The 107,155-nt window shown below is 49.3% G+C and overlaps 5 protein-coding genes and 1 pseudogene across 22 annotated transcripts; 4 read left to right on the top strand and 2 right to left on the bottom strand.

Moving 5' to 3' along the window:
* The first annotated feature begins 1,689 nt into the window (after nucleotides 1-1,689).
* Nucleotides 1,690-10,304, top strand: NRIP2 (nuclear receptor interacting protein 2). The gene is made up of 6 exons (XM_037514554.2): nucleotides 1,690-2,223; nucleotides 6,742-6,894; nucleotides 7,710-7,792; nucleotides 8,121-8,239; nucleotides 8,472-8,524; nucleotides 8,779-10,304. Exons 1-6 carry the CDS (start codon nucleotides 2,032-2,034, stop codon nucleotides 8,869-8,871), a joined length of 693 nt encoding a protein of 230 aa, XP_037370451.1. The 5' UTR covers nucleotides 1,690-2,031; the 3' UTR covers nucleotides 8,872-10,304.
* LOC119248148 (mitochondrial import inner membrane translocase subunit TIM14-like) lies at nucleotides 5,433-6,683 on the top strand (annotated as a pseudogene).
* On the bottom strand, nucleotides 10,084-23,695 carry ITFG2 (integrin alpha FG-GAP repeat containing 2). The gene is made up of 12 exons (XM_037514553.2): nucleotides 23,509-23,695; nucleotides 18,491-18,586; nucleotides 17,406-17,447; nucleotides 17,075-17,246; nucleotides 16,176-16,315; nucleotides 15,311-15,459; nucleotides 14,843-14,940; nucleotides 14,627-14,680; nucleotides 14,440-14,531; nucleotides 13,584-13,701; nucleotides 11,575-11,748; nucleotides 10,084-11,482 (listed from the first exon to the last, which is right to left on the bottom strand). Exons 1-12 carry the CDS (start codon nucleotides 23,602-23,604, stop codon nucleotides 11,379-11,381), a joined length of 1,335 nt encoding a protein of 444 aa, XP_037370450.1. The 5' UTR covers nucleotides 23,605-23,695; the 3' UTR covers nucleotides 10,084-11,378.
* A 5,262-nt stretch (nucleotides 23,696-28,957) lies between these two features.
* Nucleotides 28,958-37,541, bottom strand: FKBP4 (FKBP prolyl isomerase 4). The gene is made up of 10 exons (XM_037514555.1): nucleotides 37,350-37,541; nucleotides 35,109-35,253; nucleotides 34,582-34,724; nucleotides 33,657-33,777; nucleotides 33,241-33,397; nucleotides 32,459-32,549; nucleotides 32,275-32,358; nucleotides 31,828-32,013; nucleotides 31,071-31,310; nucleotides 28,958-29,762 (listed from the first exon to the last, which is right to left on the bottom strand). The coding sequence occupies exons 1-10, from the start codon at nucleotides 37,452-37,454 to the stop codon at nucleotides 29,661-29,663; spliced, it is 1,374 nt and encodes a 457-aa protein (XP_037370452.1). The 5' UTR covers nucleotides 37,455-37,541; the 3' UTR covers nucleotides 28,958-29,660.
* A 658-nt stretch (nucleotides 37,542-38,199) lies between these two features.
* Nucleotides 38,200-74,956, top strand: LOC129145999 (uncharacterized). Of its 18 annotated transcripts, XM_054696529.1 has the most exons (12): nucleotides 46,020-46,920; nucleotides 47,998-48,081; nucleotides 57,032-57,105; nucleotides 57,332-57,469; nucleotides 60,054-60,098; nucleotides 60,864-61,008; nucleotides 61,578-61,621; nucleotides 63,483-63,599; nucleotides 67,382-67,503; nucleotides 68,263-68,368; nucleotides 69,649-69,714; nucleotides 74,531-74,956. In XM_054696529.1, the coding sequence occupies exons 4-10, from the start codon at nucleotides 57,428-57,430 to the stop codon at nucleotides 68,321-68,323; spliced, it is 576 nt and encodes a 191-aa protein (XP_054552504.1). In that variant the 5' UTR covers nucleotides 46,020-46,920; nucleotides 47,998-48,081; nucleotides 57,032-57,105; nucleotides 57,332-57,427; the 3' UTR covers nucleotides 68,324-68,368; nucleotides 69,649-69,714; nucleotides 74,531-74,956. The 18 variants fall into 18 exon arrangements, with proteins under 18 accessions (XP_054552506.1, XP_054552511.1, XP_054552508.1 ...); XM_054696531.1 differs by lacking the exons at nucleotides 46,020-46,920; nucleotides 57,032-57,105 and adding an exon at nucleotides 38,200-38,726; XM_054696533.1 differs by lacking the exons at nucleotides 46,020-46,920; nucleotides 57,032-57,105 and adding an exon at nucleotides 38,736-38,989.
* Nucleotides 74,957-79,920: 4,964 nt separating this feature from the next.
* Nucleotides 79,921-107,097, top strand: LOC119247053 (maestro heat-like repeat-containing protein family member 1). Its single transcript, XM_037513274.2, has 22 exons — nucleotides 79,921-80,167; nucleotides 82,531-83,399; nucleotides 84,647-84,728; nucleotides 85,374-85,486; nucleotides 85,803-85,925; nucleotides 87,140-87,302; nucleotides 88,785-88,877; nucleotides 89,331-89,479; nucleotides 90,087-90,224; nucleotides 93,981-94,079; nucleotides 94,662-94,740; nucleotides 95,255-95,365; nucleotides 96,842-96,915; nucleotides 97,834-97,950; nucleotides 98,190-98,234; nucleotides 98,995-99,139; nucleotides 99,715-99,758; nucleotides 100,484-100,643; nucleotides 101,112-101,164; nucleotides 102,002-102,106; nucleotides 104,462-104,578; nucleotides 106,696-107,097. The coding sequence occupies exons 2-22, from the start codon at nucleotides 83,394-83,396 to the stop codon at nucleotides 107,095-107,097; spliced, it is 2,418 nt and encodes an 805-aa protein (XP_037369171.2). The 5' UTR covers nucleotides 79,921-80,167; nucleotides 82,531-83,393.
* The last annotated feature ends 58 nt before the right edge of the window (nucleotides 107,098-107,155 follow it).

Here is a 107,155-nt window from a genome sequence, read left to right on the forward strand (position 1 = left end):
TGTGTCCAAATCCTTTCTTCAATAAGCACACATAATTAGGTTCCACCCTACCAACCTCATCATAATTTGGTTGTCTTTATAAAGATCTCTCCAAACAAGGCCACCTTCTGAGGGCATAAAGTGCTAGGCGCTTAACACATGTATCTGGAGGGACACAATTCAACCCATAATTCTTAGTTAACTTCCTCATCTGTAAATGGAGATCATAATATAATTCATTCTCATATAATGATAGTGCCTACAAGGGGCTTGGTCCATAGAAGACCAGTGGCTATCTGGTTTATCTGAATATGCATGTGCCTTAGTGGTGTCTGGATCAGACGGCACCTCTAGGGAGCAGGGCTCAGGTGGGGTACTCAGTCTGAATGTTCAACACACAGAAGCAGGTGCTTTATCAATGCATCTTAATGATGGTGAAGATAAAAAGCTAGAAAGAAAAATCTGATGACAGATGACCAGGGCTATAAAAAGTCTGATACCCTGATTTGGAGAGGAAGTGACACCTGAGGAACCCCATACCTTGCTGATGGAATGCACATTAATATAAATGCTTCAGAGGGGGAAAATAACCTAAATTTCCTAAATGTGGTATAGTCACCTGGTGGAATACTACATAGCAGTTAAGGTGTATGAATTAAAGCTATGCATATCCTGGGGATTGATCTCACTAATAAAATACTAAGCAAAAAGTAAGATGCAGAAGAATATATAAAATGTATCAGACAAAAGTGAGTAACATATTGCCTAGGACTCTAGAAATGTACACTCATAGAGAATATAAACAGAAGTACAGAATGACAAACAAATTCAGAAGGGGGTGTTATCTGGGGAGAAAGAGAGTATATAGGGAGCTTCAGCTATATTTGTAACAGTTTATTTTTTTAACTAGGTGGTTAAGTCAAGGGTATTGGTTATTCTTTATAACTTTCTGTATGCTTGGATTATACATTTTTTAAAGATTTATTTATGCATACAAGAGCTGGGGTGTAGGCCAGAGGTATAGGAGGGTGAGAGGATTCACCAGAGATAAAGTGGGGAACAGAGCAGGCAGATCAACTGAAATACACTGCTAAGGGGAGCAGCGGGCGAGACAGGAGAGGTCTGTTGCGCCATGTGGGTCACCTCCCTGGCCGGGTAACGAACTCGTGCTGCAGTGGCTGCAGACAGCTTCATAGTGCTGAGGCTTAACCCTTTGTGCCACCAGGGATGGCCCCTATACAATTTTTTTTCAGTCAGCCAGGACTCAGGAAGGCTTATATAAAACTGGGCCCTACTTGGAAGATTCAGAGTTGCTCTTTCCACCCCCTGGGACTCAGAACCCAGAGTAAACTCCTGAAGATTCATCTAACATCGGTCACACTGACAGGCAGAGACCCAGAAAGGTGAAGCCCTTCCTGTCTCAGAGAAGAGAAGAGGAAAGGACTTTTGGATGCTGCCCCCCTCTGTTCTCAACTCCAAGTCCTTGGCTACAGAGAATCCCAGGTGGAAGAGTCTGGGTGGGTGCAGAGCAGACCAGTGCACACTCACATGCCTGCAGCCCACACACACACCAAACACGCAGGCAGGCTGCCGCCCACACATTCTGACACATGCTTCTGTCCAAATAACCTGGCACACAGGCAATCTGACAGTTTACAACACCGCTACCTACACCTCCTAATTGTGTGCGTGCCTGCACACACACACACACACACACACACACACACACACACACACCCTGACCAGGACCCCAGAGTTGGAGCCGCCGCAGAGCCTGCCAGCTGCAGGCCAGCCCTCCCTCTCTTCCAGTGCTGGGCTTTTCCAGCGGAGCCTCACTCCCTCTACTGCAATCTCTGGAAATTGGTGTCTGACGCTGCTGCTCTTGCACGTTATTTATTTATTTCCTCTTTTCCTCCCGCCGAGACCCTCCTGTCAAGAGACCGGGCCGCGGGAAGCTGCAGGGACACACACGGCAGCAGAGAGGACAGACAGGAGGCCCACTCAGAAGCCCCCACCCTGAACATCCAGATCATCAAGTCCCCCGAAGGGGCCATGAGCACCGGGCAGGAGGCCAGAAGAGAGGAGGGAGACTCCAGGAGGAGGGGACAGGAGGCAGAGCTTCGGGACCGAGCCCACCTGAGCCAGCAGCGCCGGCTCAAGCAGGCCACCCAGTTCCTGCACAAGGACTCAGCTGACCTGCTCCCCCTGGACAGCCTCAAGAGGCTCGGCACCTCCAAGGACTTGGTGAGGCAGCCCTCTCCCCTCCCCACCCCCCAAATCTCCCCAATCCTTTCTCTGCACCTCCCCATATCCTGAGGAGGGGGTGGTAAAGTGCAGACCCTAATCCTGCAGATCCCCCCCACCCCCATTCAGCTGCTAATGGGGGAGAGGTAGTCGATTCCCATGGCTTGGTGGCTCTGAGGTATGCTGTTCTCATTGCTCAGTTTCCCCTAAAGGGCTTGCAGGTTATCTGGGTGTGGTGGGGAGCTGCGTTGTTTAGGAAGAGAGGCTTCCAGGGACACAGGCGCCCTCTGGGGCAGTTGGAACAGCTGGGATGACTGGCAGGTTTCAGGGTACAACTTCTCTCCCCTCCCTAAACTGTAAATTCCCTCATACCAGGTCTGTCCACTCATTTGCTTCCCTCTCCCCCCGAGCCCCACCCCCCCAAAACCAAAGCATTAAAGGTGCCAGAGCACCGGGGCTCCCATATGGCTGGTGCCTGGGCCACCTGGTCTCTGTAAGCTCCCTCTCCTCCCTCAGAGGCAGGGGGCCCTTCTAGGCGCCTTTCCTTCCATCCCCCTGCAGCAGCTTTGGCCTCCAGCTGGCATGGGGGGTGGGGAGGACTAAGGAGGAGGTGAGAGGGTCAGGGGAAGCTGCATAGACGCTCTGAGAGACAGTGGTGGAGAGCATGGGCTTTGAAGCCACTTCACTTGGGTGTGGATCCTGGCTCTGCCACTTACTAGCTCAGGCGAGTTTCTTTATGTCTCGTGGCTTAGTTTCTTCCTCTGTTAAATGAGGTTAAATTAATAGCACCAAGCTCCCAGGGTGGTTGTGAGAGTTAGCTGAGCTAATACCAATAAAGGAGAGTTATCTGAGCTAATAGCACCTGGGTAGGAAAGAGTCTATGTAAACTCTAACTGTTGTTCCTCTGGCTACAGTTGCATTTAGTCTGGGAGAGAGAGCAAACTCTGAGGCCCCAGAGAATACAGTGATGAATCTGGCCTCTGGTTCAGAGACAAAAGGATGACTTTTGTAGAAAGGCCTGGAACAGCAGCTGGAGGGTCTGAGAGGAAGGCACTTGAACACACTGAGCAGACAAAGCCATTTCCACGCCCCAGGCGGCTCTAGCAGCTTCCTCGCCCAGGGAACTTGGAGGCAAGCACAGTTTTCACCGTCTTTCCTTTCTTCCTACCTTTCCACACTGCTCCCAAATGTCTACGCACCCCCAATCCCATGCCCCCCAAGGAATCCAGCCCATAGGCCCAGCAAATCCCTACTTCCATGTCAACAGCCCCCAAAGAAGAGTGGTCAGAGGAAGAAATCAACTCAGGGAACCACCAGGGACTTTTTTCTGTTTGCTTGGTCAAGAAGCAGGGATGCAACAGGGAAGCAGGCTCTGTGGCTTCCAGTGGCTAAGACCGTTGGCTCCCAGGGACTAGGACCCTGTGGGGACCATCCTCCATCTACCTGTTCCTAGAGAAGAAGGTCTATAAACACTGCCTTCCCAGAGTGGCAGATCCAACTTTCTGATGAAAGTCCTGGGCGCTTTTTACCCCTCACCTGTGCCTCAGGCCCTCCTGAATTGATCTCCAGCAGTTACCTGTGTTGCTTTGGGAGTGAAGACATAACAGGCTGGGAGCACCCATTGTTTTCTGCAAACAGCACGTTGGTGGGGGGACCTAAAACCTGTATCCATGGAAAAGAGGGAGGACGGGCTGGGAACCTCAGGGCCCCTCTTTCCGACCAGTCCCAGAGCTTGCTGCCTTTTTCCCAGAGCCTGATCTCCTGCTGGCAGCCTTGCTGGCAGGCAGCAGCCTCCAGGGTCTCATTAAACCATGGGTGGAAAAACAATCCCAGGCTCTGGAGGACAGAAGGGAGAAACACGTGTAGAGCCTGGAGGGCTACAGTCATTTTTCAGCAAGCACTTATTGAGTACCTACTGTATGCTGAGCCAAGTCCTGGGATAGAGGGCCTCCCTGGTGGCACAGGTGGTTGAGCGCAGCACTGTGAAGCTGTCTGCAGCCTCTGCAGTGCAGCCACAGAGACACCCACACGGTGTGGCAGACCTCTCCTGTATTTCAGTCACCCGCTGCTCCCCTCAGCAGTATATTTCAGTCAGTCTGCCTGCTCTGTTCCCCACTCTGTCTCTGGTGGATCCTCTCACCCTCCTGCACCTCTGGCCTGTACCCTGGTTCTTACATGCATGAATAAATAAATCTTTTTTTAAAAAAAGTCCTGGGATATAAAGATGAATGAGATATAGACCTGACCTCAAGGGGTCTCTAGGCTAACAGGGAGTGAAATCCACAAATATCTATGAGAAGCTTGACAAAGGCAGCTGCCCCAGCTTGGTGTAGGAGTGGAAGAGTACAAAGAGCTCAGTGAGGGCTTCCTGGAAGAGGTAAATCCTGCATTAATTGTAAGATATACATGAGATCCCAGACTTAAGATCAGAACCACTCTCCTGAGCAAAGTGTGTTGAGCTGGTTCTCTAGTCTGGCCTAGAGGAGTGAGAAAGAGGAATTTCAGGAAGGGGGTGAGCAGGAGCAAAGGCAAGAAGATGAGAAACAGCCCAGCAAGAGCAGTAGCAGCAGGGGCACTGGGACAGATGTGCAGAGTGGGGGGAGATAAGGCTGAAGACTGAGGTGGTGGTCACCTTACAAAATCTGGGCCCTACCACATGAGCTTGGAGAGGGGAGAGGGCTTTTTTTAATTTTTTTTTATTTTTGTGGGACCCTCGCTGGTGGCCGGGGAATGAACCGGCGCTGCAGAGGCTGCGGGCAGCTTCGCAGCCCAGTGCTCAACCACTGCGCCACTGGGGAGGCCCAGGGGGGAGGGCTTTGATGGCTTTTAAGCAGCAGAGTTAACATGACCAGTTTTATGTTTTACTTTGGTGCTTCCAGAACTTTAATGTGCACCTAGTCATGTGGGGAGTCTCCGATTCAGTAGGTTGCAAGTCTGCACCTCTAGCAGGCTTCCAAGGAACATGAAAGCTGCTGATGTGACATTCGGAGCAGCAAGAGTTTCAGATCATTGACGGCTCAGGTTCTTAGGGACATAGGGAGGATTCCAGTGACCCGGGAGGGCTGTGGTGAGTCTGGAATCAAGGTGGTAGCAGAAAGGAGGCATGTGGTCTGGACGGTTGGTACCCACTGATGGTGGCTACGTGGCTTTCTGGTGGAAGCAGGGAGTGTCAGCTGCTGCCTCTGGGCTGGGCCGAGCTGGAGCTGCGCTGACAGTGGAGGCAAGGCAGCTGACTGGAGCCATGGCCAGCACTGGGGTGGCAGTGGCTGGAGGGTGGCTGCTGCAGGATTCACAGGCTATTGTGTTTGGGATCCATGAAGCATATGGAGGCTCAGGTCAAACAAGTTTTTCCAGGTCTCCCCAAATCTGCCTCCAGGGGTGGCTAGTACAGAGGTGGGTTTGAGTCCAAAATCATGACATAAGCAGCAGTAATACTAGGCATGAATCCTGCTGCCAATAAAGGAAAATAAGAGCTGTTCATCTACAAGTGAAGCTTTTAACTCATCCCCCACACAAGGGAGGATCTCCTTAAATAGCAGCCAAAGCCAGGGAAGCCAAGGATTTATTAGAAAGTCAAGCTAGGGCCTCCCCGGTGGCGCAGCGGTTGAGCGCTGGGTTGCGAAGCTGCCCGCGGCCTCTGCGGTGCCAGTTCGATCCCCGGCTGCTCCCCGGCCACCGGAGAAGGGTCCCACATGGCGCGCAGACCCTCCTGTCACCCGCTGCTCCCCTCAGCAGTGTCCTTCGGTCCTTCTGCCTGCTCTGCTCCCCGCTCTGGCTCTGGTGAATTCTCTCACCCTCCCGCGCTTCTGACTGTACCCAGTGCTTGTATAAACAAAATAAACAAACAAACAAATAAATAAAACATGCCTCTATTTAAAAAAAAGTCAAGCTAAAGCAAATGTATGATGAATTTTAAGTTCTATTTATGTCTATGAGTAGAAAACATTTATAATAAAATGACTAAAACTGAAAAAAAGGAGGGAAGCAGACAACTATAAATTCAGAGGGCACAACTGGCAGAACTAGGACTGAAAAGGGGCGGGGTGGATACAGGGGAGAGGCGCTTTGAAGATTTTGATTTCTTCTTTTTTTTGTTTTTGCTACTTTGACGTCTCATCACACCATCAACCCTGAGATCTGTAACCCACTGAAGGATGAAGTCAAGGGGGGAGGGTGGGAACAGGGAGAAACGTGAAACAAAGTGTTGTAGACTTGAGAGAAAATGTTTATCAAACATAGTAGTATGTTCGACATAGTCCCATCAGCCAACAGACCCATCTAACCCAGAATGGCCCATACTCTTCCCATTGCGCTGCTGACCAACTTGGGGTTCCAGAGAAAGAGTCTTATTTGCTATTGCTATAATGATCTGACTGTTGTGTAAACACCTACCTTTCCGTTTTCCTTTAAGACTGGGGTGGCCTTTGGGGGAAATCCGGGACATCTTCGGTGGGGACTGAGCAACCTGTACACTTGGATTTACACTCATCTACCTTCATTGTTTTGTGATGGAGCCAGCAGCCGCACAGCGTGATCCAAAGACGCCTGGTGGAAGGAAACCAGAGTCGGCTTCAGGGCGAGACTCCCCTGGTGCAGGCCCCGATTCCTGGCCAGGAGGACAGGAGGAAGATGGGCAAGGCAGAGATTCCAGCTCTTCTGGTCAACTGCAAGGTGAGTGTCCCCCTGGCTTTCCTGAACACTCCTGCTCACCACCGCTCACTTTACACACTCACGTTCTTGCCTGGGCAGGGAGGGCAGCAGGAGAAGCAGCGTCTTCCCCTGCAGCCTGCACCTAAAATGGGTTCCTCCAGCTTCTTTACTCTGCTTCCAACCATCCTCCCTCCCTGCAGTTCACGCTGTCACTGCTACTTCTTCCTCTCCTCTATTGAAGTATAGTCTTCCAAGGTATATGGATCCTCCTCAGTGTGCTCCACGTACATGAAGATGTGTGCTCACGCAGGACGCCATCCTCCTGGATCGTGTTGATGATGGCCTTGTCACCTTGTCATTTAACCACCAACCCACACTGACCTGTCCCTCATCAATGCTGAGGTTCTTCTGCCTTTGCTCTGTCTCCCCTGCCTGCTCTCCCACCATTCTGTTTCTACATTTTCAAAACAAGATTTATATATTTATGCTTACAAGAGCTGGGGTACGGGCCAAAGGTGCAGTAAGTGAGAGGATTCACCAGAGACAGAGTGGGGGGCAGAACAGGTGAATCTACTGAAATACACTGCTGAGGGGAGCAGCGGGCGAGACAGGAGAGGTCTGCTGCGCCATGTGGGTAGCTCCCTGGCCAGGGATGAACTCATGCTGCAGTGGCTGCCGATAGCTTGATAATGCTAAGACTTAACCCCTGCTCTACCAGGGAGGCCCCCCTTCACTTACTTCATGAAAGAGAATCATCAAAGGGCCGGGAGAGGTGAGGGGTCCAACCCCGCTGCATTTTCCCAGGACTCACTGCACCCCCCGCCCCTCTGTCTCAGTGTCGGGACCAGGTGCTCAGGGTGGCCGTGGACACAGGCACCCAGCACAATCAGATCTCTGCTGGATGCCTCAGCCGCCTCGGGTAAGAGTGTGGCCCAACGGTGGAAGGGGGGTGTGGCTTCTTTTGGGGCAATGAAAATATTCTGAAATTAGACAGTGGTGATGGTGGCCCAACTCTGTGAGAGTCCTCAAAGCCACTGAACTATACTGTAAAAGAGAGACTTAGAGCATATGAACTCTATCTCAGTAAAGCTGTTATTAAGAGAGTGGATGAGGGTTCTGGAGGGAAGACTCCTGTCTAAGGATTGGGCTAAAGATTGGAACCCCAAATGTGGTGGGGAGGGCTATTAGCTGTATACTGGGGAGGAGGTGGGTAGTGTGGTGGCCCTAATCCTTGTTCCCTACCACAGGTTAGGGAAGAAGGGTCTAAAAGCCCCAGGGGACCTGGCACCTGAGCCCCCAACCCAGGTGGAGCAGCTGGAGCTCCAGCTGGGGCAGGAGATGGTGGCGTGCTCGGCCCAGGTGGTGGGTAAGTTTTCCCTGCAGTAGCCCACCTTCTCACCTCTTCGGCCTTCTTCTCCCCAGGGGGGTAAAGGCAGAGCCTTTCAGCCCTGCCATCACCAGAAAAGTACACCAAAGATGCTCTGCTTCTCCCCAATCTCTGTCAATATTCTTGACCTGCGGGTAGGGTGGGCAGAGAGTAGGGCAGCAGGCACCACCGGGGAACCCCCAATCTCTTCTTTTCCAAATGTTTCCTGCAGATGTTGAGAGTCCTGAATTCTGTCTTGGGCTGCAGACTCTGCTGTCTCTGAAGGTAAGGAGGCCAGTATACTCACACCCACACTTAGGGCCTGACCCAAAGGGCTGGGGAAAAGCAGGAGACACAGATGTGGAAGTGAGGTTCAGGTTCCCATGAGACATGGAGAGGGGCGATTTCACCTTTGCTTCCATACAGCTTCCTTATTTGCCCACCAGTGAGAAATAAGAGCTGGGTTCCCCCCCACAGGGGTCAAGAGCCAGGGGGAGGGGGCTGGGAGGTGAGCTCACATTTCCCCTCCACACCCACAGTGCTGCATTGACCTGGAACGCCGAGTGCTGCGGCTGCAGGCCCCGTTCCCAGAGCTGCCCTTCCTGCCTTTGTACCAAGAGCCTGGCCAGTGACTGCTGTTCCAGGCGGTCCCCAGGGGAAGGACCTTGCCTTCAGGAGAGCCCTGTGGGGTACAAGGGCATGTCTAGAGGCAGGTAGCTGGGGACTGTGTCTGTCCTGACCCTGCTGTCCCCGTCCCTCAGAGACCACATTCCTCTTTGCTTCTCTGCAACTGCCCGACGCCCAGGAGTTTTCACGAGAGAGGCCAAAGATCTCAGGGTTCTGGTGTCCCTGTTCTCCCTCACTCCCCCCCGAGAACAGCAGAGCCCAATCAGGGCTGCAGACAAGGACATATGCAAAATGGGGTTCCAGGCTGGGCTCTGGGCATGATGGGAACTGGCCTGCATCAAAGGCTGCAGCAGACTGCTGTTCTCTCCTTGCCCCCCAACTCCACCCCAAACTCCCCTGACAGCGCTGTGCCCACGTCTCTCACTTCGCCTCCTAGGGCTTACTAGACTGCCACACCTCATCCACTGGGGTCCTGGCCCTTCTGGTGTCTACCTTTCCGACTATGCCCATCCCCCACCACGGAGTAAAGAGAATTCAATCCACCTAGGAAAGTGAGTTGGAGGAGCCCCCAATGACCAGCCCCCCAGTCCGGGAGCTCCTTCATGTGTTACCTTTTCTGGGCTTCCAAACCTCTGAAGCCAGTTATTGATGGTCCCACTCAAACCTTGGCTAGCTCGCTGATATTTACTCCAGATATTTATCCTCCTCCACTTGTTTTTTCACCCGAGTCCCCCGACTTTGGGGGGTGTGTGGAAGGGTTCTGGGGAGAAGTGACTCCATAAGGATGGTGGTGTTATCAGTACGCACACTTGGATGAAACAGTATTCTTTCTTATTTCTAGAACTATCCATCATATTAGGCCTTTACCTCTGGGCCTTGGAGTTTGAGCTCATCTTGTTTTGGAATCAGTGGCTTTTCTATCCCCCACCAGGCTCTGTGCCAAAGCACACAACAAGGATTCTCCTTTGACTTCCCGGTAAAGAGGGGAATCCAAACCTTAAGGAACCAGATTCCCTGAGTGCCTCTCTGGCTGGTTTTTCTCTCAAGTCACGGATTAAGGGTAGAAGCCAGTCGTGTAACTAACCTGAACTAGGGAACTAGGATACTTGGGCTGCAAACCAAGTTGTGAGCCTGGGGTAGATCAGAGAACCAGGAGCTGCCCCGTGGCACGTGGCCTGGCCTTTCCCAGCTCACGCCCCTGCCCTCGCAGGGAAGGAGCGGGCCGCCCTATCACTCGTGGAAGAGTACCCTGGCCCCACACTGCCTTGCTCATGACCTTGGCTTTCCTGGGTCCCACCTGATTCGCTCCCTTCAGCCTCTGCTGCTTCTGTAACTGCAGATCCCGGGCCCAGTGGCGGGCCTTAGCTCAGCTGCTCTCCTTCTGAATAAACACCTGTTTCTCTACACCGATGTCCTCTGTCTGGCTCCCTGCTTATCAGGAGTTGAAGATCCCTTTGCCCTGATAGGAAATATGAATGTAGACCCCTCCCAGGTCAGGATTATTGAGAGGAGTGGCTTTCAAACATGTTTGGGCACCACTTAACAGCAGGAAAGAGTTTACACTGTAGGCACCACACACACACGTACGCACGCAACACCCAGCAGTGCTAACCTGCGCTGTGAGCAATACTCTGGTATCTTCCATTCTAATTTATTCTTTTCCATTCCATTTATTCAAAAAATGTTGATCACAGTCCACCAAAGAATTACAACCTATAACTTGAAAGACACTGATTTAGGGCACGCAGAATCAAGAGCAGAAGGTATAAAAGTGGTCCAATATCTGATCTGATGCTGTGGTCTGGTTCATAAACCGGCATCAGATTTTAAATGTCTCCTGTCTAACCATGAGGTGTTTTGAGAGGGAGATGGAAGCAAGGCCTGCGAAGCTGCATGGTACCTGAAGAACACGGCTACTGAGAATGTGCTGAGCTAGTGTCTTTGGTAATCATCTCAGGGTTGCTGGGAACACAGGAAGACCAGACTGTAAATTGTCTGTAAATTTTAATTGAAAAATCCCTCCAAGCCAAAGTTAGTTGTTTGTCATTCCAGTCAGAGCTGCTGATGCGGATGGCTTCTGTGCCACAGCGACGGTGCTCAGGAAGGGGTGGGGCCCTTACCTCACAGCTCTAGCAGCATCTAAGCCTGGTCTCCTAAGGGTGTCAGGGCCACACACTAGATCTGTATCCCCTCCTCACAAACAAGTCTGCCTTCTTGACAGAGGGAGTGGGAATTCTGGGCATAGGAATGTACCAGACGATGTGGAACAAGGTTGGGCAGACCTGCTGACGCGTTGGGTAAGGTACGCAAGGAAATGGGCAGAGGGCAACCTGTCTCGTCTTCCACCAAAAAGACCACGGGATCTAGAGTTGACAGTTCTTTAGTTGACCCCAGGGTCACTGCCATCCTGCCGTGCTCCTCTGTCATGCAGAGTCCCTATCCAACCAACAACACGGTACCTTGAAGGGTGGGGAGGTTCAAGGAATCTGCCTCAGCCAAGTGGCAAGCCCAGCTAGGTGGGATCCTGGGAGTTTGTGGAAGCACACTGTGCCAGCTGGTCTGGATGGTAGAGGGTTTGGTGAAGCAGTTTGCGGGCAGCTGGGAGGTCATCAGGATCTGAGGGCAAGAAAGGGACTGGTAAGAGGCCTCGGGTTTTCAGGGCACTGTGCCATCTGGCTCCCCTGGGCTGCAGTTCTGCCAGCACTCACCAACGCCCAGCTCCTCCAGCAGGCTCTGGTACTCTGGCTCGGCCTCCAGGAGTTTCAGCAGGTTGGTGGACTCCATCCGCTCCAGCTGCACCTCCCAGTACACGTAGATCTTCTGGTTGAACGTGACATACACGAGGCAGGGGCTGTTGCGGCCCTCTTTGCAGGCATATAGGCCTGGCGGCGTGGGTTGGGAGAGAAAGGTCGAGGAGTTTCAGTCCCAATGGTGGGAGGTCAGAACGTGATGCGGACATTAGAGTCAGCAATTCTGACCCTCCCACAGAAGTCAAGCAGAAAGCTAAAGGCCCTCTTTCTATTTCTGCTACTGGGAACTCAGTAAAATAAGTAAAACAGGGCCTCCCTGGTGGCGCAAGGGGTTAAGACAGCCTATGAAGCAATCTGCAGCCACTGCAGCACGAGTTCGATCCCCAGCCAGGGAAGTGACCCACATGGCGCAGACCTCTCCTGACTCCCCTGCTGCTTCTCTCAGCAGTATATTTCAGTCAGTCTGCTGGTTCTGTTCCCCACTCTGTCTCTGGTGAATCCTCTCACCCCCCACACCTCTGGCTTGCACCCAGCTCTTGCATACATAAATAAATAAATCTTAAAAAAAAAATAAGTAAAACAGTAAAATCTGGGCCCATCCCAGATAGGAAAGAATCATAGTAACAAAAACCAGACAGAAGAGCATCCAAAAAGGTGACACCAGTTGATTTTAGCAATCAGCTGGAGTAATGAAGGGCAGGGTTCCTAGTCCCTGGGGTAGATTAGCAAAACGTTATCAGAAACCAAGGCTTCTCTTGGGGGTCAAGCCCCCTTCAGAGGTGTACTCACCTCAGGACTCTGGAGTATGTACATCAGAGCACCAATTTCTATCACTTCAGTAACCAAACAAGCCCCTAATGACCCAAAAGAACTGCTTTCCAAGGTCCCGATTTGATACTAATAAGAAGGCTCTGGGGGCCTCCCTGGTGGCTCAAGGGGTTAAGCACCACACTATGAAGCAATCCATAGCCTCTGCAGCATAAGTTCGATCCCCGGCCGGCCAAGGAGCAGCCCACATGGTGCAGCAGATCTCTCCTGTCTTGCCCACTCCTCCCTTCAGCAGTGTATTTCAGTAGATCTGCCTGTTCTGTTCCCCACTCTGTCTCTGGTGAATCCTCTCATCCCTCCTCCCGCTGCATCTCTGGCCTGTACCCCAGCTCTTGTATGCATAAATAAATAAAATCTTTTTTTTTTTTTTTTAAAAGAAGGCTCTGGGGCCTCCCTGGAGGTGCAGTGGGTTGAACGCAACGCTGAGAGGCTGTCCGCAGCCTCTGCAGCGTGGGTTCAATTCCTGGCCGGCCAGGGAGATGCTGCATGGCGTGGCAGGCCTCTCCTGTCTCGCCCGCTACTCCCCTCAGCAGTGTATTTAAGTCAATCTGCCTGTTCTGTTCCCTGCTCTGTCTCTGGTGAATCCACTCATCCCCTGCATCTCTGGCCTTATACCCCAGTTCTTGTATGCATAAATAAATAAATCTTTAAAAAAATTTCAGAGATGGAGAACTCACTTTACTTCCTTTTTTTTTTTTTTTTTTTTTAAAGATTTATTTATTTATTTATACAAGCTCTGGGTACAGTCAGAAGCGCGGGAGGGTGAGAGAATTCACCAGAGCCAGAGCGGGGAGCAGAGCAGGCAGAGGGACCGAGGTACACTGCTGAGGGGAGCAACGGGCGGCAGGAGAGGTCTGCACGCAGGACCCTCCTCCGGTGGCCGGGGAGCAGCCAGGGATTGAACCAGCGCCGCAGAGGCTGCAGGCAGCTTCACAACCCAGCGCTCAACCTTTGCGCCACCAGGGAGGCCCTTACTTTACTTCTTTTTTAAAACTAATAATGGCAATCTAGTCCCCATCCATGATCCTTTAACAAAAAAGCTAGAGAACTCATTGATGCGTAAAGGCTTCTGCTAGGGACCCACCACGAGTGGAAATGAGAGGCAGATGAGGTTAGAGGGGCATGGGGCAGGGTCCCACCTGCGCAGAAGGCACGAATGTTCTCATCCACTTGGAAGCGGACAACGGTGCGGTTGTGGTCGATGATGTACGTCTGTCCGTCCCAAGCACAGGCCACTACCTCCTCATGCCCGTTACCCTGAAAAAGGGCAGAGAGAGGATGCAGGGGAGCAAGATCTAATGATGGGACCAGGTGAAATTTAAAGCAGCAGTGGACTTGGCTCTGGGAGCCAAGTAGCAGGTCAGGAAAGAAAACACCATGTGCTTCTTATCAAACTTCTCCCCCGCACCAGGCACCAAAGGAGGTAATCAAATGAGCCACCTCACTAATGCTCACAACAGGCCCCTGAAGCAGGAAACATCACTCCCAGGTTTATACTGAGGAAACTGCAGCTCATGGAAATAAAGTCGCTCCCCAAGGACACTCAGGGGGAGGCTGCAGGATCAGGACTCTGTCCCAGGCCTGTCCTAGCTGACTTCAAAGCCTCAAGCCTCTCCTAAACCACTGTGTGCACGGTGGCAGCAAAAAGGGAAGCCTCAGCTGCCATAGCCTTGGTAAAGACAGACCAGATAACAGACACCTGGTGTTGGGACTTCTAGACCCATCTAGGCCCTAAAAGTGACTGATTTCTCTTTGGGGTGCTTCCTTCTGCTGAAAGGTACTGAAACAAGAGGTTTCCCAGTAGGAGAATAGAGAATGATGGTAAGCCCCAAGGAGGCGGGGAAACAAACCCACTTCAGGTAGAACTAGACACGTCTAAACAGAGACTTCAGGGCAAAGAGTTGAGTGTGAAGTGAGAAGGGCCTGATTCAAAGCTCCTATCTCTGTGTGAAGAAGATAAGGACACCCTCACCCAACTCCAGGCTCTCCACCCACCGTGACATCCAATTTCTCTAGAGCGAAAAGCTGGTGATCCACCTGCACCGACCACAGCAGCTTGTCTGCGTCCTCCATCAGCTTGAGCGTCCCTGCAGGTGCAGATGCAGGTGGGGCAGTGGGCAGGACTCCTGAAGGGGCTCCATGAGCACACACCTCCCACCCAGGCATGACCCGGGGAACTCACCATCCAGGGTGCAGAGGGCAATGAGGCCGGAGCCACCGCTCTCAGGGCTATGGCCTGTGGAGGGACATAGGGACCAACAGAAGAAACTGAAGGGGGACTGAGATCAGAGCATGAGGGGGCGGCCAAGGGTAGGGACAGAGGGGTAGGACCCTGCACCTCCCCTCCCCTGGAATGCATGTCAGCCCTCAGCTCCCTCTCAGGCCCTATCAGCTTCACCTCGTTTGATGTTGCCCACGAGGTGAGTGGAGACATTCTTGTTGTGGATGCGGCCAGAGGTCTGGTGCAGCACGACATCTCGGGCCGCTGGGCTCTCCCTGCAGGCAGGAGGGTTAAGCAGGGACACAGGGACTCAGTTCCCTGGGAACTTTGTGGGCCCATCTGTAAGAGTTTCCAAGGTGTGAACCAGCTTGGAAAGATATTGCTGACCCTGTCCAGCCCATGTAGCAAACAGGAAAGAAAAGGAAGGAATGGCCGGTTAGAATCTAGGAAATCTGCAGCACGGGTTCGATTCCCAGCTGCTACAAGGTTAAAGCCCAGGGATTCCTGGGTCCCAAAATAATCTTTCATGAGACAAAGATGCTTGTGCTAGACCTCGCTACACAGCTCTGCCAGCCACAAGCCCATTCACAGCTGTGTGTACCTCGTTCCCATACACCCACACCATCCACAGGCTACACCCCTTACCTACTGCCCTCTGGGGTGCTCTCAGAGGTAGGGGGTTGCTCAGTGTCCTTGTTCCAGGTACACAGTAGGATTGCATAAGCACAGCCTGGCTGAGAAACCATCAGTTCAGGAACACCCAGGGGCCCTGGAGTCACTGACAGACTGTCCACCTGCACCAGAAAAAAGGTACATTAAACAGTGGGGTTCCACAGAGAACAGGGGAGACCTGGCGGAGTCCCAGGTTTAGAGGGCTCCTGCCCAGGTCACAGGGCTCCTGCCCGGTGCTACCCTCTCAACAGAGACCATCTGCTTCCATCTCTGCATGCCTCAACTGAGTCCCGATCCCATCACAGGGGATCCCGATCCCCTTCACCCCCACTTTATATGAGCCACCTTGCCTTATGTTCACAACAGCCCCCCAAAGCAGGAAACATCACTCCCAGTTTTATACCGAGGAAACTGCAGCTCATGGAAATAAAGTCGCTCCCCCTGACACTCAGCAGGGAGGCTGCAGGATCAGGACTCCATCCCAGGCCCATCCTACCTGACTTCAAACATCAAGCCTCTCCTAAACTACTGTGTGCACGGTGGCAGCAGGAAGGGAAGCCCCCCGCCAGCTGTGGATCCAGGGCCACAGCCTAGGTAAAGACAGAAAACAGATATCTGGTGTTGGGATGACTAACTCACTTCCACACCCTAAAAGTAACTTGTTTCACACACTCCATTCATGGCTCCGTCTTCCTCCCTCACTGCCGATTAGTAGCAATTTCCCCCAAGACCCAGATTTGAAATGATCTCCTGTTCTTTCTCAAGAGGGCAACTGTTCCTTCTTCCCACCTTGCACCCTGCCCCCTGGGCTCCCCAGGTCCCACACTTAGCCTCTCACCTGGCCCTCCAGCATCCACTTCTTGAGAGATACCAACTGCCCCGTGGGGTGATCAGTGCTCTCTCCCAGATCTTCCCAGCGGAAGGCACGTACCACGCGGTCCGTGTAACCTACCAGCAGCTCACAACGTCCGTCTCCGTCTGTGGATCCAGACAGTAAGATGAATTTGGAGCCAAATGTGTATTTGCCAGCTCGAATCCGACAAGCGTCCCCCTCCCCATGCCTCCGCTAACGCCAGCAGACCTGGTATTCTCTACTGTTGACTTCAGGCCCATTTGCTGTGCCTAGCCCCTGACACCTGCAGTCAGCTCCCTGCTCTGCTGCCCTTCCAGGCGCCTGTAACTCTCTCCCCACCTGTCGGCTCTGCAGGTGCTGTCACTTCTCCCCTGAGCTGCTTCTCTCAGATACACAAGACATCAGCTCCTGTCTGCACAGCTCACCCCTTGCCGCCTTCAATTCTGGAGCAAATGTCACCTTCTCAACAAGGACTTCCCTGACAACGCCACTGAGAAATGCTGTGACTGTCTAGACACCCTCTAATCCCTTTCCATGACTGACTGTCCCCGTGGTACTTATGCTTCTAATATGTCGTTTAATTTTCTTATAATGTTTATGTTGTATTTTCTGTCACTTTCTAGTAAAGAGCCAAGAGGGCTGAGATTTTTGTCTGTTTTATTCACTATTGCTATCCCAGGGCCTACAATGATGATTGGTTTATAATGGGAACTCAGCAATGAGACATTAAATGAACGAGAGCTCAGAAACTCAACATTAAATACCTAATAAATGCACAAGTGAATACTGACCAACCTGCCCCCCTCCATCACAATTCCCTTGAGCTGTGCTCTATTCCCCACTGACTCCTGCCCCCCACCGCCAGCAAAGGCAGCCATGCCCACCGATGTCGCTGATCAGCATGACCTTGGTGTTGGCAGGGATGTGCTGCTTGAAGATCGGCCGCTGCTCCTCTCCCATTAGTGTTTCATGGTGCCCAGAGGCATCCAGGGCCTTGGTGGGTGTTAGGTCACACAAGTGAAACCAGCCTTCAGCGCTCACCGCCACTACCAGGTTCTGGGAGAGATGGGCATGGGAGAGGTGGGAGGCAGGGAAGCCTGGGCACAAGCCCCAGCTGGAAGAGCATAGAGGTCGGGTCTGAAGCCTTTAACTTTCTACTGATTTCCACCTTGAGATAGGGAGTTCCACTGAGTCCAAGGACCCCAAAGGTCTTACCTTTCCTTTATTGCACACATCTCCAACCCCGACGCAAGTCAACTGCAAAAGAAGAAAGGGAGGCTCAAGGAGACACAGTGAGGGGCACCCGTCCTCCTACTGTGCGTGACGCAAGGAGGAGCGGGTTAGATAATTGCCATCACCTGCTATGGAGCCATCTGCCCTACCCTGACAGTCTGCATGTGTGTAGACTGCCCACAACCCACCCCTGTGCTGTCGGCTGGGTTTACCCAGACAGTCATGTGAAGACCCAAAGTAGTCAGGACAACGTGGGTTTAAAAAAAAACAAAACTCCATCTAATATAGTCAGACTATCCTATTTTAGATTTAGTCAAATTACGGGCCCTATTTTCTATGGTACTTTATAAGATCAGACAACTCAGGGGCCTCCCTGGTGGCGCAAGGGGTTAAGCACAGCACTATGAAGTTATCCGCAGCCTCTGCAGCAGTAATTTGATCACGACCAGCCAGGGAGCTACCCACATGGCGCAGAGACCTCTCCTGTCTCTCCCGCTGCTCCCCTCAGCAGTGTATTTCAGTCAATCTGCCTATTCTGCTCCCCACTGTCTCTGAATCCTCTGACCCACCACACCTCTGGCCTGCACCCCTGTTCTTGTATGCACAAATAAATAAATCTTTAAAAAGAAGTCAGACAACCCAGGCATTTTCCAAAATAGCGCCTTTCCATGAAGTCATTCCACATGCTAAAAAAAAAATAAGCCAACCATGTGTACATGTACATGTTTGTGTGCATGCATCATGCGGGTCTGTGTATGTTTGTGTTTCAATGTGTGTGCTGGTATGTCTGTGTGTGTATGTGTTTCTGTGTTACATGTGTTTGTGTCTATATGTGTGAATGTGTTTGTATGTGCATGTCTGTGTCTGTATGCATATCTGTGTGTGTGTGTGTGTGTGTGGAACAGATGGGAAAGCCTCTCTCTGAATCAAATGATTGGTGAACCAGTGACTGGCAAATTAGAAAACTCTGGTGAACTCTGGCTTGGGGCACACCCTTGATAGTTCCTGGACAGAGGCACCTCCCCCCGCCCCCCACCGCCTTGAGACCCAGGGAGTTGAATACTGACCATTCCCTGGCAGGAACAGGTGAACCATGGCCGGCTGTCATCATTCTTATACACGGACAGCTTTCCGTTGGTGTCGCCCACCACCAGCTCATTTAACTTCAAGTGGAGAGAGAAGAGGGTGTTAGGATGGAAACCTCCTGTTCCCTTCTGCCCATCCTGCGGAAGTCACAAGACCTCAACTTGTATCTTCGACGTTTTTGAAAATCTTTTGGAACCAACACAATCACAGCTCCCCAGTTTGTGTGTGTGTGTTGGGGCTAGGGGACGTTAGAGGATTGGGGCAATACAGAATCTAGGCCCATCCTAGAAAAGTTGGACATCTGAACAGCTCAGTGCCCTGCATGCCTGACTTGCGGCTCCTCTAATCTGTCTACCACAAATGGGCTGAAAATAACCCCACATATTTTTTTTTGGAGAATGTAATGTCAGAGCTCATATTTAATCAGGGGCCAAATAAAATGACGATGTTAGCTCTGGGGGAGGGGGGTCCTCCGTCCTCTAGCGGCAAACATAGAGGGATGGAAGTCCCCAGGGGACAGTAAGAAGGGGTAGCTGGGTGTCAGCCTCCCTGCTCTGTGCCTCTGGTGCCCCCAAGTGGCAGCCAAGCTCTCAAGAGGAGAGGCTCCCTGCATGGAGCCTCTTCTCCACTACGTGGGTCCATTTTCCCAGTGTCTCCCCAAGGCTGGCTGCCCTTTCTAGCAGCTAATGATGACAATGAGGTGGTTCCAAACCCAATTTCCACAAATAGTTCCATGATATCCCTGGAGTGGGGGTAGGACATCTAACACCCCTTACTGACCTCAAAAGAGAGGGAACTAATATCTCATTCCCAAGAGATTTAATTCTAAAGGTCACAAAGACAAGATAGATCAACAGTGAGGAAAAGTTAGCAACAAACTGGGATTTACTAATAATGATTAACTTGATTTGAATGTAGTATCTGTTATATTTTAATAGTTAGGGGAGGGCCTCCCAGGTAGCACAAGGGACTAAAGTCTCAGTGCTATGAAGCTATCACCAGCCACTGCAGCAAGAGTTTGACCCCTGGCCAGGGAGCTACCCACATGGTGCAGCTCCCCTCAGCAGTGTATTTCAGTCGGTCTGCCTGTTCTGCTCCCCACTCTGTCTCTGGTGAATCCTTTCACCCTCCACCGCACCTCTGGCCTACACCTTACCTCTTGCATGCACAAATAAATAAAATAAATCTTTGAAAAAATAGTTAGGGGAGTTTTGGTGTGATTATTAAAACATAAAACAAGTTTATTTACACAAAGCCCTCAGCACGTGAGGTTTCTATCACAGCTTCCCCTTGTGGGCTTCCAGACACATTCAGGAGCTAGGCTGAATAGCACAATTGAGTGGCAGTTGGCAGATTTGAATCCAGTTCAAATCCTGTTAAACTGTTTCATCTGTCAAACACAACAGTCTTTGAGGGGATGGCTCCCTCAAAGAAGGGTCCCCACCCTTCGTTTCGCCATCAACATGGATGGCATGTTGGGAATATACATCAGCACGCACAAGGACATCCATGAAGTGGGTTTCGAGAAGTGTAACCCCTGCACACTCAGAGATTCCTGGAAACTTGCCATGAAGGAGTCGGGCCCCCCAGATGCATGCACCGACTGCACTCAAAGCTGTCTGGATTAAAGGAGTGAGAACACCTCGGATGGTACCCATGTGTGGTTGTCCAGAAAATGCAATGAGGATGAAGGGTCAGCAGATGAGGTATACTTTGGTCATTCATGTACCTGTGACCACTTTCAAAAATTTGGTTAGTGGATGAGAATTAACCACCGACTGTCAAAGTTATAAAACTACAAACAAAACAAAACAACAACAACAAAAAAAAAAACCACCGAAAAAACAAACAAGGATAACAAGAGTATCTGCCTTATAAGGTTGTCACAAGAGCTGAGCTAATAGAGAAAAGCATTTAGGACACTGATTGGCACAGATGAGTAATAATACCAGGGAGTTTTTAGCCTCTGGTTAAACACCCCAGAGACTAGGGGACTAAGCATCTTTCACACTACCCATTTCATTCTTTTTTTAATATTTATTCCACAAATGCCGTAGTCCACAGCAGGCCCTTGGTGTTTACTTAACAGACAAAAAAGATTATTTAAAAGAAACAAAAAAATCAGAATGAAAGAGAATGCCCAGCCAGCCCTGCAGTTTTCAGGTAAAGCTGGACAACCCGCTTGGGGTACAAAGATAAATGGCACAGAATGCCTTCTGAGAGGTACCTCAAAAGTTTAATAGAATAAAAATCATAAAACAATGTGGCAAGTGTAGTGAGCAAACAGATGGGACTCAGCCAGGCAGAGAGGAAGGCGATGGCAGGCAGCCTGGAAAGAGACATTTCCTGGGCTGCCCAGCTTCTCTGTGGTGGGTCCTGGCCCCGCCTCTGGCCATCCCTCAGACACAGTACAGGGCACAGGCTGGAGACTGCAGCATGGGTCAGAAATGCTAAAGCGGGAAGGAGGTGAGGTCTTTCTGAGACCTGCTTCTGCCTTCTAAAGGCTTTCTTTCCTGGGGGTAGCAAGGTTTGCGGTGGAGTTTTGGGTAGTCTTAGAGGGTGTATATTCTTTTCTGGCTTCACTCTCTGACTTAGCAGGAAACAAACCCATTTCCAAGAAATTTAGGCTAATGGTTTAGTAGAATAAAACAAATCTATCTTCTGCCCCAAACCTCCATATGCCTTAGGAACCAATAATAAAATTTCTGTCCACACTCACATAGGCAGAGTGTATCATACTTGATCACTCACCAACTATCTCAACTTGCCCTCCTTTCAATTATATTTACCAGTACCAGGAAAAACCTTTCTCATCACTTTGACACACAAAATCATACTTGCTTTTCATAATAGTCCTTGTTTCTTCAACAAACATTTATGGAGTGCCTATTATGTGCCAGCACCATTCAAAGTGTTGGGAACACAGCAGTGAAAAAAAGATACAAAATTTCTGTCCTCATGGAGCTTATAATAATGTAGCTTCACCCTGAGTTAAAGAAAAGCAGCAGCAAGTACAATGTGCCTAATTGCAGAACTGAGTGTGTAACAGTGCACTTCACTTAGAAAAGCACAATTTCCCAAAATGCCGATGCTATAAAGCTATGGGGGTTAAAGGAAGCATTTCCTCCTTTTAAACAAAGAAAGGCAATCAGATAAAATGAAAAATAGCGCACATTAAAGTCACTTTGTTAATTTACTACTTAAAAATGCCTCCCTTGATTTTCTCATAAAATTGTACTGCAGGAATAGGAAGAAATGTGAAAATCCAGAGAACATAATACAATTTTATGAGACTAACTCTTCCACCCCAGAGGGGATGTAGCCAAAGGGACGCCTCATAAAAATACTTTCTCCATCACAGCACGACGGGAGTTGGCGGAGGATATTTTAGCATTTGTTTTATTTCCAAGGAAAAAGAGAACACAGAATAGTGAAGTAGTGAGGATGAGAACCAGGAAACAGAGTAGAAAGATGGGACAGAGGGTGGGAGAGCAGGGCAATAGGTGCTTTGCATCAGACCCATGAAATAAAGCAAATGAATGGAAAGATTAAGTCTGGAAAACAAGAGCTTCTCAGCCTTGAGCATGATGCTCCTCCACCCCCGAACCTTTTACATATTTTAAATCAACGCACTTCATTACATTTTGTGACTTGTGTGACTGTCACCCAATCTCATCATGAACTACCTGAGGGAGGAGACCATCGTGTTCACTTTTGAATTCCCAGAATGTAAGAGAGTCTTTGGCACAGTTCAATAAATACTAACAACGCTGGCACTCCCAGAGCGTTAACTCCGTGCACAAACATTTTTCTACCTGCTTGACCAGTGTTGGTTCATTTAGACAACGAGAAAAGGAACGAGTTCAGCAGAAGAAAAGGTAGATGGTAGATTTTTTTTTGGTAATTCAACACAGGGGGAGCGCTTTGGGGTTGCCCAGGTGTTAGGGAGAAATGATGTCCTGAGCTAATCCCATACAGGCTTTGTGGACTCCACTCCCAGTCCAGACTAAAGCCATCAGGACATTGGGAAAGACAAATCCCGTCACCACCAAAGGGAAGGTGGCTGGGACCTGAGGGTGGAGTTAAGCAGCCAGGTTGGGTATAAAAACCAAACACGTGGGCCTTGGGGGGACTCGCTGTTGCTGGCCTCCTGGCTTCACGGCTCCTGGCTCGCGGCCAGCTCTCAGAGCGCCATTTGGGATTCCTGATCGGCGGATCGGGTAGGACACATTTAAAACTTTGTCTCCCACTTTTCTCCCTGAGCTGTACATTTCCTCATTTCCCCTTCCCTTGTAAATAAACCTTTTATTAACCTTTCGCGTGTGCCTGCAGTAGAGCATGGATAAGTCCTTTTAAGCGCGCGGGGGAGGACCCACAGCCAGGCACCCCGTTTGGTATCGGGGCTGCCCTGTAACACAGGGTCTGTCAGGGAGTCGACTACCTGCTCGCCCACCGTGGAGCAGACGAACACTGACATGGGGCGGTGAGGGCATCGCTGGCCCCGGCCCGAGGGGCTCAGTCTACTAGCAGGGAGGCTGGCGGAGAGGCCCAGCGATCTGCTCCAGGGCAGCCTGTTCTGAGGTGCTGAGAGGTGACAGGTGACGTGATTTGAGGGGTGACGCCGCCGGAGCAGGCTGGACCGCAGAAGCAGTGAATCAGGAAATCCGACCACCACAGCGAGCAAGCTACCGAATTAGGGAGCGGGTCAGTTATCTAGTCCCCTAAAATAACGTGAGACCAAGGCACAGACTAACTCGCTCACGACGCGCAGGGAAAGTGACCCGACGAGCTCTTCCCGGCCCGCGCCAGCCGCCCGCGCCATCCACCCGCGCCAGCCGCCCGCGCAGCCCGCGCCGCGCATGCTCGCTGCGCACGCCGCACGCCGCGGGCGGCCACCCCGCTCCCCTGGCCCCGCCCCTCTCCCTGGCCCCGCCCCTCCGGCCCCGCCCCGGCGCTGCGCCGTCCCGGGCTGCGTCTCTCGCAGTGCGCATGCACTGACCGTATCGTTATCCACGTCTCCGAGACAGATTGCGTGCGGGAAGAGGCTCCCGCTAAACTCCAGGGCCACGCGCTGCACGTAGCTAACCGATCTCATCGCACTTCCAAGGGCCGAGGCGCCGGGGAGCCCGCCAGATGGCCCCCGAGCCCCTCCCGCCAGCCGCCCGAGCGGAAGGCCACCCAAAGCGGAAAGTGATGTCACCGCCGGCGCGTCCAATCCCGGCCTCGAGCAGGCGGGGCCTCGGGGCCCGGGGCGGGCTTACCGGCTCCTGATGTGAGTGACAGGGCCGCGGGCCACTCGTTTTTTCCAGGGGGCTGGAGCGCAAAGGTAGACTAGCTGTGACCCCGCCCATCGGTTCCCTTGGCAATGGGATCTCTAGGGCTCGACCTGATAACCTTGACCTCTTTTTTCAGATCACCCTAAGACTCATACTAATCGTCATAACTGACAGTTGTATGATTTCCAACAGTTTAAAAAAACTGCCCAGGGCCTCCCTGGTGGCGCAAGGGGTTTTGACACAGTACTATGAAGCAATCCGCAGCCTCCGCAGCACGAGTTCGATCCCCGGCCAGGGAGCAACCTACATGGCACAGCTGACCTCTCCTGTCTCGCCTGCTGCTCCCCTCAGCAGTGTGTTTCAATCAGTCTGTCTGTTCTGTTTCCCACTCTGTCTCTGGTGAATTCTTTCACCATCCACACCTCTGGCATGTACCCCAGTTTTTATATATGCATAAATAAATCTTTTTAAAAAATTAAAAAACTGCCCATTAGGAGTCACGAAAACAATTTAGTGACGATTAGAAAAATACCCAAAGTAGAACAGAAAATACCAGTGACTCGAATAGTAAGGTAAAGAAAAGTATTTTTTAATCATGTGGGTTTTGTGGTCAACAGTTTGAAAATCACTTGCCACAGAGCACATTTCACATGTATCATTTCATGTCATTGGCTTAATAATGCTATTAACTTGTATTACTATACCAGTTTTTTTGGACAAGGAAAACAGTTTCGGCAAGATTCAGTAACAAGGTGGAAAATGGAGGTGGGATTCAAATCAGGATTGTTTACTCCCAAATCCCAGGTCCTTTCTTTTACTACCATAGTTTCTAGCCTCAGGCTAGAGATCTGAGCTGCTGAGGTTACGGATCTGCTCAGCCTCCTTGAACCTGCCACCCCACCCTAAACCCTCCCCAGCCTAAAGCACTCGCCTCCCTCTCTCAGTGGCCTTACTCCATAACATAAATTGGACTCATCCATCATGGCTGGTCTTTTCATGTTGAATCAAGTCCAGTCTTCTTTGGGGTGCCTCATTAGTCAGGGCATCAAAACTACCATTTGTGACATCCTGCAGTTGTGCAATACATTTTTAGGTTTAGGTCTGCAGGCTCAGGCTGATCTTCACATTGACCTTTCAGGGGTCAACATTGTAAAAACACAGATATCTATCTTGCCTGGGGGTGTTGAACCTGGGACTGGTTTTTCTTACAAGTCCAAATAGAGTGGGAGAAGGCACTGGAAAGCAGGACTTTTTTGCTTGGGGGTAGGAAAGTGGGGTGGCACATTTTGTCCTAGGAGTCCCAATGGATCTGACAGAGTAATAACAGCACAGCAAGACAGCAAACAGGAGGCTGTCTAGGCAAATACTGGGGCCGCAGATACACTCGTTTCTGTTTCTGGTGGTGTACTGTGGGGTTGGCCTGGTTCATTCAAAGGTTCAGGGTCACACAGGCCTACCTGATGCTTTTATGTCACCCAGCTCGACCACATCTCTGTTCTCTCAAAAGCTAAGCTTCGGATTAGGTTTTAAGGGATGGGAAAACAAGACTTAAAAAGCGTGTTTAAGTGGAAAGTCAAATAGTTTTGGTTTCATTTCACTTTCTTCGGTTTTCTTTTTCCAGCCCTGAGTGTAGTTGCAAAATAATGAATTATCCAGGGCAAAGTAGATGACAATCACCCTGCTTCTGTCACCAAGTACCTTGGCCTAACCCAGTTCTCTGAAATCATATCCTGACCCAGCACTTCACAATGCTTGTCTTTTCTTCCTCAGCACTTGGGATTCTTGTTCTTGACTTTTCTGTGTCAAGGGGTGACTGTTTTTGTGTGTTACGTTAGTCATGAAGGTCATGTATCATCACAACTTGGATACCATGCATTCTGACTTGTCAGGAGAGCCAAGTCAAGAGAGAAAAGGAGGAAAGGTGTCTTCAAGGAATATGGCTGGATCAAGTCTTTCTACTCCTACACCTCTCCCCACCTTACATCAGTTACCTGAAATGCATGGAGTGTTGTTGCGTCCCATGAAGTGTAACACAGGATGAGGCCATTCAGAACCATGTGGCAGACCCCTGCTCCACAAGAACACATTTTTGTGTGTGTGTAGGGGGGGAGGGCCTCCCTCGCCAGTGGCCGGGGAACGAACCTGCGCTGCAGAGGCTGCGGGCAGCCTGGCAGCCAAGCGCTCAACCGCTGTGCCACCAGGGGAGGCCCAAGAACCCCTGTTCTTGGCCCTGGCACTTAGTATGGTTGGTGGGTCTCTACTGGCACCATCTAGAGCCTGCCTTGTTTAAGCCATGCACCCTTTCAGCATGGGTTTTGACTTGCTCCCCAGAACTGCCTAACTAGGTTATCTCCAGATTAGATGACATGGATATAGTTGTGTGGGTGGCTAATCCTTTACCACCCAGTCCAGCAATAGCATCAATAGAAACCTGCTAAAAGAGGAGGTGGGGTGAGGGATGTTATGTGGAATGGTTTCTAGGGAGTCTTTTTTTCTACTTCTTCTGAGTCCAGGATGTCCTGTCCAGGTTCTGTCTGCCTAGGATGCCCAGGTAAGAAATAGGACCTTTCAAGTACTTTCTACACACAAGGTTCAGAGCTACTCAGCATCCTGCAGGCAAGACTGGGGGCTTCCTCGTTCCCCTTCCCTCTCCAGTTCCCAGTGTGCCCTAACCCACTCAAGGTTCTGTAAGTCGTGAAGTCCAGAAACCTTTTTCTCGTATGTGCTTGACCTAGACCTCAGTGGAACAGCAGTGTGGGCAGCCTGCCCTAATAGTGTGGTGTTCAGAGCTGAGTCCCACCCCCTGCCCCAGGGGTTTGGCTGTATCAGGACCACAGCTCTGGGAACCTTTGATCCTAGATCTGTCAGGGTTGTTGTCTGTTCAAGACGACTGATTATGAACTGTCATGAGGAAATGACCTTACAATGCAGGGATGATGAAAACACTTTAATTTTTTTTTTTTTTAATAGAGGCATGTTTTTCTTCATTTGTTTGCTTGTTTGTTTTGTTTGTACATGCACTGGGTATATAGTCAGAAGCGCGGGAGGGTGAGAGAATTCACCAGAGCCAGAGCGAGGGGCAGAGCAGGCAGAAGGACCGAAGCACACTGCCGAGGGGAGCAGCGGGCGGCAGGAGAGGTCCGCGCGCCATGCGGGACCCTCCTCGGGTGGCCGGGGAGCAGCCGGGGATCGAACCGGCACCGCAGAGGCCGCGGGCAGCCTCGCAACCCAGCGCTCCACCGCTGCGCCACCGGGGAGGCCCGATGAAAACACTTTAAAAGACTAGAGGTAGTGGTTGCCCAACATTGCAACTGGCCTAAACGTCCCTGAATTGTTCACCCATGATGCTTAATTCTGTTAAATGAGTTCTCTTCAATAAAGAGGGGAACCATTTCAAATAGTGGGAGGAGCCTGGGGCTCTGAGGAACATTTGGACATGAGGGACGGTATGGCTGGACCTTCACTAGCCAAGAACTCCCCATAGTTCACTAAGGCATTGCTTTTACAGGACCATTCCTCCTCTTACACTGCCTCACAAATGGGGGTTCTTAGGGTTATTCACTGCACATCAAATATGTTCTTACTGATTCTTGGATTGTGTAACTGAGGACAATTAATACGTTCAAGTCATCTAAAGTTGGTGACTAGAAAACTACAGCCGTCAAATTGGTTGACAATTTGAACAAAAGTTTACCCTTTACTTAGAATATCTTCTCTTTATGTTGGCTTAACACGGTGCTGCCCTTAGCCCACTGTCATTCCCACTGAAGGGCCACTAGGCACTGAGGTTTCTGCATTCAGGAAGGGAAGATCAGTCGAGACAGGAGAGGTGTGAAAGATTATAAAAAGTGAATTTTTCCATCTTGCCTAGAATGTCTTTCACAGTTTCTCCAGTGGGAATGAAACGCACGGCTCACACCCAGCTCCAACCGAGGGGATGCAGCCAGTGGAGACAAATGTGTGCATACTGGTAAGGCAGGCTGGGCCAGACCTCCAGGGTTTTGTGGGTCGCAAGTGCCCTTCAGCTTACATGGGAAGTCATTGGAAGGGCTTAAGCAGGTGAAGATTGGGAAGTGAGGCGGTGTGGACTACAGGTGAGGCACCAGGCAGAGCCTTTTGTGTGGCGGAGAGGGGCTCTAGAAAGAAGGGAGAATTTATAGTACTTCTTGTTCATATCAGCATGAACTCAAGGTGGATGCTGTTTCAATTCTTCCAGAGACCCTTTGCAAATCTGCAGTAACGGCTGAGTACTGGTTGCTATTAGCTTTCCTTACTCTCTCCACGTGGAAAGCTGTATTGGTGAGGAAGGTGCAGCTGACTGGGAATTAAACGTGATCACTGACCCAGACAGGAGTAGATGGTGGGTTTATTTTTAACCTTAAGAGACTTACAGCTGGGGCCTCCCTGGTGGAGCAAGCAGTTAAGCAAGGCACCATGGAGCCATCTGCAGCCTCTACAGCATGAGTTCGATCCCTGGCCGGCCAGGGAGCAACCCATATGGCGCTGCAGACCTCTCCTGACTCCCCGCTGCTCTCCTCAGCAGTGTATTTCAGTCAGTCTGCCTGTTCTGTTCCCCACTCTGTCTCTGGTGAATCTTCTCACCCCCCGCATCTCTGGCCTGTACCCCAGTTCTTGTATGCAGGAATAAATAAATCTTAAAAAAAGAAAGACAGCCACTTTAATAAAACACCCTCGCAAGACAGTTTTATATTACATAAATCAAGGCTTGTCCAGCCCCAGGCTTCTACACAAGTTCTTGGCTGGATGCCGTTCCTTCCTTAATTGTGTAAAAGGTGTCTGACAGGGAGCAAACTAGGTATTTTACTATGTGAAACCAAGAAAGTTAAGTAGAAGAACCAAACTTCACAGTATTTCAGTCATCATTTCCTCTTCCGAAATGCGAGGGAAGAAAACCAGAGCTTCTACAAAACACCAGGCTACTGGGGGAGGGTGTGCTGCAGAGCTGTGGCAAGGCCTTCAGCACAGGCCCAGCTGGTCTGTGCCATGCCCGCGAGGGCCATATATTTGGCTCCTGTATCAATGGCTCCACCATCTCTGTGTCAGCATGATAGTCACCCCATTGGTGATGTCGCAGACTTCCTAAATGTTGCCCTTGTACGTAGTACCCACCACACCCACCCTCTGAAGACTGACCCAACAGAAAGGGTTGCTTGACACCCAGGTTTTACTGTTTCCACTTTATTGCTCAAGCATGGAACTTGAGGCCGGTCTGGACCTTCAGCGACATGTAAAGAAGAGGCTGAGGGAGTGGGGACACAACCCGGCGGATAAAGGAAACTAACGGGAGATACTGGAAAGCGGGGGCAGAGGGTGGTCACCAGGATACCAGAAGACATCAGCCACGCCACCTGTGGCGAGGACGGGGACAGAGAGAATGGGCACAGCAGTGGTTTCCTATGCCCCTAGCACCCAAGTGGAGGCCACAGTTGGAAATGGATTGGGAGGAGGAAGGGATGAGGAAAGTGGCTGCCCAGGAGTCTCCCTCTCCACCCTGGTTTCACATCAGACCCACAGCCCTACCACTCGTCCCCTTCGACCATTTGAAAAATGGACACAGCAAACAGAGGAGGCAAAATAAATTAACATTCTGATGAGTGTGTATGTGGGTGGACATTCGTTCAACACAAGTAATGGGGGCGGGGAAGAGGGGGTGACACCATCTAAAATGATCCCCCACCTCAATCCCCCAGCCTACTCCTTTCCCCCCTTCCCCCAAAGCCACCATCCAACCAGATAGAAAAATAAAGGTCTAATTCGCTCAAAATTCTTCTGTTTTTACAAAACTAACAGGGTGGAGTAGGGCAGGGAGCGGGGAGCAGGGAGGCAGGCAGCCTCGGGAGGAGGGCTCGAGAGGCTATGCTTCCGTTTCCACCTGAGATTGGCTCCCCGCCATGTTCTTCGGCTCCTTCATCTCTGTGTCAGCAAGACGGTCTCCTGCAGCTACTGCTGCCTTGGCCTGCAGGGGGAACGGGACGAAAGAGATGAATTCCATTCTCACTGGTCCAGTCCCTCCGACATGAAAGGTCGCTTTTACTCCAGGTCCCCACTCTTGCTTGCCTTCACCCAACTGACGGAAGGACACCCCCACATTCACCGGGCACACCAGCACCTGCCCTGTATCCACAAATACCCATCCCTCAAAGTACAAACGCATGCACCTTAATCGCTAACAGAATTACGTAGACACAGCAATTTCCTTCTAGATGTCCTAAAGGTACACATATATTTGCGCACATACAATTTTATGAATTCCGAGCTCAGGCGCTGCAGTGCTGTTCAGAACGGTACTTGGCCAACGTGGGAAGCTTTGGCCAACATGGAAAGCTATGCCTACCTGTGGCCGAGAGCACTTTATTTTTTTTTTTTTAAAGATTTATTTATTTTAGCATGCAAGAACTGGGGTACAGATCAGAGGTGCGGGGGGGTGGGGTAGGGGGGTGAGAAGATTCACCAGAGACCGAGTCAGGAGCAGAACAGGCAGATCTACTGAAATACTCTGCTGAGCGGAGTAGTGGGGGAGAGAGGAACGGCCTGCTGCACCATGTGGGTGGGTAGCTGGCTGGCTGGGGACCAAACCCTGCTGCAGAGGCTGCCCATAGCTTCACAGTGTTGTGCTTAACCCCTTGCGCCACCAGGGAGGAGCAACCGAGAGCACTTTCAATGCAACTAGTTCCAACTTATGTGTCTTAAGTGTAGAATACATTGGATTTTAAAGACAGTAAGAGATAAATACTTTGAATGCAACTTTGAAGGAATGTGAAAGCTCTTTTATATGCTGATGTGAAGAAAGTGCAGTAGAGAAAATAACAGAGCTTGTTGCCTTTTACTGGGGAAAAGGGAGAAAACATAACTGCTTGTGTCATATATAATACACGGAAATGATACAAAGAGCCTGAACTATCCGTTCGTTGCCTCTCGGTAGGAGAGAGACTTTTTACTACATGTTGTTCTGTGCAGTTTCAATTTAATTATGGAAATGTGGTAGCTATTCCAATGTAGGTTTTATGCACACAAATATGTGTTTTAAAAAGACAGAGAATGCAATTTGGGAAGCACCCTCACAGGAGCTAACTCCTGACCTTCAGGCCTCTCTGGATGCTTCCAGCCCCAACCAAAGGAATCCTGCTGGGATTTTATTGTGGTAACAGGGTGGTGCTCCAGGGACCAGCTCCCTATCTGGTTTCCAGGAATGGCGGATAAGTACCAGCACAACATGTCCACACTAGTTGGGTTGTCCACCCAACACCCTCTTCTGAATCCTCACCTTGCTTTCCTCCTCAGCCAGCCTCTCAAACATGTTGGCATAGAGCTTCTTCTCCCGTGCAAGCTGCTTGCGGATCCGCTGCTGGCAGATAGCCAGCTGGGCCTTGGCCGCTTTGTTGTTGGGGTAGAGCTGCAGGACCTTCTGGAAGTCAGCCCTTGCCAAGTCAAAGTCATTCACTGCCAGGTGGGCCTCTCCCCTGCGGAAAAGGCCCTTCTCATTGTTGTTGTCCAGTTCCAGAGCCTAAGGATGCAGGAGGAAGCAACAGTGAGACCTCGCTAGAGCTCATCCGCTTAAGACTGGGTCCCACAGGTACCCTCCGCAAGGTGAGGTAGAATGGAAGCAGCTGATTCTACTCCAGAAAGAGTAAGTCTGGGCCACTAAATGGAAAGGAGCACAGTTTAGGGAAGAACTCTACTTTGTTCAGGGGGCAGGTCCTTTAGATAAAGGACAAGAGCCTGTGTGAACATTTACATTCTCTTCAGGAAAAAGCATATATATACATAAAAGAGGCTAAGAACCAGGGGAGAGAAACTCAGAAGTGGTTCTTATCCTGTATAGTCTTCTACCACCATGCCAACTCCCTCCCATTGAAAGCCAAGGTACTTGCTTCTCACATCCTTGCTTCCTGGCCTTTCATCTTGGAGTTCCCATTGGCACATTCTGCTACCCTTACTCTAGTCACAAAAGGCAAGTTTCAGACATGCCCAGAACTCGCCACCCCTGCCCATAAATACTGTCCTCTCTAAAGAAACCTCACCTTGTTACAGTTTTCAATTGCAGCCGAGAAGGCCTGTAGTTTCAGATGACACATGGCCAGGTTGAGGTGGGAGGCCAGTCGAAGGGACTGTGCCTTCTGCGCGTCCCCATTAGACAAGCTCGACTCATATTCCAGCCAGGACACAATCTTCTTGTACTGCAGTAAAGCTTGCTTGTACTTGCCTTCCTAGAAAGGGAGGGAGGCTCAAGCACCTGCACAGTTTCAACAGTACCAGGTCATCCTGACTGAAGACATCACTGTCCTTGGAGCATGACAGTTCCCCTATACCCCCAAGACAGACCAGCTAACTTAGAAAAACTAGATGAGGACTACAGGTGTCAACCTGTCCACACCCTGGCAGAAAATTACCCCCGTCTCGGGGGGTGGGGGAGCGTAGGCCCAGAGCAATCTCCCTGGAGTGTCACTGGGACCAGGCTGCTAGCTCACCTTGAAGTACATAGTGCCCCGCTCCTTCACTATGGTGCTCTGTTCCAGCTTCTCCTCTGCATTCATCTCCCAAGACTCCTTGGCCTGCCATATCCCAAGGGAGAAACAAAGTTGTCAGCTACCCAAGTGTCACCTACAAGATGGGACCTGCTCTTCAGGACAGGGAGACCTTGAACAAACTCACCTTATCAAAATTCTTGAGATGTAATTCATATTTTAGCTCAGCCTGTGGTGGGATCTGGAACTTTTCCTTCCCAACACTGCCAAAAGCATAGCTGCAGGGGCAGAAAAAACTCTAGGTCATCCCGGTAGCACTCACCTGGCTCCATGCTCAAACTACATCCTCTGGTCCTTCCTGGATGGCCCTCCAGCCCAAGTTCAATACTCCCTTGGCAACCAGACTGTTTCCTGGAAAATACCGCCCTGTTCCCTTTGAGACTTGGTTAAAACGTTTCCTGTTTAGCACAATCTCCTCTGGTCTTTTCACGCATTAGTTGCTCTTGTAGCATCTTGCACATCCCTTTAATAACTCATGCAACACGCTGGCGTGATTACTGACTGGAAAGTGGTCTGCGTTACTGGGAGGTAGGAACAATGGCTTTGAATCCCCAGGAATTTTCAGTACTGTGTCTGATGCATAAGTCATTACTGAACGGAAGAATGAATTGGAGATGGCTATCTTGATGCTGGTAGAGAAGGGACTCTGCAACAGCCATGACTAGAAAGACCCGGCTTTGATCCAAGGAGAGCTGACTACTATACAATGAAGAGATCGTAACAGCACACGTTTGGTGTGCCCAGAGGCACGGTGAGCAATCAGGAACACACAGTCTAGGGAGGTTCTGTGGGAGTACTGAACAGCCAGACTGGAAAAGACATGGACTAGCCAGCTATACAACTCACTGTAGGTGTTTATGGCTCTGACCTCCCTTTACCTACCTTCTCTACAAAGTGCCTTGCTCCTACCTGGGCTTGAAGTACACAATGGACTGTTCTCCTTTTTCCATGCGCTGAATGACTCTCTCCAGCCCACAAGGCAGATCCAGACTCTCCCCCTCGCCAATCTCAAAGTGGAGCTCCCGCCGGTCAAAGATCTGATCTTTGTAGTACCCTTCCAGTGCGACTGGCATGAAAGAGGGGCAGTGCACCAGGGGCATGAGTAGGCAGGTGACTCAGGAAGGTCGCTCTCAGTCTTCCTCATTCCCGCCCCTCATCAATTCCTGTCCCCAAGATGCCCTTGGGATGATCTCAGATAAAGATATTAAGAGGACGTGGGCCAATCTCATTTTGTAGACAAGAAAGCAGAGTCAGAGAAAGGATGTGATGTAGCCAAAGTCAAAGCTACCCAAGAGCTAAGTATCAGAACCCAAATGCAAACTCACCCTCCACCATGGCGCCCTCATTGGGCCTGGCATAGCCTTCACCCTTAATCCGTATTCTCCGGATGATTCCACCATCTTCCTCATCTGTCAGATCCTCTCCCTTGAACTCAAACAACTCCACCTGCAGAACAAGACAGCAGGTGACCCGACTCCTTTCCCACTAACTCATCACTACTGACCGGGGAGATGGGGGTCAGTTGTGACCACACTCCTAAGTACTATGAAGAGACTAATGACACTTCTGCTAAGTTCTTGGAAGCTGCCCTAGTCTCTCAGCTTTAGCAGATGTGGGGAGGCCATATGAACTTCAGTTAACTCCAGAAAAATCAACCCACTCCACCTAACGAGGACACGTTCCAGACAACCCCAATGCAGCTACTTGCGAAGCCCGGTGCGTTAGGCATTAGCAACAACATGCAGTCTCAACATCCTGCCAAGTACCCACTGATTGGGCCTCAACTATTTTCAGACAGAACCCTGCAAGTTCCATTTCCTCGGCAACGGCTTTCTTCACCTCCCTGACCCTCGAGGGAGGCCTCTACCCTTCTCTTCTGACCTTTAGAGCACAAATATTCCAGTCATTTATGACTGTATATAGGGCCTGACTGAGTTAAAATTACAACCACTGTTCTGTAGGTACTGCTCTTGAGATGAATGTGCCTCAACCCCTTACACTGCTTTCTGTCAGAAGAGGGGTTCATGGCCACCTCTTCCCACCTGGGACCTCCCTGGCCACTTTCTTGTAACAGCAGGCTAAGTGCACAGCAGAACCACCTGCCCACTCCAATTCACTTCCTCCCCTAGGGCCAGGTCCTCAGCCTTGGCTACATTGTCTCCAAGCAGCAGGAAGGGCTGGAGGGCAGCCAGACCCTGGGCTGAGACAAGGCCTGGCTCCCTGCCTTGTGCTCTGTGGCCTGACGCTCACCTCAAACACAAGTGTAGAGTTGGGGGGAATCTTCGGAGGGCTGCCTGCTGAGCCATAGGCATATTCTGGTTTGCAGGTGATGTGGCACACTTCCCCCACCTTCATGGTTGCTACAGCAATGTCCCAAGCTTTGATGACTTCCCCTGCAGACACAGAGAACAAACAGGTCCTCCTTGGAAGGGATCTGACTCTGGGCTAAGTGGTGGCCCTGGAGAGGCTTACTGTGCCATGCCCACCAGAAAGCTGGACATTCTTTAGACATGGGACCAGGAAGGTAGGAAACCTGGCTGCAGTAAGTCCTGCCAGTCAAATCAACCAACCAACTCTGGAACAAAGGAACAAGGCAGCCCCACTCCTGAAAAGGAAGTGAGTTACTCAAAGGTGATCATGGGAAGGAGTTATACCGGAAGAAAAAGGAGTAACAGACCGTATTAAATAAACTACTCCTTCTTCAGTTTGGTGCCTAGAATATGGTTTGCTTATCTCTTTCTCAAAGTCTATCCTACCTACTCCCTAACCATACCTACCTTTTCCCAGATCAAAAGAAAATTTGTCCTTGGAGTCCAGACTGGAGTCAAATTTGGTGCCATCTAACAGCCAGCCAGTGTAGTGGACAAAGACGCGATCCCCAATCATGGGCATCTCCACACCTGTGCCCTCTCGCTTGATGACCTGGGAAGAAGGCAGAGAAGGTGAGTATACCCAGGGATGGGGCACAAAAGGGTCCCCAAACGGCCTGCATGCCTCTGATGGGAAATTAAAATGGACTCTTCCTTCTGTTTCCTTGTAAGTAGATTCCAGGGGGACAATCCTCAAATGATTCTGATCTAGAGCTTGGCTAGAAGCTCAATGATCTCCCATCTTTCTGGAGGTTTGAAAAACTGGAGACACCCCCCTGCCAAAAAAGAAAAAGTTCACGTTCTTGCAGTATGATCTTGGATAAGTCACTTAAACCCCCAAGACCTTATTATAAAGTAGTGGTGATAAACCCTTTCTCTTAGACTTGTTAGAGGCCGGAACTGATAAAGGACTGAATAAATGATTATTACCCCCAGCTAAGGGAGAAGTTTTTATGCTACATTTCCTCATTCTTCCCAAATGCCCATGGTCATCAGATCAAAGTCTGGCTTGTAGATAAGGAGTAAGAATAACTGAAAGAGGAACAATCTACCAAGGGCAAAAGACAATAGCAGGTTAGAGATGAGCATGGGGGCTGTAAATCAGACCCTAAACTCGGGACTTGGGACACGCATTCCTGACTGGTAGTCTAGTTAGGTCCTTTACTTCAGGGCAGCTATTTCCCAGGAACTTATAAGCCTGCCTCTCCTCCTAAGCATTTACAAAAGGTCACTTCAGGGACCCCTGGGTGATGTGTGGCTGCTCTAAAGGGAAAGCCTCCATGATAGGAATGGACAGGGGGCTTGAGTAGGAAAATAAAGGCGAAAGAAGATGAAAGGGGGAAATGACCCTTCTTGGAATAACCTTGCAGAACCAGGGCACTGGCGCGAGAAGGGGAAGCCACATGCCCACTGGGAGAGCAGTGTGAGATTCCCAGATCTGGGGCAAAGCCAGACGCATTACTGGAACAAGTAAGGGCTCATCCAGGTCTTCAGCTTTGCCCAGGTGATGCACACGCGTGGAGGTGAGCAGCGGGAAGCCAAGATAAGAAACCCTTGGCTGGGGAAAGTGCCAGAAACCGGTCTGGGTTTTGGTCACCCTGGTCCCTTCTGCGTTGACCCACAGTTGGTTTCCTGCCCGGGGTCAAGACGCCCCAAGTCTTAGATCCCCTTCCTGGCCACACGGACCATTTGTCGTTAGGTGGTTACACGAGCGAAGCACTTCTTCCCGGCAGGGCACCCCAACCCCAACTCAAGGAGGGCCTATCGGCGGGGGGAGGGGAAGGCGAGACGGGCGGGGAACTACAGGTCCCGGCATGCACCGCGCCCCGGCTTTCCCGGGCTGGGGGAGGGGCGGCGCGGCGAGCGGGTGACCTAGCTGAGCCCCAGGCTCGGCGCGGGGGTAACGAGGGCGGAGGGAGCCGGGGCGCGCTCGCCGCCAGACTTGAGCGCCAAGTTGCACAAAGGCCTCTAGGCCAGGCAATCACTCCTCGGACCCGCTTCGCGTCCTAGCTAATGATTAACTGTCACGGGGAGGCGAACTCTCGCAGCGCCGCCGGCCAAGGCGGCCCAGGGCCCCCCGGCTGCGCCCGGGAGGAAGACGCTGGCCCCCCGGCCGGGCCGTGGGGTCGCGGCGAGGTGAGGGGGGCGGTGTCGGGGCAGGCCGGGCCGGCGCGCACGCCGCCCGAGCCCCCGGCGGCCGCTCGCGTGCACCGCCGCGGCCGCCCCGCCCCTCTCGGCTGCAGGGCGCACGCCGGACTTGGCGCTGCAGCCCGGCCCCTCTCCCGGGCCCGGCGCCGCGGGGCCGGGGGCCCGGGGGAGTCCCGAGCGCGGCTTTTCCAGGGGCCCGGGGAATGGCCAAGCGGAGAGCCGCGCGCCCAGGCCATCCCCCTTCCGAGCGGGGCGCCGCTCCCCCACTCCCGAGCACCGCGGCCCGGCCCGGGAAGGCGATGCAACCGGCCGCCGGCTGCACGACCCGCTCAACGACCGGCGGGCGGGCGGCCGTGCCCGCCCCGTGCCCTGGCCGGGGGCTCCCCCGCTCGGCGGAAGGGCGCCGGCAAGGAGCGCCCCGGGCTCGGCCGCCCCCAACCGGCCCCGAGCTCCCGCCGCGGCCCCCGCAGCCGCCGGCCCCGGCCCGCCCCCGCCGCTCACCTTCAGCACGCCCTCGTCGCGCTTGGGGCTGATGTCCACCCCCTCGAGGGGCAGCGGCGCCGATGGCGCCCCGTTCTCCGCCGCCTTCATCTCCTCGGCGGTCATCGCCGCTCGGCGCGCCGTTGACTCGGGAGCCGGCGCCGGGCGCGAGCCGAGCCTGCGGCCGCCGGGCCTCTGCACGGGCGTCGGGCGGGGGGCGCCGGCGGGCGGCCGCCGCGCTGCGAACCGGTCGGAGGCGCGAGCCCCTGTGCGGCCCGCGCGCTCGCCTGCCGCGGCGGAGTCGGGCGCGGGCGCGGGTGGGGAATGGGCCGCCGGGGGGAGCGATTGGTCCCACCCCGCCGCGGAGGGAGGGGCTGGGAGGAGCTGGAGGGGAGCGGGGGGCGGGGGTAGAGAACTTTCTAGAGGCGGCGGCGGCTGCGCCGGCCGGGCGCCGGTGTCCGCGGGCGCCGCGACGCGCTCCCCTCGCCCGGCCCGCGCCGCCGCGGCCGCGCCCCCCGCCCCCCGACGCCGGGCCCCGGCCCCGGCCGCCCCCCTCCCCGCCCGGCGCGCCCCCGGGCCTCCCCCGCCCGTTTCCCGGTTTGACCAGATTCTTCCAGATCCTTCTCGATCCCCTACATCACGGCAGCGCCGAGCCTGCCGGCCGCCTCAGGGCCGCCCTGTGGGTCGCAGCCCGCGGCGCGGCGCGCTCAGGCGGCGCGGCCGGATGTGAGTGGCGGCGCGACCGGCTCCCCGCGGCGGGAGACGCGCCCGCGCCCGGTGAACACGGACGGCCGGGCCTCCCCGCGCGCGCGGCCGCGGCGCCGGCACCCTGGGGAGCAGCAGGGAGTTCCCAGGGGCGAGGGGACCGCGTGCCCCCCGGGCAGGGCGTCGGGGAGCAGCAGCCTCGCTGTCCCCACAGCGGAGAAGAGGTGGCGCCGTCGGCTCTTTCAATGCTAGGAGCGGTCGAATGGCAAGAAATGAACCACCAAGCTAAGGGCTTTATTTACTTTTGATCTAATACATTTATTTATTTTTTAATTTTTGTCCATCATTGTTCATGGGCGGAGCACAGGGGACTGAGGTGATGGTGCGCGGGTGCCTTGGGGAAGGAAACTCTGGGGACTGCACCTGAGGGGTGGGGGGAAGCGAATATTGCTTAAAAATGAACAACGATGTAAAAGAACTAAGGAGTTTTCAATGGAGCGTGTATTAAAAGGAAGGCTCTTCCCCGGCAATAATAAATCAGCCGTTACGATTAATACTTAAAAAACAAAAATATGGCTTCAGCTCACAAAAAAAAGTCATTCCGTTTTGTCGGAGGCCCACGGGCAGGGATATTTCGTCCCAATATTTGGTCCTCAAGTGTTTATCGACAGTGGAATGCGGCGGATCTGTGCGGTAGGTCAAAGCTCTGTGGCATCTGGTTCCCTAAACTATAGCTTCCTCTGGAAAAGATCCATTCAGAGAGGGTCGAGTTTACCTCGCACTTAAGCCCGGGTTAGTTTAGTGCCTGGGGAGTGAATTTGTTATTGACTGAGTGAGTTTGATTGCACTAATAATCAACTCTTTTTTTTTTGAGCCCTTACTATATGCTTGGCACTGTGCTGATACAATATGCCTGACACTGTGCAATATGCCTGGCACTGTGCTGTCCGGGTTAGGTAGGTAATTAAAAGGGTATCACAGATGAAATTTCAGTACTGTGACCTAATTCGAGAATTCATTGTAGTAACTGCTGATGAAACTTGCCCTGAAGGGCATGTGGAATAAAGCAAGCCATGTCCTCCAGCTATTTAGAGCAAGTGGGTGTAGGTGCAATTTAGGTAACTCAAGAGATCCTCAAATACTAAGGGGATTAAGTCTGGTTCTCTTCCAAGCTTTCCTTAGTAGGGTAAGATGTGACCGTTCCAGGGCCCACCAAGGAAGGCTCCAGGGGTCTGTGAGGGTGAGCAAGGTGCTGGCGTGACAGGTGGGTGCAGCAGCTTATGCACCTGCTGCCTGGCAGGATGTGCTACTTTCTTTTGACCTTAGAGTCATAGGATATTACCTGGCAGCACAAGTTGGCATAGAAAAGTTCATCTTTAAAACAGTGCTTTTCTGCATCTTTTTCTTTTCATTGGAAATACAGTGTAGGTCTGTGCCTTTCCAGCCCTGCTAGAACATCATAATTGAGCACCTGAGATGTGCCTGCATTGCAGACATATGGCTTCATAACGGCAGAAAGGGCATGTGCTTTGAAGTTAGCGAAGAGTTGGGTTACCCTAGCTTTTTGATTTGGAGAAAGTTCTGGGGATAGTAACATCTGTTGAGGAGTGCAGTTGTGATGGTAAAAAAGAGGGTTTATGTGTCAGGTATCTAGAACAGTGTGTATCTCATGTGGGCGGTTAATAAATAATGGTCATTATTCCAGTGTGGTAAGTGTCTGGGTGCAGAGGGGGACAAAGTGCTGAGAACACAGGTCTGTGTGAGAGGGGAAGGTTTCCAGAGAGAAAGCTCTGTTTCCTGTCAGTGAATGAATAAAGGAGGGACTGGAGATGGTAGTGAGAGGGGGTGGGCAGAGGCAGTGGGGTCTTGAATCCCGGAGCAGGTATTGTTTCTAGAACCTTTTCTGACTATTTGCATCGTGTTTTTTCTATTGTAAAACTTACAGAATCTTTTTTTTTCCCAAAGATTTATTTATTTATGCATACAAGAACTGGGGTACAGGCCAGAGATGCAGGAGGTGAGAGGATCCACCAGAGACAGAGTGGGGAACAGAACAGGCAGATTGACTGAAATACACTGCTGAGGGGAGCAGCGGGCGAGTCAGGAGAGGTCTGCTGACCTCTGGCCCGCCTGCCGGGATGGAACTCTGTGCTGCAGAGGGTGGTGGTTTGCCTCATAGTGTGGTGCTTAACCCTTTGCGCCACCAGGGAGACCCCGACGCCCTGATTTTTAAAGTTGCTGTTTTGGCCTAATTAGACTGCCAAGACTCTTAAACATTTTTTAAAATGATGTAATATTTGAATCATTAAAAAGAATGTGAGGTGAGTATGTGGGTAGGCATGCACACACACTCAATATGTAACATACCAAGAAAATGAAATTTGGGAATATATCACCCAACCTAAGAATAAGAACATTACCAATAAGATTTGTGACAAAAAGGTTAAACCAAAAAATGTCAAGGACCCTTACAGAATCTCTTGCTGTATTTGATCTTTGAAGTGTTTTCATTTGTTGTGTGGCAACCCCCTAGATCAAGATACAACATTTCATCACCCCAGCAGGCTCTTTTGTCCCCTTCTAGGCAGTAATCGTCCACAAGAGTAATTCTGACTGTCACAATAAATTAGTTTTAGTTTTTGTTTTTTAATATTCAAAAGGCAGCATGTGGTATATACTTATGTGGGGACTGGCTACTTTTCATTCCACATTTCATCTATGAAGTTAGTGCATTTCATTGCTTGTAGAGGTACATCAACTTTGATTGCGATATAGTACTTTGTTATAGATGAAGTATTTCATTATAGATGCCACAATTTACTTATCCATTCTATCACTGATGATATTGGAGTTGTTTCCAGTTTTGGGCTGTTATGAGGAAGGCATCAATTAACATTCTCATACACGCCTTTGATAGACCTAAACACTCATTTCAGGTTAGTATATGCCTGAAATGGAATTGCTGGGTCGTGGGCTTTTCTTATATTTAGCTTTAGTTGATACTGCCATGTTTCTAAAGTCATAATATTAAGAATGTACACTGCAAAGAGCGTATGAGAATTCAGTTACTCCACATTGTCGCCAAAACATGAGGTCGTTGGTCCTTTGAATTTTAGCCCATGTGGGGGATGCAGTGCTATGTAATTTCTATTTCCCTGACAGTAAATGAAGTCAAACACCTTTTCTAATACTTACTGGGTATCTGGATAACCTCTTGTGAAGTACTTGTTCAATTTTTTGGCCCATTTTATTTATTTATTTGTTTATTTATCTTTGTAGAGGCATGTTTTATTTGTTTGTTTGTTTGTTTTGTTTATACATGCACTGGGTACAGTCAGAAGCGCGGGAGGGAGAGAGAATTCACCAGAGCCAGAGCGGGGAGCAGAGCAGGCAGAAGGACCGAAGTACACTGCTGAGGGGAGCAACGGGCGGCAGGAGAGGTCTGCGGCGCCATGTGGGACCCTCCTCCGGTGGCCGGGGAGCAGCCGGGGATCAAACCGGTGCTGCAGAGGCTGCGGGCAGCTTCGCAACCCAGCGCTCAACCGCTGCGACCCCGGGGAGGCCCTCTTTGGCCCATTTTAAAAGATTGGGTTGTTTATCATCTTTTGGTTATTTGTAGAATTTATGTTATAGATAAGATTTTATAGATACTGTGAGTAAGATTTTGACAGATATCTTGCTATAATCTTCTGGTCTGTGGCATGCCTTTCCATTTACATACTAGTGAGTGAATTGAACTATTTTTAATGTTAATGAGTTTCCATTTATTAATCCATTTTTTATGGCTAGTGATTTTCTTTATCTATGTATTGTTTAGAACAGTTTTAGGTTCACAGCAAAATTGAGCAGAAGACACAGATGTCCATAGCCTCCCCTATATCAACATCCCTCACCAGAATGGTACATTTAATAAATGGGTGAACTTCTATTGACACATTGTTCGCACTCTTGGTGTTGTGCATTCTGTGCCTTTGAACTGATTTATAAGGCCATGCATCTCCATTACAGTACCACACAGAGTCATTTTACTGTCTAAAAGTTCTACCTGTTGATCCTCTCCCTGGCTGATTTATTTTAAGTGTCTCTATAGTGTCTCTATAGTTTCTCTATAGTGTCTCTATAGTTTCACCTTTTCCAGAATGTCATAAATTTAGAATGCTACAGTATGTAGCATTTAGTAATTGCACTTAAGTTGCCTCCATGTGTTTTCATGACTTGATAATTCATTTTTTAGTCTTGAATAATTTTCCATTGTGTAGACATACCAGTTTGCTTATCTTTTCACAAAAGATGAGCACAAAGTGAAGACCATCTTGCTGGCTTCCAAGTTTCATCAGTTATGAATAAAGCTGTATAAACCTCCCTGTGCAGCTTTTTGTGTGGATGTAAATTTTCAACTCCTTGGTGTAAGTGTCAACATCCATGATTGCTGGATTGTCTGCTGAGAGTGTATTTAGTTAAAAGTTAACCAAATATGGGCCTCCCCTGGTGGCACAGCGGTTGAGCGCTGGGCTGTGAAGCTGCCCGCAGCCTCTTCAGCGCCGGTTTGATCCCCGGCCATGGGCGAGGGTCCCACATGGCACGCAGACCTCTCCTGCCGTGCCCGCTGCTCCCCTCAGCAGTGTACTTTGGTCCTTCTGCCTGTTCTGCTCCCTGCACTGGTTCTGGTGAATTCTCTCACCCTGCTGTGCTTCTGACTGTACCCAGTGCTTGTATAAATAAATAAATAAATAAATAAATCTTTAAAAAAAAAAAAAGTAAACCAAATATGCTGTTGCAGTAAGAAGCTGCCCAACTGTCTTGCAAAGTGGGTGTTATGCATTCCTACCAGCCTTGGAGGAGATTCACGATTGGTCCATATCCTTGTCAGCATCTGGAGTTGTCCATATTCTGGATTATGGCCATTCTCATGGGTGTGTAATGGTATCTCATTATTATTATTTTTAGAACATAGAGGGGATTTACTGAAATACACTGCTACAAGAAGCAGCCGGCAAGATAGGAGAGGTCTGCTGCGGTATCTTGTTTTAATTTGCTTTTTCTTGATGATATATGTTGTGGAGTGTCTTTTCATCTGCTTATTTACCATCTGTAGATCTTCCTTCCTTAGTGAGGTGTTTGTTAAGGTCTTTAGCCCATTTTTTAAATCATATTGTTCATATTGTTGAGTCTTAAAAGGTTTTTTTTTTTAAAGAAAGATTTCTTTTTTTTAAAGATTTATTTATTTATTTATACAAGCACTGGGTACAGTCAGAAGCGCAGCAGGGTGAGAGAATTCACCAGAGCCAGAGCAGGGAGCAGAGCAGGCAGAAGGACCGATGTACACTGCTGAGTGGAGCAGCAGGCAAGATAGGAGAGGTCTGCTGTGCCATGTGGTCAGCTCCCTGGCCAGCAGTGGAACTCGTGCTGCAGTCCCTGGCAATAGCTTCATAGTGCTGAGCCTTAACCCCTTGCACCATTAGGGAGGCCCTTAAGAGTCCCCACTCCCCCAATCTATTTTGGATAAAATCCTTTATCAGGGCCTCCCTGGTGGTGCAGGTGGTTGAGTGCAGCGCTGCGAAGCTGTCTGCAGCATCTGAAGTGCCAGTTCCGTCCCCTCCGACAGCAGAGATACCCACATGGCACGGTAGACCTCTCCTGTCTCACCCGCTGCTCCCTTCAGCAGTGTATTTCAGTCAGTCTGTCTTTTCTGTTCCCCACTCTGTCTCTGGTGAGTCCTCTCACCCTCCAGCACATCTGGCCTGTTCTTGTATAAATTTATTTATAAAGTTACATATAAATTTATCTTGTATAAATTTATTTCTTTATTCCCGGTTTAATAATAAATTTATACAAGAACACCGTTTCTTGTATAAATAAATCTTTAAAAAAATCCTTTATCAGAGTTATCTTTTGCAAACATTTTCTCCTACTATGTGACTTGTGTTTTTATTGTATTGACAGTGTCTTTTGCAAAGCAGACATTTTTAATTTTTAAAAATTAATTTTATTTTTTTCATGATTGTTCATTTTTATATAGTGTTTGCAGACATTTTTAATTTTAATAAAGTCTAGACTCAGTTCTTTAATGAATCATGCTTTTGGTGTTATATCTAAAAAGTCTTAGTCAAGTGCAAGGTCATCCAGATTTTTCTCGTATGTTATTTTTTAGGAGTTTTATAGTTTCGGGTTTTATATTTAGTCATATGATCCATTTTGAGTTCATTTTTGTGGCGGGTATAAGCTCTATGTCTCGAGATTTTTTTGTCTTGTGGATGTCTAGTTGTTCCAGCAACAGTCTTTGTTAAAAAGACTGTCTTTGCTCATTGTATTGCCTTTGTGTTTATCTAAGTCTATTTCTGGCTTCTCTTTTCTATTCCATTTGAGAGAGCTCAGGTAAAAGAAATTGTGAGCCAGTAGGATGAGTTCCCCCAAATCCCCTTTGAGCAGGTAGATTGAATCATGGATTGGCAAGTCCTGTGCAAACATCTTGGCCCCCACATTGACCATGAGACACCATGATAGATAAAAAGCATTAGATCCTGACTAATGATTATCTCACAATTTGTGAGAAAGCTGAGGGAGAATGCGGACAGCCCACATGAATAGTTGAAATGTAACCATCTATGCATGGCTGGGCACACTCCAACCCAGAACAAGCTATGTCCCTGCCCTCTTCCTCCCCACCTAGTAGACATACACTTTAGCTCCCCTTAACTCCCTTCAGCGAGCCAGGCTGCGTTCCTCTATCCAGCACTGCGCCCGCATGCAGGAGTCTCTCTAATAAAGCCTAATGTAGCTGGTTCAGCTACAACTAGTGCTCTCTGGTGAATTCTTTCGCTTGAGGGCAAAGGACCCGCTCTTCTGGGTCGAGGCCTGCAACATATTGATCTGTTGGCCTAGTCTTTCACCATTCCACACTGCTTTGATGCGTGTGTTTTGAAATCATGTGGTCTCATTTCTCCAAGTCTGTTCTTCAATATTGTGCTGGCTATTCTAGGACTTTTATCTCTTCCAGTGAATGATATTGACAAAATAACTTGCTGGGATTTTAATTTGGGTTGCATTGAGTCTGTTGATCAAGTTGAGAAGAACTGACATCTTGACAATTTTGAGTCTTCTGATCCATGAACATAAACGCCCGTCTCCATTGGCTAGTCCTGCTTTGGTTTCCTTCATCAGTTTTGTAGTTTTCCTCCTACAGATCTCATACCTGTTTTGTTAGATTCAAACCTAAGCATTTCATTTTGAGGAGTGTTTTTGATTTAAATTCCACTTGCTCATTGCTGGTATAGAGGAGAGCCGTGGACTTTTTTTATATAAACTTTTTTTTGTATCAAGATTGTGTCCTGCAACCTTTCCATTTTCCCTTATTAGTTTGCATTTTTAAAAAATTCTTTTGCATTTTTTTCCTTAGGCGATCAAATCATCTGTGAACAAAGAAAATTTTATTTCTTCGTTTTCAATCTTAGCTAGTGATTTTTTTTATAAGTGTCTTGTTTAAGAAATCTTTGCCTATTGCATGGACATGGGCATGAGAACAAAATCTCCTTTTGGTTTTTGTTTAAATTCTAGAAACATTTTTGTTTTATCACTGCCATTTAAGACTATGATCTATCTCAAGGTTAATTTTTATTCCACATGGATATACAATTGATCCAGCACTATTTATTTATTTATTTTTTAAAGATTTATTGATTCATTTACACAAGAACCGGGGTACAGGCCAGATGTGCAGGAGGGTGAGAAGATTCACCAGAGACAAAGTGGGGAACAGAACAGGCAGACTGACGAAATAAACTGCTGAGGGGAGCAGTGGCGCGACAGGAGAGGTCTGTGCGCCATGCGGGACCCTCCTCCATTGGCTGCGCGCCATGCGGGACCCTCCTCCATTGGCCGGGAGCAGCCGGGGATCGAACCGGCGATGCAGAGGCTGCGGGCAGCTTCGCAACCCAGCGCTCAACCGCTGCACCACCAGGGAGGCCCCATCTACTTTTTTGGGAGGGTGGTGTATGGCTGGGGAGTGGAGGGAGGTCTCTTTGGTTAAGACGATCCCTCACAGAGCCAGCAGAGGGCAGCCACCAGGGTATAACCTCAGACTAACTAGAATTCCACTCACATTTTTCGTAGTTCCTGAGCATCATGTGCAGGCTACATGCTGGGTGCTGGGGAAGCAAAGCTAAGACAGGGGTTTCTATTCTGGGGGAGCCTGTGATTTCAAAAAGTGAGGAAGACACAGAAACAGGTACAGCGCTGAACAGTCAGGCGCTAAGGCAGAAGGCTCTTCAAGGGACTGTGGTTTTCCAAGGAAGGTTGGGGCGGGGTTAGTTTAAAAATGCCTCACAAGAAGAGATGCCAGATCTGGGTCTTTTTTTTCTTTAAGATTTATTTATTCATACATACAAGAACTGGAGTACAGGTCAGACACATGGGAGGGTGAGAGGATTCACCAGAGATGGAGTGGGGAACAGAACAGGCAGACTGACTGAAATACACTGCTGAGGGGAGCAATGGATGAGACAGGAGAGGTCTGCTGTGCCATGTGGGTCAGCTCCCTGACCAGGGGTTGAACTGATGCCACAGTGCTAGCCATAGCTTCTTAACTCTGAAACTTTAACCCCTGCACCACCAGGGAGATCGGGAGATATTTATTAAGTACGTACTATGGCAGGAGTTTTAAGGAAGTTCTGAGAAAGCCATTTCTCTGCAGGAGTCACACTTATGAGAGGGGGTTGCCTTCTGCCTTCCCTTCTTTGGAATAGAAGGTGTGGGTCAATTCCAAGTGGAACATTCCAAGCTTGGTTGCTAAGGTGTGATTATTTCCCAACAATTAGATGGTATTCCAAGGAGATACTTGCTCTGTGTCTTCTGAACTTCTTCCTTGTAGTGCTGTTTTCCATTTGTGTGGGTAAGGACAGAAAGACTGGAGCAGGGTCAGGTCTAGAGAGACTCTGGGGTGGAGGTGGAGGTCAGTTGCAGCCCCTGTCCTAAATGAACCTGGACAGGACAGTGGCTGTGTAAGGGAGGGATGGACTCGAGGGAGCTTTTTTTTTTATTAAGATTTTATTTATTTATTCAAGAACTGGGGTACAGGCCAGGGGCGTGGGATGGTGAGAGAATTCCCAGAGACAGAGTGGGACACAGAAGAGGCAGAACTGATGGAAAACACTGCTGAGGGGAGAAGTGCTGAGAGACAGGAGAGGTCTGCTGCGCCATGTGGATATTTCCCTGGCCAGCCGGGAATTGAACTTGCGCTGCAGAGGCTGCAGATAGCTTCACAACGCTGCGCTCAACCCGCTCTGCCACCGCCACTGGGGAGGCCCCTGAGGGAGCTTCAATAAGTAGAAGCCTCTGCCTTTGAGTGGGATGTGGGTGGTGCAGGAAAGGAGGTATCAAAGATGACTGAGATAGGGGTTGAGTTTGGATGGAGAGGATAATGCATTCAATGTAGGATGTATTGAGATTGAGGTACTGCAAGAAACAAAGGGAAATGAAAATTTAGAAATAGGAATTTGCGGGGCCTTCCCGGTGGTGCAGCGGTTGAGCTCTGGGCTGCGAAGCTGCCCGCAGCCTCTGCAGCGCCAGTTCAATCCCTGTCCGCCTGCGAGGGTCCTATATGGAGCTCAGACCTCTCCTGCCGCCCGCTGCTCCCCTCAGCAGTGTATTTCGTCACTCTGCCTGTTCTGTTCCCTGCTCTGGCTCTGGTGAATTCTCTCACCCTCCCACGTTTCTGACTGTACCCAGTGCTTGTATAAATAAATAAATAAATCTTAAAAAAAGAAAAAAAAAGAAAGTCTAGTTCGATGATAGACCTGTCGTCTATCATCCCGAACAAGGTAAGCATCTGTGAGGTCTTTGCTGTCTTTCAGCCTCCCTCGTCTCCTCTTTTGTGTTGTGTTGTCTGATATTTTAATTCTGTCCTGCTTTTAACTCCCTCACATTAATGGTGATTATTAGATATTTTTCTTTTTTTCTTCTCCTGTAGCATCTGAAGCCAAAAGAATAGCATATCAAGATTATCTGCTGGATTGTTTTCTCAACCAGTTTTTCTCGTCTCCCCACAGCACAGGTTTGTTGTTCTTACTTTAGTTGGTCAGCGGGAGGCAATGCTATGGGCAAATGTTCCCATTTGTTACTCTAACTTTATTTTTTTTAAAGATTTATTTTATTTATGCATACAAGAACTGGGGTACAGGCCAGAGGTGTGGGGGTGGGGTATGAGAGGATTCACCAGAGGCAGAGTGGGGAGCAGAACAGGCAGACTGACTGAAATACACTGCTGAGGGAAGCAGAGGGCGAGACAGGAGAGGTCTGCTGTGCCATGTGGTTAGCTCCCTGGTTGGGGATCAAATTCGTGCTGCAGTGGCTGTGGATAGCTTCTTAGTGCTGTGTCTTAACCCCTTGTGCCACCAGGAAGGCCCTGTTACTCTAACTTTAGACTTTGCAGGCTAAGCCCATCTTCAGGGTTATTTCAGTTGTAAAAGCTTGCAAACAAGGGCCATCAACTACATTGGTAACTGTACAGTGACTGACACATGGTGATTATTCAACCCTTCACTAAATAAATAAATAGACTTTATATTCACACTTTGTTTATAATAGTAAAAAAATCCAAAATGACTTTCAATTATTAATATTAATACCTTTCCTCCATTCTTCTTGAAATTCTTTCAATCTGTCCTCCATGTCTGTTTATTATTCTTTTATTAAAAATTATTTTCTTTATTTTTCTGCATTGTATGTTGGGTGAATTCCTCAGAACTGTTTTCTAATTCCCTCTATAATGGTTCAGTCTTGATTACAACCTGTTTGTTAAGATAAAATTTGAATGTCTATATTTTTAGTTTTAAGTTTTCTAATTGGTTCTTTTTCAAATCTACATGTTCTGTCTGTTTTTACTTTTTAATATTTTGGTCTTTTAAAATGGGAATGATTTCTTCATTGTTTCAAACATCCTAAGCATATGTACTTGATGATGGTGGTGAAAATGATTTTCATTATTTTATTAAATAAAGTCTCACTTTGAGGCACTGTTTTTATAAAGTCAATCTCCTGTGAAGTAATTTCATGTTCCAATTATTGATATTGTTGGTTATATTATATAGCATTAGATTTCAAAACCCTAGGGAATTTGGGTTTTGTTCTTTAAGTGGCATCTCTGTTTCTCTTGCCTGCCCTCTCTTCTCCCCTCCATGCATACACTTCCTTTCTACTTGCTGTTTGGGTTATCGCTCCTGCACCCCTGCCCCTGATCCAGTGTCCCGAACCAGGTCTTAAAATAGCAGTGAAAAAACTCTTCTTCAATAGAGATACGGGGATCAGGGTGCCTTCAGGTTCTCTTTGAGACTAATAATGATAATCAGCATTTATTGAGTTCTTATTATATGACAGGCAGTGTTTTGCATTTATTATGTCATAATGTTCCTCACACTTACGAGGTCATTCCTACTATGACTACCAGTACCACTGCCACCACCGTTTTACAAATGAATAAAATAAGGCTTGTTAAAATGTTAAGCAGTGTGTTAATGATCACAACCCAGAACATTTAAATAAATAAATAATCCTTTCTGGTGATAGATAACCTGAGCCCCGACTAAATAATTTCTGTTGTTTTTGTTTTTTCTGTCACTTTTAATCAAGACTGAGGGTGAATGTCACCGGGATGTGTTTGTGAGGAGCAGAGTCTGAGTAGGGAGCCCAACTTGTGTTTTCTGATTTGTTCTCTATTTTTTTTAAGATTTATATTATTTATTTATGCATCTGAGAGCTGGGTTACAGGCCAGAGGTGCAGGGGTGGTGGGTGAGAGGATTTACCAGAGACAGAGTGGGGAGCAGAACAGGCAGACTGACTGAAATACACTGCTGAGGGGAGCAGTGGGTGAGTCAGGAGAGGTCTGCTGTGCCATGTGGGTCAGCTCCCTGGCCAGGGATCAAACTTGAGATGCAGTGGCTGCCGACAGCATCATAGTGCTGAGACTTAACCCCTTGCACCACTAGGGAGGCCCTGATTTCTTATTCTTTTTTTTTTTTTTTTTTTTTTATATATATTTTTTTTAAATTCTTTTTTTTTTTTTTTTTAAGAGGCATGTATTTTATTCATTTATTTGTTTGTTTGTTTGTTTATACATGCACTGGGTACAGTCAGAAGCGCGGGAGGGTGAGAGAATTCACCAGAGCCAGAGCCGGGAACAGAACAGGCAGACTGAAGTACACTGCTGAGGGGAGCAGCGGGCGGCAGGAGAGGTCTGCGTGCCATGTGGGACCCTCCTCCGGTGGCCGGGGAGCAGCCGGGGATCGAACCAGCACCACAGAGGCCGCGGGCAGCTTCGCAACCCAGATCTCAACCGCTGCGCCACCGGGGAGGCCCAGCTGATTTCTTATTCTTTTTTTTTTTTTTTTTAATAAATTTTATTGTTATATTCCCCATACAATTGCAGCCCCCCCATTCTGACCCCAATCCCTCCCCTCCCACCCCCGCCCCCCTAAAAGTGTCTCTGGTTCATAGTTTTTTGTTGATTTTGATTTTCACTTTCTTATAGTTATTCATTTTCCTGGTCCCTTATTTAAGTTTTCTAGATTCCTGCTATGAGTGAGACCATCCGGTATTTTTCTTTTTCTTTTTGGCTTATTTCGCTGAGCATGATCCCTTCCAGCGCCATCCATGTTGCTGCAAATTGCATGTGTTTATCTTTTTGAATGCTGAGTAATATTCCATGGTATATATGTACCACATCTTCTTGATCCAGTCATCTATTTTTGGGCATTTGGGTTGTTTCCAAAGCTTAGCTATTGTAAACAGTGCTGCTATAAACATAGGGGTGCAGGTGTTCTTTGGAATTGATGTTTCTGTGTCCTTTGGGTAAATACCTAGGAGTGGAATTGCTGGATCATAAGGAAGCTCTATGTTAGTAGGTCCAGAAATCTCCATACAGCTTTCCACAGTGGTTGGACCAGTTTGCACTCCCACCAACAGTGCAGAAGAGTTCCTTTTTCTCCACACCCTCGCCAACATTTGTTGTTGCTAGTTTTTTTAATATGTGCCATTCTCACTGGTGTAAGATGGTATCTCATGGTAGTTTTGATTTGCATTTCCCTGATGACAAGTGATGTTGAACATTTTTTCATATGCCTGTTGGCCATTTGCATTTCCTCTTCAGAGAAGTTTCTTTTAAGCTCTTCTGCCCATTTTTTGACTGGATTATTTTCTTTGTTGTTGTTGAGTCTCATCAGCTCTTTGCAGATTTTTGTGATCAGTCCTTTATCATTAGTGTTGGGTGCAAAAATGTTCTCCCAGTTGGTGGGGTTTCTCTTTGTTTTTGTTATTGTCTCTTTTGCTGTGCAAAAGCTCTTTAATTTGATGTAGTCCCAGCTGTTTATCTTTGCCTTCACTATCACTGCTTTGGGTGATGTGTCTGTAAAGATGTCTTTGATGTGCAAATCACGTAGTGTTTCGCCTATATTTCCTTCTATATATTTTATGGTTTCAGGTCTTATGTCTAGTTCTTTAATCCATTTTGAGTTGATTTTTGTGTATGGTGTGAGGTGGTGGTCAAGCTTCATTCTTTTGCATGTAGCGACCCAGTTTCCCAGCACCATTTATTGAACAAACTTTCTTTGCTCCAATGCATATTCTTTGCTCCTTTGTCAAAGATTAGTTGACCATAAATCTGTGGGTTTATTTCTGGATTTTCTATTCGATTCCATTGGTCTGTATGTCTGTTCTTGTTCCAATACCATGCAGTTTTGATGATTATGGCTTTGTAGTATAGTTTGAAGTCTGGGAGTCTGATGCCTCCATTCCCTTCTTTTTTTTTCAGGAGAGCTTTGGCTATTCGGGGTTTTTGGTGATTCCATATGAATTTCATCAATAATTGTTCTATTTCTTTGAAGAATGACATTGAAATTTTGATTGGAATAGCATTGAATCTGTATATTGCTTTTGGTAGGATGGCCATTTTAATAATGTTTATTCTTCCAATCCATGAGCAGGGGACGTCTCTCCATTTCTTTGTGTCTTCTTCTATTTCTTTTAACAGTGTTTTATAGTTTTCTTTGTATAGGTCCTTTACCTCTTTTGTTAGATTTATTCCCAAATATTTGATTTTTTTTGTTTCAATAACAAAAGGGATGGTCTTTTTGATTTCTTCTTCTTCAGATTTATTGTTTGTGTATAGGAAGGCTACTGACTTTTGCGTGTTGATTTTGTATCCTGCCACTTTACTGAACTGATTGATGAGTTGAATTAGCTTTTCTGTGGAGTTTTTGGGGTTCTCTATGTATAATATCATATCGTCTGCAAATAGTGATAGTTTGACTTCTTCTTTTCCTATTTGGATTCCTTGGATGTCTTTCTCTTGTCTTATTGCCCTGGCTAGGACTTCCAGTATTATATTGAAAAGCAATGGTGAGAGTGGACATCCTTGTCTTGTTCCAGATCTTAATGGAATTGCTTTCAGCTTTTCACCATTGAGAATGATACTGGCTGTTGGCTTGTCATAGATGGCCTTTATGATGTTGAGGTATGTTCCTTGTATCCCCAGAATTTCAAGGGCTTTTATCATGAATGGGTGTTGCACTTTGTCGAAAGCTTTCTCAGTATCTATTGATATTATCATATGGTTTTTATATTTCTTTTTGTTGATGTGTTGGATAACGTTGATTGATTTTCGGATGTTAAACCATCCTTGTGCCCCTGGAATGAATCCAACTTGGTCGTGGTGAATTATCTTATGGATACATTGTTGGATTCTGATAGCTAAAATTTTATTGAGGATTTTTGCATCAGTGTTCATTAGGGAGATTGGCCTGTAGTTTTCCTTTTTTGTGTTGTCCTTGTTCGGTTTTGGTATTAGTGTAATGTTGGCTTCATAAAACGTGTTTGGTATTGTCCCTTCCTTCTCAATTTTTTGGAAGAGTTTGTGAAGGATAGGCACTAATTCGTCTCTGAATGTTTGGTAGAATTCATTTGTAAATCCATCAGGTCCTGGGCTTTTGTTTTTGGGGAGGTTTTTTATTACCATTTCAATTTCGCTAATTGTAATTGGTCTGTTTAGGTGTTCTATTTCTTCTTTATCTAGCTTTGGGTGATTGTAGAGTTGTAGGAATTTGTCCATCTCCTCTAGATTGTTAAACTTGTTTCCATATAACTGTTCATAGTAGTTACTGATTATTCTTTTGATTTCTGCTGTGTCCGTTGTGATTTCTCCTCTTTCATTGATGATCCTGTTTATTTGTGCTTTCTCCCTTTTTTCCTTTGTGAGCCTGGCTAGGGGTTTGTCTATTTTATTGATTTTTTCAAAAAACCAGCTCTTGGTTTCATTGATCTTTTGGATTGTTTTTTTGGTTTCAATTTCATTTATTTCTGCTTTGGTTTTTATTATTTCTTTTCTTCTACTGGTTTTGGGGTTTTTTTGTTGTTCTTTTTCTAGATCTTTGAGCTTCGAGATGAGGTTGTTTCTTTGCGTTCTTTCTTGTTTCTTGATGTGAGCTTCTATTGCTATATATTTTCCTCTTATTACTGCTTTTGCTGCATCCCATACATTTAGGATATTAGTGTCCTCCTTGTCGTTCAATTCAAAAATTTTTTAATTTCTTCTTTGATCTCCTCATTAGTCCAATGGTCTTCCAGTAGTGTGGTTTTTAATCTCCATGAGGTAGGAAAGTTCCTTGCCTTCTTTTTATGGTTTATTTCTAGCTTGATGCCTTCATGGTCAGAAAAGATGGTTGGTATGATTTCAATCTTGGTGTATCTGTTGATGTTTGTCTTGTGCCCCAGTATGTGATCGATCCTGGAGAATGATCCGTGTGCGCTTGAGAAAAATGTGTACTCCGTTTTTTTGGGGTTTAGTGTTCTATAGATGTCTGTTAAGCCTAATTGCTCTAGGTCCTTATTTAGAGCTTTGGTTTCTTTACTTATTTTTTGTCTTGTTGATCTATCCATTGTTGATAGTGGTGTGTTGAAGTCTCCCACTACATATGTGTTTTCTCTGATGTCTGTTTTCAGAGAGGACAACAGTTGTCTGATATATTTTGGTGCTCCTTCGTTTGGTGAGTATATGTTAATGAGTGTTATTTCTTCTTGAAGTATTGTCCCCTTGATCATAATGTAGTGACCATTGGGGTCTCTTTTTATCTTTTGAGTTTGAAATCTGTTTTATCTGATATAAGTATAGCTGTTCCTGCTTTCTTTTTTGGTCCATTTGCTTGTAGGATTGTTTTCCATCCTTTAACTTTGAGCCTATTTTTATCTTTTGTAGCTAAATGTGTTTCCTGGAGACAGCAAAAGGTTGGGTTTTGTTTCTTAATCCAGGCTGCCACTCTGTGTCTTTTTATTGAAGAGTTTAGTCCATTTACATTTAGAGTTAATATTGATATGTTAACATCTGTATTTGCCATTGTGTTTGTCTTTCCTTTGATTTTATTTATTTATTCTTTTAATAACTTTTTTTTTTTTTTGGCCTTCTTTCATTGTTATTTGTCCCTCTGAGGTTCTGGCTTTAGGACTCCTTGTAGTATTTTTTGGAGTGGGGGTTTAGTTGCAATGAAATTCCGGAGTTTCTGTTTGTCTGGGAAGGTCCATATTCTTTCTTCAAAAAGGAAGGAGAGCTTTGCGGGATAGAGTATTCTTGGTTGGCATCTGTTTTCTTGGAGTCTGTTGACTATGTCCCTCCACTCTCTCCTTGCCCGTAGTGTTTCTTCGGAGAAGTCTGATGTCAGCCTGATTGGTTTTCCTTTGAATGTTATCTGTTTCTTCCCTCTTGCCAGCTTCATTATTTTTTCCTTGTCCTGGATTCTTGGGAGCTTTACTATTATGTGTCTTGCTGTATTTTTCCTTTCGTCGTGGAAGTTTGGTGTTCTTCTTGCTTCTTGTATATCAATTTTCAGCTCCTTCTTCACATTTGGGAAGTTCTCTTCAATTATCTCTTTGAATATTTTCTCTGTTCCTACATCTCTCTCCTCTCCTTCTGGTATTCCTATAACTCTTATATTTCCTTTCCTCATGGAGTCAGATAGTTCCCGAAGTCTTTCTTCGTTCTTTTTCCTTCGTACTTCTCTTTCCTTTTCTGTTTTGGTTCTTTTTATTTCTGTGTCTTCAAGATTACTTATTCGTTCTTCCATTTCATCTATTCTGCTTTCATTGCTTTTCCCAGAATTCTTTAGTTCTTCCATTAATTCTTTGATCGCCTGCATTTCTTTTACTTCCCTCTTTAGGGACTCAATTTCTTTCTTCTGACCATTGTTTTCCCTCTCTAGGGACTCAATTGCATTCATCTGATCGTTGATTATTTTTCCCTTATCATTGTTTTCCTTTATGACTTCTGTCAGTTTTTTAATCACGGCAATTTTAAATTCTCTTTCTGGAAGGCTCAGAAATTCTTCCAAGTTATTGTCTTTGCAATCTGGGGGCTGGCTTTCTTTTTGTGGTGTGCTTTTTCTCTGGAGAGTTGCTAGGTTGCGTGTGGTTCTTCTCCTCCCTACTGTCTGTTTTCTAATTTGCCGTATGCGTTGGGACACTGTGTTGTTGGGACTGGCCGGCATCTTGGGTGGGCTTCTCTGTTCCCCTCTGGTTCTTCCAGGAGTCATCTGTCAGTTTCAAGCAGCCGGGCGGCCGGGGCTGTGTGCTGGTGCTGGTCTCCTCCTGGGGGGCGGGGCTCTCTTTAATGGCGCCTGGAGCTCACCTCCGCGGCGGATCCTGCAGGGTTCGCCTCAGCTCCCGTTCACGGGGTGTGGTGGCTGCAATAGTTCCTTTCCACTCACAGTCCCGCTTGCTGTGTCCGTTTTTCTTGTTGGCCGTTTTGGTTTGTTGTTTTCCTCCTCTCTGCGGGTCGGAGAGTGCCGCCTCTGTGGGCGGGGGAGGGGAGCAGGGTTCTGCGCTTCCCTCCCTTCTCGTCCTCTTTTATGGCAGCTTTCTTCTTCGGGCAGTTTGCTGGAGTCGTCCGTTTATCTTCCGTGTCCCAGTTCTCACTGGGACCTGCCGCTTTTCCTCCCTATTAACTTTTTTTAATGGGAGATCTTACTCGCAGCGTCTCCTCGCCGCCATGTTGCTCCGCCCTCTCTGATTTCTTATTCTTAATTCTTGTTTTCATCATTCCATGACCCCACCTTTAAGGAAAGACTTACTTCCAGCAGGTGGGAAACAGCTTCCTCTCTCTCTCTCTCTCTGTTCCTTACAAGCATATTTATAGCTATGACAGGCTCCCCAGAGACCACTCGCAGGGACTTGGCATGGGATGTTTCAGAAAAGACCATTGAGAACTTCAATGATGCCCTCCAAATTGCTGGTCAGGTGAGGGCACCTCTGACACCTTCCTGACTCCAGCCAAGGTCTAAGACCACCTCCATCAAGGAGGTGAGTTGGGCATAGACCCATTCTGCCTGCTGGGGGGATCAGCTGCCGTTAGAAGGCAAGATAACCGGAGTGGTGGTGAGTGGGTTGATCTTTCCCAGAACAGAATGCCAGAGGCCCTTTCAGGGTTGGGATGAGAGGACTATCCACATGTATGTATGTTGCCCTTTGTGGCAAGAAAAGGGTGATGAGCAGCTAACTCCCTGCTTCCCACACAGCACTTGGTGGATTGGTCATCAGTGTCCGGAAGGATCTGGATCTGGGCGCCCACGTTGATGAAGTGATGGACATCACACAGGAGGCAGTGTCCATCAAGGCCTACCACACTCTCTGGGTGCTCTTGAACTGTTGGCACACAAAGAGCAAGGGAAACAGAGTGGGAGCTAGTAGGGGTCACGGTGGGCTGAAGGAGTGAATTTTTTTTTTAAAGAATTATTTATGCATACAAGAGCTGGGGTACAGGCCAGGGGTGTGGTAGGTGAGAGGATTCACCAGAGACAGGGGAGAACAGAACAGGTGGATCTATTGAAATACACTACTGAGGGGAGCAGTGGGCGAGACAGGAGAGGTCTTCTGCACCATGTGGGTAGCTCCCTTGCCGGGGATTGAATCTGTGCTGCAGTGTCTGTGGATAGCTTCAGTGTTGCATCTTAACCCCTTGTGCCATCAGGGAGGCACTGAAGGAGTGAATCTTGCGCCAGAGATGTCCACGGAACGTTAACTCACTAGACTTTTCTTGGAAAGGTGGGTGACTCTCCTCAGGCTCCTGTTCCCATTGTCCAGAGAGGGCACAGTTAGAAAAAACTCTCCTGTCCATTCAGTTATGTTATGCAAGTAATTTCCTGATGACCCTGAATGCCAAGTGTGTGCTAGGCCCTCGGAATACCAAGACAGCTAAGACCAAGCCTGAGGGCTTGTCCCGCCTTCCTCCCCGAGCTGAGGCCTGTGCGTTGTGTCTCCCTGGGCACAGGAGGCAGAGCAAGCTCTGGTCATTGCCGGCCACCTCTTCTTCCTCATTGCACCATCCAAACTCAAGAACCAAGTGAACCAGTTAGTCCGCTGGCTGATGATGTTATTCACCCATGTGACACCTTTCTACATCTCCCAGGTCAGCAGGGTGGGGGTGAGACTGTTGCCTGAAATCATTGCTGTGAAGTGAATTCAAAGGTTCATCAAAAGAGCAGTCTATTAAGGAGACTATTCAGAGCCAAACTGAGGACCCAGGCCTGGGAGACTATGAGAATATGTCTCTATGGTTTACTCTCAGTTTCCTTAGGTAGGTTACATGCAGAGAGACCACATAATTATTATTTAACAAAGAAAAAAATACACTTACTTAATTTCAATCATTTTCTGTTAACCAGTGTAAGTTGGTTCTAATTTTCTTAGCTAATGATAAAGAATAAGTCCTTTTTTAAGTGCAAAGTGATCTCTCTCTTTATAGATTTATTTATTTAATCATACAATAACTGGGGTGTGCGAGGATTCACCAGAGAGAGTAGGGAGCAGAACAGCAGATCTGAGCAGCGGACGAGATAGGAGAGTTCTGCTGCGCCATGTGGGTAGCTGCCTGGTGGGCCGGGAATGGAACTCATGCTGCAGAGGCTGCAGATAGTTTCACAGTGCTGTGTCTTAACCCCTCGTACCACCAGAGAGGACCCTCTTTATTATTTTTTTATTTCTTTATTTTTTTGCAAAGTGATCTCTTTATCTTACAAAGCCAACTTAGAGCTGTCTGTGTGGAAGATGGATAGCTGACTTTCTTATTCTAGAACATGCCCCTGTAGATGCAGTAAGGTGCAGTTAGGCCATTATCTCAGGCTCTTTCTTTCAGCAACTAGTAGCATGATGGGTGGACTTGGTCTGTGGAATTTTCTTCTTCTCACCTCAGGCTTTCCTCACAGCAAACAGATGTTATTGTTTTGCTGACTGCAACCTCTGAGATGACTCTGTGGTATGGTCACAGAGGAAGCTATGGTTCTAGTAGAATGTAGAATTTTCTCTGTTTTTTAGTCCACAGTTGGACATTTAACTGTGGAAATTTTAGTCCACAGTTGCGGTCCGTATTTATTGTTATAAATAGTTCATGCTGCAGTTGGCAAAGGATGACCTATAGGCCAAATCCGGCCTTAAATTTGTTTGATAAATAATATTCTACGGGAACTCAGTCACACCCATTAGCTGCTTTGCTTTTCTCTGATTTCTTTGTATCTGACCTTAGACCTAGATTATCAGGTTCATAAGATTGGATCAAGCCCACCTGGGGAATCTCCCCATTTTAAGCTCAGCTGATTTGGGGCCTTAAGTATAGCTGCAAAATGCCTTCACATCTACCCCTACACCAGTGCTTGATTGAATAACCAAGAGGAAAGCAAGAGTGAAATCCTGCACTCCACCATTATCATGGTCCAGGCAGACCTCAGACTTCTGCGCAGAGAGACAGGACGCCTGGGCTGGGAGGGGGCTTGCTTGCTTGACACCTCAGGGTCGTGTAAAACACAGAGGGAAGGCTGTTCGGAATGAGAAGTGAGGCTCCCCAACTGGCCCCAGGCTGCTGCCTATGGGTTACATTGGGATTCTTGAAAGCCTGAGGAGGGTTTGAGGAGCAGACGGGTGGTTTCTACCTATTTTCTGAGGCTTCTCTGTGGAAAGTGCTGGGGTGTCCTACTGGGATGTGGTGTTCTAGAGGATACTATTTCTGTCTCCTGAGAGTTCAAATTGCAGAGAAGCCCTCAAGCGTGTCTGGCACGAGGCTCAAGAAGCCGCCTTTCTACCAAGTTCTACAGCTGGGGCTGCAGGCAGCAGTGTCAGCTGCCAACTCCAAGTTATGCAAGATGGGGTGGGGTGGGGTAGGGGGGCAGGTGCTGTAGGTGCCAAGTGGTGGACAATGCATCATCCCTAAAAGCAAAGTCCTCAATCTTCAGAAGGTTAATGGAGAGTGGGGATCTTGAAGGATGGACCCTAAGAACTTGTGGAACTTGTTCCTGGCTTTCCCAGGCACGAGACCTTTCCAGAGCTCAGATCCCCACCGCCCAACACTCCCGCCAAAGTCCAGCCTCTTGATGTAAAGTGTGGACAAGTAAACACTTCAGCTTCTCTAAGAGGTTGGCAGAAGCCAAAATGGGTTGGATTCTGGGGCAGCATAGAGAGTGGTCAGGTTCAATCACGGGTGCTTTGTCACCGCCGGGACCCTGCTGAAGAGTCACACTTGGACTTGGGGACCAGAGATCCGAGTCCTTGAAGACACCCCACCCAACTCTGCTACTCTGCGTCCTTACCTGGAACCCCAGTGGTCACCCCAACGGTCCCTGCCGTGCTCCCTCTCTCACCCTGATCTGTGACCCCACAGGTGAGGAAGGCCCTGCTGAGCTTCATCGAGTGCTGGGGCAGCACGACCACCTGGCCCAGCCCCAGAGCAGCATCATCCTCGATTACGTGGTCAAGCTCAGCAAATGTGACTCCTCTGTTAGCATAGGTGTGGGTGGGAGGGTGGAGGGCAACAGAGTGGGTCCTGAGGCTTAGAGGAGGGAGCAAGAAGAAGGCAGAGTTGGGAGCAGGAGGGAAATGAGAGGAGGGTATGGCTGGTGCGAGGGTGGGGAGGGACTTTGGCCTCCCCTGAGCAGTGAGCCTGGGAGGTCTGAACCAGACTCAGCGGGCACTGGTTTCAGAATTAACACCTCTTCTTATTCCAGAATGAAGTGGACATCCGAATACTGTGTTCAAAGATTCTCCAGATGGTACAAGCAGCCAGGGGCAAAGAGGCTGTCCATTTCCTCCGCCCTTGCTCCTTGTTACCCCCCCAGCCCCTAGTTCACCCCTCCTGCATCCAGCCTCTTCAGCTTTCTCTTCTCCCCCTCCCCCACTCCAGAAATGCCCACTCGCGTGCCCAGGCTCCTCTGGAGGGTGTCTCAGGGCCAGGAGAGGGCCTCTCCCGGGGAGGCTGGAGACTGCTCTGGAGTCTTCTCATCCCCTTTATAGCTCTAAAATGTGTCAATGGCTGTCTGGGCTGCAGTTTTCCCATCTGTCCGCGAGGGGGGGAACGTGCATCCCGCCTGCCACAGGAGCCTCTGAGGGTTCTTGAAGGCTGGAGGAGCTGATGTGTGGGTCAGAGTCTAGGTAAGGGCTTAAGGGAGGAGCACAGCTGGGATTCCCTCTCCGTCCTGGAGTCACAGCTGCTCTCCTCCCAGCAGGCCGGGCCTCCTGACCCTTCCCAGGGCTTCTGTCCTGGGATGTTCCCCTGTGAATTCCAAATTTCAGGAAACCCTCTCTCTAAGCAAGTCCTTCTGGCTGTGATTTTTATCAGGACCTTGTTTGTAGTTTACCACGACGGAGTGGTGGTGCTGCTGGTGGTGGTGGTGGTGGAGGACGTGGTGTGTCTGTCTGTGTCTGTGGCCTGCAGGCCTCAAATGCCCTTGCAGGAAAGAAGACAAGGTTGTGGCTTGGAGAACGTGGGCCCGGGCTTATCTAGGCTTGCCAATGAAACCCTTGCACATCCCTGCCAGGTCTCCTTGCCAAGACTGGTCACCGTAATGTGTGAGCCCAGCAGTGTCTTGGCCTTTGTGCCACTGTGTGAGACAGTCTTGGAAATGGCTCTGAAGGCCCAGTCCCAGGGCAAGACCCCCTACCTCAGCGGCTTTCATCTCACACGTAAGTGAAAAGTGGAGCACACGGGGATGGGTGCGGCTGTGAGTGTGCAGGCTGCGGTAGGAGGGGTGCCGGGCTAGGATGCAGCGGAGGCTCTGCAGGGCTGGGACAGAGGAGAAGGTGCGATCTGGGATGGGGGTGCAGCCAGAACCGAGGCCGGGATGGGCCAGGCCAGGCCAGGGGTTGGGACAGCAGCATCCCACAGATGACATGTGGGACATTCCAAACACAATTCCTTCTTGCCTGTCGTCTTTCTTTAACACACTAGTCAGGATGTAAACACGGTGATATGAACTGGAAAGCTATGAGTACGCGGACAAACCTGTCTCTTGATTCTTCCCAAGCTCCGACTCTACTCACCCCATCCATGACTGCTAGGGTTGGGGTGAGGATGTCTGCTCAGGCCTTAAGTCAAAACGTCACAAGCCCTAAATGTCGGCGCCTCTTCTCCTCTCCACTTTGCTCTCCTCCTCCTCTAAGTACTGCCGGGGGCTGCCGTGGGGGGCTGGAGGCTGCGTGTGCTAGAACTGACCCAAACCGTGTCCTTTGATGTTACCCTCTCTTTCTCTTAGCCACCCAGTTTGTAACCCCACAGAACCTCCTGTCCTGCCTCGTGGTAAGTGACGCTGGAATGAATAGTACATCTCTCTCCCTCCGTCCATGCGTCCATCCCTCCATGCAACCAGCATTCCGCAAACCCTCGAGTCGTGCTCTGTTCTAGGCACTACGCTGGCTGTGGTATAAGGAGGTAGGGCCAAGGATCCAGGGGGCTCCAGAGAAAGGGAATCCATGCCACAGAGCTTGGAGGAGGGAACTGGCAGCACACTGGTGAGGCCTGGGGATGGGGGAGGCGTGAGCATGGGGAAGGCTTGACCTTAAGCAAATTAAAACTGGGACCTGAATACAAGTTTCTTGATTTCTCATCTGTTTTCCTGGCACTGAGCAGCACTGGTTTGGGGCGGTGATGGGGTTGTCCCAGGAAACAGGTCTCATTCCCAAGACTGATTACGGAAATGGGATCGGAATCCAAATGCTAGGGGACGGGGGGAGGCCTGCACTGGAGTTGGGGAATGACTTGTCCTGTGGGACTGGATGAGCGGCTTTCTCAGAGGTCACCCACCAGCTAGGTTGGCTCAGGACCATCCTGGTTTTAGCAGCGAAAATTCAGGGTCTGGAAAACGCCTCAGTGCCAGGCAAGCTGAGAGCATCGGGAAGATGTGGTCTTTTGCGGGCTGGGGAGGCTGGTGCCTTAGAGCAGATTTTGCAGAAGCTGAGCCTGAGGTGGGGGATCTTGTCCAGGAATTGAGCAGGCGGGGCACTCTCTAGAGAAGCCAAAATAGAGCAGAGCCAGGAAGGAAGAGGAATGGGAGAGGAAGAGGCTGAGCAAGAGGCTTCTCCACCTGAGCCGGTTGCACTGCAGAGCCTGTTCTGCCTGGAGTCAAGTGCATATGTGTGAGGGGCCTTCAGACCCACGTCCCACCGCCCACCGATGATCTCTGCCTCCCTGCCAGGGTTGGTGTGGAGCAGGGAGGGAAGACAGAAGGAGGTTACTCCGGGCAAGGAGATCGCAGAGAGGCTGCAGGCTGCAGGGGAACTGTTCTTGCAGGGTCTGCAGCCAGTGAAAGGAGGGCTCCTGTCATCTGGGGCCAGGCGCCTCACCAGCTAGAGGGGTAGAAGGTGCCCATAGGGAGGGGCTTTTAGCAGGTGCGTGGAAACCCGGGGAGACTTTCATGGAACAGCGGGGGTATCCTGTTTGCCTCACTCCCATGTCATGCCCTGTCAGCAGGGTTTGATCTTGGAGATGCGAGGTTGGGGCAAGTCAGGAGCTAGCCAGAGACACACACACAGGAAATGCATGGAGATGAGGCTCTGAAGGAAAGAAATAGGAAAGTGAGCATGAGAGAAACCTCGGAGGTCAGGGAAGGCTCACTAGCCACGATCTCAAAGATGAGAACCTTGGAGCTAAGACATTTTAAAGAGCCAGGGAAAGATTGTTCCAGGCAGACAATACAGGAAATGCAGGCACCTGGAGGCGTAGGAGAGCGGAGAATGCAGACATGGGTGTTTCAAGGCAGAGAGGGCAATGCTGAGTAAGCAAGAATTAAGACCACTGAAATGCAGAGGCAGGAGAGACCCAGGTTATATAAAAGTACTTTTTCAATTATGCAATCTTGATTTGAAAACTTTGCAAATTTTAGGACCTGTTTTTAATTCCTAGCTGGAAGTGACAAGTATGTAGATCAGGAAAAGTTCCTAGAGGATGATCCCTGCCCTGAGAAGCCGAGAAATTAGACAGGCAACTCTCTGTCCCTGAGCTGTAAGGTCACGGCCTTATCTCCCTCCCCCCCACCCCAAGCAAGAGGGACAGGGTGGAGGAAGGAGAGGTGGGGGCGGGTGTGGCTGCATTTCTGAAGCCAGCCCGGCTGTTCCTAACCTCATGCCCAGCCAAGCAAGACCCCTCGCTCCCACCTCCCTAGACTTTCCTGTATAAATTCTTCGGCTTCACCCTGTGGTCCTCAAGTGACAAGACATTGGTGCAGATGATGATCACCGCCTTGGTCCTGACCACCCACGAGGACTTGGCAGAGCGGGAGGTGAGGTGGAGGCCGCCCGAAAGGGAGGGACATGAAAAAGAAACTATTGCTATTGAAATACCATTGTTTTATACCCCGTCTCGTGTTTTTGACAGTGTCGGGTGGGGGACACTTTTGTTCTTAGAGGCAGGGTGGCAGGGTGGCCGAAAGCCTGGGCCTGGCACACTGGGTTGGAAACCCAGCTTTGCTCCTCGCTGACTGTGTTTCCTTGGGCAAGATGCTGACGCTGTCTCTCTGTGTCCCATGTTTTCTTCTGTAAAATGAGGTTGTGATTCCTCCCTCATAGGCTAGTTTCTAAACTATTTTTCATTTTGAAATAATTTCACATTTATTGAAAAGAGAACCTGTAGAGTCTATTCTTTATCCAGGTTCCCAGATGTTAACCTTTCCCGATTCCCTCTCTCATTTTGTGAAAAGTTCCTGATTTTCATTTACCACTAAATGTGTATAAATGTGTGTAAATGCACGTGATGTGTATTATCTAAAAATAAAGATACTCTGGATGGAACCAGCACCATGATCAGAATCAGGAAGTTAACGTCGCTGCCGTGCTATTCTCTAGTTTGTGCACCTGATTAGAAATTTTTCGGTGGTCTCAGTCATGTTCTTTAGAGCAAAGGAACATTTTTGTTCTCTGTTCTGGGATCCAGTCCAGAACCACACGGCACTTTGCTTGTCTCGTTTCTCTTCATTCGTCTTTCATCTGGAGCACTAGCTCAGCCTTTATCTTCCGTGAACTTGACATTTTTTTACTTTCCACACCAGTCCTACTGGGGTTGTCTCCTATTTCTTCATGATTAGCTCCAGATCTGCACTTGGGGTGGGCGGGAACCCCACATCAGTGCTGTGTGTCAGGACAGGAGTTTGAGGATTAACAACGTTGAAAGCACTTAGAACCACGCCTGGCACATGATGCCCTCGAAGTGCTGGTTGCTGGTGGAGCTGGTGCCAGCGCTCTCAGGCCTCCCCTCTACCCCCAAGATCCAAGACCTCGGCCCTGCCAGATTCTCAGAGCATCTGTCACCATGACGGCTTGCACCCTAAGCTGCCAACAGCATCCCTGGGGAGACTGCAGGGAAGAAAGCAGCTAACCCTTCCGAGAGCTGAGCCGTGCCCTGAGACACACAGTGGGTGCCTGGGCTGGTGCAGACGGAGGTGTGAAGCCCCTCCCATTTGACATCATATTCCGAGTCAGACTCAGGAGCAAGAACTTTAGGGGCTTGTCTAGAAACAGTGAAGGGCCTGCTTGGCCTGGAATGCAGCGCTCCTTACAGTGAAGGACACGGGAGCCCTCTGTCAGTACTGGGGTCACCCTGGATACAAGGGGTGAAGTTAAGAGATCGTGGCGTGCCCAGGATGGTTCTCAGACCTCTGGCCCGTGGGAGGATAATGGTATCTTTTGCTGAGACCAGGAGCTCAGGACAAATGGCGGAGGGGGATGATGGGTTCATATTTTTTGACCGGAAAGGGTGGGGCACCCCGCATCGCCGGGTGGAGATGTCTGGTGTCATTATTCTGGAGCTCAGAGCTGGGCTGAGTGCCAGATCTGGGAACCATTGGATTTACTCTGCCTGTAACACGAGGAGTGTGTTCAAAGCTCAGAGCTCTAGTGTGAGGATCAATGAGAGAAAACGTTCAAAGCTGGTATTAATTTTCTGATGATGTAGGTGATGTGGTGATGCTGGTGAGGAGGGGGAGCAGGGGTAAGGACCGTGATGACTGCAAGCCTATGGCTAGGGGAGGGCATGGAAATAGGGACAGACTAGAATGCCTCTGATTCTCAGCACAATCTTGCCTTCTAGCTGAGCAAAATATCCCCTTGGGGCCTCCCTGGTAGCTCAAGGGGTTAAGCACAGACTGTGTGGCTACCTGCAGCCTCCACATGAGTTTGATCCCTGGCCAGGGAGCAACCCACATGGCGCTGCAGACCTCTCCTGACTCGCCCGCTGCTCCCCTCAGCAGTGTATTTCGTCAGTCTGCCTGTTCTGTTCCCCACTCTGTCTCTGGTGAATCCTCTCACCCCCCCCCAAATCTCTGGCCTGTACCCCAGCTCTTGTATGCATAAATAAATAAATCTTTTTAAAATAAATCCCCTTCATCTACTTGGAGGCCAAATGTCTAAGAGTGCTACCAACACTTCTTCCTTTCTTGAGGACTTGTGTCCTGGAGCCACTGTCACTGTCCCCAGTTTCCCTCCACTCTGCCTCCTTTTACTGCAGAGTCTTAGTGGCAGCTCCTCTCACCCAAATGAGCAGGTTGGAAAACAGCTGGCGCTGTGTCTCTGTGCTGGGGATTCTTGCATCTCTGTGCTGGGGGTTCCTTTAGTTCTGTGCCCAGTTATTCTTGTTAGGTCAACCCCAAGAAGAGGCTTGGCTCACACTTCAGTCCAAAGAGCCTTGTACGAGGCAGAGGGATTTAAGGTAAAAGACTGATCCTGCCAGAAAAGGCAGCATCCCCAGGTTTCCTGTGCTCTGGGCTCCCACCAGGTTGTCAATTCCCAGGTCCACACTTCGCCCCAGCTTTCAGATGCACCTGACATTTCTAGTTAGTTGTCCTGCCACTGAGTCACACACAACACATCCAGGAACTCACTGCTTTTTCTTTCCCCAGCCCCAGACAGGTCACCTTTTCCACCTGCCCACTTTGCTAAGAGTTGCTGCTGTTTCCTGTTCTCCTGGACTAGAAACGCTGGCGCTATCTGTAAATCTCCCTTTTCTCCACCCATTCTCTGACTGGCCACGCGAGAACATGCTTGGTTTGTTCGTCTCCTCTTCTCTCCTCAGAGCAACCCTTCTCTGGGTTCCTCATGCATATACATATTTTCTACTGTGTGATGTCGCGTTTGGAAATCCCCAGATTGTGCAAATCTGTTTCATAATCTTGGCCACTTTATTCCTTTTTTAAAGATTTATTTATCCATGCATACAAGAACCAGGGTACAGGTCAGAGGTATGGGGGTGAGAGGATTCACCAGAGACAGAGTGGGGAGCAGAACAGGCAGATGCACTGAAATACACTGCTGAGGGGAACAGTGGGCAAGACAGGAGAGGTCTGCTGCGCCATGTGGGTCACCTCCCTGGCTGGGGATCAAACTCGTGCTGCAGAGGCTGCGGACAGCTTCATAGTGCTGACGTTTAACACTTTGCACCACCAGACAGGCCGCTAGTTTACTTTTCTACTGGTTACTGAATTGGTTTGATTTTCTTTATGGTCAAGCCTTTCTCGGTATAGTTCTGATAAGGATGAGGAGAAGTATTTTGACAGGATTACCCCATGTTTGGAGCAGTCTGGGAGTCCCAGTTGCCCAAGTGAGGATCGTTTTGCTCTAGAGGTAGATTGATGGCGAGCACTTTATTCCAGGGAAAGTTGCCTTTCTCTTTCCTCCCTTGTTAGTTTCTACTGAGCTAAGTTGGTCAGCTAAGTTTCTTTGCAGGTTGATATGGTTACAGGGAGGGCCACTTAGTTCATTAAAAGGTTAGAAGCAGAAATCCTTCTAGCTTTTGTGAATCAGCTCCCCTGCACCCTGCCAAGCAGCCCTCCACCCTCCCTGGCACTAGCCAGTCTTCAGTCTGGCTGCCCCCTGGGCAGAGCCTAGAATGAGCTCGGCTTAGGGAGTGGTGATGGAGGGTGGCTGAGTCATCAGGGAACTCCTAGTCCACTAGGACAAACCACATGTCAGGCAGACATTCATGCCCTGGTGAAAGCCACAGAGGAATCATTCAAGTCCTAAACTGCAGAGTTTAGGACTGTGACGTTGGGGTTCCCTTTGCTCCACCCCTTAGGCCTGTGGAGGAGCCCTGACCAAGTGTACTAAGGTGATTGTCGGCTTGTCACTCACGGAGGCCTTCCGGCACACCACCCTCAGCGACCACATCCACGTATTGAAGAAACGTGCAAGTACCTGGTGAGTGAGCCTGAAGGAGCCAGAGCACAAAGTCCCTGCTAGTGCCTCACTGGCAGGCAATCCTCATTCCTTATCATCAGTAAACTCAGAGCCCACATTGGAGATCCCAGTTCTTGGGCCTCCTTGTCTGATCCTCCTGGCATCCATCCTCTGCCTTTAGGGCTCAGGGAGGTCATGCAAGGTCAGGGGATGGCCTGAGGCCTGCCCTTGTGAGGGCTGTAGGAAGGGCTGTCCCCAGGGCCAGGGCTTCAGTGAGATGCCATGGAATTTAGTCTGTGGCTCGTTGCAAGTCAAGCGCAGGGCAAGATTAGGAATCCTTGTCCAACAGTAAACATTTAAAGGCTAAGCAAGTGGGTTCGGGACTAACAGGAATAATTCTAATATGAATTGTGAGGCTTATTGCCTGACACAGGTAGAACGTTTTACAGTGGACAAAACGCTTTTTTACCCATTATCCCATTGGAGCTTCACAGTTCTGTGAGGGAGGTTGCACAGGTTTAACTTCAGCTCACGAGCAAACTGAAGGTTCTAAACTGGGTCACCTGGGTCACCTGCTCCACAGTCGAAGCCCTTTACGGGCTTCCTCCTGAGTCTGCACTGCTGCTGGCTGGTGTGCCCCAGCGTGCAGGTTGAAGCTGGCTGAAGATGCCATGGTTCGACCATGGACAGGCTGAGCGGCCACGGCTGCAAAAAGGGTCTTTAGCTAAGAGCCCAGTAGCCCCAGCTCCCGGTCAGCGCCACCCCTGTTTGACCCCACAGGTGGGCACAGGCAAATTGCAGCTCGTGGGGGACTTACTGTCCCAGAGCTTTGACTTCCTGAAGAGCCCCCAGTTCTTCCTAAGGGCAGCTGCACTCAACTTCATAGGTAAGGCGACCCTGCCCCTCTCTCCAGCAGGGGGGCCCTCCTGGCCCAGCTGCTAAAGGGCTAAGTCAGAATCACAGTACCATGAGGCAATTCACTCCCTTTCCTAACTCTGGACTAACTGTGATCAGGCCCAGGGAGGAAGAGGGGGCTATATGCCTTTGCCCCAGCTCTGCATGTCTGGGGTCTCCCATCTGTCTGTGCTCTGCTTTGTGGGGAGAAGAATCAGAGACATTTGAGAGGGGAAAAACTACTGCTTCCTCTGGAACCCCGTGAAGTTTTCAAAGTATGCTGTTTCAAACTACAACAGTAGTAGATGTACAAGTTAGAAAACCTAAAACATTCAGACTAAAAAAAAAGAAGAAATAATGCCAGAAATTCCAATTTCATTTGGAATGAACCACTGTTAACATTATAGAGTTTTTCCCCTAAGAATATATCTCCTCTGTCCCCTCTCACCCACACCCTCATATTCTTTTCCTCATGCATAGCATTTTTTTCAAACTGCAAAATTTGGTATGGTTCTTTGGCCTTACTGCATCACAACCACATAGATCACATACTTTTAAACATTCTTTTTAATAGTTGTGTAATATTAATTCCATTGGATGGATGGATTTATGCATCAGTCCTTTTCAAATATGAAGGCATCGTTTCTTTTAAGCCAGTGCACAGTGACTAAACCTCTGTGCATCATCAGGATTATTTTGTTAATATAAATTCTTTAACAAATAGAATTTCTGGGTCCAAATGGAATGGATTTCTGTGTTTATTGCCAAATTACCCTCTGAGTCATTTCTTATTGTCCTCTGTACTGTCTGCAAGTATCCATTTCTCCAGACATTTGTTGGCTCTGGGTAATGTTTTAAAAACCATTACCGATTTGATAGCTAAAAAGAGTAGCTGCTTGTTTTGTTCATATTTTTTTAATGAGCAGTGGCGTTAAATATTTTTACTCATTTTTATTGCCAGTACATACTTTATTTTTGCAAAAGAGTTGCCTTATGTCCATTGTCGATCTTTAATTGGTGTAGGAACCCCATGAAGTTTAGCATCGTGGGCTCATGTGCTACTTCTCACCTACTAACAAAATTTTCGGGGCCACTTCTGCTCTGAGGGCTGTTCTTTGATGATGACACTCCTATCTAGGTCCAAGGCAGTTCTTAGATACACATTCCTTGCTAGAAATGGTTTGCAAATATCCTTGCTCATTCATGAGCCTGGGGAAGGGGGCAGCCGAAGGCCCAGGACTTCTGGACGGACTTTATACCTTTTACATTTAGGGTTCATGGTGAAGAGGCTAAACATGAAACTCATCCACCCCAATGATGTGCAGCTCTTGCGGAGTGGTGAGTCTCAGCCCCGTACCTCGGTGGGTTCCCCGGGGGTTGGGGCGAGGTAGAAAGGAGGATGGGAAATCATAAGGACACGTTTCATTATTTTAAGAAAAATTTATTTTCACCATTATAAATGTTATCAAAGTAGACAATAACGAAAAGTTGGAGGAAGAAAACAACTTCTCTGTTGTCGCGCTAGTTGGATAAAAACTGCCAGCACAGAGGCAGGTGCTAAGGCTGGTGATGCCCCCGGTGGTCAGACACAGTCCCTGCCCCCTGAAGAACTAGCAGCTTTGTATTCTTTTTGATTGTATTAAAATATCTTCAGATTAATTCATATGTAGAGGACCTACATGACTATACTTTCTTCGCAAAATAGCAATGAGGGCTAAGTTCCACTAACCCCCAAGTCTTGCTTCTTCTTCCTTATTCCCCTGCCCGATTGCTCCACAATCCCACGCTTTGTTTTTGGACTCACAGAATATATGCATGGATTATAAACGTGTTATATATAAGTTTCTGCAACTTGCTTCCCCCCCACCCCTGGCCCCCACTTTTCATATGTTAGTACAAACAGGTCTTTTTTTTTTTTTTTGTAAAGATTTATTTTATTTATACAAGAACTGGGATACGGGCCAGAGGCACAGGAGGGTGAGAAAATTCACCAGAGACAGAGCGGGGAGCAGAGCAGGCAGACAGACCGGAAACACTGCTGAGGGAAGCAGTGGGTGAGACAGGAGAGGTGTGCCGCACCGTGTGGGTATCTGTATGGCTTGCCGGGACTCGAACCCACACTCCAGAAGCTGTGGACAGCTTCACCGCGCTGCGCTCAACCTGCTGCACCACCGGGGAGGTCCCAAACCTGGAATTTAGATGCTTGGATTACTGTTGGTATTTTATACAGATATATTAGACTTCCATACAGCATTACCTGCACACCGTTCCTTTTTGTGTCTCTGACATCCTTTGAGGATCATTTTTCTTCATCGTGAAATACAACTTCTAGATGTTTCTTTAGTGCAGGTTCCTTGATGGTTATACTCTGTCTTCATTTTTGTTTATTTGTAATTATTTTTTTTCTTGCCCTCATTCTTGCAAGTAGGCTTTCCTTGTAACACAATTCTAGGCCAACAATTATTTTCTCTCTTCACTTTAAACATTTCAGATGATTGTTTTGTAGCTTGTTTGTTGCTACTAAGAAACCTGGTGCTGCTCTAGTGTTTGTTCTTTTGCAGAAATCTATTCCTTTTGTCTGTTTGCATCCTTCAAAGTATCTTGTCTCTGCCCCTAAGTGACAAGGTAGCAGCACCAGCACCTCTGGGCCTTGAACCCTGGCTTCTGTTCTGACCCTCATTTGCTATACCTGCTCATTTTGTGGAACTGCTGTCTGGATAGAAGGATAGAAGACCCCGATTCCTAGTCACCATTGTGGAATTTCAGGGAAAGTCTATCCAGACCAGAAACCCTAGACTCCTCCCCATATCCCAGGGAATTCATGTTGCCCCCCTCATCCCATCCCAGAAAGACGGCGTAAACCACAAAGACAGGAGGCCAGCCTCGTTTCTGTTTTAGGAGAAAGGACATAACACAAAGCTGTACCCCACCGATGGGTGTGAGGACCCTTTTCCTTTTGTGAGCCAAGATTCTTCCAGTTTTCTTGATTCTTTGCATGCTAAGCAATTCCCTGTCCCCATCCCCTCGGTTCCCACCTGAATCTAAACCCCCAGCTGCCATTCCTCTCTGCTCACTGGACCACTTTAACCATCACAACACCCTTTTTCTCTTCTCCACTCTCTTCTCCCTCAGCAGCCAGTTCTCCTTAGCTCTGTGCACCTGGAACCATAGTGCCCCTTTACGGGAAACTCGTCAGTAACTCTGAGGGTAGCCGCTGGCCCCTTAACCTGGCCACAGGGCCCTGAATGAGCTGGCTTGTGTCCCCATCCTTCACCTCCATCATGGCCCCCTTTACTAGCAGCTGCGGCTAATTTCGACAGCAAGATTCCATCACCCTTCCTCCCAATGGAGATGTTCCCCCCTGCTCTTCATGAGACTGGCTCTCCTGCTTTGGATCTTAGCTAAAATGTTGCCTTCCCAGGGGCCTCTCTGGTGGCACAAAGGGTTAAGACACAGCACTGTGAAGCTACCCACAGCCACTGCAGCAGGAGTTCGATCCCCAGTTGGGGAGGTGACCAACATGGCTCAGCAGACCTCTCCTGACTCCCCACTGCTCCGCTTAGCAGTATAGGTCAGGCAATCTGCCTGTTCTATTCCCCACTCTGTCTCTGGTGAATCCTCTAACCCCCTGACCTCTGGCCTGTATCCCAGTTCTTGTATGCATAGATAAATCTTAAAAAAAAAAAAAAAAAAAAGTCACCTTCTCCAAGAGGCAGTCCTTGACTGGTTTATCTAAAGGAGCCCTTCCCAGGTATTTGCTTTCATCACTGTGAAATGTCTGTGCTTGTACTTAAATTTGTCTTCCCTCCACTGGAATTAAGTTCTAAGTGTAGAAAATCTGTCTGTTTTGTTCATCTCTGTATCCCCAGTAGTTCGCACAGCACCTGGTGGTAGTCAGGGCTCAGTAGATGGTTGTTGGGCAAATTAACAATGACTGTGATGTTCATGTCGTTTTTGGAGTTGTTGGGTTCATGGGGTCCTTGGGTTCACTCTAGAAAAGGTGTCACCATCGCTCCCCTTCCACCAGCACCAGCGAGTTCCCCGGAGAGCTTCTCCAGACACAGAGACGTTAGTTACATCCGAGAGGGCAGGTTTATATAAAAGGGAGAGAATAAAGGACACTTGCATAGACACAGATCAGCAGAAAGGGTTGCCCCGAAAGGGACAGGTTTGCTAAGAGAAAGGCCTGCATGATCACAGGTGGGCAGCCTTGAGGAGAGCTGCTTCAGCTTCAGGAGGTCAGTGAAGAGAATCTTCGGCCTGGCACAGGTCACAGCAGGCAGGAGGCTGCTGCCCTGCGGAGGAGAGAGTTGGTGAAAAGGAAGAACCTGCACAGGCACAGTGGACAGAGGACTGCTGCCCGGGACACTGCAGAGCCTGCACTGATGTAGCCTCCTTCTCTTTGGGAGGGGCTCACTCCTTCCTGGAGTGGTTTGTTTGTTGTTGACTTGGAGTAAACATGTAGAATTTGAAAGGGGCCAGATTTCTACAATGGCCTCCATCTGCAGATCTCCACCTTCAGGTCTGCACTCCCGACACCCCCTCCAGCAGTCTGATGCCTGCTTGGGTCTTGTGCTTTGTGTCTAGGCATTGGCTAAGGATCTGAGTTCCCTTAGCTGGGTTAAAGGGTATGTTAATCCCTCTACCTCCACCTTCAGCTCTTGGCATTGTGCGACCCAGGTTTCTGGTCTTGTGGCGCCTCCTTTCCAGTTTTTTTATCCTTATCCTCCACCAATGTGGATAACAACAATAGTGAAGCATTGCAAAAGACTTAATTATCTGCTAATGGGGTCCATCACAGAAATGATAAAATGTATTGAATAGTGTCAGAGTGTTACTGAGCAGCCCCGATATAAAACAGGTTGCTTGGCTGTGGGTCCTCACCAGCGCACTTAAAAGGGACTTATTAATGTTGTGCCCAAGGTTAGCAGACTTGGCGAGCATAGCCTCCAAGAACCCAAAGACAGCTGATGCAAACACAAAAGGGAGTTTATTTCAGACTCGAGTCCGGGTTCACGGCACCTACCAACGCAGTGGCAGATACTGAGAGCCCCGAACAAAGGAAGCAGGGGTCTTTCAATAAGGTTAAATTATGCTGGCAGTTACTCATTGGCTACAAGGATGCGTTCTCCAACTTTGCCCGGCTATCATTCTAAGCTGACTGGCCAGGCCAAGATGCAGCTCCAACCTGCAGCTCCAATTACAGCAAGTTCACCCTCATTGGTGACCAGAGAGTAAGGGTGGAGTGAGGGTCCAAACTATCTCTGGAATGCAGTCTTTTCCCGGGACAGCAAGACCTGCAAGACCTGAAATTCTAAAATGGCAGTTACACACAAAATGACAAAGTAATGGCTTAGAATACTTATGCTTGGCTCCACAATTAATACTCCACTGCAGGCACACACAAAAGGTTAATAAAAGGTTTATTATTTACAAGGGAAGGGGAAAATGAGGAAATGTACAACTCAGGGAGAAAATAGGGAAATAAAGTCTTAAATGCGTCCTACCCGATCTGCCGAGGAAACCCAAAGGCACTCTAAGAGCTGGCCACACTCTGCATGCTGGTGGAGAGCCCAAAAGGGAACCCCCCAAAGCCCACGTGTCTGGTTTTATACCAAACCTGCCTGCTTAACCCCACCCTCAGATCCCAGCCACCTTCCCTTTGGTGGTGATGGGATTTGTCTTTCCCAATGTCCTGATGGCTTTGGTCTGGGGTGGGGGTGGAGTCCACAAAGCCTGCATGGAATTAGCTTTAGGACATCCTTTCCCCCTAACAAGAGGGGCTTCCCTGGTGCCACAGGGGCTAAGTCTCAGCACTATGAAGTTAACTGTAGGCATTGTAGCACCGCCCCCCCCCACCCCCGTACCTCTGGCCTACACCCCAGGTCTTGTATGCATAAATAAATAAAATAAATGTAAAAAATAGTGTCAGGTATTTAAAAAATACTGCAAGGAAAAGTATGAAAATAAGTGTTATCTCTGGGGATGAGTGACTTTTCTCCTTTAAATAAAAAAAAACAATTTGTCTTTAGAACTTTTCTATCATCAAACAAGCATTACTTTTAATAAAAGTTAAAAGTTATTCTGGCATGTGGGTTGTAGAATAATGGGGTTTGGCAATGGAGGGTCTGAGTTTCCTCTTTTCTGTTTTCAGTTCTAACATCCCTCAACAATGACCCTATGGAAGATATCCCGATTTTGGCCCATAATGTCCTGAAGGCCATCGAAGACTCTCTTGCCTCGGGGTATGCCTCTACTTCCAGGCTTACTCAGCTAAGCAGGCACTTCTTCAAATGGTCCTGCCTGAAACACACAGAAAGAAAGAAGCGACTGTTTAAGACTGTCAAGCGGGAAAAGGCTGAGAGTGATCAGAAAAGGACAGCCCCGACCTGGCTCCAGAGCCCTCTCGCCTCATTGCGTAACTGGTACAAGTCACTGTAAATCTTGAAACCTGGGGACACCAGTCCTTGCAACTGTTGACCCATATGTTGAGCTCCGCCCCACGGCATGTGCTCCCATCTCCTGCCCCACTGGGACTATACATTGGCTTAAACTCCAGGAAGCATTTTATTTAAATAAATGTGTCTAATATTTTATTTGACTTACAAATACTTATATATCTCTAGTGAACAAAATTCATTTGCATTACTATGAACAGGAATCCTTTGTGTTGCTCCAGATAGGAATCATTTCCATTGTTCTCATCTTTCTAAACTCAACTTCTACTACTGCAAAATTGTAAAACAGTCCAAATCCAGAAAGTCAATCAACTTTGCATACCCCTATGAAATCAACAATCTCCAGAAGAACCTTTAGTTAAATATCCAGTGAAAGGTCCATGCAGGGGACAGGAATGCAAAAGCCCACCTAGGGGCCTGCTGATATCATCTGAAAACAACTTTTGTTCCTCCTCAAACCAGTTCCTCCACTTGCAAGCCCGGTTCCCCTCTCCCCATCCTATAAAAACCTGACTTCCCCTGACTAGGCTTCCGACCCCCACTTTGGGTCTGTGAATCTCACCTGGGGGTACAATAAGTTTTCTCCAACTTTGAGAAACTTGGCCTGGCTCTCCTTTTCTTTACTGCGCCAACCCTTTCATTCGGTGCCGAAACCCAGGAAGGCTGTGTCCCCTGGCAAGGGGGCCGCCTTCCCGTCCCTGGGACCTCTCCTCTCCATTGCAGACACCTCACATCCACCATCGCGCTTGATCCTTGGGGTAAGACACCTGTCTGACCCTCCTTCTTGGGAGGCCCTCGCCTTTGGCTATCTGGCTCCTCTCCTAACTCCCTGTTTTGTTTGGCTGTCCTATAAACCATGGGCCCACGTCAGCGGACCCCCTGTCACACTTAGGCCTGGATTTGGGGACGCCCATCCAGACTAGGTGCCCGGTTTAGGCAACATCCGAGAGGTGGAGATGACCCCCTTGCTTGTTTGCCCCCTGTCCTGTAGGCCAGAACCAAATCCTGGGACGCCGCGATCCTGGGTCTCTGGCCCCTGTAGGCCAGGTCAGACTCGTGGGACACTGTGTTCCTGACACTGTGCCCCCTGTCAGTTGGGAAAAGGATCCAGGTTAGTCACGGGATTTGCCAATTCAAAGCCGAGCCCAGCCACCCCACTGTGATTCCTTCTGTCAAATCTTGATCCGTTGGGACTAAGGCCAGATATACACCCTAAGCGCCTTGTTTTTTTATTGCAACACTGCATGGCCCAATATCAATTGGACAATGGCTCCCACTGGCGTGAGCATGGCACTTTTGACTTCTTGGTCCTTACAGACTTAAACAATTTCTGTCACTGCAGTGGAAAATGGTCAGAGATCCCTTAAGCCCAGAGCCAGGGTGGGACTACCAGGCTGACACAGACACGGGCCCCCAGGGCAGGGTTCACCGAGACCCGTTTTATTACCTGTCTCCTAGCTGGTCTCCAAGCAGCGGCCAGTGCAAAAAGCTGTAAACTTTGATAAACTCAGGGAAATTACCCAGTCTGCCTCAGAAAACCATGCTGCCTTCCTTAGCCACTTCACTGAGGTGTTTCAGCACCGTACCAGGCTTGACCCTGACTTGCCTGGAGGCATCACAGTTCTGGCTATCCATTTTATATCCCAGTCAGCCCCTGACATTAAAAAAAGTCTTAAGAAGGCTGAGGACAGTCCTCAAGCCTCTGTCTGGGATCTGCTGAATATGGCCTTTAAAGTATTTAACAACTGGGAGCAACAGGACAGGGCAGAGAGGGAACTCCGTAGTCATCAGAAGGACAAATTCCAGGCACAGGTCCTGGTGGCTTCTTTGAGACCGTCAGGACCTGCTCTTCCAATGACTGGATCAATGTGGACACCTGCTGCTCTCTTTGGGATACTGCCCACACCCCGACCTCCGCTGGGACCATGCCCCATCTGCTGCATCCAGGGTCACTGGAAAAGTTGTTAGGGGGAAAGGATGTCCTGAACTAATTCCATACAGGCTTTGTGGACTCCACCCCCACCCCAAACCAAAGCCATCAAGACATGGGGAAAGACAAATCCCATCACCACCAAAGGGAAGATGGCTGGGACCTGAGTTAAGCAGGTTAAGCAGCCAGGTTTGGTATAAAAACCAGACACGTGGGCCTTGGGGTCTCTCGCTCGCCTCCTGGCTTCATGGCTCATGGCTCGCTGCCAGCTCTCAGAGTGCCATTTGGGATTCCAGATCAGTGGATCGGGTAGGACACATTTAAGACTTTAATCTCCCACTTTTCTCCCTGAGTTGTACATTTCCTCATTTCCCCTTCCCTTGTGAATAAATCTCTTAGTAAAATTAAGTATTAAATGGAGTATTAAGTCCCTTTTAAGCACGTTCGTGAGGACCCACAGTCAGGCAACCCGTTTTATATGGGGGGGGGCGGGGAGGCCTGTAACAGTTTGGCGCCCAACGTGGTTTCCAAGTTACACCTGTGGCTGCCCTGTAACAAAGTGACTGTCCCTCCACGCCTGGCTGTGGTGGGCCAGTCCTTCCAGCCCCTGCAACTTCTAGCAGGAAGTAGCCAAAGAAAGAGCCATTGCCCCTTTTTCTATCAACAAAAGGCTGGTATGAAAGGTCGATGCAGGGGACAGGAATGCAAAATCCCACCTAGGGGTGAGACTGAGGAAGCCCACCTAGGGATGAGAATGATGGCCTGCTAATACCATCAGAAAACAACTCTGTTCCTTCTCAAACCAGTTCCTCCACCAGTTTCCCTCTCCCCACCCTTTAAAAACTTGCCTTCCTCTGACAATGGGCTCAACTTCACCAACCCCCACCTTGGGTCTGTGAATCTCACCCAGGAGTGCAATAAATTTTCCCACCTTTGAGAAAACTTGGCCTGGCTCTTCTTTTCCTTACCATACCAACCCTTTCAGTCGGGAAGGTTCCTGGTGGTTGTTTATGTCTGTTCCTAATTATCCAGTAACCAGATCTTACTCCAGGTGGTGGCTGGCTCAGCAATATTTCAGTAAAGCACTTCGCTTTTCCTGGGAGCTGTTTTGTTTCTTCTGTTCCTATATTGTTTCAAATCACTGTCCCCTGTCTCAGCTTTTCCCGTTCCCCACTTGATACTGAACGCCGGCCTCAGTTTCCCCTCACCCAATAAAAGGAAGTAGAATTTGAGGAAAAGGAAAGTGGTTTAATTTGTTGGCAAATGAGGAGGGCAGTGGACTCATGTCTAAAAGACAACTGTCCTGCTCTTTGGCAGAGTGCAGGGGTATTTATACAAAGGAAAAAAAGGGGGAAGTTGGGCAAGGGTCTGCAAAGGGGAGGGGTGAAGGGGGTCTGCAAAGGGGAGGGGTGAAGGGGGTCAGCACGGAGATGGGTGGGCGCCAGCTTACTTTTTTCCAACTACTGCTGTTTTCCTTGGAATGCAAGAAGACAAACCCATCAAGCAAGGGGGGAACTGCAAGAAATATGGAAAGACAAACTGTTAATGCTTCTCTGAGAGACTGGTCATAAAGAAGGCAAACTTGTCAAATAAGGGGGAAGTTGCAAGAGATGGGGAAGACAAACTTGTTAATCCTTATCTGAGAGACCAGTCACTTGTAAGGGCATCATAATCTCCTGGTCTCAGCTCCTCTCACTCCCTCTACCACATAATAATTATTACTAATTCTTTGCTGCTACTTCAAAGCTCAGTACTCCCCAAGACTTCCTGGGAGGGGGGAGGGGTTGAAAGTTGAGATCAATCACCTGTAGCCCATGGTTGCACGTCAGTGTAGTGAAGGCATCATAAAAACCCCAAAGAATTCCATTTTGGTGCTGGTGATGGAGGATAAGAAAAGAAAAGCTGGAAACGAGGCACCACAAGAGCAGAAACCTCAGTCAAACAATGCAGGGAACTGGAGGTGGGGGCAGAAGGGATTAACATAACCATTAACCCAGCTACAGGCACTAAACATCATTAGGCACAATGTCTAGATCACAAGGCCACAGACCCTCTCAAGTGTCAGACTGCTGTTAGAGTGTCAAGGGGCACAGGCCAGATGCCAGGATATGGAGATTGAGGGCTATTGCAGAACCTCTGGTCCCTTTCAAATTCTACATAGTTAACCAAAATCAACAAAAACAAACCACTCAAAAAGAAGTGAGCCCTTCCTAAAGAGAAGATGGTCTCAGTGCAGTTCCTGCACTGGCACAGGACAGCCATCCTTTGCCCACCTGTGACTTTGTGGGGGCCCCTTTTTTGTGGGTCTGCTACTCCTAAGCAGCCTGTTCGACCACCATTTTGTCACCTGTAGTTCTAAATCCTAAGCAAGGTCAAAATGGCCTGGTCAGTTAGGTACAGGAGCCCAATCCTTCACGGTGCCCTTCAAACAAGAGCACAAGCTGGATCACGCTGGGAAGGCTATACATCAGGAGGTATGACCAGGAATGCCCAGGGGGCTGAGGACCAATGTATGACAAGGGACCCCAGGAGGAACGCCTTGTTGATAAGATTAAAACCATGGCTGGGGACTATGGTGTGATCTCAATGACAGTACCGAGTCATCAAGTAGATAAGAAGTGACTGGAGGGCAGACTCACAATCCTTAATCTTCTACACCCTTCTCCTTTCTTTAATCTCCTTCCCCTTAATCTCCTTTTGCTCCTCCCCCTTATAACGGATACCATGTGTCAATAAAAAGGCCAGGATCTTGCTCTTCAGCAGCATTCTGCATTGTGTAGCCTGCTCCACAACTCCCATTTCTTTGTCAGTGTGGTATTGCCCGACACCACACCTTTTCACCAAACTTTTCCTTTTATAGAGCAGGGGCAGTGGCCCGTCTGCTGCCTATGCCTCTGCAGTTGCTCCCCACCACCTACTCTCTCCCTCTCGGGGCAGCAGCCTTCCTGCCTGCCCGTGACCTGTGGCCATGCCGGGACTTCTCTTCACTGAGAGGCAACTCTCCAAAGGCTGCCTGCCTGCAACCAAAAAGGCCTTTCCTTTGCAAGCCTGTCCGTTTTGGGGGCAACCCTTTCTGCCTGCTTGTTTCTATGCAAATGTACTTTACTTTTCTGTCCCTTTTCCTAATAAAGTTTTTTTTTTTTTTAAATAGAACTATTGTCTCTGTCCTGTGGAGAAACACACTGCGTGACACCGAAAGGGGAGCTATGGTGAAACCTTTCCCGGAATGAAGCCAAGGACCCCACACTCCAAATTCAAACTCCAAGGTGATAGTGTCAGAATTGAGTTAATTGCTTGTGGCGGAAAACATACACCTTGTACAAACTTTCAGAAAAATTTGTAGGGATCATCTAATCCAATCTCTTCACTGCACCAAGGGGACCCCACACCCAAGGAAGGACAGGTACGTTCTGTTCTAAGTAGAAGATGCACTCCCTAGAGCAGGGGTGGAACTTTAGCTTTGTTGTTGAACATGGGTCAGGCTATCTGATGGTACAGAAGCCAAAAACCTTTTGAACAAAGAACCAGTTTAATGCAAGTTCACCTGGCAGGAGACTGAAGGCTTGGCTCAACTCAGTCTCCCCAAGCATAGGGCTTTGGGCAACTTTTAAAAAAAAGATTTATTTATGCATACAAGAACTGGGGTATAGGCCAGAGGTGCAGGGGTGAGAGGATTCACCAGAGACAGAGTGGGGAACAGAACAGGCAGACTGACTGAAATACGCTGCTGAGGGGAGCAGCAGGCGATACAGGAGAGGTCTGCTGCACCATGTGGGCAGCTTGCTGGCCCACCGGGGATCGAACTCATGCTGCAGAGGCTGCAGATAGCTTCATAGTGCTGTGCTTAACCCCTTGTGCCACCAGGGAGGCCTGCTTTGGGCAATTTTTATGGAGTTGAGGAACAAAGAAAAAAATATCAAAAATGGAAGTTGGTAGTCTAAATCACTATTTAGCTCCACTTAGGTCCAGAACTGCAAGAAGACTGAACACCCCTTGCTTCATTTCTGAATGATGTCTGCTGGAGGATAAGAATAGGAAAAAATAGGAAGCACCCAAGTCCAGAAAACTGGCTCACACAATGCCAAGAGCTGTAGGTGGGGGTAGAGTGATTAACAGAGCCTGCTGTTCCCCTCAGCAGTGTATTTCAGTCGATCTGACTGTTCTGTTCCCCACTCTTTTTTCTGGTGAATCCTCTCACCCCTTGAACCTCTGGCCTGTACCCCAGTTCCTGTATGCATAAATCAACAACTCTTTAAAAAAAAAAAAAAGAATTCCTAGGACATTTATATGCTCCAGATCTTGTCTCTTTTAGATACTTGCATTCTATTATTATTATTATTATTTAAAGATTTATTTATTTTTATACAAGAACTGGGGTACAGGCCAGATGCGTGGGAGGATGAAAGGATTCACCAGAGACAGAGTGGGGAACAGAACAGGCAGACTGACGAAATATACTCCTGTGGGGAGCAGTGGGTGTGACAGGAGAGGTCTGCTGCACCATGTGGGACCCTCGCCAGCCCGCTGGGATCGAACCGACGCTGCAGAGGCTGCGGACAGCCTCGTAGCGCATCACTCAAGCGCCTGCACCACCAGGGGAGGCCCTGCATTCTATTATTTTTTACCTGACTGGTTCTTAGTCTTTTTTTTTTTTTCTTTCCTTCTTTCCTGTTTCTTATTCATGAAAAAGAAAAAAAGAGGTTTGTTTATGACATCTGTCACCCTTCTGCTCTGAATAAGGCAACAAACAAACCCAATCTTCGTCATTGCTGGGGTCTTCCCTCCCAGATCACCATGTGTTTCTCTATTGCACCCCCTTCCCTGCTTTACTCAGCTGCTGCTTGAAACACTTATCTTTCCTCTCAGTTCTTTGATTTCTCTTTCTCTTATGCAATTGGTTTGTGTTTTTTTTTAAATTTTTTTAAAGATTTATTTATACATCTAGGAACTGGGGTGCAGGCTCTTGGAGATACACCTGACTTCTACTAAGTTTTGACTTAATACAGGAAATTTTGTTATATTTTGTTCTGATTCAACAAAGTTTTCTTCTTTTGACTGACCAGGACCTGCAGCAATGTTGAATTTTTTTTTTCTTTTTTCAGCAGAGTTAACTTGTGTGCACATTTTCTCTCCCCTTGATACCAACACAGCATAAAAATAGTGGTAGTAATTTTTTTTTACTACTTATCTCAGAGTCTGTTTTTGCATAACATCCTTAGGGCTTTTGTCAGCTTAAACTAAAAAAATTGGACTTGAGTTTCATTGTGTGGCTTTGAGTGGAGTTCTTCCAGGAAGTTGAAACAGCTGAACCAAGAAGAGGAGAACCTATTGCTTTGTAGGGTTCCAGAGACCTCCAAAGAAGGTGAGGAAGCTTGCCTCCATTGGCAGGACTGGACAACCCAGAAAATGAAAAAGCACTGGTACCCTCGAGAAGAGGAAGCCCAGGTGGAGTCTGGTGAGACCAACTTTGTTCTTCAAGCCTACGTGGACCAGATGTCAAGAGTTTGCTCCTGATTCCAACAAGCCAGCTAAAATTGCTGTTTAGTTATTCTGCCCTGTGATTGTATGCAAAAATAGGCAATATGGTTTAAAAGTAGAGTTAGTTTGCAAACTTCTGCTATGCTGTTAACAATTTGGGATCAAGGTTGAGAGAACTTGTTTTTTTTTACATGAGTTCAACCAATTTTAAGATTTTTTTCCCTGTGAATTTGATATACTTGCCGTCTTGTTTTAGCTAATGGCTCCAGATTTTTTTTTTTTCTTTAGGCTTGGAAATGGACTATATTCCAGTTATGGAAAACTGTCATACTGGACATTCATGGACAATGCTGCTGCCTAATTGTTGCTTCTCTTACACACATTGTAACCCTGAAAAAAGACGTCTCCTAATGTTATGGAGCAGCCCCGATATAAAACAGGTTGCCTGGCTGTGGGTCCTCACCCACACGCTTAAAAGGGACTTATGAATACTCCACTACAGGCACACACAAAAGGTTCATAAAAGGTTTATTTACAAGGGAAAAGGAATTGAGGAAATGTACAACTCAGGGAGAAAATAGGGAAATAAAGTCTTCAATACGTCCTACCCGATCTGCGGACCTGGAAACCCAATGGCACTCTGAGAGCTGGCTGAGTGCTGCAAGCTGGCGGAGAGCCAAAAAAGGGAGCCTCCCAAAGCCCACGTGTCTGGTTTTATACCAAACCTGGCTGCTTAACTCCACCCTCAGGTTCCAGCCACCTTCCCTTTGTGGTGATGGGATTTGTCTTTCCCAGTGTCCTGATAGCTTTGGTCTGGAATGGGGGTGGAGTCCACAAAGCCTGTATGAAATTAGCTTTAGGACATCCTTTTCCCCCTAACAATTAGACTACACCCTGAGTTCTGTGCCACCATAGTACATGGTGAACTAAAAATTAAAAGGGGGATTGTAACAGCGTGGTCCCCAGGAAAGGGGTTTCCTGCCCCACCCAAGGGAGGGTGGAGTTGAACAGGGAGAGAAACAGCTGCAGAGGAGACTGAGAAAAGGTAGGAAGCAGGATGAAGAGCCAGAAAGAGACTTGGAGGAGGCACTGGAAGCTGAGAGACATGTGAAGAAACCGCTTGCCTTTTGGTCGTGGCCTGGGTGACACAGATGTGGGTGAGAGACCCGTGGGCTGTTTTTGTCTTGATTTTGATTTTGCTCTTTTCCTTCCATACTTGTCTGGTGGTTTCTGATCCTTTTCTGGGGGTCCCCACTGGAAGATGCTTTAGACTTGGGGCAGGCTTTGGGGCTTTGCTCTGGGTCAATCCTGCTTGGGTGGACTTTCACCCACTAGGGGACTGGTAACTTTGGGTGCTTGATTTAGAAACAATATACCTTGCCTTTCTTGCTCCCTGACCAGGGGTTGAACTCATGCCACAGTGGCTGGAAATAGCTTCAAAACTCTGAGACTTTAACCCCTGCACCACCAGGGAGGTTGGGAGATATTTATTAAGTAAGTACTATGGCAGGAGTTTTAAGGAAGTTCTGAGAAAGCCATTTCTCTGCAGGAGTCACGCTTATGAGAGGGGGCTGCCTTCTGCCTTCCGTTCTTTGGAATAGAAGGTGTGGGTTTGTTCCTAGTGGAACATTCCAAGCTTCGTTGCCAGGGTGTGATTATTTTCCAACAATTAGATGGTATTCCGAGGAGACACTTGCTCTGTGTCTTCTGAACTTCTTCCTTGTAGTGCTGTTTTCCATTTGTGTGGGTAAGAAGGACAGAAAGAGACTGGAGCAGGGTCAGGTCTAGAGAGACTCTGGGGTGGAGGTGGAGGTCAGTTGCAGCCCCTGTCCTAAATGAACCTGGACAGGACAGTGCCTGTGTAAGGGAGGGATGGACTTGAGGGAGGTTTTTTTTTTTTAAAGATTTTATTTATTTATACAAGAACTGGGGTACAGGCCCGGGGTGCGGGAGGCTAAGAGAATTCACGAGATAGAGTGGGGAGCAGAAGAGGCAGACTGGCAGAAAATACACTGTTGAGGGGAGCAGTGGGCGAGACAGGAGAGGTCTGCCCCTCCAAGTGGGTGTCTCCCTGCGTGGCAGGGAATTGAACCCGTGCTGCAGAGGCTGTAGACAGCTCTACAGCACTGTGCTCAACCCACGGCGCCACCACCACCTGGGGGGAGGCCCCTGAGGGAGCTTTAATAAGTAGAAGTCTCTGCCCTTGAGAGGGATGTGGGTGGTGCAGGAAAGGAGGTATCAAAGATGACAGAGATAGGGGTTGAGTTTGGATGGAGAGGATAATGCATTCAATGTGGGATGTATTGAGATTGAGGTACTGCAAGAAATGAAAGGAAATGAAAGGAAATGAAAATTTAGAAATAAGAATTTGCGACTCAAACAATACCTGTAATTTGTCCCTTAGAAAATTTCAGGCATTCATTCTAAACTCCGGTTCAGAAAGTCTAGTTCTGATGATAGACCTATTGTCTATCATCCCGAACAAGGTAAGCATCTGTGAGGTCTTTGCTGCCTCACAACCTCCCTCATCTCCTCTTTCGTGTTGTGTTGTCTAATATTTTAATTCTGCCCTGCTTTTAACTCCCTCAAATTAATAGTGATTATTAGATAGTTTTCTTTTTTCTTCTCCTGGAACACCTGAAGCCAAAAGAGTAACATATCAAGATTATCATCTGCTGGATTGTTTTCTTAACCAGTTTTCCTCGTCTCCCCACAGCACAGGTTTGTTGTTCTTACCCTAGTTGGTCAGCGGGAGGCAATGCTATGGGCAAATGTTCCCATTTGTTTTCTAATTTTTTTTTAAAAGATTTATTTATTTATACAAGCACTGGGTACAGACAGAAGCGCAGGAGGGTGAGAGGATTCACCAGAGACAGAGTGGGGAACAGAACAGGCAGACTAACTGAAATACACTGCTGAGGGGAGCAGCGGGCGAGTCAGGAGAGGGCTGCTGCGCCATGTGGGTCAGCTCCCTCTGGGGATCAAACTCTCACCACTGTGGCTGCTGACAGTGTCTTAGTGCTGAGACTTAACCCCTTGCGCCACTAGGGAAGCCCTGATTTCTTATTCTTAAAGGAAAGACTTCCAGCAGGAGGGACACAGCTTCCTTTCTCTCTCTTTGTTCCTTACAGGCATGTTAATAGCTACGATAGCCTCCCCAGAGACGACTCACAGGGACTTGGCATGGGATGTCTCAGAAAAGACCATTGAGAACTTTAATGACGCCCTCCAAGTTTCTGGTCAGGTGAGGGCACCTCTGACACCTTCCTGACTCCAGCCCGGGTAAGACCACCTCCATCAAATAGGTGATTTGGGCTTAGACCCATTGTGCCTGAGGCATGGGAAGAGTTTCCAGTCAGCAGGGCACTATTTGTTCAGTCCATTCACAGCTCCAGGGCTGGTTCCATGGCCTTGACCATCCCTTTCCCACCCTCTGACCACTGGTCCAGCTTTATCCTCTCCTAGGTTTCCTCTTCTGCCTTGCTCTACCAGGGATTGCTATTGTCTTCACAACTCCACCCTTCAACCTTCCTTCCTTTTGAGTCCCTTCTCTCCAATAGTTGTCAGCAGATACTATCCTCCAAACCCTCAAGATGCTGGAAATCAAAATCACGAGTAACAAGTTGTCACCTCCACTGTGCCAGAAAGTGACAGATGTCATCATCAAGTATCTGAGGACCTTGGTGAGGAGCCTGTGTCTCTGGGTTGAGGGATCTGGGGAAAAGAGAATCCTAGGTCTGAACCCAGAGGTTCATTTGTGGGGGTAATTGCACTTAGAAACTAAGTGGGGCCTGGAATATGAGTACCTCAAGCTTCTGACAGTTTGCTACAACCCATATCTCACCCCTGGATATATCCCAAGAATGGTGACCTAGACAGAAATGCAGATACTGTTATGGAATGAAGGGGTGAAAGGTGAGATGCAAAGGAGAGAAGGATTTGGGCTATTGGCCTCAAAGTCCGATCTGGTCTTCAGACTGTCCATGCCCTGGGCAGACAGTCCCTTTTGTTACTGCCACTCCACCAGCCATCTCGATCTACTAACCTGTTTAATCTACCCAACTGTCTGCTAGTTCCCCCCCCAACCCCGTAGACTGTATATTCATGACTCTGCTTAACAGTCTACCCACATACTTCCATATTGACTTTCCTGGTGCTGGGTTAATCTGGTATCTCCTTTTCTAGGGTAATTATATACCTATAGATATCTTTCTTCCTGTTGACTCACCTTCCTTACCATACCCATCTCTCATCAAAAACCTTGACCTGCTAGGGGCTTTGTAAAGTTGCTTCCACAATCTACCCACCTTCCTGGTGGTTTACTAGCTGCTGCATGGGAAAATCCCTGATCTGGGAACCTTGATCCAAACTCTTACCCCAACACACAAGCCAGAGATTTCTTGTCTTCTTGTGCTCCCTCACACTCTAAGATGCTCTTGTGCTCCATCACTGGAAAGGTGAACACTGGATAGGGTGGTAGGTGGGGTAGGTGAATTCCTTTTATTTTTTTTAAGATTTATTTATTTATGCATACAAGAAATGGGGTGAGTGGGGGGGGTGAGAAGATTCACTAGAGACAGAGTGGGGGGCAGAACAGGCAGATTTACTGCAATACACTGCTGAGGGGAGCTGCGGGCGAGACAGGAGAGGTCTGCTGCACCATGTGGTGCACCATGTGGTCTGCTGCACCCGGCTCCCTCTCTGGGAATCGAATTCATGCCACAGTGGCTGCCGATAGCTTGATAGTGCTGTGTCTTTAACTCCTACACCACCTGGGAGGTCCAAATTCCTTCCCTTTGGATAGAAGAGAATTACTTCTTGACCAAAGCTGATTCTCAGCAGCCTGGGGACTCATCTTGGAGATTAACCTTGGGACATTTAGTCTTCCTCTTTTCAGAAGCCATCCAAAGAATTGGAGGAGAAATGTACTGCAGTCCTACTGGCTATAGGGTCCTACCATCCGGAAATGATCACTGAAAAACTCTGGGACAGAGTTTATCTGTACACCTTGCCTCCCAGAAGCCTCCTGGTTGCCGTTGGGAAACTCACCGTCTGCCCGGGTATGGATCCCTGTGGTGGAAGAGTGAGTCTGAATTGAGGACTTGGTCACGGGCGGGGTGCTGTCATGTCCATCCTCCTGCCTCCTCTCACTGAACATTTCTACTGAGCAATTGGGGGTGTGTAGTGGGGAGGAGACCAGCCAGGATTCCTGTGGGATTGATGAGCACTCAGGAGGGAGGCTGACCAGGAGTGGCACAGTAGGAAAAATATTAGGACAGAGGGGACTGGGACAGGAGAAATGACTTGGAAACAAATGAAGATGGAGGGAAAAGACAGATGAGAATGCTCCCATTCAACTGTGGTGGGAAGGAGCAGAAGAGTAAGTGACGGATGCTTTGTTTAGGGGACCCTGAAGCTGTGCAGCTGTCAGGGTCTTGGAAGGCAGTGTGTGTGTGTAGGTTGTGGCGATAGCTTGATTTGTCTGTCTGCTGACATCCATTATTGTGCAGGATGAGCCCAAGCCTTGCCATGTGGGCTCCCTCCTGGCACAGATACCAGTAACAGCAGACACACCCTCACCCACCCCTCTCCCTCCCTCCAACACCAAGCGGGCAGGAAAGTCAAGTCACTGGACAAATAACACCCCCTGCCCCTTCTTGACCACTTGGAGTTGGATCTAAGGAGAGGCTGTGGGACGTCAGCTGACCTGCTGGACACAAGCGTCCAAATGAAAAGGCATGTGGGCTGGCTGCAAAGCAAGCACAGGGCACACCATGGCAGAAATGCATCTCCTGAACGAATCCCGCCAACTTCAGATAGCACGACCCTTGGTTTCCTTAAGGGCCCTTGGAGGGCAGTGTGTGTACGCAGGCTGTGGCAAGGCCTTGTGTTCGCTTGCTGTGCTAGCACGCCTTGTTGAGCTGATCTTCCCAGCAGACCTGTGACGTAGTCACATCAGGTATAGCAGTCCTTGTTGACAGCGGAGGAAGCTGAAGCTCAGATATAGATATATATCTATAATAATATATAATATATATCTATATTATATATATTTTTATATAAATATATATCTCTCTATATATATTTGAAGATTTATTTTTATTTATTTATGCATAGACGAACTGGGGTATAGGCCAGAGGTGCAGGGAGAGAGAGGATTCACCAGAGACAGAGTGGGGAACAGAACAGGCAGAATGACCGAAGTACACTGCTGAGGGGAGCAGCAGGGAGTCAGGAGCGGTCTGCTGCGCCATGTGGGTTGCTCCCTGGCCAGCCGGGGAATCGAACTCATGCTGCAGAGGCTGCAGACAGCTTCATAGGCTATGTCTTAACCCCTTGCGCCACCGGGGAGGCCCAGAAGCTCAGCTATATGAAGTTACTCACTCCAGGTTGTCCGTACTCTTTGGAGGCAGAGCTAGTGAGCAGAACCCAGTGCTCCTGGCCCCTAGTCATCAGTGTCCTAGTCAATAAGGTCTTCTACAGTAATGCCGGAAGACTCCCTCCCTGGAAGAGAAATGTCTTTCTTGTACTCTCCCTCTCAGGTATAGCCCACTGCATTGGCACCACATGGGAACATATCCTGCGCCTTCTGGGGATGACCCAGGAAGAGGAAGACATGTTGGCATTATGTCAAGGTGAGGGGTAGGAGGGCCTGGGCAAACTTCTTTGGGAATTAGGGATGGAGGAAAGAAGAGCAGGAAGAGACTGGGTTTTCTGAATGTGGACCCAGAAACCTGGAGAAGGTGCAGGAGAGAACAAATCTAAAAGCAGGCCAGGTGCGAACAGATCCTTTTCTCCATCTGACCTTTCGTGAGGATGGTTGGTTTGGGGCAAGGACCAAGCTCGATGGGGGTACTGTGGGGTTGACAGTCTCAATCACTTTTCCCACCCCTGCAGGGGGGATCAGCTGCAGTTGGAAGGCAAGATAACCGTAGTGGTGGTGGTGGTGAGTGGGTTGGTCTTTCCCGGAACAGAATGCCAGAGGCCCTTTTAGTGTTGGGATGAGAAGACTATGCCCACATGTATGTATGTTGCCCTTTGTGGCAAAAGAAGGATGCTGAGCAGCCAACTCCCTGCTTCCCACACAGCACTCAGTGGATTGGTCGTCAATGTCCGAAAGCATCTGGATCTGGGCGCCCACGCTGATGAAGTGATGGACATCACACAGGAGGCAGTGTCCATCAAGGCCTACTATACTCTCCGGGTGCTCTTGAACCGTTGGCCCATGAAGACCAAGGTAAAGGAGGGAGTGGGAGCTAGCAGGGGTCAGTGAGGGCTGAAGAGTGATTTTTTTTAAAGATTTATTTATTTACATATACAAGAGCTGGGGTACAGGCTAGAGATGCGGGGCTGAGAGGACTCACCAGAGACAGAGTGGGGAACAGAACAGGTGGATCTACTGAAACACACTGCTGAGGGGAGCAGCGGGCGAGACAGGAGAGGTCTGCTGTGCCATGTGGGTCAGCTCCCTGGCTGAGGATCAAACTCATGCTGCAGTGACTGCAGCATAGTGGATAGCTTCATTGTTGCATCTTAACCCCTTGCACCACCAGGGAGGCCCTGAAGAAGTGAATCTTGTGCCCAGGGAACATAAATTCTCCAGACTTTTCTTGGAAAGGCGAGTGACTCTCCTCAGGCTCCTGTTCCCATTGTCCAGAGAGGGCACAGTCAGAAAAAACTCCACTGTCCATTCAGTTATGTTATGCAAGTAATTTCCTGATGACCCTGAATGCCAAGTGTGTGCTAGGCCCTCGGAATACCAAGACAGCTAAGACCAAGCCTGAGGGCTTGTCCCGCCTTCCTCCCCGAGCTGAGGCCTGTGCGTTGTGTCTCCCTGGGCACAGGAGGCAGAGCAAGCTCTGGTCATTGCCGGCCACCTCTTCTTCCTCATTGCACCATCCAAACTCAAGAACCAAGTGAACCATTTAGTCCGCTGGCTGATGATGTTATTCACCCATGTGACACCTTTCTACATCTCCCAGGTCAGTAGGGTGGGGGTGAGACTGTTGCCTGAAATCATCATTGCTGTGAAGTGAATTCAAAGGTTCATCAAAAGAGCAGTCTATTAAGGAGACTATTCAGAGCCAAACTGAGGACCGAGGCCTGGGAGTCTATGAGAATATGTCTCTATGGTTTACTCTCAGTTTCCCAAAGAAAAAAATACACCTACTTAATTTCAATCATTTTCAGTATAATTTGGTTCTAATTTTCTTAGCTAATGATCAAGAATAAGTCCTTTTTTAGTGCAAAGTGACCTCTCTCCTTTTTTTATAGATTTATTTATTTAATCATACAAAAACTGGGGTGTGTGAGGATTCACCAGAGAGAGTAGGGAGCAGAACAGCAGATCTGACCAGCGGGCAAGATAGGAGAGTTTTGCTGCGCCATGTGGGTAGCTGCCTGGTGGGCCGGGGATGGAACTCGTGCTGCAGAGGCTGCAGATAGCTTCACAGTGCTGTGTCTTAACCCCTCGTGCCACCAGGGAGGACCCTCTTTATTATTTTTTTTATTTCTTTATTTTTTTGCAAAGTGATCTCTTTATCTTACAAAGCCAACTTAGAGCTGTCTGTGTGGAAGATGGATAGCTGACTTTCTTATTCTAGAACATGCCCCTATAGATGCAGTAAGGTGCAGTTAGGCCATTATCTCAGGCTCTTTCTTTCAGCAACTAGTAAGCATGATGGGTGGACTTGGTCTGTGGAATTTTCTTCTCGCCTCAGGCTTTCCTCACAGCAAACAGATGTTATTGTTTTGCTGACTCCAACCTCTGAGATGACTCTGCAGTATGGTCACAGAGGAAGCTATGGTTCTAGTAGAATGTAGAATTTTCTCTGTTTTTAGTCCACAGTTGGACATTTAACTGTGGAAACTTTAGTCCACAGTTGCGGTCCGTATTTATTGTTATGAATACTTCGTGTTGCATTTGGCAAAGGATGACCTATAGGCCAAATCCGGCCTTCAATTTGTTTGATGAATAATATTCTATGGGAACTCAGTCACACCCATTAGCTGCTTTGCTTTTCTCTGATTTCTTTGTATCTGACCTTAGACCTAGATTATCAGGTTCATGAGACTGGATGAAGCCCACCTGGGGAATCTCCCCATTTTAAGCTCAACTGATTTGGGGCCTTAAGTATAGCTGCAAAATGCCTTCACATCTACCCCTACACCAGTGCTTGATTGAATAACCGAGAGAAGGTGTATGCACACAAGGGGATCATCTCAGAATTGTAACATAGAAATGTGACACCAATATTAGATGTTTTTATGAGTGGAAGACTCAGAGTCTAAGTTTTCTGATTGTTTTTCAGTTTTCCTTGCATTTCAAGGGTATGTCTGAAACCAAGTTCTCTCCAACTTTTAATGTGGAGCCCAATGAAAAGAAGTGCCATTATGTCAAATGGGTGGGAAACACTGAGTTAAAATGAAACAAATTTCTTTTTTTTTTTAAAGATTTAATTTATTTATTTATACAAGCACTGGGTACAGTCAGAAGTGCGGGAGGGTGAGAGAATTCACCAGAACAGAGCCAGAGCAGGGAACAGTACAGGCAGACTGACGAAACACACTGCTGAGGGGAACAGCGGGGCGTGGCAGGAGAAGTCAGCACACCATGTGGGACCCTCTTGGGCGGTGGGGGATCGAACCTGTGCTGCAGAGGTTCGCAGCCCAGCCCTCAACTGCTGTGCCGCCAGGGGAGGCCTTGAAACAAATTTCTTAACTAGAACTCAAAGCTTTCACTATGCAAGTTGGCTGGTCCTCTAAAAAGCAGATGTCAACGTGGAATTAGAGGTCTGAAAGTTACCTTAGAGGAAGGCTTGTGAGGGCAAGCCAAGAAGGATCTGGAGAAAGCTGGGAGAACATCAGATTGTGATGTCATCTGACGATAAGGAAAGGGTGTGGAAGGAAGGAAGGAAGGATGGGAAGAAGAGAGGAAAATCTTGTATTTAAGTGTAGTTTTTATTTTGTTATTTTTTAAAGGTTTATTCATTTATGCATACAAGTGCTGGGGTATAGGCCAGAGGTGTGGGGGGTGGGGGTGAGAGGAGTCACCACAGACAGAATGGGGAAAAGGAGAGGCAGACTGACTGAAATACACGGCTGAGGGGACCAGCGGGCACGTCAGGAGAGGTCTGCTGCGCCATGTGGGTCACCTTCCTTGTAGGGAATGGAACTCGTGCTGCGGAGGCTGCGGATAACTTCACAGTGCTGAGGCTTAATCCCTTGAGCCACCAAGGAGGGCCCTGAAGTGTTGTTTTGAGAGCATTTCAGCAAAACCATCAGGGAGTCACTGGGCCAAAATCTCCCATCAGAAAAGCACCATGTCTTGCCACAATGGCTGTGTCTTCTTGGACCTGCCATCCTTAGGCTGTGGCTGGGAGAAATCTGTGGGAATCTGGGTTTAGTTGTAACATAGAATGGATTTTTGAGCATGGCAGTTGGATTTGTTGGTCTGTTATACCCCTCAAAGTAGGCACTAAGGGGCACATTTTTCATAACTGCTGAATATGCTCATGTGCGTTTACGAATTTCCAAAAGGAGGAATTTTTTTGGGGGAGTGGAACACCCATTAGCCTCAAGTTTCCAGGGACCAGAGTTCACTGCCACCATTGCACCACCACTTCAGAGGCCCTTTCCTGGGGATGTGAAGTGCTGCCCTTCCACACATGTGCTCGGCATTTTCTCCATGAGCGCACTGACCACTGTCTCTCATGTATTTGTCCTCCTGCCACATGTCTGCATGTTGCTGTAGAGTAAGGTCTATATGCATTTGGAACTGAGGTTTGCTCTGTGTGGATACTTAGTTGGTTGGAGGATGTTACTTGCATCCTCAGTGCTTCTGGTCTGCAGGTGAGGTCAGGTCAAGATCTAGCCCATCTCAACTAACATCAGAAATGTTTTCTCAACGATCTTTCTTCCTCTCCCTCCTCTTCTTTTACTGCACGTGATGTATGTATTTATCCATCCATAGAATATTTTTTTGGATCAGCCAGCATTAACCAGCTCTAGCTGAGAAAGGTGGGCACATTTGGGGCTCCACCAGCCAGACCAAAGAGCAGGAAATATTAAATATTGAAAATCTAGCAGAGGGATTTCTGCTTATGGCAGAAAGAGTAAGTGGGGCCAAATTTACCATCTTGCTTGAAACAACAAAAAGCACCACAAAGTGTGTGAAATAGGGCCTCCCTGGTGGCACAAGGGGTTAAGATGCAACCTATGAAGCTGTCCGCAGCCTCTGCAGCATGAGTTCAATCCCCGGCCAGGGAGCAACCCACATGGTGCAGCAGACCTCTCCTGTCTCGCCCACTGCTCCCCTCAGCGGTGTATTTCAGTCCATCTGCCTGTTCTGCTCCCCACTCTGCCTCTGGTGAATCCTCTCACCCCCCAGCACCTCTGTACCCCAGGTTTGTATGCATAAATAAATAAGTCTTTAAAAAAAGAAAAAAACAAAGTGTATGAAATCATGGTTCTCGAGACCTTGGGCATCAGGCAGCAATGAGCCGTGATCCCTCAGGGGAGGAAAGAGATGAGCTGAGCCCGGTGCTCCCCGTGGGGCGGGCAGACCATCGCTGCACTCAGCTGTGAGGAACGAGACCCTGGGACTTCCTTGCAAGGGTCCGAGGACAGTGGGACACGCCGCTGGCTGGGGAAGTCCTCACGGAGGTGAGCAGAGAGGGCTTCCCGGAGGCCGCCAGGGCCCGGCCGGCGTGTGCTGACACCCTCCTTTTCCCACGCAGTGTGTCTGCCAGCTCGTGGACTCTCTGGCTCTCAGCGGCTGTGGAGGGGTGAACTTGGAGTCCCAGCTGGAGAACTTGACGGCCATGCTGTTGAGGCTGGTGAGAGCGGAGCAGAGCCCCGGGCTTGCTCTCTGCTCGGAGATGGGCCCCAGCCCTGGGGCCGTCCTCCACGCGGCTCGGGAGTCTTTGGGGTGGCGACCTGGGCCACCCCCCTCGGGCTCCCCCGCAACAGGCGGCGCCTGGATTCTGAGCAGGAGCGGGGTGTTCTCTAGGAGCTGAGCAGGACCCCTTCCGTAGGTTTCTTGGAGGAGACAGGCCTTGCTGCCCCCCCAAACTCTGGGAAAAGGCAGGAGGTTCGACCTACTCCATCCCACCTGTGGGAAATGTCAGAGCCTCTGGTTGTACCCCAACTCTCAGAGGCATAAACTGGAGTGGGCGCATGAGTAAGAACAGGACAATTGAACATTATTCGCCTAAAGGTGTTACCTTCCGTGTATTTAGTTTGTGGCCCTTGTCTCCTGTCCTCTGGGAGCTGGGACTGTGGCGTCCTGGGTGCTATTTTCCTGCTCTCCTGATGGTCAAGCACCACACTGGTCGCGGCCACAGGCCCCGGTTTCCCCCCCTGCATCAGGGCCGCTGATTTGGGTGCCCTCAGGTCTCATGGCTTTGGTCTCCCCACAGCTGACCGTAAAGGTCAACACCGCAGACCCCCACTCTGTGCAGAACAGCCACCTCGTCCTGAGGACTTTCAGTGTCCTAAGTGAGTGCTGTTCCCCTGGCCAGGCATGCGGGTGGGTGGCGGGTGCTCAGGACCCCTCCTGGCCCTGGGGTGGGGCTTCCGTCCCGCTGGCAGAGATGCCAAGTCAGCCCTGGGAGCCTGCCTGAAATGAAATGAGTCCCCAAAAGCACAAGCCTGCTCTGCCCCTACCTCCTTTGCTCCCTCCCCTTCACCTCGGAGTGGAGTCCTTTCATGAGCCCCAGCTCAAAAGCCGACCCTGGAGTTATGGCTTTGATGCTCACGAACGCAGTGCTGGAACTGTGGGAGCGCCAGAGGCCAAGTTCCCGCCAGGCGAAGCCTGTGCCCCAGGCCTGGCACAGAGCAAATGCCAGGCAGACACCGGCTCTCTTTCCTCCTGCTTCATTTCACTCACCTGATGGACCCCAGTTTCTCCAGTTCCCTGCATCAGTGGTTTGCTCTGAGCATGAGTTCCTTCTACTTACCCCCTGCCGTGGAAACATGCCCTTGACTGCCTTGCACTCGCACCCTCTGACAGCCAAGCTGTACAGTGACCAGGTGGTGTTCTTGTTACGCAAGACCATGGAAACCAGGGACCCGGACATGGTGGCATCCGCTCTCCAAGTCTTCATGGATTTGTTCCAGGAGGGTGAGTGTGCATTGGACCTGGCCTGGAGGGTCTTCTTTCCAATTCATCTCCTTTCTCTGAGCGACAGTCCCTTAGAGTCGTTAAAAGCACTGTCGAAACTGGGAATGTGATGGGTTGACACCAGTCGGAATACACACCCGGGCAGCTTACTTTTATTCCATGCCTCTAGTCCATCATCTGAAAAGTGGAGGTGAAACTAAAGCCTGCCCTCAGGGTTTTTTTATATCATTTTTTAAAAAAGATTTATGTATTTATGCATACAAGAACTGGGGTACAGGCCAGAGCTGTGTGAGAGGACTCACCAGAGACAGAGCAGGGAACAGAACAGGCAGACTGACTGAAATACTCTGCTGAGGGGAGCAGCGAGGAAGACAGCAGAGATCTGCTGCGCCAAGTGGGCAGTTCCCTCGCTAGCCGGGGATCGAACTCATGCTGCAGAGGCTGTGGATCGCTTCACAGCGCTGTGCTTAATTCCTTGCACCAGCAGGGAGACCCCAGGGTTGTTTTGGTTTTTAAATATTTATTTACGTATACAAGAACCAAGATAGAGGCCAGATGGCTCGATGTGCGGGAGGGTGACAGGATTCACCAGAGACAGAGTGGGCAACAAAACAGGCAGACTGACGAAATACACTGCTGAGGGGAGCAGAGGGCGAGTCAGGAGAGTCTGCTGTGCCATGTGGGTATTTTGCCGGAAGGCTGGGATCGAACCCATGCTGCAGAGGCTGCTGACTGTTTCACAGTGAGGCACTCAAACACCTGCACCACCAGGGAGGCCCCAGGGCTTTTTTTAAGAAAATATTAAATGAGGCATTTCCACCTGCGTCAACCATGCCATTGGTTTTATGGAGGTCAGTCTAGGATCACATTCTGCAAACGGGCTTCAACTTCAACAAGTGTGCGTTAAACCTTTGCTGTGTGCCTTGCACAGAGCCAGGCACTGAAAACACACTACAAAGAGACGCAATCTTTGTCTCAGGGACTCACTGTTGAGGGAAGAATTGAGGTGCACCCAACAAAATGACACAAGACCGCAGAGTCGGGTGCTTGGAGGCACGCGTGACCACGTGCAGCAGAAATGCAGAGCAGGGGACAGTCGGGAGACAGTGGGCTCTGTGCAGACGTGCCCGGAGCAGGAAGGAGCTCTCCAAGTGGCAGGTTACAAAAGGGCTTCACAGTGAAGCAGGATGGCAGTGGAAGTTCTCATGGGGGAGGTGTGCAGACGTGGGGAGAGCAGCTTGGCTGGAGAGATGGCTTTGCATGGGTGGGCTCAGTGCCAGCTGGATGAAAATATTGTTTTAGGTCAGTATTTAGTCTGGTCTGAAGAAGAAGGATGGTGGATTAAGCTTTGGGGTGCCCTGGCCTCTGAACCAGGGACTGCAACCTCCCCTACCTCACCCCCATTCTATTTCACTCTCAAAGCAGCAGAGACAGGAGGAGGGCACTGACGCACCTGCACACATGTCTTTTCTCTAGTGACCCAGTCTGAGAAGAGGAAGAGTGAAATCCTGCACTCCACCATTATCATGGTCCAGACGGACCTCAAACCCGTGAGCAGGGAGACTGGACGCCTGGGCTGGGAAGGGGCTTGCTTACTTGACACCTCAAGATCGTGTAAAATACAGAGGGGAAGGCAGTTGGGGGATGAGAAGTGAGGCACCCCAACTGGACCCAGGCTGCTGCCTGTGGATTACATTGGGATTCTTCAAAGCCTGAGGAGGGTTTGAGGAGCCGACAGGTGGTTTCTACCTATTTTCTGAGGTTTTTCTGTAGGAAGTGCTGGGGTGTCCTACTGGGATGTGGTGTTCTAGAGGATACTAGTTCTGTCTCCCGAGAGTTCAAATTACAGAGAAGACCTCAAGCGTGTCTGGCACGAGGCTCAAGAAGCCGCCTTTCTACCAAGCTCTGCTGCTGGGGCTGCAGGCAGCAGTGTCAGCCGCCAGCTCCAGGTTATGCAAGAATGAGGGGCAGGTGCTGTAGGTGTCAAGTGGCAGATGATACATCATCCCTAAAAGCAAAGTCCTCAGTCTTCAGAAGATAATGGAGAATAGGGATCTTGAAGGATGGACCCTCAGAACTTGTGGAATTTGTTCCTGGCTTTCCCTACGAAGGCCAGAACATGAGACCTTTCCAGAGCTCAGATCCCACCGCCCAACTCTCCCGCCAAAGTCTCCTGCCTCTTGATGTAAAGTGTGGACAAGTAAACACTTCTGCTTCTCCAGGAGGTTGGCAGGGGCCAAAATGGGTTGGACTCTGGGGCAGCATAGAGAGTGGTCAGGTTCAACCACCGGTGATTTGTCAGCACCCTGACCCTGCTGAAGAGTCACACTTGGACTTGGGGACCCAAGATCTGAGTCCCCTGAAGACAACCCACCCAACTCTGCACTCTGCATCCTTACTTGGAGCCTCAGCGGTCACCCTAGAGGTCCCTGCCGTGCTCCCTCTCACCCTGATCTGTGACCCCACAGGTGAGGAAGGATGTGCTGCGCTTCATCGAGATGCTGGGGCAGCACAAATACCTGGCCCTGCCCCAGAGCAATGCCATCCTCGACTACATGGTGAAGCTCAGCGTATCGGACTCCTTTGTGAGCATGGGTGCAGGTGGAAGGGTGGGGGGCAACAGAGTGGGTCTTGAGGTGGGGGGAGGCTTAGGGGAGGAGTGAGAAGAAGGCAGAGTAGGCAGCAGAAGGAAAACAAGAGGAGGGTGTGGCTGGTGCGTGGGTGGGGAGGGACTTTGGCATCCCCTGAGCAGTGAGCCTGGGAGGTCTGAACCAGGAGGCTCAGCGGGCACTGGTTTCAGAATTAACACCTCTTCTTATTCCAGAATGAAGTGGACATCCGAATACTGTGTTCAAAGATTCTCCAGATGGTACAAGCAGCCAGGGGCAAAGAGGCTGTCCATTTCCTCCGCCCTTGCTCCTCGTTACCCCCCCAGCCCCTAGTTACCCCTCCTGCATCCAGCCTCTTCAGCTTTCTCTTCTCCCCCTCCCCCACTCCAGAAATGCCCACTCGCGTGCCCAGGCTCCTCTGGAGGGTGTCTCAGGGCCAGGAGAGGGCCTCTCCCGGGGAGGCTGGAGACTGCTCTGGAGTCTTCTCATCCCCTTTATAGCTCTAAAATGTGTCAATTGCTGTCTGGGCTGCAGTTTTCCCATCTGTCCGCGAGGGGGGGAACGTGCATCCCGCCTGCCACAGGAGCCTCTGAGGGTTCTTGAAGGCTGGAGGAGCTGATGTGTGGGTCAGAGTCTAGGTAAGGGCTTAAGGGAGGAGCACAGCTGGGATTCCCTCTCTGTCCTGGAGTCACAGCTGCTCTCCTCCCAGCAGGCCGGGCCTCCTGACCCTTCCCAGGGCTTCTGTCCTGGGATGTTCCCCTGTGAATTCCAAATTTCAGGAAACCCTCTCTCTAAGCAAGTCCTTCTGGCTGTGATTTTTATCAGGACCTTGTTTGTAGTTTACCATGACAGAGTGGTGGTGCTGGTGGTGGTGGTGGTGGACGTGGTGTGTCTGTCTGTCTGTCTGTGGCCTGCAGGCCTCAAATGCCCTTGCAGGAAAGAAGACAAGGTTGTGGGTTGGAGAACGTGGGCCCGGGCTTATCTAGGCTTGCCAATGAAACCCTTGCACATCCCTGCCAGGTCTCCTTGCCAAGACTGGTCACCGTAATGTGTGAGCCCAGCAGTGTCTTGGCCTTTGTGCCACTGTGTGAGACAGTCTTGGAAATGGCTCTGAAGGCCCAGTCCCAGGGCAAGACCCCCTACCTCAGCGGCTTTCATCTCACACGTAAGTAGAAGGGTGGGGCACACGGGGATGGGTGGGCTGTGAGCATGCAGGCTGCGGTAGGAGGGGTGCCGGGCTAGGAGGCAGGCGGAGGCTCTGCAGGGCTGGGACAGAGGAGAAGGTGCACATCTGGGGTGGGTGGGGGTGCCACCAGAACCGAGGCCAGGATGGGGAGGCAGCATCCAACAGATGACATGGAGACGCCTTTGGAAGAGGGACATTCCAAACACAATTCCTTCTTGCCTGTCGTCTTTCTTTAAGACACTAGCCAAGATGTAAACACGGTGACATGAACTGGAAAGCTAAGACAAGCCTGTCTCTTGGTTCTTCCCAAGCTCCGACTCTGGGCCCCACTCTCTACTCACCCCATCCATGACTGCTAGGGTTGGGTGAGGATCTCTGCTCAGGCCTTAAGTCAAAACGTCACAAGCCCTAAATGTCGGCGCCTCTTCTCCTCTCCACTTTGCTCTCCTCCTCCTCTAAGTACTGCTGGGGGCTGCCGTGGGGGGGCTGGAGGGCTGTTTGTGCTAAAACTGACCCAAACCGTGTCCTTTGACGTTACCCTCTCTTTCTCTTAGCCACCCAGTTTGTAACCCCACAGAACCTCCTGTCCTGCCTCGTGGTAAGTGACGCTGGAATGAATAGTACATCTCTCTCCCTCCGTCCATGCGTCCATCCCTCCATGCAACCAGCATTCCGCAAACCCTCGAGTCGTGCTCTGTTCTAGGCACTACGCTGGCTGTGGTATAAGGAGGTAGGGCCAAGGATCCAGGGGGCTCCAGAGAAAGGGAATCCATGCCACAGAGCTTGGAGGAGGGAACTGGCAGCACACTGGTGGGGCCTGGGGATGGGGGAGGCGTGAGCATGGGAAGGCTTGACCTGGCTCCTTTGTGGCCTTATTGGGAGCTTCTTTCTGTTGACCTTGGGCAAGTCCCTGCATCTCATTTTCTTGGCAAGTATATTTTGATTTTCTCTATTTGTCTAGACATTATGTGCTCGGTGTTAAAAACACTTAGTACAGACCTGTTATTGAGGTGTTCACAGGATTAGTGGGGGGAGTGTTAGAATAGCATCCATATTTCAGTGTGATAACTGTTCTAATGGAGGAGTACACGTGGCACAATGGGATCTTGAGAGAACAATGGGTTGACTTAGTCTATGGGTGTCAAGGAAGGCATCATTGAGGAGGTGATATTTCACAAGCAGCTTGGAGAATGTGTAAGGGGCTCAGCAGGTAAAAAACAGTGGGGAGGGTCTAAGCTTTAGCTCACATTATGGTTTTGTTCTAATTTTCTTCTCTTCCTTTCAATCCTTCTCTGCATCCTCTTGGCTTCTCTTGTTTCTCAGATGCTTTCCATAAGGCCCTACAGACAAAAGAACATTGGTGCAAGCTCCCTCAAGCTACTACATGCCCTGCATCCTATCACCTCTCTGCACCCCGTTATCAATTCAGATGTGGGCCAGCTGTGGATGAAAGAGATCCCCAGGATGGTTCAGTTCTTGGAGGGTGAGGGGTTGGTTGGGAGGGGGAAGAGAGGGAGATGGGACAGCGGGGCAGACTCCAGAGACCCAAGGTAGAGGAGGGACCAGCCTCCAGATGCCATTTTCAAGGGTCAGCTTCTTTGAACCATGTCTGCACTGAGCAGATGCTCTCAATCCAGAGTTCTGGGGTGCCAGAGTCCCCAGATCAACTCCTGCCCTTTCTTGTGGGTGGAGGATCAGGGAAGATCCCTTGGAGCCAGACAGACCCAGGTTTCTATCCTTGCTCTGACACTGACCGACTGTGTGCTTGACCTTGGGAAAGTGACCCATCTCCGGGGGCCTCTGTAAAGTGAGAGAGCCATCACCGTGTAGGGTCACTATTATCTTGGAGAATGAAACGAGCTGATGGGCACACAGCTCCTGGTATGGTGTTCAAATGTTGGTTTCTTTTTCCTCCTGGTTGGGTGTGTCTGCGCGGTCTTCCCTTTTCTAGAGCACAATGAGAAGACCCTCATTCAGGAGAAGTGGGAGAGATGGCTGCTCAAGGTGAGCCCTCCTGAAGGGGTACCTCCCTCCACACTTGCCCTCTTTCCTTGCTTCAAGATGCCCCAGGCTTGCGGGAGATTGAGGCCATGATCCTCTCCTGCTCAAGAGCCTTTTCTGCTGGTGGGAACGTCTTTCTGTGGCCTCCTAGCCTCCTGGTCCTGCATCAGAGTTTTGGACTCTATTCTATGCCTTGACCACCTACTCTGAAGACCCTACCTGAGGGGCTTAAGGGGGATTGTGTCCATGGACAAGGCTTTGTTGGTCTCAGCTTCTTCATCTGTGAATGGGAATATCTCCTCTGTTGCTAAGATTTACGGTAGTGTGGAAGAGGGCCTTGCAAACTGGAGAGGTTGACCTGACCCATCACTGTCACTCTCTAGTCCTAACTAGCCTCCCTCCATGTGTTTCAACACCTCCCCATTTCTTGAGCTCTTTCTATGTTTTTTGTTTGTTTATTTTTTTGGTTTTTTAAAGATTTGTTTATTTATACAAGAATTGGGGTACAGGCCAGATGCGCAGGAGGGTGAGAAGATTCACCAGAGCCAGAGTGGGGAACAGAGCAGGCAGACTGACTGGAATACACTGTGAGGGGAGCAGTGGGCGAGACAGGAGAGGTCTGTGCACCATGTGGGACCCTCGCCTGGTTGCTGGGGATCGAACCAGCGCTGCAGAGGCTTTGGGCAGCTTCACAGCTCAGCGCTCAACCACTGTGCCACCAGGGGAGACCCTCTTACCATGTTTACAGCCATATCACCTGTCCCTGGCTTCTTTTTGACCCCACTCCCCTGGGGCAGAAAAGCCAGTGTTCTCCGTGGGCCTATTCTCCTTGCCTCTCAGTTTTCAAGTCGCACCCTGGTGGCCATCAATGATGACAAGTGGCTGGAGCACCTCATCAGGGTCATCTTGAAGAAGATTCATTATTTCAGCGAGGCTGATGAGAAGGTGAGTGTGTGTGTGTGTGTGTGTGTGTGTGTGTGTGTGTGTGTTGTCTGCAAGGGGGAGGAATGTTGAGGGTGGAAGAGCCTGGAGGGAAGGTCTATGGACATGCACAGGCCATGCAGGCCACGGGGGGGGGGCGAGCCAGTGTTCTTGGGTCCTGGGATGTGGAGGCCTGACAAGGGGATAGAACAGGTGGTCACCCAGGAACAGCACAAATGTCCAACATTTGCTCAGTGGTTTTGGTTTGATGCAGAACTTTGCTGTCTGTTATTACAATAGAACCTGCCAGCAACTCTGTAACAGAGTGAAGCTGGGACTGGGTGCAGAGGGGAAATTAGTGACCTTAGAGTCACATTTTAGCAAGTAAATTCAAGGACTCTTTGAGGGCGGCCATGGGTGAGGACTGTGCTTGGTGCTGGAGACCCAGAGCTGAGCGAGACAGATGAGGCTCCTTTCCTCGCGAGCTCCAGGCCTGCCGTGTGCCCACGCCCTAGAGCCTGCGAGCCCTTCAGAGTGACCTCGGCCCAGTGTCTTGGTCTCCAGGAGATTTCAGTCACCTCACTTAGGAAGTGGCAAAATGACCTACAGGTTGCAGGAGACTGGCTGAGGATCAAACAAGGATACCTGTGAAGAGGCTCTGACACTCAAAAGGCTAAATAATAAGCCCTATACTTGTGATCCCATCAGACGAACAAAGGAACAGAGTCCAGAGGTCTTTAGAGTCTTAAGCAAATTAAAACTGGGACCTGAATACAAGTTTCTTGATTTCTCATCTGTTTCCTGGCACTGAGCAGCACTGGTTTGGGGCAGCAAGAGGAGTTGTCCCAGGAAACTGGTCTCATTCCAGAGACTGATTACGGAAATGGGCATCGGGATCCAAGTGCTAGGGGACGGGGGGAGACCTGCACTGGAGTTGGGGAACAACTTGTCCTGTGGGGCTGGACAAGCGGCTTTCTCAGAGTTTGCCCACCAGCCAGGTTGGCTCAGGACCATCCTGGTTTTAGCAGCGAAAATTCAGGGTCTGGAAAACGCCTCAGTGCCAGGCAAGCTGAGGCGTGAGAGCATCGGGAAGATGTGGTCTTTTGCGGGCTGGGGAGGCTGGTGCCTTAGAGCCGATTTTGCAGAAGCTGAGCCTGAGGTGGGGGATCTTGTCCAGGAATTGAGCAGGTGGGACATTCTCTAGAGAAGCCAAAATAGAGCAGAGCCAGGAAGGAAGCGCAATGCAGGAGGAAGAGGCTGAGCAAGAGGCTTCTCCACCTGAGCCGGTTGCACTGCAGAGCCTGTTCTGCCTGGGGTCAAGTGCATAAGTGTGAGGGGCCTTCAGACCCACGCCCCACCGCCCACCGATGATCTCTGCCTCCCTGGCTCCTGGCTGCCAGGGTTGGTGTGGAGCAGGGAGGGAAGACAGAGGAGGTAACTCCGGGCAAGGAGATCACAGAGAGGCTGCAGGCTGCAGGGGAACTGTTCTTGCAGGGTCTGCAGCCAGTGAAAGGAGGGTTCCTGTCATCTGGGACCAGGCGCCTCACCAGCTAGAGGGGTAGAAGGTGCCCTTAGGGAGGGGCTTTTAGCAGGTGCATGGAAACCCGGGGAGACTTTCATGGAACAGCGGGGGTATCCTGTTTGCCTCACTCCCATGTCATGCCCTGTCAGCAGGGTTTGATCTCCTTGGAGATGGGAGGTTGGGGCAAGTCAGGAACTAGCCAGACACACACACACAGGAAATGCATGGAGATGAGGCTCTGAAGGAAAGAAATAGGAAAGTGAGCATAAGAGAAACCTCGGAGGTCAGGGAAGGCTCACTAGCCACGATGTCAAGGATGAGAATCTTGGAGCTAAGACATTTTAAAGAGCCAGGGAAAGATTGTTCCAGGCAGACAATACAGGAAATGCAGGCACCTGGAGGCGTAGGAGAGCGGAGAATGCAGACATGGGTGTTTCAAGGCAGAGAGGGCAATGCTTAGTAAGCAAGAATAAAGGCCACTGAAATGCAGAGGCAGGAGAGACCCAGGTTATATAAAAGTACTTTTTCAATTAGGCAATCTCAAAATTTGCAATTTGAAAATTTTGCAAATTTAGGACCTGTTTTTAATTCCTAGCTGGAAGTGAGAAGTATGTGGATCAGGAAAAGTTCCTAGAGGATGATCCCTGCCCTGAGAAGCCGAGAAATTAGAAAGGCAACTCTCTGTCCCTGAGCTGTAGGGTCTCGGCCTTATCTTGTTGCCCCCGGAAAGCTAGAGGGACAGGGTGGAGGAAGGAGAGGTGGGGGCGGGTGTGGCTGCATTTCCGAAGCCAGCCCGGCAGTGGCTGTTCCTAACCTCAGGCCCAGCCAAGCAAGACCCCTCGCTCCCACCTCCCTAGACTTTCCTGTATAAATTCTTCGGCTTCACCCTGTGGTCCTCAAGTGACAAGACATTGGTGCAGATGATGATCACCGCCTTGGTCCTGACCACCCACGAGGACTTGGCAGAGCGGGAGGTGAGGTGGAGGCCGCCGGTAAGGGAGGGACATGAAAAAGAACTATTGCTATTGAAATACCATTGTTATACCACCCCGTCTCGTTTTTTGACAGTGTCGGGTGGGGGACACTTTTGTTCTTAGAGGCAGGGTGGCAGGGTGGCCGAAAGCCTGGGCCTGGCACACTGGGTTGGAAACCCAGCTTTGCTCCTCGCTGACTGTGTTTCCTTGGGCAAGATGCTGACGCTGTCTCTCTGTGTCCCGTGTTTTCTTCTGTAAAATGAGGTTGTGATTCCTCCCTCATAGGATAGTTTCTAAACTATTTTTCATTTTGAAATAATTTCACATTTATTGAAAAGAGAACCTGTAGAGTCTATTCTTTATCCAGGTTCCCAGATGTTAACCTTTCCCGATTCCCTCTCTCATTTTGTGAAAAGTTCATGATTTTCATTTACCACTAAATGTGTATAAATGTGTGTAAATACACGTGATGTGTATTATCTAAAAATAAAGATACTCTGGATGGAACCAGCACCATGATCAGAATCAGGAAGTTAACGTCGCTGCCGTGCTATTCTCTAGTTTGTGCACCTGATTTGAAATTTTTCGGTGGTCTCAGTCATGTTCTTTAGAGCAAAAGAACATTTTTGTTCTCTGTTCTGGGATCCAGTCCAGAACCACACGGCACTTTGCTTGTCTCGTCTCTTTATTCGTCTTTCATCTGGAGCACTAGCTCAGCCTTTATCTTCCGTGAACTTGACATTTTTTTACTTTCCACACCAGTCCTACTGGGGTTGTCTCCTACTTCTTCATGATTAGCTCCAGATCTGCACTTGGGGTGGGCGGGAACCCCACATCAGTGCTGTGTCAGGACAGGAGTTTGAGGATTAACAACGTGAAAGCACTTAGAACCACGCCTGGCACATGATGCCCTCGAAGTGCTGGTTGCTGGTGGAGCTGGTGCCAGCGCTCTCAGGCCTCCCCTCTACCCCCAAGACCCAAGACCTCCCCTGCCAGATTCTCAGAGCATCTGTCACCATGAGCCGGTTGGAAAACAGCTGGCGCTGTGTCTCTGTGCTGGGCATTCCTTTAGCTCTGTGCCCAGTTATCCTTCTTAGGTCAGCCCCAAGAAGAGGCTTGGCTCACACTTCAGTCCAAAAGGCCTTGTACGAGGCAGAGGGATTTAGGTAAAAGACTGATCCTGCCAGAAAAGGCAGCATCCCCAGGTTTCCTGTGCTCTGGGCTCCCAGCAGGTTGTCAATTCCCAGGTCCACACTTCGCCCCAGCTTTCAGATGCACCTGACATTTCTAGTTAGTTGTCCTGCCACTGAGTCACACACGACACATCCAGGAACTCACTGCTTCCTCTTTCCCCAGCCCCAGACAGGTCACCTTTTCCACCTGCCCACTTTACTCAGAGTTGCTGTTTCCCGTTCTCTTGGACTAGAAACGCTGGTGCTATCTGTAAATCTCCCCTCTCTCCACCCCTTCTCCGACTGGCCGCGTGAAAACATGCTTGGTTTGTTCGTCTCCTCCTCTCGCCTCAGAGCAACCCTTCTCTGGGTTCCTCATGCATATACATATTTTCTACTGTGGGATGTCGCGTTTGGAAATCCCCAGATTGTGCAAATCGGTTCCATAATCTTGGCCAGTTTACTCCTTTTTTATTTTTTTAAGATTTATTTATCCTTGCATACAAGAACTAGGGTACAGGACAGAGGTGTGGGGGTGAGAGGATTCACCAGAGACAGAGTGGGGAACAGAACAGGCAGATGCACTGAAATACACTGCTGAGGGGAGCAGCGGGCAAGACAGGAGAGGTCTGCTGCACCATGTGGGTCACCTCCCTGGCTGGGGATCGAACTCGTGCTGCAGAGGCTGCGGACAGCTTCATAGTGCTGACGTTTAACCCCTTGCACCACGAGGAAGGCCGCTAGTTTACTTCTTAGGTTACTTCTCGAAGAATGTTGGTTCTCTGCCTCTACAGTTCAATTCTGGGAAAACAAATTTCCTTTCCATTTCTTTTCTTTCCCTTTTCTCTCCCTCCATCCCTCTCTCTAAACCCCTGGTCCAGGGGAGCACAGCTGATGTCTGGCTAGCAGAGCTGTAGCATGTGGTTGAGGCTGTCCTTCTTACAGGGCATTGCCGTGGCAATCAGTATCGTGGCCACGAGACACCTGAAGGTGGTTCTGGACCAGCTGCAAGTATACTGTGCTGTGCTCACCAACAAGGACACCTCATACATCAACCTAATGCCGAAGGTGATGGCGTTCCCGGGGGATCCGCCAGCTCCCACACAAAGCCTTCTAACACACCCTCATAACCCCAGTCTCCCCGCTTCTCTGAGGCCTTGTGACTCACCTATAAAGAGTTTCTCTTTGGCTCTGATCCATGGTGGGCAGTTTCATCACCCCCACATTTCCCTTGCCCTGAATTCCTGCTGCAGGTCCTGCAAACACCCCTACCCCCAACCATATTTCTCCCTTTCCAGCTGCTCCCCACTCCACGGCCTTATCTTCCCTTTCAAGTCCTCTGGGTAATCTTTTCCTTCTGAACCTCCCTTTCTCATCAGATAAGGAGGAGAAGGTGAGGAGGAGG

This window comes from Talpa occidentalis, unplaced genomic scaffold (assembly GCF_014898055.3).
Source record: "Talpa occidentalis isolate TD23 unplaced genomic scaffold, MPIMG_talOcc4v2.1 talOcc4.16, whole genome shotgun sequence".
NCBI classification, from domain to species: Eukaryota; Metazoa; Chordata; class Mammalia; order Eulipotyphla; family Talpidae; genus Talpa; species Talpa occidentalis.

What these genes read in the sequence shown, in the direction of transcription:
- ITFG2 (XM_037514553.2), bottom strand. Translation starts at nt 23,604, where the DNA reads ATGAGATCGGTTAGCTACGTGCAGCGCGTGGCCCTGGAGTTTAGCGGG. An exon ending in TGCCCTCTGCACCCTGGATG is followed by an intron (nt 14,532 to 14,626) that starts GTGAGTTCCCCG and finishes CTGCACCTGCAG; the next exon opens with GGACGCTCAAGCTGATGGAG. An exon ending in TAGAGAAATTGGATGTCACG is followed by an intron (nt 13,702 to 14,439) that starts GTGGGTGGAGAG and finishes GCCCTTTTTCAG; the next exon opens with GGTAACGGGCATGAGGAGGT.
- LOC129145999 (XM_054696524.1), top strand. Translation starts at nt 60,591, where the DNA reads ATGTTCCCCTGTGAATTCCAAATTTCAGGAAACCCTCTCTCTAAGCAA. An exon ending in CAGCGGCTTTCATCTCACAC is followed by an intron (nt 61,009 to 61,577) that starts GTAAGTGAAAAG and finishes TCTTTCTCTTAG; the next exon opens with CCACCCAGTTTGTAACCCCA. An exon ending in AGGACTTGGCAGAGCGGGAG is followed by an intron (nt 63,600 to 67,381) that starts GTGAGGTGGAGG and finishes TCCACCCCTTAG; the next exon opens with GCCTGTGGAGGAGCCCTGAC.
- FKBP4 (XM_037514555.1), bottom strand. Translation starts at nt 37,454, where the DNA reads ATGACCGCCGAGGAGATGAAGGCGGCGGAGAACGGGGCGCCATCGGCG. An exon ending in TGAGGGCGCCATGGTGGAGG is followed by an intron (nt 33,398 to 33,656) that starts GTGAGTTTGCAT and finishes CTTTCATGCCAG; the next exon opens with TCGCACTGGAAGGGTACTAC. An exon ending in ATCTCAAGAATTTTGATAAG is followed by an intron (nt 32,359 to 32,458) that starts GTGAGTTTGTTC and finishes GGGATATGGCAG; the next exon opens with GCCAAGGAGTCTTGGGAGAT.
- NRIP2 (XM_037514554.2), top strand. Translation starts at nt 2,032, where the DNA reads ATGAGCACCGGGCAGGAGGCCAGAAGAGAGGAGGGAGACTCCAGGAGG. An exon ending in TCGGCACCTCCAAGGACTTG is followed by an intron (nt 2,224 to 6,741) that starts GTGAGGCAGCCC and finishes TGATGGAGCCAG; the next exon opens with CAGCCGCACAGCGTGATCCA. An exon ending in GGATGCCTCAGCCGCCTCGG is followed by an intron (nt 7,793 to 8,120) that starts GTAAGAGTGTGG and finishes TCCCTACCACAG; the next exon opens with GTTAGGGAAGAAGGGTCTAA.
- LOC119247053 (XM_037513274.2), top strand. An exon ending in CATGGATTTGTTCCAGGAGG is followed by an intron (nt 95,366 to 96,841) that starts GTGAGTGTGCAT and finishes TCTTTTCTCTAG; the next exon opens with TGACCCAGTCTGAGAAGAGG. An exon ending in TCCAGACGGACCTCAAACCC is followed by an intron (nt 96,916 to 97,833) that starts GTGAGCAGGGAG and finishes GTGACCCCACAG; the next exon opens with GTGAGGAAGGATGTGCTGCG.